Below are 113,870 nucleotides of genomic sequence, written 5' to 3' on the forward strand. Positions count from 1 at the left end.
TTTTCTACATTGCATTATGCCCTTATAACAGGGTAATACATTTGGACTTTGATTAATTAATACACACAGCAGGGAAATTTGACCAAAAAGTTACAATAAAATGAACAACCCTAATAAAATCATGGCCATTTCTACCAATACAAAAATGAAATGGATTCCTAAAATGCTTACTTACGATACATACCAGATTATTCCTGGCCTCTCTTTTAAATAATTTGATTTGATACTTCTATAATACCTATTTCTTGGCCTCAATTTTCCTAATAGCCTAATTGTTCCCTTTATTGTGCAGGTGTGACCACAAAACAACGGTAAGTATGTTGTTCATTCCATTTTATTAGTCATAAAGTTTAGAGAAATAAGTGTTTAAGATTGATCTTGCTAACCAACTTTTACTTTTGTATAGAGTGTCCGTGGGACAATTAAATAGTATACTTCTCAGATTCAGAAATTACACTGCTCCTCAGAGATAAACTGCAAAGAGTGGGACACGACTGAGCAACTGAACTGAACTGAACCAATGAATGAAAGTTGGTTATAGGAAGTTTATATTACCTGAGGGAATGACTCTTAAATGTGTTAGTATGTATCAGAATTCTTCAAGAGAAAGACTGACTTACAGATTAGTTAGTACAGCCAGAAGGCTAGAAAATTCAAGTTCTGAAAAAGAAAAAAAAAAACACACAAGATTCCCAGATAAGTCTTTATGCATGTGGTTCACTCACTGCAGTCTGAGAAACTCAGCGTTTTCCTTAAAACGTTTATAATGTTTACATTTTGGATGTGGTGTTGACCTGCAGCACCCCCACGAAGTTACTCATTTCAACGCATGGTGGCAGTGCAGGCTAAGAGTGGATATAAGCTCTGCAGACTCGGTGGACTCCATTTCAGAGAAGCCCAAGAGAAAAATATAGAGCTCATTTACAGGTTAAGCTAAGACAGAAGTGTTCAGGGAGCAGTCGCTGCCAGACAAGTTATAGGAACGAATTTGAAATTCCGGAGCAGACATTTTGAAGGGTCAACAGTGGACGTAGTGATTGGGATTGGAAAAAGATTTTTCTTCTGGAACCAGACATAACAATGGAAATGGTGCAAAGGAAACTACATCAGAAGAAAAGGCAAGTGATGATCTTCATTACATTGATTCTTTCGTGGGAGGCAGGTTCAGAAACGATTCGGTACTCTGTACTGGAAGAGACAGAAAGTGGCACGTTTGTGGCCAACCTGACAAAAGACCTGGGACTCAGGATGGGAGAGCTGGCTGCCCGGGGCGCCCGAGTTGTTTTTAAGGGGAATAGACAGCATTTGCGGCTTGATCCAGGCACCTGTGATTTGCTGCTGAATGATAAACTGGACCGGGAGGAGCTGTGCGGCTCCACTGAGCCCTGCGTGCTACCCTTCCAAGTGTTACTGGAAAATCCCTTTCAGTTATTTCAGGCTGCCTTGGTAATTAGAGATGTAAATGACCACGCTCCAGAGTTCCCTGCTAGAGAAATGCAACTAAAAATATCAGAAATTACTATACCAGGTAAGGTATTTCCTTTGAAAATGGCACAAGATTTAGATGCTGGTAGCAACGGCCTTCAGAGCTACATAATCAGCTCCAACCCTCACTTCCACATTCTCACTAGAAACCGCAAGGACGGGAGGAAGTCCCCGGAGCTGGTACTGGACAAAGCGTTGGATCGTGAGGAGCAGCCCGAGCTCAGGCTAACCCTCACAGCGCTGGATGGCGGGTCTCCGCCTCTGTCTGGGACCACAGAGATTCAGATCCTGGTCTTGGATAGCAATGACAACGCCCCCGAGTTTGCTCAGGAGTTCTATGAGGCGCAAGTCCCTGAAAATAGCTCCCTGGGCTCTCTGGTTATCACTGTCTCAGCGAGAGATTTAGATGCAGGATCATTTGGAGAGGTATCTTACGCCCTATTTCAAGTCGATGACGTTAACGAACCTTTCGAAATTAACGCAAATACAGGAGAAATTCGACTAAAAAAGAAATTGGATTTTGAAGAATTTCAATCGTATCAGGTGGATATCGAGGCTACAGATGGTGGGGGACTATCAGGAAAATGCTCTGTAGTCATCAAGGTCCTGGATGTGAATGACAATGCTCCCCAATTGACTATGTCCTCACTGACTAGCCCCATCCCTGAAAACCTGCCAGAGATCCTAGTGGCAGTTTTCAGTGTATCAGATGCTGATTCTGGACATAACCAACAGGTTATCTGTTCTATACATGACAATCTCCCCTTTGTTTTAAGACCGTCCGTTGAGAATTTCTACACATTGGTAACAGAAGGGGCACTGGACCGAGAGGAAAGAGCCGAGTACAACATCACTATCACGGTCACTGACATGGGAACCCCAGACTGAAAACCGAGCACAACATAACAGTGCTGGTGTCCGACGTCAACGACAACGCCCCCACCTTCACTCAGACCTCCTACACCCTGTGGGTCCGAGAGAACAACAGCCCCGTCCTGCACATCGGCAGCGTCAGCGCCACAGACACAGACGCGGGCGCCAACGCCCAGGTCACCTACTCGCTGCTGCCGCCCCCCGACCCGCTCGTGCCCCTCGCCTCCCTCGTGTCCATCAACCCCGACAACGGCCACCTCTTCGCCCTCACGTCCCTGGACTACGAGGCCCTAAGAGCCTTCGAGTTCCACGTGGGCGCCACCGACCGCGGCTCGCCCGCGCTCAGCAGCCAGGCGCTGGTGCGCGTGCTCGTGGCGGACGCCAACGACAACGCGCCCTTCGTGCTCTACCCGCTGCAGAACGCCTCGGCGCCCTGCACCGAGCTGGTGCCCAGGGCGGCCGAGCCGGGCTACCTGGTGACCAAGGTGGTGGCGGTGGGCGGCGACGCGGGCCAGAACGCCTGGCTGTCGTACCAGCTGCTCAAGGCCACGGAGCCCGGCTGTTCGGCGTGTGGGCGCTGCGGCGAGGTGCGCGCGGCGCGGCTGCTGAGCGAGCGCGACGCACCCAAGCAGCGGCTGGTGGTGCTGGTCAAGGACAACGGCGAGCCGCCGCTGTCGGCCAGCGTCACGCTGCACGTGCTGCTGGTGGACGGCTTCTCGCAGCCCTACCTGCCGGCCCCGGAAGCGGAAGCGGCGGCCGCGGCGCCGGCCGACCCGCTCACCGTCTACCTGGTGGTGGCCTTGGCGTCGGTGTCGTCGCTCTTCCTCTTCTCGGTGCTGGTGTTCGTGGCGGTGCGGCTGTGCAGGAGGGGCGGGGCGGCCTCGGCGGGTCGCTGCCCGGTGGCCGAGGGCCACTTCCCGGGCCACCTGGTGGACGTCAGCGGCACGGGGACCCTGTCCCAGAGCTACCAGTACGAGGTGTGTCTGATGGGAGGTACTGGGTCCGGCGAATTCAAGTTTCTCAAACCTATTGTCCCCAGCCTCATGAGTGAAGGAGCTGGTATGGACACCGCGGAAAATGCTAACTTTATAAATCGTTTGGGGTTCAATTAGGAATCTCACTTGACAAGAGATGATCAATGATCATATTCACTAATATATTAATTTCCAACTCTTTCATTAACATGAGCTTACATATTCACACGTTCATTAAGTGTTGTCCTATTTATAGTTTGAAGTGTTTTACATTCCGAATCTCTAGGTGGTTTTTATTGTTGCTCTTTTGTCGATTTTTATAAGCCCTTAACATTTTGCATGGGAGATCAAACATTTAGCAGAGAAATGGTGTTTCTCAAGTTTTGGAGGATCAGATTTTTCTAAGTCATAAGTGTTTTCAGGTTCCTGATAGTTGAGCTTGTTCGTTGATAACTTGTTATAACTAAGAGAATTGTGTTTTACGATTATTATTGCATGTCTGACTTGTAAATGATGGCTTTTAGTTTTAAAATTTTTCACTTATGCAAAAAATTTTGTGACCTTGTAAACTGCTGGAGTTCTGTACTGTTGTTTCAAGAACACTATTGTCTTTCCTCAAATGAACTAATATTTTATCTGAATGCTTTCTGAGTATTTTCTTTCAAAATTGGTATCGTTTAGTTAGACCATCTACTATAATTTAAAGGATATAATCCCAGTTAAGTAGAAAAAAGTTGGTAGAGTTATGGTTTCTTTTTCATAATAAATGGCTTTTAGTATGAAAATGATTCTTTTAAAATAACATATTTTAACATTTAATAAGAATAAAAAGGAAAGCATAACATTCTCCCACTCAAATAATTTTCAACATCATCCTAAAACATTTCCATGATGCTTATAGTAGATGAAAATAATATAAAATGGATCTGTAATAAATTCCTATCTTTATAATTAAAACTATCAGATTTTACTTGAATAAAAACAATATGAACCTACAGAACTTGCTTATGCTTAGATAAATAAGCCCTACAAGGTTAACAAACAAGAGTGTGATGCATATTAAAATATTAGCATCACTTAACTGCCCTCTTATGAGTGAGCAAATAGGGACTTCCCTGGTGACCCACTGGCTAAGTCTCCAGGCTCCCAAAGCGGGCACTCTGGGTTCAGTCCCTAGCCAGGGAACTAGATCCCTCATCCTGGCATCCCATCATTCCACATGCTGCAACTAAGACACAGGTAGGAGTCTGCATGTAGCTAAATAAGTGAGCAAATAAACTTAAGAAGATAGCAACTATATAGAGTTGTCAATGTTTATAACATTTACAATGTGTTTTTTTCCCCTTTGAGATTCTGATTTTGTTTCCTTTGGATATATAACCAGAAGTGGGATTGCTGGATCATATGGTTCTGTTTACTTTTATTTTTTAAAATTAGTGTTTTTTCCAAGTGCTGTGGACTCAGTTGTGTCTTCCCAAGATCATACATTGAAGCCCTAGCCCTCAAAGTAATGGAAATTGGAGCTGGGCCTTTGGGGTATAATTAGGTTTGGATACCGTCAGGAGGGCAGGGGTCTTCATGAGATTAATGCCTTCCTAAGAGACACCAGAGAATTTGCTCTTTCTCTCATGTGAGGGCACATTGAGGTGGGCATCTGCAAGCCAGGAAGAAAGATCTCATCAGAATCTAACCTGCTAACACCCAGAGCTCAGACTTCCAGCCTCCAGAACTGTAAGAAATAAGCTTCTGTTGCTTAATCCACACAGTCTATGGTATTTTTTATGGCAGGTTGAAAGCTGCCCAAGCCCTGTAAGGGACCTAAGTCAAGGAATTTGTTGTTGTTTTAGTTGCTAAGTCATGTCCCACTCTTTTGTGACCCCACTGGACTATAGCCCACCAGGTTCCTTTGTCCATGGCATGTCCAAGGCAAGAATACTGGAGTGAGTTGCCATTTCCTTCTCCATACAATGTGTTTTTAAAAGATGATGTTTATCATTGTTTAGACATTTTATGTTTTAAATATTTAATTTGTCATACAACGCTTCAATTTTTCCAAGTGTACTCATGTCTGAGTGCCCAGAGATGATAACTTCTGAGCCTTTTATCTGTTTTTTTCCCCATAGTATTTACTTCCATGTTTCTAAATAATATGCTGAAAAAATCCTTTTTCTTAATTTAAGTTTTAGATATTATCCATTTACTTCTAAGGAGCACACACACAAACTTGAACACTTCTACCCCATCCTCTCTGATAACAATGTCATAATCTGTTTAAGTAGTATTTAAATAATTACATAAATATCACTTATACCTGAACCTCATGTTGCTGATATTTTTCCTTTCTTAAGTTTATGATTGTCTCACTTTCCACTTTACTTTTCTAGGTATATACTTTTAAGTTATCCCCATACTTTGTAAAGTCTAAAGCACCTCATTATATTAAGTGCTTAAAAAAACCTCTCAGTTCCATTTTTTCCCATGGAGCCATCCTGGATCCACCCAGGCTTGTGCTCAGTTATACACTATTTGTTCTCTAGTCCTACTCCGTGGCTGGGCAGTTTGGGACTTGTGCTATACTTTTTGTCCTAGGAAATACTTTTCTGTCTCTCCTGAGTTTGATTTCATTTTCTGCATTTTTATGACTTCCTCTTTATTGGTTTATTTCCCTACATTCCTGAAAAACATTTGGTGATAAACTTACTGAGAACTTGAACATCTGAAAATTTTAGATGCAGTAAAATCAAATGATTTACTGATTTCAGTGAATGTGGAATTACAGGTTAGGAATTATTTGCTGCTAGCATTTTGAAGGCATTCCTTTGTTTTCTAATCTCCTGTGTTGAGGAATTCAACATCTTCATTACCTATTTTTTTCTAAGATCTATTTTTTCTAGATCCCTGGTTCTCAGCTGGGGCAATTTTGCCACCCAGCAACATTTGATAATATATGGAACCATTTTGATTGGCATAATTGGTGGAGATGGTGCTACTGGCATCTAGTTGGGCCAGGGATGTTGCTAAACATTCTGCAATGCATGGGACAGCCCCCTGCACATAAGGAATTATATGGCCCCCAAAGGCCAATCGTACTGAGGCTAAGAAAGCTTGTTAAAAATGAAATTAGGTCATTATATATTACCTCCATTTTTATAGAATTTAACTATGTAGTGTCATAGTGTAAGAATTTTGTCATTTATTGTGATAATTCTTCAGTGAGATCTGTCAATCTTGTGACATATATTCTTTAGACTAGGACAGGATTTGGGATGTGTGTGTGTGTGTAATTTAAAAAATTATTTACTCAGTGTCCTTGTTTACTGGTTCTCTAACTCCTTTTAGTTATATAGTGACCTCCTTGGCTGATATTCAATTTTTCTTAACGTTTCTCTATTTACTGCCTTTTATCTTCATTTCCCTGGATTCTAAGAATTGTCTCAACCTATATTTTTATTCAGTTTTTTAAAATTTATTTTAATTGAAAGCTAATTACTTTACAATATTGTGGTGGTTTTTTCCATACATTGACATGAATCAGCCACGGGTGTACATGTGTGCCCCATCCTGAACCCCCCTCCCACCTGCTTCCCCATCCCATCCCTCAGGGTTGTCCCAGTGCACTGGCTTTGAGTGCCCTGTTTCATGCATCCAGTGTGGACTGGTGATCTATATCACATATGGTAATATACATGTTTCAAAGCTATTCTCTCAAATCACCCCACCCTTGCCTTCTCCCACAGAGTCCAAAAGTCTGTTTTTTATATCTATGTCTCTTTTGCTGTCTCACATATAGGGTCATTGTAACCATCTTTCTAAATTCCATATATATGTGTTAATATACTGTATTGATGTTTTTCTTTCTGACTTACTTTATTCTGTATAATAGGCTTCAGTTTCATCCACCTCATTAGAACTGATTCAAATGTGTTCTTTTTAATAGCTGAGTAATACTCCATTGTGTATATGTACCACAGCTTTCTTATCCATTCGTCTGCCGATGGACATTTACATTGCTTCTGTGTCCTGGCTATTGTAAACACTGCTGCAGTGAACACTGGGGTACATGTGTCTCTTTCAATTCTGATTTCCTCAGTGTGTATGCCCAGCAGTGGGATTGCTGGGTCATATGGCAGTTCTATTTCCAGTTTTTTAAGGAATCTCCACACTGTTTTCCATAGTGGCTATACTAGTTTCCGTTTCCACCAACAGTGTAAGAGGGTTCCCTTTTCTCCACCCCTTCTCCAGCATTTATTGTTTGTAGAGTTTTTGATACCAGCCATTCTGAGAAGCATCTCAACCTATTTTTTAAACCTTCAGATTGAGTTTTGTTGTTTTTGTTCAGTCACTCAGGACTGCCCGACTCTTTGCAATGCTAAGGACTGCAGCATTCAAGGCTTCCCTGTCCTTCACTATCTCCCAGAGCTTGCTCAAATTCATACCCATTGAGTTGGTAATGCCATCCAACAATCTCATCCTCTGTCACCCCTTCTCTTCTTGCCTTCAATTTTTCACAGCATCAGGGTCTTTTCCAGTGAGTCAGCTCTTTGCATAAGGTAGCCAGCCAAAGTATTGGAGCTTCAGCATTAGTCCTTCCAATGATTATTCAGGGTTGACTCCCTTTAGGATTGACAGGTTTGATCTCCTTGAAGTCCAAGGGACTCTCAAGAGTCTTCTCTGACACCACAGTTCAAAAGCATCAATTCTTTGGTGATCAGTCTTCTTTATGGTACAAATCTTACATCAATAGAGGAGTACTGGAAAAACCATAGCTTTGACTAGACGGATCTTTGGTGGCAAAGTAACGTCTCTGCTTTTTAAATATGCTGTCTAGGTTGGTTACTCATAGTTTTTCTTCCAAGGAGCAAGCATCTTATAATTTCATGGCTGCAGTCACCATCTTCAGTGATTTTGGAGCCCAATAAAATAAAATCTGTCACGGTTTCCATCATTTCCCCATCTATTTGCCATGAAATGATGGGACCAGATGCCATGATCTTTGTTTTTAGAATGCTGAGTTATAAGCCAGGTTTTTCACTCTCCTCTTTCACTTTTATCAAGAGGCTCTTTAGTTCCTCTTCACTTTCTGCCATATGGGTGATATCCTCTGCATGTCTGAGTTTATTGATATTTCTCCCAGCAATCTGGTATCCAGCTTGTGGTTCATCCAGCCTGGCATTTCACATGATGTACTCTGCATATAAGTTAAATAAGCAGGGTGATAATATACAGCCTTGACATACTCCTTTCCCAATTTGGAGCTAGTCTGTTGTTCCATGTCCCATTCTAACTGTTGTTTCTCAACCTGCACACAGATTTCTCAGGAGGCAGTAAAGGGGATCTGGTTTTCCCATCTCTTTAAGAATTTTCCAGAGTTTGCTGTGATCCACACAGTCAAAGGCTTTAGCATAGTCAATAAAGCAGAAATAGATGTTTTTCTGAAACTCTCTTGCTTTTCCTATGATCCAACGGATGTTGGCAATTTGATTTCTGGTCCATCTGCCTTCTCTAAATCCAGCTTGAACATCTGGAAGTTCTCGGTTCACATACTGTTGAAGCCTTGCTTGGAGAATTTTGAGCATTACTTTGCTAGTGTGTGAGTTGAGTGCAACTGTGCAGTAGTTGGAACATTTTTGGCACTGTCTTTCTTTGGGATTGGAATGAAAACTGACCTCTTCCAGTCCTGTAGCCACTGTGGAGTTTTCCAAATTTGCTGGCATATTCAGTGCAGCACTTTCACAGCATCCTTTTTCAGGATTTGAAATTTCTCAACTGGAATTCCATAACCTCCACTAGCTTTGTTTATAGTGATGCTTCCTAAGGCCCACTTGACTTCACACTCTAGGATGTCTGACTGTAGGTTAGTGATCACACCATCATTATCTGGGTCATTAAGATCTTTTTGTATAGCTCTTCTGTGTATTCTTGCCACCTCTTCTTAGTATCTTCTGCTTCTGTTAGGTCCATACCATTCCTTTATTGTGCCCATCTTTGCATGAAATGTTTCCTTGGTATCTCTTATTTTCTTGAAGAGATCTCTAGTCTTTCCCATTCTATTATTTTCCTCTATTTCTTTGCATTGATCACTTAGGAAGGCTGTCTTATCTCTCCTTGCTATTCTTTGGAACTCTGCATTCAGATGGGTATATCTTTCCATTTCTCCTTTGCCTTTCACTTCTCTTCTTTTCTAAGCTATTTGTAAGGCATCCTCAGACAACCATTTTGCCTTTTTGCATTTCTTTTTCTTGGGGAGGTCTTGATCACTGCCTCCTGTACTGTGTCACGAACCTCCGTCCATAGTTCTTCAGGTACTCTGTCTATGAGATCTAATCCCTTGAAGTTATTTGTCACTTCCACTGTATAATCATAAGGGATTTGATTTAGGTCATACTTGAATGGTCTAGTGGTTTTCCCTTCTTTATTCAATTTAAGTCTGAATTTGGCAATAAGGAGTTCATGATCTGAGCCACAGTCAGCTCTCAGTCTTGTTTTTGCTTACTGTATAGAGCTTCTCCATCTTCAGCTGCAAAGAATATAGTCAGTGTGATTTCAGTATTGACCATCTTGGTGATGTCCATGTGTAGAGTCATCTCTTGTGTTTTAGAAGAGGGTGTTTGCTATGATCAATGCATTCTCTTGGCAAAACTCTGTTAGCCTTTGCCCTGCTTCATTTTGTACTCCAAAGCCAAACTTCCCTGTTACTCCAGGTATCTCTGGACTTCCTACTTTTGCATTCCAGTCCCCAATGACGAAAAGGGCATCTTTTTCTTGGTGTTAGTTCTAGAAGGTCTTGTAGGTCTTATACAATCGTTCAGTTCAGTTCAGTTCAGTCACTCAGTCCTGTCCGACTCTTTGCGACGCCATGAACCACAGCACGCCAGGCCTCCCTGTCCATCACCATCTCCCGGAGTTCACTCAAACTCAAGTCCATTGAGTTGGTGATGCCATCCAGCCATCTCATCCCCTGTCATCCCCTTTTCCTCCTGCCCCCAATCCCTCCCAGCATCAGAGTCTTTTCCAATGAGTCAACTCTTCGCATGAGGTGTCCAAAGTACTGGAGTTTCAGCTTTAGCATCATTCCTTCCAAAGAACACCCAGGGCTGATCTCCTTCAGAATGGACTGGTTGGATCTCCTTGCAGTCCAAGGGACTCTCAAGAGTCTTCTTCAACACCACAGTTCAAAAGCGTAAATTCTTCTGTGCTCAGCTTTCTTTATAGTCCAACTCTCACATCCATACATTATCACTGGAAAAACCATAGCCTTGACTAGACAGACCTTTGTTGGCAAAGTAATGTCTCTGCTTTTCAATATGCTATCTAGGTTGGTCATAACTTTTCTTCCAAGCAGTAAGCGTCTTTTAATTTCACGGCTTCAGTCACCATCTTCAGTGATTTTGGAGCCCCCCAAAATAAAGTCTGACACTTTCCACTGTTTCCCCATCTATTTGCCATGAAGTGATGGGACCAGATGCCATGATCTTCGTTTTCTGAATGTTGACCTTTAAGCCAACTTTTTCCACTCTCCTCTTTCACTTTAATCAAGAGGCTTTTTCGTTCCTCTTCACTTTCTGCCATAAGGGTGGTGTCATCTGCATATCTGAGGTTATTGATATTTCTCTTGGCAATCTTGATTCCAGCTTGTGCTTCTTCCAGCCCAGCATTTCTCATGATGTACTCTGCATATAAGTTAAATAATCAGGGTGATAATATACAGCCTTGATGTACTCCTTGTCCTATTTGGAACCAGTCTGTCTAACTGCAGAACATTTTCACATTTTCATCACCCTGAAAAGAAGCCTGGTACCCATTAGCAGTACCCTCTTGCTCTTCAACTGCTAATCAACTTTTTGTCTCTATGGATTCTTCTATTCTAGATATTTCATATAAACTGAATCATATAATATGTAGCCATTTAGATCTGTCTTCCCTCAATTTGCATAATGTTTCCATGTTGTGGCATATATTGGTATTTCATTCCTTTTTATGGCCAAATAATCTATATTAACATTGTATTGATGTACCACATTTTACCAGCTTGTGGACAGTGGGGTTTGTTTCCACATTAGTGCTATTATGAATATCACTTCTATGAACATTCATGTTCAAGTTTTTTGTGGACATATGTTTTGATCCTCTTGAGTATATACCTTGGAGAAGGCAATGCACCACACTTCAGTACTCTTGCCTGGAAAATCCCATGGATGGAGGAGCCTGGTAGGCTACAGTCCATGGGGTCGCTAGGAGTCGGACACAACTGAGCGATTTCACTTTCACTTTTCACTTTCATGCACTGGAGAAGGAAATGGCAACCCACTCCAGTGTTCTCACCTAGAGAATCCCAAGGACGGGGGAGCCTGGTGGGCTGCTGTCTCTGGGGTCACACAGAGTTGGACACGACTTAAGTGACTTAGCAAAGTATATACCTAGAATTAGAATTGCTAGGTCATACATACAGCAACTGTTTAACTTTTTAAGGAATTGCCAAACTGCTTTCCAAGGTAGCTGTACCACTTTTCATTCCCAGTGATAGTGTAGGAGGATTCCAGTTTCTCCTCACCAACACTTGTTATTTTCTGTTTGATTATAGCCATCCTGGATGGTATGAAGTATATCTCATTGTGGTTTGATTTGCATGTCCCAGATAGCTAATTATGTTGAGCATCTTTTCATTTGATTATTTGACCATTTGAGTATCTTCCTGGAGAAATACCTACTCAAATTCTTTTTACATTTTTTTTCTTTTTATTATTTTTTAAAATTATTTTATTTTATTTTTAAACTTTACAATATCGTATTAGTTTTGCCAAATATCGAAATGAATCCACCACAGGTATACATGTGTTCCCCATCCTGAACCCTCTTCCCTCCTCCCTCCCCATACCATCCCTCTGGGTCGTCCCAGTGCACCAGCCCCAAGCATCCAGTATCGTGCATCGAACCTGGACTGGCAACTCGTTTCATACATGATATTATACATGTTTCAATGCCATTCTCCCAAATCTTCCCACCTTTTCCCTCTCCAACAGAGTCCATAAGACTGTTCTATACATGGATTTTTATCTTTCTATTGTTGAGTTGGAATAGTTATTCTGGATACTACACCCTTATCAGACATATGATTTACAAATATTTTCTCCCATTATGTGATTTGTCTTTTAAACGTATTGACAGTGTACTTTGAAGTACAAGAGTTTTTAAAAAATTTTAATGAACCGAAATTTATTTATTTTTCCTTTGGTTGCTTATGTTTTTGGTATCATGCCTAAGAAATCATTGCCTAATCTAAGGTCATGAAGGTTTACACCTGTGTTTTCTTATAAGAGAATTATAGTTTTAGCCCTTACATTTAGGCCTTTATCCATCAATGGCAGCGACTTCATCTTTTTATTGTATCACACTGACTTGGTCTTTTTTTATATCTCTGAAGATATTAATTTTAGGTTTTAAAAATTTTATCTTCTGATCCTAGCATTTCATTTTTCTTTAGAATTATTAATACTTTTATCTTCTTTGTCTTTGGTCTCTAGCCTCATTTTAGAGACTCTCCTTTTTATGTGTTATGCTGTGCAGCTGTTTGTTTTTTTTTTCATGAGACACTAAAAAGCTGATTAAGCATGGCATGTTTGGGTGGGACTAATTGAGTGGTTGATCTCACCTTAGGATAATGAAATAGAAAACAACATTTGGCTTGGGGACCAAAAGTTAGTATTTGTAAATCTCTTTTCTTGGGCCTATGTTATTTTCCACAGAAAAATTCAACAAGAATGGGGGTAGTGGTGGAAGGTGTTATAAAGATAGCACTCAGCACTAAGAACTCCTTGGTTGGAACTGGGGTCCTAATCAGTATGTAGAATTTCTTTAATTCTCTTCTTAATAATGCCCTACCCTTAGTATGCTAGCATCCCTTGGTCCAGCCAAGCCTGTATAACATCTACAAATAGTATACCTCCCATTTTCTGCCACTAGAGAAAAAGGAAGGCACCTTTCTTCAGTGATTGGAGAAGGAATCTCAGATACAGGTAGTCTTATACAGATTTTCAGCCACTGTTGTTTTCAGCCTCTCCTTGGACCCTCAATATGAATCATTACATGGATTTGATTTTCTTCTTACAAATCCTACCCACCTGCAGCTGTACCCCCACTTTGTACTCTTATTTGGCAATAGTAAAAAAGTGAAATCTGTCCATAACCAATTGTCTGTATACTTGGCATCTTCCAAAAATTTTAGTGACTTTTCTCCCCTGCTCTTTACTCTTTTCCTATACTTTTTGTCTTCGTATGTTCATTTATGTTAAACCTTTGCTCTCTATTGCTTAAATGAAGTTTCAAGGGTGAATTGAGATAAACTGGTATGTTCAAACTGGAATGAAATGCAGTACTTACTGTCAGTTATTTTAGCCAGCTTCCTCAGTCCTGAATTATTTATGTTCAGCTCTTGCTGAACATATTTATGCATCAGATCTTGATTTGCTGGATTTCATCAGGTATAATCCTTTAAAGAAGAGTTTATAGGTGCTGTATTTCTTGAATTATCATATGCTTGAGAAGTATTATTTAGCTGGGTATAAAATTAAATCCCAAAGAAAGGCAATGCCAAACATGTTCAAACTACTGCATAATTGCACTCATCTCACACACTAGCAAAGTAATGCTCAAAGTTCTCCAAGTGAGGCTTCAACAGTATGTGAACTGAGAACTTCTAGATGTTGAAGCTGGATTTAGAGATGGCAGGGGAACCAGAGATCAAATTGCCAACATCCATGTGATCATAAGAAAAGCAAGAGAGTTCCAGGAAAACATCTATTTCTGCTTCATTGACAATGCCAAAGCCTTTGACTGTGTGGATCACAGCAAACTCTGGAAAGTTCTTAAAGAGATGGGAAAACCAGATCTCCTTTCCTGCCTCCTGAGAAATCTGTATGCAGGTCAAGAAACAACAGTTAAAACAGGACATGGAACAATGGACTGGTTCCAAATTGGGAAAGGAGTATGTCAAGGCTGTATATAATCACCCTGCTTATTTAATTTATATGCAGAGTACATCATGCAAAATGCCAGGTTGGATGAAGCACAAGCTGGAATCCAGATTGTTGGGAGAAATATCAATAACCTCAGACAGGCAGAGGATACCACCCTTATGGCAGAAAGTGAAGAGGAACTAAAGAGCCTCCTGATGAAAGTGAAAGAGGAGAGTGAAAAAGCTGGCCTAAAACTCAACATTCAGAAAACAAAGATCATGGCATCTGGTCCCATCATTTCATGGCAAATAGATGGGGGGAAACAATGGAAACAGTGAGAAACTTTATTTTCTTGGGCTCCAAAATCACTGGAGATGGTGACTGAAGCCATGCTCCTTGGAAGAAAAGCTATGACAACCAACCTAGACAGCATATTAAAAAGCAGAGACACTACTTTGCTGACAAAGGTCCATCTAATCAATGGTTTTTCCAGTAGTCATGTATGGATGTGAAAGTTGGACCATAAAGAAATCTGGGTGCTGAAGAATTGATGCTTTTGAACTGTAGTATTGTAGAAGACTCTTGGGAGTCCCTTGTATTACAAGGAGATCAAACCAGTCAATCCTAAAGGAAATCAGTCCTGAATATTCATTTGAAAAGACCCTGATGCTGGGTAAGATTAAAGGCAGGAGGAGAAGGGGATGACAGAGGATGGGATGGTTGGATGGCATCACCAACTCGATGGACAGGAGTTTGAGCAAGCTCTGGGAATTGGTGATGGACAGGAATGCCTGGCGTACTTGCAGTCCATGGGCTCACAAAGAGTCAGATATGACTGAGCAAGTGAAAACTGAACTGAGCTGAGTATTCTTCAGTCAACTTTCTTTTCTTCAGAGATTTCTCGATGCCAAATATTACATTAACCCTATCAAAGTTTCTCAGTCCATCTGTAAATTGACTGAATTTCATCTTTAAGTAGTTTTTTTTGGTAAGTAGTCATGAATGTTAATGCAATCTTTTAGAAATTCTTTCCTGTTTTCCACATTGTTATCTTTGTACTAGAACAGCTTGGGTAGGTATAACATTCAGTTCAGTTCGGTCCCTCAGTCGTGTCTGACTCTTTGCGACCCCATGAATTGCAGCACGCCAGGCCTCCCTGTCCATCACCATCTCCCGGAGTTCACTCAAACTCACGTCCATCGAGTCGGTGATGCCAACCAGCCATCTCAACCTCTGTCGTCCCTTCTCCTCCTGCCCCCAATCCCTTCCAACATCAGAGTCTTTTCCAATAAGTCAACTCTTCGCATCAGGTGGCCAAAGTACTGGAGTTTCAGCTTTAGCATCATTCCTTCTAAAGAACAACCAGTACTGATCTCCTTCAGAATGGACTAATTGGATCTCCTTGCAGTCCAAGGGACTCTCAAGAGTCTTCTCCAACACCACAGTTCAAAAGTATCAATTCTTTGGCACTCAGCTTTCTTCACAGTCCAACTCTCACATCCATACATGACCACTGGAAAAACCATAGCCTTGACTAGACAGACCTTTGTTGGCAAAGTAATGTCTTTGCTTTCAATATGCTATCTAGGTTGGTCATAACTTTCCTTCCAAGGAGTAAGCATCTTTTAATTTCATGGCTGCAATCACCATCTGCAGTGATTTTGGAGCCACTGTTTCCACTGTTTCCCCATCTATTTCCCATGAAGTGATGGGACCAGATGCCATGATTTTAGTTTTCGGAATGTTGAACTTTAAGCCAACTTTTTCACTCTCCTCCTTCACTTTCATCAAGAGGCTTTTTAGTTCCTCTTCACTTTCTGCCATAAGGGTGGTGTCATCTGCATATCTGAGGTTATTGATATTTCTCTTGGCAATCTTGATTCCAGCTTGTGCTTCTTCCAGCCCAGCGTTTCTCATGATGTACTCTGTATATAAGTTAAATAAGCAGGGTGACAATATACAGCCTTGACGTACTCCTTGTCCTATTTGGAACCAGTCTGTTGTTCCATGTCCGGTTCTACATTATTGAGCCATAATTTATTTCTCTCGGAAGCCTCCAGACATTTCCATCATGTTCTGGTATAAATGTTGATGAGGAGTCTGAAGGCTATTGATAAGTTGCTTTCTATCCTTGAAATTAATTATATTGATCAGATTATATCCTAATTTGGATAATTTTTGTACTACCTTCCCTGAAACTCAGGGACCCTTTCAATCTGTTTCAAACTGTTCTGTGCAGGTTCTTCGTTTGTGTGAATTATATGGTTGGCTGCCACTGAAAATTTATTTGTAGGGTAGTCCTCAAAGTGTTGTTTGCATGTTCCATCTTTCAAAATTAATTTTCATTTGTTCTAGCCAGGATGCTGCTGCTGCTAAGTCGCTTCAGTCGTGTCCGACTCTGTGCGACCCCATAGATGGCAGCCCACCAGGCTCCCCGGTCCCTGGGATCCTCCAGGCAAGAACACTGGAGTAGGTTGCCACTTCCTTCTCCAATGCAAGAAAGTGAAAAGTGAAAGTGAAGTTGCTCAGTTGTCTCTGACTCTTAGCGACCCCATGGACTGCAGCACACCAGGCTCCTCCATCCATGGATTTTCCAGGCAAGAGTACTGGAGTGGGTTGCCATTGCCTTCTCTGCTAGCCAGGATAGAAACACTATAAATAAGGGACTATCACAAACCAAGTTATATCTTAATGTTTCTTGCAACTCAACCTACACAGATTTAAAATACAAATACAACGAGGCCCAATTTGTAGCTACAATTTCCAGGCATGTTTTCTTTTTTCTTCCACTCTACTTAACACCAGAGAGCCAACAGAGGAAGCAGGTTTAGATTTTTTTGGCATTTACACTGTGTTTATATTGTGGACCTGTGAGGTCACTTGAAATACAAAATATGCTGCACATTTGGCTGGCCCTGAGACTTGATTTATATTTCTTTGATATTACATTGCTTCAAATCAAAGCCCAAAGGAAAATGTTTTCAAATGCCCTGAGAGAATAATAAGTTTTGGTATATTGTTTACAGGTGCCTCTATTACATGTGTCCATCACAAATGACTGTTTTCACCTCTTTAATATTTTAAGTGAATTTTTAAAAAATTTTTTGGCCAGACTGTGTGGTTTGCAGGATCTTAGTTCCCTGACCAGGGATCCAACCTTAGGCCTTCAGCAGTGGATGCAGAGGGTCCTAACCACTGGACCACCAGGGCATTTCCTAAAGTACTTTTTTAAAAGTCTTGCCCATCACTTTTTATTGTTTTCCACAGGAGGGTCATCTGAATTATCTACACCATCAGTTTCAGGAATAAAAAGCTCTGCCTAATGTCTTTTCAATTTGAAGATTCAATTTTTCCATCATTTCAATGACATATTAGGCTATTTTTATTTTGATTCCATTGTATCCAGTGCTCTATTGATTGCATATTCTGCCCAGTCAAATCAATGATCTCCCTTCCCCACTAAATTATAATCTCCTCATGGAGAGAGCTCTTTTTCTATTGTGTTTAGAAAAATACATACTGAAGTAAATATGGATGAATAAGTATTGAATAAATTAGTGAATAAATTTCAATCTATTTTATCATCTGACTTTATAAATTTTAAAACTATAACAAAATATTATATTTCTTTTTATAAAATGCTTATTACTATTTGCACTATTTGATGCTTACATCATTCACCTAACTATATATCATTTAGAATATATGAGCTGGGGACTTCCCTGGCTACCTAGTATTTAAGACTTTGTCCTTCCACTACAGAGGGTGTGGGTTCCATCTGTGGTCAGGGAACTAAGATCCCATATGCCATGCAGGGCAGTCAAAAAAATGTGAGCCAATTATCTTTTTAAATGTATGTGATGTTGAGTCTTATTTATTCACAGATAATGAAACTTTAAAACTAATTTTTATCTGTTGTGTTGCATGTGAGGGAAGAAAGTGTTTTATAATTCACTTTTAGACCATGCTCTGTTTTGTAGAAATATAGACATTAAATATATTAAACACTTTCATCCCTAGTCTCTCAGGAGTGCACTCATACTTTTTAATTCTTCCCTATTAAACCAAGACGTATTAGGTTTAGAGAATAGTGCCATAACTGGTTAATGAGTTTATATTTTGCATCTTTTCCTTTACAAACTGATTAAGAAGCTCCTATCCCTTATAATTTGAGTGAAGGTATAAAACTGAATTATTCCAAGTTCAAAACAAAAACAAAACAAAAAATCAGAAACCACTCTATGTACATCTAACTAAAGTAAAAAAATATATTTGATATATGGATTAGTTGCTTACAAAATCCGAACTGGACAAGCAGAAGCGAAAGTCAGCACTGAATTCCTGGTTTTGAAGGCATACTACCATTACTGCCTAAGTGCTGCTATTGCTACTATTCAAACTGTTACTCCCACAAAGGCCTCTCCTCTCCCACCTCCAAAATTGGTGACTACACAGTGGAACATGTCTGGCTGCCACAGTGGCCTCCAGTTCCCCATGAAACTGATGGCTGGGCAAAGAAACACTGACTTGGCTGCAAGCACTCATATCTTTCTGATCTGTTGGCTAGCAGCAATGACTGGGAAGATGACTTTTGCCTGTCTTCAAAGCTCATGTGAAGGCATTTCACTGGTAAATCCTAGTATACATCCAGAATAATAATTCAAATGAGTCTGTGAAATGGAGGTTTAAGCTTTGCAGACCCTAAATTTTTGTTTACGTAAATAAAAGGAAGTAGGGATGGATGACAGGTGCCAATAACACAGGAGGGGAACATCATTGGTTCAAAGGATCTTCTCCCAGAAATTGAATTTATTACTTCATTGCTACAGGGGCTAAGCTTTCAGGGGAACAAGAACTTTTTTGGCTACAAAAACACACCACCAATATGGAGGATTACAATCAAATGCTCCTCCAAAAACCAAGCCAATCAGGCAATTTATTTGACTCTGTCTCCTCCTAGTGGGTAGTGGGGGCTACAGGTGTGGTCTGAGTGGGTGTGACAGACTACTAATTTCACCCAAATATGTGTTCTCCTATTATCAATAGATGTCTCATTTTTAGCTGCCCATGAGGACATGTGGGCTATACATTATACTTGCCAACTTCTGTTGTGACCGGGGATGGTCTTGTAACCAAGTTATGGCCAGTGAGACATGAGCACAAGTGCTATGGAATACTTCACAGAAGTAGTTTAAAAAAAAAAAAAGACACAGCTTTCCCTTTCTCCTATTGGCAAGTTTGAATAGCAGTGTAATAGCTGGATATCTATCTTGGACTGTGAGTTAAAGGTCATGTCCTAAAGATGGCAAAGCAACAAAATGGAATGGGCCAGGGTCCCAGATATCATGGAGTGCATTTAAGCCACTAGCCTTATTTCCTGAGAGAAAAATAAAATTCTGTTTTGTGTAAACAATTGTTATTATGGGTTTTTCTATTTTTTCAGGCAAAAATTATATGGAATACCTATATATAGAAATTATTTAGCACATAATTCTAGTTGGTACAGTAAGCTTTTAAAATAAAGTGATATTTAAGGTAAGAACCAAAGAATGAATAGAGAAAACTGTGAGGTATGCATTTCTTAGAAATCAAGGTTTATTGGGAAGAAATAGGCAAAGCAAACAACTCAGAATTCAAGAATAACAATTAAAAAATAAAGAAAATAAATGGTATTTATTAATATAAAAGCAAATTAAGTAGAATAAAAACCACATAAGATTTAATCAATTAAACACAAGTCTACGTCTCTGAAAAATTCAAGGGATTTTGAGATAAACTGGTAGATTGGATATGTACCTTTAATTTGGCTTTCTCTAAAAATCCAGCTGAGCTACTTAAAAATCCTATAAGATGACGTTTTCAAACTGTGGTGCTGGAAAAGACTCTTGAGAGTCCCTTAGACAGCAAGGAGATCAAACCAATCTATCTAAAGGAAATCAACCCTGAATATTCACTGGAAGGACGGATTTGGCCACCTGACGCAAAGAACCGACTCACTGGAAAAGACCCTGATGCTGGGGAAGATTGAGGGCAGGAGGAGAAGGGGGTGACAGAGAATGAGATGGCTGGATAGCATCACTGACTCAATGGACATGAGTTTGAGGAAACTCCAGGAGATGGTTAAGGATCGGCAAGCCTGGCATGCTACAGTCCATGGGGTCGCAGAGTCAAATACAACTTAGTGAATGACAAAAATGCACTAACACAAAAGTGAAGAGATATTTTCAAAAATATAAACCTACAGGTATGCAGCGAATAAGACAGAAGACAGCAGAAAAAAATCTTAGCTGGAAAGCAGATGGATAACTTAGTAGAAGTGATAAACCAACTACCAGTCTTGAAGTGGGAAAAGCTAAGAACCAATTGTGTTTATACTACAGGATTTTCAGAAGTATCAAAACTGTCAGCCCTAGATACTCTGGAAATGATGACAGGGTTCCAAATAAGGAGAAGTGTGTTAAAATTGCCTGAGGATTATTTAAATCTCTAGTGGTCAGATCACTTTCTCCTACTCTAGTCACTAAGTAACCTGCTTTCCTGTCCCTACCATAAGTCTGGAGTCTTGTTTCCCACTTTAGGAAAAGAGAGTCACTATATTAGAGGGTCCATGGTCAAAACTGAGAGCAGGGGTAATATGGATAGTGGAAATAGGTGACCATCTAAACAGTGATGATGATTGATAAAAATGCTATTTTAGTCACTGGGACCACTTATAAATTTTTCAGTTCTCCTCTCAGACACATGGTAGAATTTCAATTCTATTCTACATAGACATACATGTCTATGTAATTTCATTTGGCCAATAAATTGGGAGAAGTGACATACATTACTTTTGGGCTGGAGCTTTTGGAGACAGTCTAACGCATGGTCTAACACATTTATTTTGCCCACTATAGTGATCATGAAAGCCTTTGTAAAGACAGGAGTCTCCAGAAGCCTGGGTCCCTTACTGACAGCTGTGAGGAGGATCCCATGCTAAACTGTATGGGATGTGTAGTGTGAGAAAGAAATCAACCTTAATTGTGTTAAACCATTGAGATTTGCAGTAACTGTTTAGTACTGAAGCATAACTAACCTATCCTGAATAATGTAGACTTACATTCCTCTTTCCCATTCAATCTTTTACTTTTTCAATCCATACCTTTTTCTCCTGAGTAGGAGATTTTTAAAGATTTGGGGACTCTGACTAGTCCAAGTGGAAAGACCTAATTACACTGACTAAAGACCTAAAAACACTGTTGTGGATTTCTCCAACAATTCCTAATTCATCTTAGAGTAATAATCAAAATGCACAAGCCCTGGTAACATGTGCTCAAAGCTATTATTGAGCTCTTTAATCTCCCACACTAAATTAAGAACAGACACCTGAAGGAAACTCCCAAAGAAAGTTTCCTAAAAGAAATACAAAAATAAAAGCAGTATGGCATAAGGAACAGATCTTAATTTTATCTATTTCTAAATAGTTGTATACTTGATTAAAAAAAGACCTACCATTACTCCTTGGAAGAAAAGTTATGACCAACCTAGATAGCATATTGAAAAGCAGAGACATTACTTTGCCAACAAAGGTCTGTCTAGTCAAGGCTACGGTTTTTCCAGTGGTCATGTATGGATGCGAGAGTTGAACTGTGAAGAAGGCTGAGCGCCGAAGAATTGATGCTTTTGAACTGTGGTGTTGAAGAAGACTCTTGAGAGTCCCTTGGACTGCAAGGAGATCCAACCAGTCCATCCTAAAGGAGATCAGCCCTGGGTGTTCTTTGGAAGGAATGATGCTAAAGCTGAAACTCCAGTACTTTGGCCACCTCATGCGAAGAGTTGACTCATTGGAAAAGACTCTGATGCTGGGAGGGATTGGGGGCAGGAGGAAAAGGGGACAACAGAGGATGAGATGGCTGGATGGCATCACCAGCTCGAAGGACGTGAGTTTGAGTGAACTCTGGGAGTTGGTGATGGACAGGGAGGCCTGGCGTGCTGCAATTCATGGGGTCCAAAGAGTCAGACACGACATGAGCGACTGAAGTGAACTGAACTGAACCATATGTGAAACAGATGACCTGTCCCAAGTTTGATGCATGAAACAGGGTACTCAAAGCCAGTGCACTGGGACAACCCAGAGGGACGGGATGGTGGAGAGGGGGTTCAGGATGGGGTGGAGGGGTGTTTGTGGGTTGGGGGGGGGCATGTACACCTGTGGCTGATTCATGTCAATGTACGGCAAAAACCACCATATTGTAAAGTAATTAGCCTCCAATTAAAATAAATAGATTAATTTAAAAAAACCCTTTATTAAAACTTTTTTTCAATGGGAAACCAAAGCAAAGCAAAAAAAAAAAAAACATAAATTGGAGAAAATAGCAAGTTTCTAAAAGCTGGAGGAAATTAAGTTTCATCAACTGTCCTGTATAGTGGATAAAAATAAGCTCAAGCCAAGATACATCAGCATTTAATTTAAAAAGCTTGGGACAGCTCTTTAAGGAAGACGCGGTCGCCGCTGAAGCGGAGCTCCGTGCCGCCGGCTTCTGCTCCTGACTCACCGCTGTTCACTCTCGCCGAGGAACAGGCCGGTCAGGAAGCCGCGCCGCAGCCATGGCCTTTAAAGACACCGGCAAGACTCCGGTGGGGCCAGAGGTGGCCATTCACCGGATTAGGATCACCCTCATCAGACACAACGTGAAGTCTCTGGAGAAGGTGTGTGCTGACCTGATTAGAGGCGCGAAGGAAAAGAATCTCAAAGCCAAAGGACCAGTTCGGATGCCTACCAAGACTCTGAGAGTAACTACAAGGGAAACTCCTTGTGGTGAAGGTTCTAAGACTTGGGATCGATTCCAAATGAGGATCCACATGCGACTTATTGACCTGCACAGCCCTTCTGAAATTGTCAAGCAGATCACTTCCATCAGTATTGAGCCAGGAGTCGAGGTGGAAGTCACCATTGCCAATGCCTAAATCAACCTTTTTAATCTATAATCAGTTGTTACAAAAAATAAAAAGCTTGGGACAATGAAATAATGCTACATTAAGAACTAAAAATATAGGTCTCATATAGAAAATATAAAATTCACTTTAGACTTCTTAACAAACACATTGGGATAGGGAGCTCATGGACAAAATATTTCAAAATTCTGAATAAAAATTATTTTCAACCTAAAACTCTATAATCAGTCAATTTTACACTCAAGTTTGAGAGTAAAATAAAGATAATTTAATACATTCAAGGTCACAATAAAATTTAACTTTCATACACTGTTCTCTGGAAACTACTGGAAGGTAAATATTTTAGAGAGAGGAAGTCAGAAGAAAGAGAAAAGATATGATCCAAAGCAGAACAAGTGAAATGAGTCTCCATATAATGTTGAAGGATGATCCTAGGATGACTCTCGTCTCCAGTATAGTGAACAACTAGTCCAGTTTAGGGAGAAGGCAATGGCACCCCACTCCAGTACTCTTGCCTGGAAAATCCCATGGACGGAGGAGCCTGGTAGGCTGCAGTCCATGGGGTCGCTAAGAGTCGGACACGACTGACCAACTTCACTTTCACTTTCCACTTTCATGCATTGGAGAAGGAAATGGCAACCCACTCCAGTATTCTTGCCTGGAGAATCCCAGGATGGGGCAGCCTGGTGGGCTGCCGTCTATGGGGTCGCACAGAGTTGGACACGACTGAAGTGACTTAGCAGCAGCAGCAGCAGTCCAGTTTAGAGCTCAAGAGGCAGACGTGTCACAGGATATCATCAGGAAGTCCCCTGACATACCTTCAATCAGATGAAACAATTGGAGGATATGATCTCTTAAAGCTAGAGAATAAACCAAAAAAGAGGAAGAATAAAATCCTTGAAATAGGAAACCCAATCAGAAAAAAAGGAAAACAAAATCCCAAGAATGACAGCAAAGGAAAGTTTCAGGATGAGAGCTGTGCAGCAAATGTAGAGAAAAATCACTCAATTTGAAGGAAAATTGATAGCTCAGGAGATAAGGCAATGACCACATGGAAAATTAAACTGAGAGGCAACCAGAAGTGTGAGAAGAATAGATGACATATCTAAAGAAAACCAAATAAATGAAAACACAAGGTAGTCTTTAACTTCAAGGAATAAAAAGTAAAATAAAAAGATACAATGAGTACACAATGCTCCCAATGATGCTGCAAATGAAAGAAAGCATGAAAGGGCCTCGGAGATGTACAAGAGATAAAATCTAATCCAACATAAAAAGGAGTCAACTGATAATGTCTAAAACCAATTCATCTAAGTATAGTAGAATATAAATTAAAGGCACAAGAGACAAAGAGTCGAAAATGGCTGCTTATTGCTATAGTAATCAAAACAGTATCTTATTGGCAGAAAAACAGACACACAGATCAATGGAAAAAATTGAGAGTCCAGAAATAAACTCACACATATATTAACAATTAATCTGAGACAAAGGGGCAAAGAACATACAGTGGAGAAAGGACAGTCTCGTCAATAAGTGGTGTTGGTAAAACTGGATAGCCAAATGCAAAATGATGAAACTAGACCACTATCTTATACCATATATAAATATCAACTCAAAATGGATTAAAGGCTTAAGTATAAGACCTGAAGCCATAAAAACTCTCACTAGAAAATATAGGCGATATGCTTTTCAATACTGTCTTACTAATTTCTTTCTGAATATGTCTCTTAAGGGAAACAAAAGCAAAAATAAACAAATGGTACTACTTCAAACTAAAACGCTTCTGCACAGCAAAGGAAACCACCAATAAAAGGACAATCTATAGAATGGGAGAAGATATTTGCAATCATATATCCAATAATGGTTTAACGCCAATATATATATAAAGAACTCATACAACTCAACAAAAACAAAGCAACTTAATTTAAAAATGAATGGAGGGGACCTACTGTATAGCCTGTGGAACTCTGCTCAGTATTATGCAGCAGTCTAGATGGGAGGGGAGTTTGGAGAATGGATACGTATGTATGGCTGAGTCCCTTCGCTAGTCACTGGCAACTATCACAACATTGTTAATTGGATATACCCCAATACAATTTTAAAAATATAAAGAAATGAACAGAGGGGGATTCCCTGGTGGTACAGTGGCTAAGACTCTGAACTCCCAATATAGGGGGCCCAGGTTTGATCCCTGGTCAGGAAACTAGATCCCACATGCTGTAATTGGGGGTTCACATGCCATAGTTAAGAGTCTGTATGCCACCACTGAAAGACCCCACATGCCACAACTAAAGATTCTGCATGCTACAACTAAGAGCTGATAAAGCCAAATAAATAAATAAAAGTAAAATGAACATAGCATCTGAACATTTTTCCAAAGACGACAAAAAGATGGTTAACAGCCATATGAAAAGATATTCAAGCATCACTAATTTTTAGAAAATGCAAATAAAAACCACAATGAGATATTACCTCACACCCATTAGAATGGCTATTATCAAAAAAGTCAAGAAATAACAAATTCTGGAGAGGATGTGGACAAAAGGGAATCATACACTGTTCATGGGAATGTAAATTCTGGAGCCACTATAGAAAATAATAGGAAGATTCCTCAAAAAAACTAAGAATAGAACTACCATATGATCCAGCTATTTCACTTCTGGATATTTACCTGAAGAAAATGAAAACAGCAATTTATAAAGATATATGTACCCTAAATTCATTGTAGCATTACTCAAAATAGCAAAGATACGGAAATTACCTAAATGCCCATCGACAAACAAATGGACAAAGAAGATATGATACACACACACACAATGGAATGCTACTCAGCATAAAAAGATGAAATCGTTCTATGTGCTACAACAGACCTTGAGGACATTACCCTAAGTGAAATAAGTCAGGGGTAGAAAGACAGATACTCTATGATTTCACTCATATGTGAAACATAAAAAAAAAAGACAAAATAAACAAACAAACACATAGCTATAGAGAACAGATGAGAAGAATGGTCTTTTCCTCTAATGGTCATCAGAGGAAAAGAAGTGTAGGGGCAGGGCATAATGTGTAAGAGGGGTCACCTGTGTAAGCGAAAACTAAACTTGTGGTGATCACACCATAGTGTACACAGAAGTCAAAATACAGTGTACACATGAAACATGAAACAATAAGGTTATAAACAAATATTAATTCAAAAAAAGTCTCCTTATTGGGAAATGAACTAGGAAAATGAGAGAAAGTACAGAAAACTACTGTGTTTTCGTCTAAACCTTTTAGTACTATTGATTTTGAATCAAGGTCATAGATTATTTTTAAAAGAGTGGATTTTAAAAGATAAGTAAAATAGAGTTCTTGCAAGTATCCTAAATAATAAAAAGGAAATAAAATACTAAATATAACTAATAAGAGCACATATATAACTAAACATAAATTATGCAATGAAAATATAATACTAAAATACTTGCAAATCCAGATAAAATAAATGGTTTTTAAAAATAAAATACAAATTACTTTAAACAGAAACAAAACTCATAGATTAATAACCAAAAGTAAAATGGAAAGATAGTCATAAATTTACCACCCAAATCCAAACCATTTAAAAGGCAAGTCATAATAAAGCATGTAGAAACAGATGATACTATCATTATAAAAACAATTCTGTTGCATAAAAATAGAAAGCTTCCTAATCCATACTACAAAGCCAGAAAAGTTTACTATCAAAGCCATATAAGCTAAACACACACATATATGCACACAAACAGAACAGCATCAGCCAGAAAAAATCCTAAAACGATGTTGGCTCATCAAATCTACCTGTGCATTAAAACAATATATAATGGTTAAATATCATTTATATCAAGAATTCAGTAATTAAAAAGCTAAAGGATAAAAGCACAATTTCACAAATGTCAAAAATTAAAATATGAAAGAATATGGAAAAATAAAACGTTTTTCATCCAAAAAATGGAGCATTTACCCCAAGTTGACATCAACCATCATAGTTAAAGATGAAATACTAGGAGCACTTCCACAGACAAGAGTGACACCTGAATGCTATTATTAATTTTAAGAGCATTCATCGCATACTCTTAGAATGCCTGTTACGTGAACACATACATAAATCAGGTGAAGGGTAGAGGATGGGGTGGTAGACAGTGTTCCGAAAAATATTGTGGGAAAAGAGCAAAGACCTTGAAACTGGAAGGGTTATTTAATTAACAAGAAACTGAAAAAAGGCGTTACTCTGCAGGGTGGACAGCATTATTGTTAAGCAGTTTGCAAATAAAAGGTCCTCAACCGATATTTGACTTTGGGATGGAGACTTCATTGTCTTATATATTCTTTACTATAAATCTTAAAAACAAGAGATTTTCTTAGGATTAACTCCTGTATGGGAACCATATGTATGGGTTCCCATACAGGAGTTATAATTTACGTACACAATAAATTATAGCCAGTGTAGATGGGAGGGGAGTTCGGTGCCATTTCAAATGCCATTGATGCCATTTCTGAGTTGCTTAAGAACGAGAGAAAGTGTTTTTGAAAGACTGGTTAAACGAAGAATGGACGCCACAGTGGAATTTTGTGTACATAAATTATAAGAAAACAGCTGATTTAATTTTGTGTACATAAATTATAAGAAAACAGCTGATTTATTTTTCTGCGAGTGCACTCACAGAGAGGGAAACGATGTAAGAACTTACTAGGCGTACGATGGCTAGTTGAGAAAAAAAAAAATGAAATAAAACAGCAAAGAAACTTGGGGGTAAAAAATCACTCCTACTTCAGTTCCTTTAATCCGCCATCTTTTTGCTCTATTCTTAAAATCGGGAATAACACCCACAAAACGCAAGGTGGCGCTGCAGGCTAAAAAGAGAAAAAAATATTCGCATCAAGGATGTTGCGGATGCCAGCGTTTAGAGGAAAGCTGGCCACACTATAACAATAGAGGAAAGGAAACCGTGGTAAGAAGAGTTGGGTAAAATGGGAATTCCTCCCTACAAGTATTGCTGTTATCCACTTCATTTCTAAGGATTCGATTGATGCCATTTCTGAGTTGCTTAAGAACGAGAGAAAGTGTTTTTGAAAGACTGGTTAAACGAAGAATGGACGCCAGAGTGGAATGTGCTGTGCAGCAAAGGCAAGTCCTCTTTCTTTGTGTATTTCTGGGAATGTCCTGGGCTGCTGAGGAACCGCTAGTGTATTTTGTGGAGGAGGAAGCTGAGAGAGGCACCCTTCTGGCGAACCTAGCACATGACCTGGGGTTGGGGATGGAGGAACTATCAGCCCGGGAGCCTAGAGTCATTTCAGACCAAAAAATAGGATTTTTACTACTCGATCCGCTTACTGGTGATGTATCTCTAAATGAGAAATTAGACCGAGAGGAACTGTGCGGCCCCAAAGAGCCTTGTGTGCTACCGTTCCAGTTGTTAATGGAAAAGCCTTTTGAGATTTTCCGTGCTAAATTATGGGTTAGAGATATCAATGATCATTCTCCAGTATTTCTGGATAGAGAGATTCTCTTGAAAATATTAGAAAGTACCACCCCAGGGGCGGCATTTCTTCTACAAAGTGCACAGGATTCAGATATTGGAACCAATAATGTGAGAAACTATACCATCAGCCCCAATGCCTATTTCCACATTAGTGTTCATAATGGTGCAGATGGGATTATCTATCCTGAATTGGTCCTGGATAGACCCCTGGATCGAGAAGAGGTGCCTGAACTCAGTTTAATCCTCACCGCCTTGGATGGTGGCTCTCCGCCCAGATCAGGGACTACCCTGGTGCGCATCCTGGTTTTGGACATAAATGACAACGCGCCTGAATTTGTACAGCCTCTCTACAAGGTGCAGTTGTGTGAGGACAGCCCTGTGGGCTCTCTGGTTGTCACTGTCTCAGCTAGAGATTTAGATACGGGAAGTAATGGGGAAATAGTTTATGCATTTTTTTATGCTACTGAAAGAATTCTCAACACATTTCAAATCAATCCAACATCCGGCAGTGTTTATCTCAAAGCTGAATTGAACTATGAGGTAATTCAAACTTACACATTAACTATTCAGGCCAAAGATGGCGGAGGACTATCTGGAAAATGTACGGTGGTGATTCAGGTAACAGATATAAACGACAATCCACCAGAACTGCTCATGTCATCACTTACTAGCCCAATTCAAGAAAATTCACTTGAAACAGTCGTAGCTGTTTTTAGGATTCGAGACAGAGATTCGGGGAACAATGCAAAGATGGTGTGTTCTATCCAAGACGATCTCCCCTTCGTCCTGAAGCCATCTGTAGAGAACTACTACACCTTGGTAACGGACAGTCCACTGGACAGAGAGGAAAGAGCCGAGTATAACATCACCATCACGGTCACTGACATGGGAACCCCAAGACTGAAAACCGAGCACAACATAACCGTGCTGGTGTCCGACGTCAACGACAACGCCCCCACCTTCACTCAGACCTCCTACACCCTGTGGGTCCGCGAGAACAACAGCCCCGCCCTGCACATCGGCAGCGTCAGCGCCACAGACACAGACGCGGGCGCCAACGCCCAGGTCACCTACTCGCTGCTGCCGCCCCCCGACCCGCTCGTGCCCCTCGCCTCCCTCGTGTCCATCAACACCGACAATGGCCACCTCTTCGCCCTCACGTCCCTGGACTACGAGGCCCTAAGAGCCTTCGAGTTCCACGTGGGCGCCACCGACCGCGGCTCGCCCGCGCTCAGCAGCCAGGCGCTGGTGCGCGTGCTCGTGGCGGACGCCAACGACAACGCGCCCTTCGTGCTCTACCCGCTGCAGAACGCCTCGGCGCCCTGCACCGAGCTGGTGCCCAGGGCGGCCGAGCCGGGCTACCTGGTGACCAAGGTGGTGGCGGTGGACGGCGACGCGGGCCAGAACGCCTGGCTGTCGTACCAGCTGCTCAAGGCCACGGAGCCCGGGCTGTTCGGCGTGTGGGCGCACAACGGCGAGGTGCGCACGGCGCGGCTGCTGAGCGAGCGCGACGCACCCAAGCAGCGGCTGGTGGTGCTGGTCAAGGACAACGGCGAGCCGCCGCTGTCGGCCAGCGTCACGCTGCACGTGCTGCTGGTGGACGGCTTCTCGCAGCCCTACCTGCCGGCCCCGGAAGCGGAAGCGGCGGCCGCGGCGCCGGCCGACCCGCTCACCGTCTACCTGGTGGTGGCCTTGGCGTCGGTGTCGTCGCTCTTTCTCTTCTCGGTGCTGGTGTTCGTGGCGGTGCGGCTGTGCAGGAGGGGCGGGGCGGCCTCGGCGGGTCGCTGCCCGGTGGCCGAGGGCCACTTCCCAGGCCACCTGGTGGACGTCAGCGGCACGGGGACCCTGTCCCAGAGCTACCAGTGCGAGGTGGGTCTGATGGGAGGCTCTGGTACTGGCGAGTTCAAATTCCTGAAGCCGATTCTCCCCAATCTCGCATTCCAGAGCATAGGCAGGGAAGTGGAAGAATATCCCTCATATCGGAATGATTTGGGTTTGTGGTAAAAATGAAAAATACCGTTACTATATCTGTGAATATATTCCTGTTAAGAAATTTATCTCAATTTACTTGTAGAGGAATGCTTTCACATCATTTCCGGTATTCCTAAGGTCAAAGAATGAATTTCTTCACGCAGAAAAGGATTCACCTTTGGCCCTAAGAACACAAAGCATGGATTGTGTATTGTCATCTTTTGCTTCAATTATGCTTTGTGTGCAGGCTATTACATGACAAATCTTGTTTGAGACGTTTTAAATTGGAATTCACTGTCTTCAAATATTATTGCTACTTTTATTTTCTTAGTGAATTAGAGTGCTGTGCAAGTACCTAAATTAAAAAAAAAAAACTATGCAATATATACTTAGACATTTTCAATTTTACAAACCTATGATGGGAGGTATTTTAAAAACGAGCAAACATATGTTCATAGAGCTTCTTTGAGTTCACGAAGGTCACCAAGTGAAAAATGGTAGAACTAAGCATCTCTTAAATCTGATTCTGGGGCCTTATTGTGATGCTATACTCTTTTCTCTTGTTAGATATCACCTGGCAAGTTTCTGCCTAATTAAAGAGAAATGTTTTTCTCATATCTCTGTACAGTCTTTTCTGTATTTGTAAAGAATAAGATGTGTATTGTGGTTTTATTTTCTTATAAACTAACAATACAGTTTTTGTGGATAATAATTCAAGTATTATTTTTAAAGCTCTGACCTAACCAAATCTCAAAAACAATTGAAAGATCTATCTGTGGCTTCTTGTTATCTAAACCCATGACCTGCATTTCATAGAAAAGATTAATGACCATGAATAGAAATATTATACAATTATTAATTTTAATCACTTATTATTTCCCTCCCATTGCAGTAATTTTCCTACATTAGCCCCTATCTGCTCTTTTTAACACATTTTTTCCTTTAAATTGAAAGTTTATTTTTAAAGTTATATTCAATAGACTTCAGTGCTGCATCAGGAAAAGGGGAGGAACAGAATTTTACACAATGATAGAAATTAAGACATACTATCTAAATATAATGGATGGTGGATCTTGTTTGAATTTTGATTCAATCAATACAACTTAGAAATAATTAGAAAAGTCTGACTATAAACTGATATTAAACAATATTAACAATTTCTTAGGTGTGGTAAGGTCACTGTAGTGTTTTTAAAAAACTGAAAGTTAGAGATGTATAATAAAATTTTTACCAGTGAAAATTTAGTTTGGGATGTGAAAATGTTGGGGATATAGGGTAAACAATTATGGCAAAATACTGATACCTGTTCTAACTCGCTATGAGTACCTGGGAGTTTGTCATACTACTCTCCTTCATTATGGGGTTTGAAATTTTTCAAAATAAAAGATTTTTTTAAATGGACACTGTAAGGATTTTTGGACACAGTAGGGGAAGTAAAGAGTGGGATGATTTGAGAGGAATAGCATTGAAACATATATATATTATCATATGTAAAATAGATAGCCAGTGGGAAATTCTCTATGTATGGCATAGAGAACAAGTCAGTGCTCTGTGACAACCCAGAGTGTTGCGAAGGGGAGGGAGGTAGGAGGGACATTCAAGAAAAAGGGCACATATGTATACCTAATGTTAATTCATGTTGATGGCAAAAAAAAAAAAAATCACAATATTGTAATTATCCACTAACTTTAAAAAAGATGGAAAAAAATGACACTGTAAGAAGTGGAATGAAAACTAGAACACTTCTGAGATACAGACTCATCGATATGATCCGATTATACCTCTACTAAACAAACTCTCCAGCCTTTGTGTTTCATCATTTGATATGATAACATCTATCTGAAATAATGCTGCTCATGAATTCTTCTGCCATGTGAATCTTGTTTTTCTAGTCATGGCAATGGACTAATGCAAACTGAGCTACCTGATGGCATCAAAAAACATGCCTGGTGTATGTGTGTATAAGGTTAATTTCTTTCTGCCTCAGTTTCCTCATCTTTAAGTGGGGAACTCACAGCATCCCAATGGGTAAATACCTTTAATATTGTCACCTTAGACAGATGAGGAAACGGAGACACTGGTTAAATAATGTGTCCAAGGTTTATAGCTACTAATTATTCCCATAGTTCATGGCAGTAAAATTGTCCAATTCTCAAAGTTTTCTGTTACCATATACATTTAAATTTCTGCATAGTCTTTCTTATCAGACTGTCACATATTTTCTTTTGCTCCAAACTCAATTAGCATTATTGAAAGTAGTCAGTCTACTATCATTTCTCCTGTATGGCCCTCAGACAGTTGTCTGAACCTTAGGGTGGGAAATAGTAAAAACAGTATTCTAAGAGACGCCTGGCGTGCTGCAGTCCATTGGGTCGAAGAGTCGGACATGACTGAGTGACTGAACTGAACTGAACCTTAGATATGTCGGTGATACATAATACTGTCAAGAGTTGGGAACACTGGGGAGTTCCCTGGTGGTCTAGTAGTTACAATTCCTTGCTTTCACTGAAGTGACATGGGTTCAGTCCATGGTCAGGGAACGCAGATCCCAGAAGCAACGCAGCGCGGCCAAAATTAAAAAAAAAAAAAAAAAAGCTGGGAACACTGCATCCATTTCAACCCGGAAAATACAAGTTCCTCTGAGGACGCGTGGTGGCGCTGCAGGATAAGAAGGTACATACCTAAACCGCAGCTGCGGTTCTATTAAAGGCAGAACTTGTAAGCAGAGCCTGGAAGCCCACGGGAAGCTTGGGTGTCACAGTACGACTAGGTCTTCCGTCAAGGGCTACTCACGGAAATATTTCTGAGGTAAACCACAAGATATTGAGGCCTTTACAGCTCAGCGGAACCATCCTCGCCAGAGGCTATACCGGGCAAGAATAATGGAGGCCAGCAGGAAGCTTGTTTGCAGACAAAGGCAAGTCCTTTTCTTCTTTCTCTTCTTACACTTAGCTCTGGCGGGCTTTGAATCTAGGCGTTATTCTGTCGTGGAGGAAGCTGAGGGGAGCTCTTTTGTAACCAATTTAGCAAAAGACCTGGGTCTGGGGCAGGGGGAACTCTCCAGTCGGGGAGCAAGGGTCATTTCCAAAGGGAACAAACTGTATTTGCAGCTGGATCAGGAGTCTGGGGATTTACTGCTAAATAAGAAACTGGACCGCGAGGAACTGTGTGGTCAGACAGAGCCATGTGTGCTGCGTTTCCAGGTTTTACTAGAGAATCCCTTAGAGTTTTTTCAAGCTGAGCTACAGGTAACAGACATAAATGACCATACTCCAGTGTTCAGGGATGGAGATATGTTGTTAAAAATATCAGAGAACAGTCTTCCTGGCACTACATTTCCTCTAAAGAATGCTCAGGACATGGATGTAGGCCAAAATAATATTGAAAATTATATAATCAGTCCCAACTCCTATTTTCGGGTCCTCACTCGCAAACGCAGCGATGGCAGAAAATATCCAGAACTTGTGCTGGACAAAGTACTGGATCGCGAGGAGGAAGCTGAGTTCAGGTTAACCCTCACTGCTCAGGATGGTGGTTCTCCACCACGGTCTGGCACCGCTCACATCTACATAGAAGTCGTGGACATCAATGATAACGCCCCTGAATTTGAACAGCCTTTCTACAGAGTAAAGATCCCTGAGGACAGCCCCAAAGGCTTCCTTGTTGTCAAAGTCTCTGCTACCGATGTAGACACAGGAGTCAATGGAGAGATTTCCTATTCACTTTCCCAGGCTTCAGAAGACATTAGCAAAACCTTTGAGATCAATGCCATGACTGGAGAAATTCGGCTGAAAAAACAACTTGATTTCGAAACAACTCAGTCCTATGAGGTCAATATCGAGGCCATCGATACTGGAAGCCTTTCTGGAAAATGCACCGTTCTGATTCAAGTCGTGGATGTGAACGACAATGCCCCAGAAGTCACCATGTCTGCACTCACTGGACAGATCCCTGAGAACTCGCCTGAGACTGTGGTTGCAGTTTTCAGTGTTTCAGATCTTGACTCTGAAGAGAATGGGAAAGTAAGTTGCTCCGTTCAGTACGATCTACCGTTTTTGCTGAAATCTTCCATGGAAAATTTTTACACCCTAGTAACAGAGCGACCGCTAGACAGAGAGACCAGAGCCGAATACAACATCATCATCGCTGTCACGGACTTGGGGACACCCAGACTGAAAACCGAGCACAACATAACCGTGCTGGTGTCCGACGTCAACGACAACGCCCCCACCTTCACCCAGACCTCCTACACCCTGTGGGTCCGCGAGAACAACAGCCCCGCCCTGCACATCGGCAGCGTCAGCGCCACAGACACAGACGCGGGCGCCAACGCCCAGGTCACCTACTCGCTGCTGCCGCCGCCCGACCCGCTCGTGCCCCTCGCCTCCCTCGTGTCCATCAACCCCGACAATGGCCACCTCTTCGCCCTCACGTCCCTGGACTACGAGGCCCTAAGAGCCTTCGAGTTCCACGTGGGCGCCACCGACCGCGGCTCGCCCGCGCTCAGCAGCCAGGCGCTGGTGCGCGTGCTCGTGGCGGACGCCAACGACAACGCGCCCTTCGTGCTCTACCCGCTGCAGAACGCCTCGGCGCCCTGCACCGAGCTGGTGCCCAGGGCGGCCGAGCCGGGCTACCTGGTGACCAAGGTGGTGGCGGTGGACGGCGACGGGGGCCAGAACGCCTGGCTGTCGTACCAGCTGCTCAAGGCCACGGAGCCCGGGCTGTTCGGCGTGTGGGCGCACAACGGCGAAGTGCGCACGGCGCGGCTGCTGAGCGAGCGCGACACGCCCAAGCAGCGGCTGGTGGTGCTGGTCAAGGACAACGGCGAGCCGCCGCTGTCGGCCAGCGTCACGCTGCACGTGCTGCTGGTGGACGGCTTCGCGCGCAGCCCTACCTGCCGGCCCCGGAAGGAGGAGGCGGCGGCGCGGCGCGCCGGCCGACCCGCTCACCGTCTACCTGGTGGTGGCCTTGGCGTCGGTGTCGTCGCTCTTTCTCTTCTCGGTGCTGGTGTTCGTGGCGGTGCGGCTGTGCAGGAGGGGAGGGGCGGCCTCGGCGGGTCGCTGCCCGCTGGCCGAGGGCCACTTCCCGGGCCACCTGGTGGACGTCAGCGGCACGGGGACCCTGTCGCAGAGCTACCAGTACGAGGTGTGCCTGATGGGAGGTACCGGGACCGGCGAGTTCAAATTCCTAAAGCCAGTTGTACCCAAGTTTCAGAGCCATTTCCCGGGGCCAGAAATAAATCCCCAATTTTAGGGAAGACTTTAGTTTCAGTATTCAGTGACAATAGTTGTTTTTAATATAACAAATATTTTAAATTGATGACGGTTAAAGGTTTTTCTGGCAACTTACCATGAACCTTTAAAACACTAAACTTACTTGCAAAATTTGTTTTTAAAAATGGTATCTTTTTCTCATTACTATAACAAGATTAATGGTCCTAAATGTTGCCTGAAAACAATGATGAAGTCAATAGCTGTACAAACCCTTGTTCTGGCATAGCTTAGATCTATATGAGGAAAAAACAATGGGAAATTATTATCAGTTGTATTCGCTTAACTTTTTCTGCATAGTTTAACAAGTAAATATGTAAGAGCACTACCGTACTAACACACTGAGCCATGACTAATATGAAAGGAGAGAGAACTGATACAGTGAGAATCTGGTTCTTGCTTTATTCTGCTGTCATAGCACTTTGATCATATTTTCTCTTAAAATGTTATACTAATTGTGTTTCATTAATATACCAATGTTAGTTTTAATATAATTGTTTTAATTGCTTTTCATTTAGTTTCATTGGTGTTAAAAAGGGAGAAAAAGCTACACTGTTTATTTAGTGAGATGAAAGGGCATAGTAGGAAACTGGCTTTTCCCACTTGAGAAACATTGATCATCTATGACAGAGTATGCAGTAGCCACTTAAACTCCATTCATCTTTTCTTCTTTAGTAACAGATCCCCAAATTTCATTTAGAACATTAGTGTACTTAGTTAAAAGAAAACATTTTCCCAACCTTCTTGGCAGCTATAATAAAACATTTGACTAGGTTACTGTCAAAGAAATGTATATGAGAATGTTCTAAGAGAGTTTCAGAAAGGCCTTTAAAAGCAAGGTGATTCATCTAGGAAGTGGCTGGGGGGTCCCTTTTGTCTTTCTCTAACTGCCTTTGCTGCTTGGAATGTGTGAGTAACCTTTGGAATATAATGTCATATTGAGCCATAAAGCAAAACTAAAGATGGAAATAATGGTTCAAGACAGTCAGTGTAGCATAAACTCTAAAGATATGAGGATCCCTGATAATCGGAGTCATCATGTCATCCCTGAATTGCCTACTTCTGAACTTTTTTTACTTGGGAAATAAAGGGATTTCTATCTCATTTAAGCCTCTATTGTTTTAGTTTTGTGCTACCTCCAGCAGAATCCAATCCTAATGCTCTCACAGTAAGATAGTGTGTTAAAATATTATATAATACAGTAGAATGCACAACTCTTAAGTGTAAGAGAATTCGATGTAACTGATCTTTGTCATTTTTTCTTGATCACTAATTTAGAGTGAGGAGTGCTTTACGTTCATTATTTTTATAATCTTCTGCCAAACCCTAAGGAAGTTGACATATTATCTCCTCTTTTACTTGCACACAATTTGGAAGTAATAAATGGAAAAAAATGTGAAATATATTCTAAGTCTATTTGAATTGAGTACCCCAGTTCTTAACCCAGATGCTATGCCAGCAAGCACTAACTGGTAGCACTGTCTTCAAAACTGAGAAAGTGAAATTCTTTTTCACAAACTGAACTCACATGTAGAAATGTAACTTTTAGTCTATTCCTTGATTTTGGTTCTGTACCAAAGATCACACTGCTCTGAACCAATGAACCCAAAGTTCTTATAGCAGCATTGACCTAAGTAAGCTGGGTCAGATACCACAGTTGATCTTCATCATAATCCAATCAGTCTGATTATATTCCTGTACCTTCTCAACATATCACATTCATTACTGAAGAAATGAATGCTCTGAATAGAGAGTAGAATTAACCCTATGGTTGTATTTTTGTACTATTTCTTCAGTCTTTTTCTGTCAATCCTAATATACATATTCTTTTTTTTGAAAGTTTATTATACACAATTTGTAAGTTCCTTACTCAGATTAAAATACTATATTCACATTAGCCCACTATTTGTTTTGAAGCAGTAGCTATTCTAGTATTCTGAATGAAATAACTAATTTCAGAAAAGTATGAGCAATTATGTGGCAGAATTTTTATCACTAAACAATTTAGAGATTCTGGAATGTTAATAGAGCCAATAGGCTCTAGTAATTTTCTGTTAAAATTAACCATATGGCTTTGACAACATCTCTTTAAAAAATTATACTGAAAAAAGATTTAGAGAGTCATAAATGACTATTTTGAAAAAATGGATCACAAGAGCTGAATCAGACATTCTTAAGCATTTGCTCTGATAATGCTGTCCTTGTAGAGTGATGAATTTTTGCTGACTTGGATGCTGGGTGCATGAAAATTCATGTTTATGTGTATTAGTTTTGTATTGCTGCTATTAAAAATTACCACAAACATAGTTTCTCAAAACAATAAAAATGTGCTACTATATAGTTCTGTAGGTGTGATGTCTGACATGAGTCTGGGCTAAATTCAGGATGTTAGCAGGGATGCATTTCTTTCTGGTGGCTCTAGAGGAGAATTAATTTCTTGGTCTTTTCCAGCTTTTAGATGCTGCCTATATTACTTGACTCATGGTCTCTTTAATCTACATTCAAAGCCAGCAACACTCTGTCCCTTACTCCAGTTCTTCTGTAATCATATCTCCCTTGATCATAGCCAGGAAAGGTTCTGTCCCTCCCAGATAATCCAAGATAACCTCTCCTTCACAGGGTCCTCAATTTAATTACATTTATGAATTCTCTTTTGACATGTAAGAACATTATTACAGACTTTGGGAATTAGGGCATGAGTATCTTTGGGTAGGTGGCCATTATTCTGCTTACTGTTGGCTGCTTGAAAGAAAATTATCCAGTCTGGCAGTACCACCTATGGCCAAAGAAAGGCATACAAAGACCTTTGTGACAGGAGTTTAGACCTTATTGATTAGATGCTTTAACCCTAGACAAAGTATTAGACAAACTTCTAAATATAGTTAAACAAAAACACTGAGTTTATAAATATATTATGAATCTTTACCAAAATTCAATTTCAATTATAAAACTGGAAAATCTGAACTAAAGGGTATGGGTTTGAGGTAGAAAATGTTCTAAAATTGACTGTGGTTGTGGATGTGAATATACTAAAAGCCACTGAATTATACATTTTGAATGTATAATTTTATGGTATGTGAACTACATCTCATTAAAGCTGTTTTTTAAAAAAAAGAATAAAACAAGTATACTAACGCATATATATGGAATTTAGAAAGATGGTAACGATAACCCTGTATACGAGACAGCAAAAGAGACACTGATGTATAGAACAGGCTTATGGACTCTGTGGGAGAGGGAGAGGGTGGGAAGATTTGGGAGAATGGCATTGAAACATGTGAAATGTCATGTATGAAACAAACAAACAAAAAAAAAGGCAGATCTAATCACTTAATTATTTTGTCATAGAAAGTATAAACCTGCTTTGAGCAAGCCCATTCATTCACTCTAACACTACCCACTGCATATGAATAGTGTAAACAGTGTTACATGACAGCTCTTCATACTCTTGAACTCTGGTACTTTGACGCCCTCTTTTCTTTATTTAAAATTCCTATGGATACACTCTGACTTATCAATGTACTTTAAATGTGATATCCCAAAATGAACACAATATCCCAATATTTCAGGCTAGGTTTTAGTAAATAAAATAAATTGTAAGCCTTTTTAATTCACATTTTACACCGTAGATAGTGTGGTGGTGGTTTAGTCGCTAAGTCATGTCCTCCTCTTGCCACCCATAGACTGTAGTCCACCAGGCTCCTCTGTCCATAGGATTTCCCAGGCAAGAAAACTGGATTGGGTTGCCATTTCCTTCTCAAGGGGATCTTTAAAAAAAAAAAAGAATAAAACAAATCATTCTCATGATTTTTTTTTAAATCCAAAAACATGGCAGGCCTAATAACTATTAGACTCCCGTTTGGGGAAGTTTTGGAACATGAAACTTTTGGAAAGCCATGAAACATGAAAGTTTTGGAAACTCACTGTCCTCAGACTTAGGTGTTGGAATGAAGAAGTAATATTCTTTAATAAGGCATTGGTAAAATACTCTCTTTAGAAACATAATTGATTGCAATTTTGCAGTGTCTACTCATTTATAATTCTATAATATTTACCGTGAAAATGATATACTAAAGTGTATATTCTTTTTAACTTAAATGATAATTAAATTATTTTAATCATTAACTCTGAACATTAACATAAATGAAATTTTGCTCTTTGTACTTCTGTGCAACAACACAGCTCTTCCTGAACTCATAAAAGCCATATGGAAATAGAACTTAGTGTTTTAAATTAATGAACACAGTTGACAACCTATCTGGTACATTTAGGATAACTGCATTCAGTTTTGCATTCAGTGAAACCAGTAAAGATGAGACAGAACGCATGGTGGCGCTGCAGGTTAAGGTGATAAAAAAAAAGACTTGCCTTAAAAACAGTAGCTCCAGTATCCAGCTAGTTTCACACTGCCTGGAAACTGCCTGAAGAATAGCTTTCTCAGCCACAGCGAAAGTGAGTGTGAAACCTCTCTAAAACTTTATTTAGTGACAAAGCTTTGACCTGCTAGGGCTACCAGGATCTTGGGCATTTATGAAGCTCCTGTGAACCTAGTTGTCAGGAAACAGCAATGGAGACTGGACGGATGCACAATCACAGACAAAGGCAAGTCCTAGTTTTCTTTGTTTGCCTGAGCATGTCTTGGGGGAGCGCTGATTTGGGGCCCTATTCAGTAGTAGAAGAAACAGAGAGAGGCTCCTTTGTGGCAAATTTAGCAAAAGATCTGGAGTTGGGGTTGGCAGAGATGGCTACTCGAGCGGTCCGGATCATTTCCCAGGGGAACAAAGAGCATTTGCAGCTCAAGGTTCAGACGGGGGATTTGCTCCTAAATGAGAAGCTAGATCGAGAGGAGCTATGCGGTCCAACTGAGCCTTGCATACTACATTTCCAAGTATTAATGGAAAAACCTTTAGAGATATTCCAGGCAGAACTGAGGGTGAAGGACATCAATGACCATTCCCCCGTGTTCAATGAAAGAGAAATTATTCTAAAAATACCGGAAAACAGTCCTACAGGAACTGCATTCCCTCTGAGTAATGCTCTGGACTTGGATGTAGGCAGCAACAATATTCAGAACTATACAATTAGCCCCAACTTCCATTTCCGGGTTATAACCCACAAGCGCAGTGATGGCAGAAAATACCCTGAGCTGGTGTTGGACAAAGAGCTGGATCGGGAGGAGGAGCCCGAAATCTCATTAACGCTGACAGCGCTGGATGGCGGCTCTCCACCAAGGTATGGGACAGCCCAGGTTCGCATTGAAGTGGTGGACATCAACGATAACGCCCCTCAGTTTCAGCAGTTGCTCTACAAGGTGCATATTCCTGAAAACAGCCCCGTAGGCTCCCTGGTTGTCACTGTTTCTGCCAGCGATGTAGACAGTGGACTCTATGGGAAAATATCATACACATTCTTTCAGCCTTCTGAAGATATTAGTAAAACTTTGGAGGTAAATCCAAAAACAGGAGAAATTCGACTGAGAAAACAAGTAGATTTTGAAACAGTTCTCTCTTATGAAGTGGACGTCAAGGCCACCGATGGGGGCGGCCTCTCAGGAAAATGCACTCTTCTCCTGCAGGTAGTGGATGTGAATGACAATCCTCCGGAAGTGACAGTATCTGCACTTACCAGCCCCATCCCAGAGAACTCCCCTGAAATTGTAGTTGCTGTTTTCAGTGTTTCAGATCCTGACTCTGGGGATAATGGGAAAACAACTTGCTCCATCCAAGATGACCTTCCTTTTCTTCTAAAACCCTCAGTCAAGAACTTCTACACCTTAGTAACGGAGAGAACACTGGACAGAGAGGAAAGAGCAGAGTACAACATCACCATCACGGTCACTGACATGGGAACCCCAAGACTGAAAACCGAGCACAACATAACCGTGCTGGTGTCCGACGTCAACGACAACGCCCCCGCCTTCACCCAGACCTCCTACACCCTGTGGGTCCGCGAGAACAACAGCCCCGCCCTGCACATCGGCAGCGTCAGCGCCATAGACACAGACGCGGGAGCCAACGCCCAGGTCACCTACTCGCTGCTGCCGACCCCCGACCCGCTCGTGCCCCTCGCCTCCCTCGTGTCCATCAACCCCGACAACGGCCACCTCTTCGCCCTCACGTCCCTGGACTACGAGGCCCTAAGAGCCTTCGAGTTCCGCGTGGGCGCCACCGACCGCGGCTCGCCCGCGCTCAGCAGCCAGGCGCTGGTGCGCGTGCTCGTGGCGGACGCCAACGACAACGCGCCCTTCGTGCTCTACCCGCTGCAGAACGCCTCGGCGCCCTGCACCGAGCTGGTGCCCAGGGCGGCCGAGCCGGGCTACCTGGTGACCAAGGTGGTGGCGGTGGACGGCGACGCGGGCCAGAACGCCTGGCTGTCGTACCAGCTGCTCAAGGCCACGGAGCCCGGGCTGTTCGGCGTGTGGGCGCTAACGGCGAGGTGCGCGCGCGGCGCGGCTGCTGAGCGAGCGCGACGCGCCCAAGCAGCGGCTGGTGGTGCTGGTCAAGGACAACGGCGAGCCGCCGCTGTCGGCCAGCGTCACGCTGCACGTGCTGCTGGTGGACGGCTTCGCGCCCCTACCTGCCGGCCCCGGAAGCGGAAGCGGCGGCCGCGGCGCCGGCCGACCCGCTCACCGTCTACCTGGTGGTGGCCTTGGCGTCGGTGTCGTCGCTCTTCCTCTTCTCGGTGCTGGTGTTCGTGGCGGTGCGACTGTGCAGGAGGGGCGGGGCGGCCTCGGCGGGTCGCTGCCCGGTGGCCGAGGGCCACTTCCCAGGCCACCTGGTGGACGTCAGCGGCACGGGGACCCTGTCCCAGAGCTACCAGTACGAGCTGTGTCTAACAAGAGAAACTGGGACGAATGAGTTCAAGGTCCTAAAGCCAATTCTCCCCAATCTTTCATCCAAGAGCATAGGCAGGGAAGTCGAAGAAAACCCCTCGTTTCAGGGTAGCGTTGGAATTTAATAATTGATAAGTGGAAGTGAAGTCGCTCAGTCGTGTCCGACTCTCTGCGACCCCATGGACTATAGCTTACCAGGCTGCTCTGTCCATGGGATTTTCCAGGCAATAGTACTGGAGTGGATTGCCATTTGCTTCTCCAGGGGATCTTCCCGACCCAGGGATCGAACCCGCGTCTCCCGCATTTTAGACAGACGCTTTACCGTCTGAGCCACCAGGGAAGTCCCCTAATAGGAACTTATTTAATAAAGACATTTTCTTCCTCTATTTTTTCTTTAAAATATTACGACCACCAATAAGGTAGTATTTAATTTTCTGTGTTTTGTTTATCCTCAATTTCCAACTTTGTTCAACTTCACAAGTTTCCTTAGATTCATAGTTCAGTTCAGTGAAGCATTTCTCACCAGAATCCCAACAAGTGAAATAGGCTTTATCGTCAAAGTTGGTATTACCACATTTTCTCCACTTATGTATCTTTACTGACTTTGTGTTTACATTTTAAATGTCAGTTCTTAATACTTATTCAGTTACTAAGATAATCTGCTGCATGCTATCTGTATGTGTACTATTTGATATTTCATTTTTTTTCAAAACCGGTATTTTGGGTGATTTGTCAGTCTAGATTTTCATTACAGCAATTTTCTTAAACTATGTTACTTTTTAAAACATTCTCTCTGTATTGGCATTTACTTATTTAAAATATAGTATTTCCATTGTGTGATGTCTCTTATCTGAAAATAAGAAACATGATTTTAGGATACCGAGGGTGCATATATATGTATGTTTGCAGACAAAAAAAGCAAAAAGTATCATTATTCTATTTAAACATAGAAATGTTTAATAGTTTGTTGCTTTTAACTTTGTCAGAAAAAAATCAGATATTCCTGTTAAATTTTGGGGGGCTAACAATGCAGTCCCATTCAGTTGAAAAACAGAAGTCATCAAGCAGCGGTTTATACCCTATGGCTTTTATATTAAACAATTTGAGTGTTTTGAACAGTATCTATCCCTTTCCTTGTACCATAGTTCTCAGTTTAATCTGTATATCTTGCTTACTGTTGAGGAAAAGAGAGATTTCCCCCTAGATATTAGGGCCTTGGACAAAATTCTCTGTGAGGCAGAGTTTATAATGCTGTTCTTATTTTCAGTAGATAGGACAGGCATTAGTGTGGTCTACTTTTTATTTTGTGCATGAAATTAGATCCCACTTGAATTAAGAAGGACCTTAAAAAAGAGGTCAGTCCCTGCTTTAATTCTGCATATATTTTAAAACTGATGTAAGAAAAACAAAGACATGTGAAAGAAAGGGAACAAATTGCAAAGAATGAGTGAAAGAATACAATTTTTCAAATGGTAAGGCCCTAAAATATTTCATGTCCTACTCACTAGAGTTTATTTATGCATGCCTTAATACAGTAAGCATTTAGTGATTGTCTGATGTGGCAATCAATGATGATTAAGACATAGTTTCCATATTGAAGTTCCATTCGTTAACCAGGTCACATATTGAAGAAGGGACACATTATTGGAAACAATATTTACAAGGCAATTACACAGGTTTTTATTGGAGCACAGAGAAGATACAGCCTTAAATGCTTCTTTCTAGATTATACAATGATGATTCTATTTCGGCAATGTAATTAAGTTTGGAAGAAATTTGTTAAAGAAGGTGTGAAATTTTTCTTTTCTCAGTTTTTGGTGTTCCTATGCTCAAGTTTTGGAAAGGTAAAATCTGTTCCTTTGGTGATCTTTGAGGTCACTAGTTTTCCTTTGGATTCCTTGTATTGCTTGGGAGAAGTGTCAGCAGTGCAAGGCTTAGAACTAAAATCTAGCACAATGGACAGATTCAACTGCTAGACACATTATTTTTTCAACTGATGAATTTTTAACTTTCACCATAAGCAGTGAAAAATTTCAACAAAGTGAACAGTTCTCTATTTTAACATTATTTTTAATGATACAAACAAAAGAAAAACGAAATATTTAAATAACAAAGACATACAAGCGCACAAATTGGGTACAGCGATTTGAGTCTGTTGGAGGCCACGCGGTGGCGCTGCAGGCTAAAGAGACAGGGGTAAAAATCTGAACTGAGAGTGCTGCGGTAAGTCACTGACATAAGAAGAAAGATAGCGGCAGGTAGACCAGGGAGAAAAGCTGTAGCAACCCAAGATTAGAAAAGGGGGTTATAAAACATAACCCATACCTTTGCTACTACACGGTGTAGATCTGCGGTTTGTGACTGCTGTTTATTTACACTGGGATCTGTGATTGTTACCAATATTAAAGACGTATTCAGAAGCAGCTATGGAGGCTAGACGATTTCCCTGCTCAAGACAAAGGCAAGTCCTGTTTCTTTTTCTGTTTGGGGGAGTATCCTTGGCAGGCTCTGGGTTTGGACGTTACTCGGTGACAGAGGAAACAGAGAGAGGATCCTTTGTAGTCAATATAGCTAAGGATCTGGGGCTGGGGGACAAGGAGTTGCTTGCAAGGGGAGCGCGGGTGGTCTCTGATGATAATAAACAACACTTGCTCCTGGACTCTCAAACTGGGGATTTGCTTACAAATGAAAAACTGGACCGGGAGAAGCTGTGTGGCTCCAGAGAACCCTGTATGCTGTATTTTCAAATTTTAATGGATAATCCCTTTCAGATTTACCGGATTGAGCTGAGGGTGAGGGACATAAATGATCATTCACCAGTTTTTCGAGACAAAGAGACAGTCTTAAAAATATTAGAAAATACAGCTGAAGGGACCTCATTTCAACTAGAAAGAGCACAAGATTCAGATGGAGGACTTAATGGTATCCAAAACTATACTATCAACCCCAACTCTTTTTTCCATATTAAAATTAGTGGCAGTGATGAAGGCATAATATATCCAGAGCTAGTACTGGACAGGACGCTGGATCGGGAGAAACAGCAAGAGTTCAGCTTAACACTCACAGCGCTGGATGGTGGGTTGCCACCCAGGTCTGGAGCCACTAATATACACATTGTGATCCTGGATGTCAATGACAATGCCCCTCAGTTTTCTCAGGCAATCTATGTGACCCAGACTCCGGAGAACAGCCCAGTAGGGTCCTTTATTGCTAAAGTCTCTGCAGAAGATGCAGACTCTGGAATCTATGCAGACATATCCTATTCATTTTTTGATGCTTCTGAAGATATTCTAACAACCTTTCATATCAATCCTTTTTCTGGAGAAATCATACTCAGACTGTTGCTTGATTATGAGCTAGTAAAGTCTTACAAAATAAATATACAGGCAATCGATGGTGGGGGCCTTTCTTCAAAATGCACAGTTTTGGTCGAGGTATTAGACACCAACGACAATGCCCCTGAACTGATCATATCATCACTTTCCAACCATGTTGTGGAGAACTCTCCTGAGACAGCATTGGCTGTTTTTAGGATTAAAGACAGAGACTCTGGAGAAAATGGAAAGACAGTGTGCTTCATCCCAGACCATCTGCCGTTTCTTCTGAAACCCTCTGTGGAGAATTTTTACATCCTAATGACAGAAGGGGCACTGGACAGAGAAAGCCAAGCGGAGTACAACATCACTATCACGGTCACTGACATGGGAACCCCAAGACTGAAAACCGAGCACAACATAACCGTGCTGGTGTCCGACGTCAACGACAACGCCCCCGCCTTCACCCAGACCTCCTACACCCTGTGGGTCCGCGAGAACAACAGCCCCGCCCTGCACATCGGCAGCGTCAGCGCCATAGACACAGACGCGGGAGCCAACGCCCAGGTCACCTACTCGCTGCTGCCGACCCCCGACCCGCTCGTGCCCCTCGCCTCCCTCGTGTCCATCAACCCCGACAACGGCCACCTCTTCGCCCTCACGTCCCTGGACTACGAGGCCCTAAGAGCCTTCGAGTTCCGCGTGGGCGCCACCGACCGCGGCTCGCCCGCGCTCAGCAGCCAGGCGCTGGTGCGCGTGCTCGTGGCGGACGCCAACGACAACGCGCCCTTCGTGCTCTACCCGCTGCAGAACGCCTCGGCGCCCTGCACCGAGCTGGTGCCCAGGGCGGCCGAGCCGGGCTACCTGGTGACCAAGGTGGTGGCGGTGGACGGCGACGGGGCCAGAACGCCTGGCTGTCGTACCAGCTGCTCAAGGCCACGGAGCCCGGGCTGTTCGGCGTGTGGGCGCTAACGGCGAGGTGCGCCGCGCGCGCGGCTGCTGAGCGAGCGCGACGCACCCAAGCAGCGGCTGGTGGTGCTGGTCAAGGACAACGGCGAGCCGCCGCTGTCGGCCAGCGTCACGCTGCACGTGCTGCTGGTGGACGGCTTCTCGCAGCCCTACCTGCCGGCCCCGGAAGCGGAAGCGGCGGCCGCGGCGCCGGCCGACCCGCTCACCGTCTACCTGGTGGTGGCCTTGGCGTCGGTGTCGTCGCTCTTCCTCTTCTCGGTGCTGGTGTTCGTGGCGGTGCGGCTGTGCAGGAGGGCTGGGGCGGCCTCGGCGGGTCGCTGCCCGGTGGCCGAGGGCCACTTCCCAGGCCACCTGGTGGACGTCAGCGGCACGGGGACCCTGTCCCAAAGCTACCAGTATGAGGTGTGCCTGACGGGAGGTACTGGGACGAATGAGTTCAAATTCTTGAAGCCGATTCTCCCCACTGTTCAGGCACAAGATCCTGGGAGAAATAGTGACGAAAATCCCACATTTCGAAATAGCCTTGGATTTAATTTTCAGTAAAATTCTTTCTATATGTTCACGTATTTTTGAAGTGTTATGAAACTATATCAATATTAGTTTAGTTTTATTACTCCAAGTTAAATTATTTTGCAACTTAAAGCCTTATTTTAAAGTACTATATGATTTTACAATGTTATTTCATCCTTTTTTTCCCATTAAACAGGTTAGTTGTAATCAGTACTCCATCTAAATATTAGTTTGTATGTTTAGGTCCTTCAAAATGTACAAGAGTTTAGTACCATTTTCATTCTGGAAAACAGGTTGATTTTTTTCCCTAGTACATTTCATAGACTGAATCTCATTATCTTATACACCTACAGTACTTCCTTTACCTAAGAAGATATACCTGCATGTCTTGACCTTACTAAAACATTTAATCATGATAAGAAACTATCATCTAGCTCTAAATGATATTTTAAAAGAAATATTTCTCTATTATTCTGCTCATGATAAAATGAAACATCATTGGTAGGATTCCCTCGTGGTCCAGTGGTAAGGACCTAGAGTTTTCACTGTCTCCACCTGGGTTCTTCACTGGTCAGGGAATTAAGATTTGGCAAGCTGCCTGTGTAGCCAAAAACATCCCAACCAACTTAAACAAACCAAAACCATGAAGCATCATTTTGTAAGCAACATTATAATATCCTTGTGTTCACATTAGAAGATTTAGCTTAGGGACCAGGGGACTCCCTGGTGGCTCAGACGGTAAAGAGTCTGCCTACAATGCAGGAGCCTCGGTCGGGAAGATCTCCTGGAGAAGAAAATGGCAACCCACTCCAGTATTCTTGCCTGGAAAATCCCATGTACGAAGGAGCCTAGTAGGCTACGTGGGGTCGCAAAGAGCAACTTCACTCACTCACTGTGTTCATATAATTTCATTTTCTTTAAATATGCTACTCTTTGTTAATATTTTCTAATGTTCATTTTTGCTGATATAGAAACCAGACTATGTCTTATAATTCAAAATATAACCTGCATGAAAATGAATATAAATAAAAACATTTTGAGGGTCTGTATAAAGCTATTAGTGGACTGTTGCAAAGCTTTTCACTTTTCATTTTGTAAATATATTTTAATTATCTATAATTTTTAAATAAAGATGAACTAAAAATCATAAGGAATGACAACAGATTCATCTCTAGCTCTCTTCTCTGTTTTCTGTAGATCTACATTTTCTGTTATGTGTTTATACTGCTTTGACATTCAATTTTATACTTTAATAACTTCTTCCTGTAATAAAGCACTTAACCTTCTTACCTTTTTATTTCTTAATTGCTTGGCCTCCTTTCTTTTCTTATTGAAATATAGTTGATTGCAATATTATGTTAGTTTCAGGTGTACCACGTAGTGATTTGACATTTGCATACATTGCAAAATGATTACCACAAGTCTAGTAACCAACTGTACCCATACAAGTTATTATAATATATTCCTTATGCTGTATATTACATTTTCATGTTTTTTGTAATTTTATAATTGTTTAAGTCTGTGCCTTTTAATCCCCATCACCTATTTCGTGCCCTCCTTGCCTTCCAATTAACAAACACACAAACATTGCACATTCCCTTTCTTCTATTCTCCCTGTCTTAGGTTTTCTTCTTCTCCTGCTTCTGCTTCCTCTCTCCCTCTCCTCCTCCTTTTGGTTAAACTAATAGTTTTGGTTTATTTGCTAAGATTACTTCAAAGTACACATTCAGTTCAGTTCAGTTCAGTCCGACTCTTTACAACCCCATGAATAGCAGCACACCAGGCCTCCCTGTCCATCACCAACTCCCAGAGTTCACTCAGACTCACGTCCATTGAGTCAGTGATGCCATCCAGCCATTTCATCCTCTGTCATCCCCTTCTCCTCTTGCCCCTAATCCCTCCCAGCATCAGAGTCTTTTGCAATGAGTCAATTCTTCGAATGAGGTAGCCAAAGTACTGGAGTTTCACCATAGTATGATTACATTCCCTTTCTTGAAAATATCTTTCCTAGAGTTGATAATTATTTTTATTGGCACAACTTTCTATTTAATTCTATTGATTTTTCACATTATTTCTCCCTGAATATCATTATTTTCCCTTAAATTTTAAAAAAAATCTCAGAAGCCTATCAGTTATACTTATTTTCTGGAGATCTTTCACACAAATTCCCTCCTATCTCTCGCCTTCATTTATACTATTTGCTCTATAGTTAGGACTTTAACATTTTCCTATGTTGGTCCCCTTTGATAAGAAACAGTATATAGTGGATCCTTGAGCAACAGGGTTTTGAACTTTGTGTCCACATATATGAGGATTTTTCTAATACATATAGTGTATGCACTGACTGCACATCTGATGAGTCAACGCACTGCAGAATGCAAACTTAATACACCATCTTAGCTTGGCTGAATCCTCGGATGTGCAACCCTTGGATGGGGAGGGCCAACTATGGGATTTGGGCATCTGGGGAATTTGATATCTGTGGGTCTTAGAACCAACCCTTCACAAATTCTAAGAGGCCACTTATTTAGCTGACACAGATCTCTCAATATCTTCATAAAAATAGATGCAGAGGACATAAAATTTTTGAGAACTTGCCTTGTGAAGGTATCTTGCTTTCATTTGATTGATAGTTTGGATATAAAATTCTAGGCTGAAAATAATTTTCCCTCATATCTTAAAAACAGTATTCCTTTTAGTGATTGCATATAGAGTTGCTATTCAGAAGACTTTGCATTCTAATTCCTATCTCTTTTAACGTCACATTTTTGCATGGTGGAAACATTGGAAACTGTTTCTCCTATTCTGAAGATACATCAGTGTCAGCTATTTATCTAGTCACATGGGTGTACTCTGTTAACATTTAAACTCTCACTTTTAGCTCTAAGAAATTTCCTTGTTCTATTTTCATCGTAATTTCTCCTTTGAATTTTGTATCTTCTCACCATAATTTCATTAGTTAAATACTGGATATCCTGAATTGATAGATTGTCTCCCTCTAATTTTTTTCCACTTCTTATTTTCTTTTTGCCTCTTGTTCTACTTTTTGGACAAAATATTTTATCATCCAAGCTTTGTACTTTTAATATTTGGCTGACAAATATTTATTTTTTAAAAGCTCTTTTTAATTCTCTTGAATGTTTTTCATAGCATCTGTTTTAGATTTATAAATGTAGGATCTTTTGTCATTTAGATGACCAGTAGGCACATGAAAAGATGCTCAACATCACTAATTATTAGAGAACTGCAAATCAAAACTGAGGCACCACCTAACACTGGTCAAAATGGCCATCATTAAAAAGTCTACAAAAAACAAGTGCTGGAGAAGGTATGGAGAAAAGGGAACTCTCCTACACTGTTGGTAGGAAGGTAAGTGGGTACAAACAGTATGGAAGTTCCTCAGAAAACCAAAAATAGAATTACCACTTGATCCAGCAATCCCACTCCTGGGAATTTACCCAGACAAAACTAAAATTCAGAAAGATACATGCACCCCCATGTACACAGCAGCACTATTCACAATAGCCAAAACATGGAAGCAACCTAAATGTCCATCAACATATGAATGAATAAATAGGAACTTAGTACATATATACAATGGAGTACCACTCTGCCATAAAAATGAACAAAATAATGCCATTTGCAGCAACATGGATGGAACTAGAGAGTATCATACTAAGTGAAGTAAGTCAGAAAGTACAAATATCATATGAAATCACTTATATGTGGAATCTAAAATATGGCACAAATGAACCTACCAACAAAACAAACAGACTCATAAGACATAGAGAACAGACTTCTGGTTGCCAACAGGGAGAAGGGGAGAGGGAGAGGGATGGACTGGGAATTTGGGGTTGGTAGATGCAAAGTATTACTTTTAGAACGAATAAACAACAAGCTCCTAATGTATAGCAGAGGGAACTACATTCAATATCCTGTGATAGACCATAATGGAAAAGAACATTTTAAAAGTGTGTGTGTATATATATATGTGTGTGTGTGTTTGTATAACTGAATTACTTTGCTGTACACCAGAGACTGGCACAACATTGTAAATCAACTATAATAAAAAAAATTATTCTGTCATCTACAATTCTTTTAAATTATTAAATTCATTGCAAAAAGTATTATAACTACTTTTAAAATGAGAGTGAGTCATAGAGAAATTAAGAACTTGCCCAAGATTATGTATCTAGGAAGTAGCACTAAGCCCTAATCCATTCTTTATCTTACAAAAGAATACATACTTCATATGATTACTATTGCAATTAAATATGTAAACACATATGTGGCACTAGAATAATAGGCAGCACAGAATAAATACTCAATAAATATTAGCTCTTACTAGATTTTACTACTCTGAGGATATTAATCAGATTTTTTACATTGAAATATAGTTGATTTACATTGCTCTGTTAATTTCTGCTATCCAGCAAGTTAATCAAACATTTTAAAACACTTTCTTCTGTTTTCTCTATTTCTGTATCTGTTTCCTCCTGCGACCCTCTTTTTTGGTGGTGGTGGTGGTTTTGGCATTAATACTTCCTCATGTCTTGTGGTCCATGGCTATCTTCTCATATTTAAGAATGATGAGAGATCAAGGCGCTGACAGCTCTTTGTGTATGTGATAATGAGGTTATTGATGGCAGGACCTCACTCTAATGTAATCATTGTAAGATAAGAGTTATTAGCTTAGGAGATCCTCAAATACCAGTATGTTTAAGTTTCTGTTTGAGCCTTTCATATGCTCCAGGTTAGGATTCTGCAATATTGTTAAGAGATGCCCACCCTGCGTACTTCAACTGGAGACAACTGCGTGAAAAGGGACTAGAAATCTCACCACTCAGGATGCAAAGTTTTGTTTGATTTCCCTATTTTTGGCTTCACCCCTCACACTTGCACTTAGCTCTTCCCAGGGTCTCCAAAGTTAAAGATGTTGTTTGGTAGCTAAGTTGTGTCCGACTCCTTTCCAACCCCATGGACTGTAGCCCACCAGGATCCCCTGTCCATGGAACTTCCCAGGCAAGAATACTGGAGTGGGTTGCCATTTCCTTTTTGGCCCTCAATGAACTTCAGTCTTTTTTCTTTTGGACTTCAGTCTTATACACTTCGTTCCTCTAAATCCTGTATCCAAATGGGATTATGTTGGACAAACAGGAACTTTTCTTTAGACATTTCTTGGAACTGATAACTGCTCTTTGATCTGATTTCTGTCATCAAAATTATGTATATACATTCTTGGTCTCTGTAAGTTCATATAATTTTTATTAACTATCATTTATTGGGCATTTTAAAAGGAGTGAGCTGTGCAAAATCAAAGAATTACATGAAAGTACTGGATCACAATAAACTGTGAAAACCCTGTATACGAGACAGCAAAAGAGACACTGATGTATAGAACAGTCTTTTGGACTCTGGGAGAGGGAGAGGGTGGGATGATTTGGGAGAATGGCATTGAAATACATATAATATCATATATGGAACGAGTCGCCAGTCCAGGTTCGATGCAACAATACTGGATGCTTGGGGCTGGTGAACTGGGACGACCCAGAGGGACGGTATGGGGAGGGAGGAGGGAGGAGGGTTCAGGATGGGGAACACATGTATACCTGTGGCGGAGTCATTTCAATATTTGGCAAAACCAATACAATATTGTGAAGTTTAAAAATAAAATAAAAAAAAAGAAATTGTTATCCTTAAAAAAAAAAAAAAAATTTTTATCCTTAAAAAAAAAGAGAGATGGGAATACCAGACCACCTGACCTCTCTTGAGAAACCTGTATGCAGGTCAGGAAGCAACAGTTAGAACTGGACATGGAACAACAGACTGGTTCCAAATAGGAAAAGGAGTACGTCAAGGCTGTACATTGTCACCCTGCTTATTTAACTTATATGCAGAGTACATCATGAGAAATGCTGGGCTGGAAGAAGCACAAGCTGGAATCAAGATTGCCAGGAGAAATATCAATAACCTCAGATATGCAGATGACACCACCCTTATGGCAGAAAGTGAAGAGGAACGAAAAAGCCTCTTGATGAAAGTGAAGGAGGAGAATGAAAAAGTTGGCTTAAAGCTCAGCATTCAGAAAACTAAGATCATGGCATCTGGTCCCATCACTTTATGGGAAATAGATGGGGAAACAGTGGAAACAGTGTCAGACTTTATTTTGGGGGGCTCCAAAATCACTGCAGATGGTGATTGAAGCCATGAAATTAAAAGATGCTTTCCTTGGAAGGAAAGTTATGACCAACCTAGATAGCATATTTAAAAGCAGAGACATTACTTTGCCAACAAAAGTCTGTCTAGTCAAGGCTATGGTTTTTCCAGTAGTCATGTATGGATGTGAGAGTTGGACTATAAAGAAAGCTGAGTGCTGAAGAATTGATGCTTTTGAACAGTGGTGTTGGAGAAGACTCAAGGGAGTCCCCTGGACTGCAAGGAGATCCAACCAGTCCATCCTAAAGGAGATCAGTCCTGGGTGTTCATTGGAAGGACTGATGCTGAAGCTGAAGCTCCAATACTTTGGCCACCTCATGCGAAGAGTTGACTCACTGGAAAAAGACCCTGATGCTGGGAGGGATTGGGGGCAGGAGGAGAAGGGGACGACAGAGGATGAGATGGCTGGATGGCATCACTGACTCGATGCACATTAAGTTTGGGTGAACTCTGGGAGTTGGTGATGGACAGGGAGGCCTGGCGAGCTGCGATTCACGGGGTCGCAAAGAGTTGGACATGACTGAGCGACTGAACTGACTGTAATATTGCTCTTCGAAATTTGGAAGGAATCAAACATGAGGGTATTCTGTCTTCTCTGAACATAATAAATCTCACTCTAAATTCAAAAATAAAAGGAGTGAGGATAACTGTGTGTAGTAAATCCATCTACTTTTCAATTTCTGCCCTTTTGTAGTGATTTATTTTTCAACCATGTGTTTAGCTTACATTTTTAAGAATATAATTGAACTTAACATTTTAAAAATGAAAACTTCTTAGATCCCTCCTCCATCAATTTTTGAGGACACTCTTGAGACCTTCTATACTGGACATCACAGGTGAATTCTGTTCCAAACAATCTCGCTCACCATGTAGCAACCATGTACTCTGGCTAAAACTGAAACCATCAAAAGCTTAAGAGGTGACCCCAGAGAGGATTAAAGCAAAACAGAGGACAAAGATGAGTTCAGATTCTGAAACTAAAATCTCCACCTACAGTTCTATTGTGGGCTTCCCTGGTGGATCAGCTGGTAAGAATTCTGCCTGCAATGCGGGAGACCTGGGTTAGATCCCTGGGTTGGGAAGATCCCCTGGAGAAGGGAACGGCTAGCCACTCCAATTCTATTCTGGCCTGTATAGAATTTCATGATAGTCCATGGGGTCGCAGAGAGTTGGACATAACTGAGTGACTCACTTTCACTTTCTTAATTCTATACCCCTGAAACAATGATCGCCTCAGCAGCAGGTACATGATCTTGGTTAGTCTGATCAGAGTAAAACTAAGTTTTTGTCCTACAACTGGGAAAGAGAATCTCTTTCACTCTCTCTTCCTGTGCTGAAAAAGACAGCAGATGACCATAACTGTAGCTGGAATAAATCTTGGGAAACTGAGGGAAGCCAGTTTTAGGAGTAAGCCTGTGTTAAATGAAACTAACATGTTTGTGTATTTGTTCTTTTTTTTTTTTTTTTGGTAAATTATGAGAAACTAGAATGGCAACCCACTCCAGTGTTCTTGCCTGGAGAATCCCAGGGACAGGGGAGCCTGGTGGGCTGCTGTCTATGGGGTCGCACAGAGTCGGACACGACTGATGCAACTTAGCAGCAGCAGCAGCAGCAGAACTAAATTACGGATTTCCACAATATGTTCCACCCCAGTATCTTACTTCATTTTTCTCTTAGTTCACAGTTCACTGCTATCAAGGAAATCTACAGACGGCCTTCTAGTGCTATAAGAACTATCTATATATAGTTCTCTTTGTTCTACCTCATGGTTAATTCAGTTTCATATTCTTTGAGAGGACTTCTGAAATGACTTGTGTACACTTTCCCTTTCCCTTACCACTTAAGGAAGGCCAAATAGTGCTGGAATTTTGTTCAGTGAAACAGTCACTTATACTCTCCTTGTTTCTGGTGCTCAGTTTTCTCAGAAAGATTACAAGCTCCTGGAGGCCAGGAATCACATATTTCTGTATTCACCACAATTGTGTGGAGAGTGGAGAAGGATGCTTAAATGCTTTTTAAAATACTAATAACATAAAAAACTATAAACAGTATAGAATACCTCTTATGGATGATAGACGATATCTGTAATCACTTGAACACAATATATAAAAGAATATTTGCTTCTGGAGGATATTTATGTGAATGGAATTTAGGTAGCTTTCATCAAACTCTGAAAATCTGTGGAAACGCATGGTGGCGCTGCAGGATAACATCGCTGGGGGAGAAAAAACATTCTATGCTGGATGATGTTCTGGACATTGTTACCCAGTGCAAAAAGAGCACTAGGAAGACAAAAAGAACAAGGCTTCAAGTGGCAAACTAGAAGTTATTCAACAAGGTTAAAATCCTTAAGCCTCGGAAGATTCGGTGGACATATCAGAGGCACCTTACCCAGAAGTGGGAAGGGTGAAGCGATTCTGCAGGAAGACTTTGGGAAAGGAGCTATGGAGATTGGAGGCGCAGGCGTTCTGCAGATAAGGCAAGTCCTGCTTTTCTTTGTTTTGCTGGGGATGTCTCAAGCGGGCTCTGACTTTGGGCGCTTCTCAGTGGCAGAGGAAATGCAGAGTGGGAGCATTGTAGGCAATCTGGCAAAAGACCTGGGGCTGGAAGTGGGTGAGCTATCCTTCAGAGGGGCTCGTGTGGTCTCTAATGATAACAAACAGCGATTGCAGCTGGACATAAATACAGGGGATTTGCTCTTAAGTGAAGCACTAGACCGGGAGGAGCTCTGTAGCTTCACCGAGCCTTGTGTGCTGCATTTCCAGATATTAATGAAAAGCCCCTTGCAGTTTTTAAGGATTGAGCTCCAGGTCAAGGATATAAATGATAACTCTCCTGCCTTCTTAGAAAAAGAAATGCTCTTAGAAATCCCAGAGAACAGTCCTGTCGGTGCTGTGTTCTTACTAGAAAGTGCAAAGGATTTGGATGTAGGAATCAACGCTCTAAAAAACTACACAATAAGCCCCAACTCGCATTTCCATATTAAAATGAGAGTCAATCCGGATAATAGGAAATACCCAGAGTTAGTTCTAGATAAGGCGCTGGATTATGAAGAGCAGTCTGAACTCAGTTTCATCCTCACCGCTCTGGATGGCGGGTCTCCGCCTAAGTCCGGGAGTGCCTTGGTCCGGGTGCTGGTCGTGGACATTAATGACAACTCCCCTGAGTTTGAGCAGCCATTTTATGAGGTGAAGATTTCAGAAGATAGCACACTAGGCTCACCAGTTGTCACCGTCTCAGCTTGGGATTTAGATTCCGGGAAAAACGGGGAAATATCATATATGTTTTCCCATGCCTCAGAAGATATTCGCAAGACATTTGAAATTAACCAAAAGTCTGGAGAAGTGAGTTTAACTTCACCCCTGGATTTTGAAACAACTGAATCATATTCCATAATCATTCAAGCCACAGATGGGGGAGGCCTTTTTGGAAAATCAACACTCAGAATTGAGGTGATGGATGTGAATGACAATGCTCCTGAAGTGACTGTGTCATCAATTACCAGCCCAATCCCAGAAAATTCTCCGGAGACTGTGGTTATGGTTTTTAGTATCCGAGATAGAGACTCTGGGGAGAATGGGAGGATGATTTGTTCTGTTTCAGAAAACCTCCCGTTCGTGCTAAAATCTTCAGTTGAGAATTACTACACGTTGCAAACGGAAAGAATGCTGGACAGAGAAAGCCAAGCTGAGTACAACATCACCATCACGGTCACTGACATGGGAACCCCAAGACTGAAAACCGAGCACAACATAACCGTGCTGGTGTCCGACGTCAACGACAACGCCCCCGCCTTCACCCAGACCTCCTACACCCTGTGGGTCCGCGAGAACAACAGCCCCGCCCTGCACATCGGCAGCGTCAGCGCCACAGACACAGACGCGGGAGCCAACGCCCAGGTCACCTACTCGCTGCTGCCGCCCCCCGACCCGCTCGTGCCCCTCGCCTCCCTCGTGTCCATCAACCCCGACAACGGCCACCTCTTCGCCCTCACGTCCCTGGACTACGAGGCCCTAAGAGCCTTCGAGTTCCGCGTGGGCGCCACCGACCGCGGCTCGCCCGCGCTCAGCAGCCAGGCGCTGGTGCGCGTGCTCGTGGCGGACGCCAACGACAACGCGCCCGCGTGCTCTACCCGCTGCAGAACGCCTCGGCGCCCTGCACCGAGCTGGTGCCCAGGGCGGCCGAGCCGGGCTACCTGGTGACCAAGGTGGTGGCGGTGGACGGCGACGCGGGCCAGAACGCCTGGCTGTCGTACCAGCTGCTCAAGGCCACGGAGCCCGGGCTGTTCGGCGTGTGGGCGCACAACGGCGAGGTGCGCACGGCGCGGCTGCTGAGCGAGCGCGACGCGCCCAAGCAGCGGCTGGTGGTGCTGGTCAAGGACAACGGCGAGCCGCCGCTGTCGGCCAGCGTCACGCTGCACGTGCTGCTGGTGGACGGCTTCTCGCAGCCCTACCTGCCGGCCCCGGAAGCGGAAGCGGCGGCCGCGGCGCCGGCCGACCCGCTCACCGTCTACCTGGTGGTGGCCTTGGCGTCGGTGTCGTCGTTCTTCCTCTTCTCGGTGCTGGTGTTCGTGGCGGTGCGGCTGTGCAGGAGGGGCGGGGCGGCCTCGGCGGGTCGCTGCCCGGTGGCCGAGGGCCACTTCCCGGGCCACCTGGTGGACGTCAGCGGCACGGGGACCCTGTCCCAGAGCTACCAGTATGAGGTGTGTCTGATGGGAGGTACTGGGACGAATGAGTTCAAATTCTTGAAGCCGATTCTCCCCAATCTCCCGACCCAACGCACCGGGAAAGAAATAGAGGAAAATCATACTTCCTACAATAGCCTTGGGTTCAATATTCAGTGACCATAATTAAGTTTTATATCTAATATACATGTTGTTTTGTGCTGCTTCCACACCATCGTTGTGTTTGAAATTGCACTGTTACTTTTGAAATATATGTTTGAAATTGCACTGTTACTTTATATCTTTGCATGTTGTACCCATCTTCTTTTAAGTCAATGCTTATTTTTTGTGGTTGTAATTATTACAAATAGTAACTTATTCTCTAACCAAGGAGGTCTTAATTCATAATTAATTAACTTGCCTTACACCAAGTAACTTTTTTCACATGGCTCCTTCTTCAGTTGAACTTTCACTCACAATTATGCTTTTGATAAAATAAAGCAGACCACTTTCAAAGTATTTCAAGTGTTCAAGCATGTCTTCATTTTTTGCAGTTTTTCTTGTGGTTTAATATTGGTTGCTATTCAGAAATGTCATTTTTCTTTCTTTAAATTCACCACTCTTTAATTAACTTTTTAAAACGTTTAATTACTGCTGAAAATATACCTGAAAATAATGTCCTTTGATAAACATAATCACCTTGTTAGAAAGGGCTAGAAGGCAATTTTCCTAGTGTCTCTTCCTTATTGATCCTGGAGGGTTATTGTGAAGACATATTAATATTGTGACCACCCACATAATCTTGGAATTTAAAGTTTTTATTTTCCAGATATCTGACTAATGTTACAAAGGTATAATGCAATCTAGTAGAATGCAGGCTCCTGAACCATAATTTGTTTATTGTAGAGTGGACTTATGTGCTAAAGTGTATAATCTTTTGCCTCCTGTGCTCTCCCAGAATATATATACACTGGGCACTAATTTTCAAATTTTGAAATAGCCAATAGAAAAATTATATAACATATAAACATAATAGAAATGTTTTGTAAACTACTTAGCTTTTTGTGATGCAATTTGAAATTGCCTATATTATTCCATTCAATTTAATTTTCAATTTAATTTTCAAATGTCATGATCCACTAAATTGATTTCATGACTTACTAATGGGTAGCAATCCAAAGTTTCAAAACCACGTTTCTCAGATATTTGTAGAGTACTGAAAAGTAGGAAAAGATAGTCCTTTAACATTCTAATTTTAAAACTTTTTTCAAGCCATTGTAGGAGGAAGTTTTGTTTCATGCTGTACAAGCTCTAACCAACCACTTTTGCTTTGAATGACCTGACTATATCATAGAAGAGAAAGCCTTCATTGTTGGGGGAGGATATTTCCAAGAATTTCATCAAAAAGTCTTAAAGTCTATATGTCGTGGAAGGAAAGTATAGATGAGCAAAATGAGTAGGGGTATACAGGGAAAGGAAATATGTTCACAAGAGAGAGAGTAGGTATGAGAAAGAGGACATGCATGATGGTAAAATGATTGTTTTTATTCCTGAGGTGGGGCCACAGACTAGAGTCAATGCCAGGAACTGCCTCTTGAAGATATTCTAATCTTAACATTGTAGAGAGGCTGGGTATTAGTTAATAATGCCTGTAAGTACAATCTCTCGCTCTAGCATATCCAAAATAACCTAATGTTTACACTTCTTGAATGCTAAAATTTCACTGCCAGTTCTTTTGAACTGTATGAACTGATTGATTACTCTTTGAATTTAAGAAAAATGGAGGGAACAAAAGTTTCTCCATGCAGGCTAACTAAATTCTAATTTTCTGTTTTCAGAAGTGGAACTAGAAATAAATGAAAGCTTAAAATAAATGTAAGCTTCTTTACATAGAGAACAAAAACTCATATTAATAAATCAAAGTATTAAGGTTACCTCCTATCTTTACCGTACTTAGTGGGGAAAAGATGGATGACCACTAGCATAAAGAGATATATGATGGGATAGCTGTCAAAAATGAAGGTGGGAGTGTTCTAGTAGCTTGTTTTTCCCAGTAAGCTTGGCCTCTCACATTTATAATAGGGGAAGGGGAAAGAGCAGTTTAAACAACTCAGGCAGAAAATTTAACAGGTCCAACAGCAGAGAAAAGCCTGTTGCTTCAGGTTTTTCCACCTATCTGAACAGGAAGACTTGTCTATTTATGGAAAGAACTGTTTCCTGACTCTAATGGAGAATGGTGAGGCCTTTGGAGCTCAGATACAAGTAAACCAACCAATTCTCTTCAAATGTATTGTTAAAAACAAATTTTGCTCTTATGCATCAAATAATTTACAGTTAAATTTAAACCAGTGCATAGGAATTCAACTGTATCAGCCAATTTTATATTAAAGGACTATAGGTTGTCAATGGGAAGAGGTCACTTACAAAACGGAGATGTAAGAAACTGTTCAGCTTCCCAGAGTTGATTTTCTTGAAAACCCTTGCTAATAAGAACAAAACAACAGTTTAGGTTGGAATTTGCCAAGAGTATGGGAAAAAAGGGGCTTCCCAGGTGGCTCAGTGGTGAAGAATCCACCTGCCAATGCAGGAGCTGCAGGAGCCCCAAGAGATGTGGGTTCCATCCCTGGGTCAGGAATATCCCCTGGAGAAGGTAATGGCAACCCACTCCATATTCTTGCTGGAATAATCCCATGGACAGAGAAGCCTGGTGGGCTACAGTCCATGAAGTTGAAGAGTTGGACGTGACTGAGCACGCATCCACTGGTTAATCTAGCATGGCCTCTCAGTACCTTGGCCGCATGCTGTACTTTCTCACTACCCAGGATTATTCTATGAAATATGATTTCAGATCTCTCCCTCTAAGAATACCTTCTATGAGAACCTTCTGTGCCTTTAGCCCTCTGATTCTATCACATCTTGTCTTTGACCTTGTCAAGACCTCCATCCCATGATGCTGCTATTACCTATCAACCCCCTCCTGTTTTAATTTCCTTCCCATCAGCTGACTCCGATTTTACCATTTCCAACCATGTTCATGCTCATATTCTCAATTCTCTGTTTCAATTTTCCTTCACTCTAGGATTTCCTTTACCTCCTGATGAAACACATTAGATAAATATTTTTATCTAGTTAAATTATTCAATAAAAATTATCTTTTCTCTTACACCTAGGATGCCACACTTTATAAAACAAAGCTTAGAAAATAATCAGTACTATCACCACTAAGGTTATCACATTCAAAATTAATTGGGCTTTCAAGATCAAGAAATCTTTTTATATTTTCCTAAGTAGCATTCTCTTTTACTCTTCAATAACAACTTCATACCTACTTATCTTAAACTTCTTACCCTACTACTTACATACCGCTTTTTGCAGATGAACTTACTTAATATCTTAAAGAGAAAACAAAATCCATCAGATGGGAATTATCTTAATTTCCTATCCCCAAATTTATACTCTTGATAGCATATGTACTTGTAATTTCCTCTGCTGAGTTCCCTTCCACTTAAGTCCAACTCATTCATATTTGCTGAATCCTGTCTTTGACAACCTTCTAGGGGCTTAACACTGATAATATCCTTTCTTGTATATTTTAATTTTCTCCTTCTTTACTCAGTACTGCAAATCAGCATTTTAAAAACATTTCTCTAGGCTTAAAAAACCCTCTTGAGTCTAAATTCCTCTCCAGATACAAATCTACTTTTTTCTTTTGCAGCTAAATTTCTCAAAAGGATTTCCATTTTTACTTCCTTATCCCTCTTGCTTTTCAACCCAGTGCAGTCCATATTGAAAACTGCTATTGTAAAGCTGATCAAAGATTTCTGTGTAAGTTTTTAAGATTACACTGCTGAAATAGAGTAGTACAATTATGCAATGGCTTGTAAAATATGTCTCTTTCCTCTAACAGCCACAATGGGTAAATGATTGCATAGACAGGGCAGCTTTGCTCTTCATGGTCCTTCTGGAACCAAAATTTGTTCCAAGTAATTCCTCTTGCATCCCCTATTGCAATGTCATAATCTACATGACTGTAGCTGGGTCACTGCTACATCTGGGTTCTAGTTGACTAGGAGGGAAAAGAGAATCCAGATGTGGCAGACCCAGGAGTGGCAAATGAAAGTTCTATTCACAATGTGTGAGAACTTAGCCACACCTAACTACAGGCAAGATGGAGACACTATGTGCTTGGATACAGTTCTATCTCTATAAAGAAAAAGGGAACAGATTTTGGCAGACATCTAACAGAATCCTGCACAATGACCATCTCCTTAAATCCAATGGACCATTTTAATATTTATTTTTCTTGAGTTTTCTGAAGCATTTGCTACTGTCAATCTTCCTCATAGTTTTGAAATGCTATATGCTTTTGGTTTCATAATTCTGAACTCTGGGCCTTCCTCATCTTTTTAAAAAAATACTTTCTTACCTCATCTCTAAATGAAGATATTTCTCAGAATTCTATGCTAAACCTCTTCTATTCTCGTTTGACACATTTTTGCTTGGTTTACATGGAGATCTCATGGTTTCAAACACAGGCGTACCTCATTTTATTGCACTTTGCAGAGATTGTGTATTTTTACAAATATAAAGTTTGTGGCAACCCTGCAACAAGCATACCTATCGACACCATTTTTCCAACAGCATTTGCTCACTTTATATCTCTGTGTAACATTTTGGTAATTCACTATTTCAAACTTTTCATTTTAACTATATTTGTTATAATAAAACAAAATATAATGGTGATCTGTGATCAGTGATCTTTTTTTTTTTTTTGATCAGTGACCTTTGATGTTACTGTTGTAATCATTTGGGGGAGCACCATGAACTGTACCCATATAAGACAGTGAACTCAACAGATAAATGTTCTGACTGCTCTACCAACTGGCTGTTCCCCATCTTTCTCCCTCTCCTTGGACCTCCCTATTCCCTGAGACACAACAATACTGAAAATAGGCCAATTAATAATCCTACAATTTGCCTTAAGTGTTCAAATGAAAGCAAGAGTCACATATGTCATTTTAAATCAAAAGTTATAAATTATTAAACTTGGTGAAAAAGGCATGCTGCAAGACAAGAAAGGCTAAAAGGCCTCTTGCACCAAAGACCCAGGTGTGAATGCAAAGGCCAAGTTCTCTCTACTTATTTCTCTTTTTTAAAATTAACTTATTTGGCTGCTCCAGGTCTTAGTTGCAGCATGAGGGATCTTCCATCTTTGTTGCAGCAAGTGAACTCAGTTGTGGCATGTGGGATCTAGCTCCCTGACCAAGGATCAAACCCATGCCCCTGCATTGCGAGTACAGAGTCTTAGCCACTGTACCACCAGGGAAATCCTCCAGGGATAAGTTCTTGAAGGAAATTAAAAGTGCTAATCCAGAGAATACACAAATAATAAGAAAGTGATAGTCTCATTGCTGATGTGGAGAAAGTTTTAGTGGCCTGCACAGAAGATCAAACCAGATATATAACATTGCTTTAAGCCAAAGTTTAATACAGAATAAGGCTTCAACTCTTCAATTCTATAAAAGCTGAGAGAAATGAGTAAGTAACAGAAGAAAAATTTGAAGCTAGCAGAGGTTGGTTTGTGAGATTTAAGGAAAGAAGCTGTCTCTAGGACATGAAAGTGCAAGGTGAAGCAGAAAGTTCTGATGCAGAAGTTGCAGCAAGTTATCCAAAAGATCTAGCTAAGATAATTCATGAAGCTGACTACACCATCACAGCTTTTCAGTGTCGATGACATAGTCTTACATTGGAAGGAGAAGTCATATAGGATTTTCATAGCTAGAGAGAAGTAATGCCTCACTTCAAAGTTTTAAAGGACAGGCTGATTCTTTTGTAATGGTCTAACACAGCTGGTAACTTTTAAGTTGAAACCAATGTTTATTTACCATTCCAAAGACCCTAGGACTCTTAAGAATTATGCAAAACCTATTCTGCCTGTGCTCTTTAAATGGAACAACAAAGCCTGGATAACAGCACACCTGTTTACAGCATGTTTTACTGAGTATTTTAAACCCACTGGTGAGACCTAGTGCTGGAGATGTACAACCAGAATAGTGTTGTTTTTATGCCCGCACACAACATCTGTTCTGCACCCCATGAATCAAGGAGTCATTTTGACTTTCAAGTCTTAACTATTTAAGAAATACATTTCATAAATCTTTGGCTGCCACAGATGGTGATTTCTCTAATGGATCTGGGCAAAGGAAATTGAAAACCTTTTGAAAAAGATTCACCATTCTGGATGCCATCAGAAATACATTGATTCATGGGGAGCAATCAAAATATCAATATTAACAGGAGTTTGGAAGAAGTTTATTTCAACCCTTGTGACTCAGGGGTTCAAACTTCAGTGGAGGAAGAAACTTCAGATATGGTGGAAATAGCAAAAGAACTAGAATTAGAAATGGACCCTGAAGATGTGACTGAACTGCTGAAATCTCATGATGAAACTTTCTCATGGATGAGGAGTTGCTTCTTATGGATATGCAAAGAAAGTGATTTCTTGAGATGGAATCTACAGGTGAAAATGCTGTGAAGGTTACTGAAATGACAACAAAGGGTTTAGAATATGACATAAACTTAGTTGATAGAGTAGCAGCAGGGTTTAAGAGAATCAACTCCAATTTTCAAAGAAGTTCTGTTATGGGTAAAATGCTCTCAAACAGCATTGTGGGCTACAGAGAAACTTCATGAAACGAAGACTCCATTGATGCAGCAAACTTCATTGTTGCCTTAAGAAATTTCCACAGCTACTCCAACATGTAGCAATCATTCTGATCAGTCAGCAGCCATATAACTGGAGTGTAACTGCTTTACGGTGTTGTGTTAATTTTGCATGAATCAGCTATATGTATACACATATGCCCTCTCTCTTGAGCATCCCTGCTACCTCTCCCCCTCCCTCCTCTCTAGGTCATTACAGAGCACTGAGCCGAGCTTCCTGTGCTATACAGCACCTTCCCACTAGCTATGTATTTCACACGTGGTAGCATATATATGCTATCATAATTTCATGCAGCCATGAAATTAAAAGATGCTTACTCCTTGGAACAAAAGCTATTACCAACCTAGATAGCGTATTAAAAGTCCAACAAAAGTCCGTCTAGTCAAAGCTATGGTTTTTCCAGTAGTCATGTATGGATGTGAGAGATGGACCATAAAGATAAGCACCAAAGAATTGATGCTTTTGAACTGTGGTGTTGGAGAAGACTCTTGAGAGTCCCTTGGACTGCAAGGAGATCAAACCAGTCAATCCTAAAGGAAATCAGTCCTGAATATTCATTGGAAGGATTGATGCTGAAGCTGAAGCTCCAATACTTTGGCCACCTGATGTGAAGAACTGACTCATTGGAAAAGACTCTGATGCTGGGAAAGATTGAAGGCAGGAGGAGAAGGGGATGACAGAGGATGAGGTGGTTGGATGGCATCACTGATTTGATAGACATGAGTTTGAGCAAGCTCTGGGAGTTGGTGATGGACAGGGAAGCCTGGTATGCTGCAGTCCATGGGGTTGCAAAGAGTCGGGCATGACTGAGCAACTGAACTGAACTGAACAAGCACTTACCAGCCACTTTGTAAATATTAAACCATTAGATTCCTATAATAATCATCCTAGAAGGTAAACATTAATATTACCCCTATTTTACAGGTAAGGAAGCAGAGGTACATAATTTGCCCATGACTGTAGACAGTGAGTAGCAGAACTAGGATTCTAACGTAGATACTGTGATTCCAGAATCCATGTTCATAACCACTATGCAGTGCTATCTCCTGGGTATAAGATGTCCCTTCTAGGTATTTACATATTACTATTTACCTATGCAAACATTTTGGCATATTTTGATTATTTATGCCAAATAATATGCCATTTGATTACTTTGGCATATTGTGATTACCAAATTTTCTAGCCTTTGAGCCCCATAAAGACAATGTCATGTCCTTAATATGTAGTTTTTAAAAATATACAAGTGAAAAAGTAATGACAATATTAACCATAACTGACTGAAATCTATAAGTGTTTACAAGACTGGAGAGGAGAATACATTTGCAATAACTCAAGAAATGGCCTGAATAAAACATAATTTTTTTCAGTTCAGGATATTTTAATGGTTCTTCTTGTCAAGCATTCAAAACAGTGATAATTCAATGAATTTCATGAATTTTGTTTAAATACTGATTTAAAAGAAAATGGGGAAATGCAAACACAGATCGAATATAAAATGTATTAAGGTTCTATCACTAAATTTGTGGTCCTTATCTGTTAGAGATACTTAGTGAAGTATTTAGATGTAAAAATACATGATGTCTGGGATTGCTTTAAAATACTCCAGATGAGTTTATGAGTTACTTGTTCAAAGAGAAAAATTTTTTTACTGAAAAAAAATCAGAGAGACACATGGTGGCGCTGCAGTATAAGACAAAAACAGTGCTTCTACAACACAGGGCTCCATTATTCATGAGAACAGAGAACATCCAACCCACTGAAAAGAGAGGTATTAAGGCGCTTCGCCTACAGACTTGGAGATTTATATAGCCTTCAGAAGTTTCCAACTTAAAAAAAAAAATCAGAGCCTCAGTTTGCAAAATTAGGGATGAACTAAGAAATTTCCACAAAAAAGGTTTCTTCAAAGAACCATGGAGATCAGAGGGGCACTCGTTCTGCGGAAAAGGCAAGTCCTGATTCTCTTTGTTTTACTGGGATTGTCTCAGGCGCGTCCCGAGTCTGTGCCCTATTCTGTGGCAGAGGAAACAGAAATCGGTTCTTCGGTGGCTAATCTGGCAAGGGATCTGGGGCTTGGTGTGGAGGAGCTCTCTTCACGGGAGGCTCGGGTAGTATGTGATGATAATGAAAAGCATTTGCACCTCGATTTGCTGACTGGGGATTTGCTGATAAACGATAAACTGGACCGGGAAGAGATGTGTGGCTCCACGGAGCCCTGTGTGATGCATTTTCAGATGGTATTGGAAAACCCTTTACAGTTTTTTCAGGCTGAGCTGCACATCAAAGATATAAATGATCACTCCCCTACATTTCTTGACAATGAAATAGTTATTAAAATATCAGAAAGTACCACTATTGGAACTACATTCCTAATGGAGAGTGCCCAAGATTTGGATGTAGGAAGCAACAGTCTTCAAAACTACACAGTTAGCCCCAATTCTCACTTCTACATTAAAATTCAAGACAGCGACGATGGAAAGATATACCCAGAACTGGTCCTGCACAGAGCGTTAGATCATGAGGAGGAGCCTGAGCTCAGATTAACACTTGTAGCACTGGATGGTGGAAATCCCCCCAGGTCTGGGACAACTTTGGTCCTCATCAAGGTCTTAGACATCAACGACAATGCCCCGCAATTTCCTCAGAGGCTCTATGAGGTGCAGGTCCTGGAAAACGCACCGGTTGGCTCTTGGATTATCACCGTCTCTGCTAAGGATCTGGATGCAGGAAATTATGGGAAAATACTTTATACGTTTTTTCATGCATCGGAAGATATTCGTAAAACATTTGAAATCAATCCAATATCTGGGGAAGTTCATTTGAGATCACAACTGGATTTTGAAGTAGTACAATCCTACACTATAAATATTCAGGCAACAGACGGTGGGGGTCTTTCCGAAGAATGCACTCTTTTGGTGAAAGTAATAGATACAAATGACAATCCGCCAGAAGTGATCATCTCATCAATTACAAAGATAATTCCAGAGAACGCCGCAGAGACGCTTGTGGCTCTTTTTAGTGTCCGAGACCAAGACTCTGGAGAAAATGGAAGGATTATTTGCTCTATCCAAGATGACCTCCCATTTTTTCTGAAACCGACCTTCAAGAACTTTTTCACCCTAGTTTCAGATAAAGCACTGGACAGAGAGGAAAGAGCAGAGTACAATATCACCATCACGGTCACTGACATGGGAACCCCAAGACTGAAAACCGAGCACAACACAACCGTGCTGGTGTCCGACGTCAACGACAACGCCCCCGCCTTCACCCAGACCTCCTACACCCTGTGGGTCCGCGAGAACAACAGCCCCGCCCTGCATATCGGCAGCGTCAGCGCCACAGACACAGACGCGGGCGCCAACGCCCAGGTCACCTACTCGCTGCTGCCGCCGCCCGACCCGCTCGTGCCCCTCGCCTCCCTCGTGTCCATCAACCCCGACAACGGCCACCTCTTCGCCCTCACGTCCCTGGACTACGAGGCCCTAAGAGCCTTCGAGTTCCGCGTGGGCGCCACCGACCGCGGCTCGCCCGCGCTCAGCAGCCAGGCGCTGGTGCGCGTGCTCGTGGCGGACGCCAACGACAACGCGCCCTTCGTGCTCTACCCGCTGCAGAACGCCTCGGCGCCCTGCACCGAGCTGGTGCCCAGGGCGGCCGAGCCGGGCTACCTGGTGACCAAGGTGGTGGCGGTGGACGGCGACGCGGGCCAGAACGCCTGGCTGTCGTACCAGCTGCTCAAGGCCACGGAGCCCGGGCTGTTCGGCGTGTGGGCGCACAACGGCGAGGTGCGCACGGCGCGGCTGCTGAGCGAGCGCGACGCGCCCAAGCAGCGGCTGGTGGTGCTGGTCAAGGACAACGGCGAGCCGCCGCTGTCGGCCAGCGTCACGCTGCACGTGCTGCTGGTGGACGGCTTCTCGCAGCCCTACCTGCCGGCCCCGGAAGCGGAAGCGGCGGCCGCGGCGCCGGCCGACCCGCTCACCGTCTACCTGGTGGTGGCCTTGGCGTCGGTGTCGTCGCTCTTCCTCTTCTCGGTGCTGGTGTTCGTGGCGGTGCGGCTGTGCAGGAGGGGCGGGGCGGCCTCGGCGGGTCGCTGCCCGGTGGCCGAGGGCCACTTCCCAGGCCACCTGGTGGACGTCAGCGGCACGGGAACCCTGTCCCAGAGCTACCAGTATGAGGTGTGTCTGATGGGAGGTCCTGGGACGAATGAATTTAAATTTCTGAAGCCGATTATCCCTAATCTTCCAGTCCAAGACACTGGTAGGCATATAGGGGAAAATGAGAACTTTAGAAATAGCTTTGGACTCAACCTTCAGTAAAATAATTTAAACTTCTGATGTTTTGTTATTCTTGGCAAACTGTAGACACCCCCTTTTTTTTGTAGGCCCCTTTTTGCCAATCTGTAATATATTTTATGTTGGATGGTAGTTGCATGTATTATCATTTCTTATGCTCTCCTCGCAGTTGCTTTAAAAAGCTTTAGTGGCTTTAAAATTAGTGGCTATAATGTCATGGAAAAATAGTTTTGATTTTTTTGTCATTTGGTCTAAATGTCATAGTAATGGAGTTATTGCTAATTTTTTGTTGTGATAATGGTGTTATGCAAGACGACATTATTATTTGAAGGTGTAAATTCTAAAGTATTAGGGAATGTCACTATATATGTAATTTACTTCTAGATATTTCATCAAAGCATAGATAGATACTTCAAAAATTAAAAGTCCTGTTGACTGGGTGGAAAGTATATTGGATCTTACTGCACTCTTCCCTTTGAAATTTTTCATCATAAAGGGTAAAAGTGCTACCTGTCCATATTCAATAGTAGGGTACCTTATTTGTTTTGGTTATTGTTATATCGAGTTTTTCATGAATTTATGACAAAACTGACCACATTGAAAATTAGTGATTTCTTAAGTAATTTTCCTCTTTTCTCATTGTCGTTGATGCTGTTTTGAGGGGAGTTCTGCTATTTTACATTGCTTTGTTTTCTCTCAATATGCCACATTTGCCAGTTTAAATTTGTATTATAGTGTTCATTACATAGCTCGATTGTTTATGGTGTCATCTTAAGTAAAATACTCTTCCACTAGAAGAATAAAGATAAAAACTTCTTAAGAATTAAGATGAAAATTCAAACTGTTAAAGAAATGAACTCAGTTCACTTTTCTCTTAATTTTTAAAAGTAAATATTAAAAATCCTTAATATTTATGCTCTTTCTCAGATGTTCACAAAGGATGGGTCTATATTAATGGCTTATAGATGCCTCATGGTGTTCCAAATCATAATGTCTCCAATCTGTAAGTGTACAGTTCAGTGGAGATTTTGGTAACTAGAATGTAGTGTGGCTAATAAAGCTACTATGCATATACATTTCTGTGATTTCTCTTATAAAATTAAATATTATAGACTAGATGATGTAGTAAAATGCAATTTTGCTTGACGTTGTGAAATGGGTAAAACAAATTCCAATTTTCTTAGGAAATTTTTCTTTGCTTCATGAAGCTTTTACTGGTCTTATTTTGCATTGCAACAGATACTTACCAGTTGTGAGAATTTTATTAACTAGACATTTAAGCAGTACTGCTGCTGCTAAGTCACTTCAGTTGTGTCCGACTCTGCGACCCCATAGATGACAGTCCACCAGGCTCCCCCGTCCCTGGGATTCTCCAGGCAAGAACACTGGACTGGGTTGCCATTTCCTTTTCCAGTGCGTGAAAAGTGAAAGTGAAGTTGCTCAGTCATGTCTGACTCTTAGCAACCCCATGGACTGCAGCCTACCAGGCTCTTCTGTACACGGGATTTTCCAGGCGAGAGTACTGGAGTCGGGTGCCATTATACAGTCCTGAAAAAAAAAATGTTTGGACCCTCTTTACCTCTCAGAGGCATAAGAAGCAAATCTTACTTTTCTTATGCATAAGAGTAAGAATAGACAAGAACAAAATACTCTACTTGAATAATTCATAAACAAGCTTGTACACTGCCAGATAGAATGAAATTCAAGGTCAGATCCTTTTATATAGGAAAATTTAGTCATGACCGAAGAGATGTCAAAATTACCGGGGGGAGGGAGAGACTGATTACTTTTCCAGTAAAATTGGCTGGAAAATTCACTATATAAAGAAAATATCTAAGTAAAAATCTCTTTACAACCTTACTGTTGGTTTCACTTTCTTAAACAAGGTTTTTAAAGTGCAAACAGGAGGTGGAAGGAGGTTCAGGAGGGAAAATGTGTATACCTATGGCTGATTCATGTTGATGTACGGTAGAAACTAACACAATATTGTAAAGCAATTATCCTTCAATTTAAAAGTAATAAATTTTGAAAAGCGCAAACAATAAAGATAAAAATTGACAAACATTACTACCTTAAAACTAGAGGATAGCTCAGATAAACTAGCAGATGGGATGCAGGGAGAAGCTACTTGCAACATTTTAACTCAGAAGGATTAATATTTAGGTTATTCAGATAACTCCTGTAGATCAGCAAAAGTCAGAAAATCAAGGGAGCCAATAGAATGTTTTTTAAAGGACGAAAGAGAAAAGTAATTCAAAAGAGGGGAAAACAAAGTCTGAAAAGAACACGAAGTTACACACAACCTCATTAGTTGATGATATACATGATAAAATAATTTTACACCCATAGATGAGAAATTTGGGTAACATCATATGGAACCATAGATGTATATGCATAGAAAATTGCATATACCCCCATTTTGAGGGAATTTCAATAGTATTTAATGAAATTTAGTATGTATGTAAATTTAGTATTACTAAAAATATAAAAATATACACAGTTTATGATCTAGCATTTCTACTTTGGGGCATATAGCCAGAAAATTCTAACACAGCTTTACAAAGTGATGTGCATAAGAATGTTTATCTTGGGAAAGCAAATAATGGGAGTCTGTCTACATATTCATCAGTAAAGAAGTTGATAAATGTGAAACATATTTGTGAAGGAGCACTATGCATTATTCAAAAGGAGTGAACTTACTCTGCCTACAATCCTACAATCTGCAGGAAACCTGGGTTGGATTCCTGGGTCAGGAAGATCCCCTGGAGAAGGGAATGGCAACCCACTCCTGTATGTTTGCCTGAAGAATTCCATGGACAGAGGAGCCTGGTGAGCTATAGTCCCCCGGGTGGCAAAGAGTTGGACATGACTGAGCGACTAACATTTCCCTTCACTTTACTATGCAGTGTTGAAAAGGAATGAACTAGGTGTACAATCACATGGATAAATTCCAAATGTTTTAAAAGGAAGGAAAAAGGAAAAAAGAGACTGAGATTTATAGTACAGTACCAATATATCCATATAATACATAATATCTTATACTTGTAAAAATATACAAATATATAAACATATTGGAAGAAAAGAAGAAGGAACAGATGTAGGAAAGAAGATGTGTATTTTACATATAGGGTGAAGATGGAAGTGTGAGCTATACCAATATCAATGACAAAAAAAAAAACTATTTCTTCAAAGACATTGCTTAAATTGATTGCAGCATCATAGTTGATTTAGTATTGATCAGATCAAGTTGGTTAAAATATATATACTATTTCTCTATCCTCTCAATAAGATCAATTCTCCACACTCCATGAGAACAAAGTATTTGCTTCTCATTTTGAGATATAACAATATCCTTGAGATTTTATATTTTTAGTAAGGGTGGTATAGATTATGTATACCAACACTCCTACTGGAAAAAAATAGTTTAATAAAACACTAATACATTGTCAGGTCACAGTTAATGTTAAAAGGTAATTCAGAAAGATAAAGCAACACCCAATCAATTTTTTTCCCTGGGATTTGGAATTCTGGGAAATGTGAACCTCTATTTTGATGGTGTATATGGGGGAGAAAATCAAAGCCTAACATACTGAGAAGCTGATAGAAGACCTTCACTTCAATAAATTCAGATTCCTAAGAACTACCACCTTTATGATAATAAACTGGAAATTGATGAGCCCTTGTGTACAATTTTAGCCTTGAACTTTATTTTTAACGTTGCACTTAATTTAAGGTGGTAGTTGACAAGTAGTCATCCCAGATCTTGATAGAACCAAATGGAGACCTTCTATGAAAGAAGGTTTATTCATCTTATGCCTAGAATTATTTATATAAATAATTTTTATGTTAACTTGAATATAAAGAAAACTGGATGCACAAGGAAATATGACACCATGAGTGAAACCCAACAAAACATGAAACAAAAAAATAAACTTGCAAATGGGCTTCCCTGGTGGCTCAGACAGTAAAGAATCGGCCTGCAATGCAGGAGACCAGGGAATCCTTGGGTGGGGAAGATCCCCTAAAGGAGAAAATGGCTACCTACTCCAGTATTCTTGCCTGGAGAATTCCATAGACAGAGGAAGTCTGGTGGGCTATGGTGCATGGGGCCGCAAAGAGCTGAGCGCCTAACAGTTTCACTTTTCAAATTTGCAAACACTTCAGATGTTTCAGTTTATCAGACACACTCTATAATAAACTAACAACTTCAATTGAAATAAAATATATAAAATGAACAGGGAACAAGAAACAATAAAATGTGAAAGATTAGGAAAGAATCAAATAGAACTCCTATAATTGAAAAATGTGATACAATTTTAAACTGCATAAAAGGTTTAATAGAAAACTAAATGCAAAAAATAATGTGTGGAGCGAAGATAGAGCAGAAAATAACTTATCCCACATGCAGCTCATAGGGTTAATAAGATAGAAAATATGGGGGAGATGGTTAGAAAAGGATAATAGAGTAAACAAGTTTAACATATTTATCCAGAATTCTAGGAGAGATGAGAAAGACTGATCAGAGGCAATATTTGGAAAACTAATGACTGGGGGACTTCCCTGGTGGTCCAGTGGTTAAGAATCCACCTTGCAAAGCAGGAGACATAGGTTGGATCCCTGATCTAAGAACTAGGATCTTACATGCTGCTAGAGGGAACTACTGAAGCCCCTGCGCCCTAGAGCTGGTGCTCAACAGGAGAAGCCACCAAAATGGGAAGTCCAAGCACCACAACTAGAGAGTAGCCCCTGCTTGCTGCAATTAGAGAAAGCCTGCATGCAGCAATGAAGACCCTGGTGCAGCCAACAAATCAATCTTAAAAAAAAAAAAATGGCTGGGAATTCTTCAGAATTAATGAAAACATAAGTGCACAGATTCAAGAGACCCAAATAAGCCTAACAGGATAACAAAAGATAACCATACCTGGAAACATCATAGTGAAATTTGAAAAAAGCAGAATTTTTTTAAAAGAAAAGTCATAGGCAAAAGACTTTTCGTATTTAAACACATGATAGACTGAAAGCTGTGTTCCATGTTGACAATTTCTCAACAGTAGCAATGGAAATTTTTAAAAAGTAAACTACCTTCAAAGTGCTAAAAGAAATTAGCAAACCTTCCTGCCTAAATAGTCTTTGCTTGTCATCAAATAAGGGAATCAAGTTAACTGGATGTCAGTTGATTTAAAATTAATCAAGATCATGGGAGAGAAGTGGGGTAAAGCTAGTTTTCAAATACACTTTCTTATACTTTTCCTCTGTCCCTCCCTTACTACAGTCCTAAGTCCAGGAATTTGACTTACTGTCTATCTTCATCTCAAGTGACATCCAATTCTTCCCTAGTCTAGTAGATCTATATGACCATGACCACTTCTAAATAGAGTAGTCTTTTAGAGCTGCATCTCTAAAATCACAAATTCAAACATACTTCTCTTAATTTACAACTTACATTATTTCTCTAAGGGCTTCAGTCACCATTCAGATCAGTAAGTCCCAAATTTTCTCTGCAGCCCAAACCTCCTTCCTCACTTTATATAATGTAAGATTATTTATGTAATAATTTATATGGATGCTCTATGGACACCTCAAACTCAACATGTTTTACATCAAAATTTTCCCTTCATCAAAACTAAATGTTTTCTCTAGCTCTATACGTATGCCTTCTGGTCTTCCTGTGTTCACTCTATCAGTTAACAGAACTAACACTCACCCAGTTCCCTAAGCCTGAAAAAAAAAAAAATACATTTACTCATTCTTATCCTACTCTGTTTAATCACCACATACTGCATATTTTATCTTTATTATCCTAATACAACTCTACAACTGCATTTGTAGATGAGAGCAGTATCACCTAACTGTATTAATGCAACAACTACTAATCTGTCCCTTGCCTTTAGTCTTACTCCTCTGTGATTTATCATCAACCCTGAAACAAGATGATCTTTTAAAAAATAAAACTGGGTCATGTCACTTTTCTACTTACAACCTTTCAATAATCTCACATTTCTATTTATGTAGAGTCCAAATACCTTGGCATGTGTTACAAAATTATTTGTTGATCTTTCCAATCTCACCATTTCTCTCTTCTTGCTCTATGGCTCAGCCACACTGATCCTATTTCAGTTCTTCCAAAACACTTCTTTCATTTTGGATCTGTACGACCATGTTTTTAGTTTGTTGGAAATTTTAGCCCATGTCCAATTTTTATTTGGATTACTCATACTCATTTTTCATGTATCAAACCAGAATTTACTTTTTCCAGAAAAGTCTTTCCTGTATTCCAAATTTTGGTTAGGTGACCCTCATCTATGCTCTTATACAAGCATGAACTTTTGCTTATCATGGCATTCATTATGCTCTATTTTAAATGTGTGATCACTTTTCTGCCTCCATCTTTCAGGACAGAAACTATGTCTGTCTGTTTCCCATTCTACCCCAACACTAATCACCATGCCTAGCACAAAGTATATGCTCAATAAATATTTGCCAAACAAATTAATGAATGGAGGAATAAAATATGTAGAATTATGTCTCTGAAAGGCTTGGGTGTACAAAACAGAATTAAGTTCCACAACTAAACTGGGCTCCAGTTCGTTCAACTTTTTAAAAATGTTGACAGAAACTGGACATATCTTATGTTATTCAATACTGATGAGCATTTACTTTCTACTAATGCCAGGTAGGTCACTTATGGAGTATTCCTAAATAAACAGTACCATTTACCCAGCCAGTATTGTTCAGCTTCCCCTGAACAACTGTTTTCATATAGCAGGTTCAGTTTCCAGTGCATGCCTTTATCCTTATCATTTTTTGAAGTGTATTTGCCGATACCTAGAGAAGACTAAGTTCTCTGGTCCCATTTCCAATTTTCCTTGGAAGCTCTTGCTCACTAAGTCAATTACATAAAAGAGTCCTCTTAACTATTTTTAGTTGTTTTATATATTGTCTTCAGAGGGAGCATAACTTAGCTTGGGATGATACCTTAAATACGCTTTTTATATCCACCACAGCTCTAGAGATTGTAGTCTATTGTGTTAAAGACGTAAAAGTAACAGCATCACATACCACAAAGAAGAAACTCAGAAAAGAAATATAGGAGAAATATAGGAAAACAGGAGAAAATACCTTTTGCATCATCAACAAATAGGATAAATTAATATTTTGTCTCAAACTTACTTAACTATATTTAAAACCTGAGAATCTGCAGAGTCGCGTGGTGGCGCTGCAGGATAACATTGGGAAATATTTGTACCATCAGACGCTCTGGTTTCCGTGAACCTTTAGAACTGGGAGTGCCGGAGAACCAGTGATTAAAAGAGGCTTTCAAGAGAAAGCTAGGGAGCCAGAAACTCCTTTGCCACAAAACTGCAAGTCTTCAGGCTCCCAAAGGTTCATGCTGATAGATGAGAGAAGCTGTTTGAGATTGCATTGAAATGTTTCCGCAGAAAGGCATTTGACTAGGGAGCCATGGAGCTAGGAAAAGGAAACCCTCAGCAGATAAGGCAAGTGCTGCTTTTCTTTGTTTTCCTGGGAGGGTCTTTGGTGTGTTCAGAGACCTGGCGGTATTCTGTAGCAGAGGAAACGGAGATCGGCTCCTTTATAGGCAATGTGGTGAAAGACATAGGTTTGGGTGTGGAAGACCTGGCTGCACGAGGGGCCAGAGTCATCTTTGACGATTATAAACCACACTTGCGGTTGGATCTGCAGACTGGCAACTTGCTCTTAAATGAGCAACCGGACCGGGAGGCACTTTGCGATCTTACCGAGCCATGTATATTGCATTTCCAGGTATTACTTGAAAATCCTTTGCAATTTTTTCGGGCTGAGCTTTGGGTTGAAGACATAAATGATCACACTCCCACGTTCACAAACAAACATATACTTCTGAAAATCTCAGAAAGCACTGCTCCAGGAACCTCGTTCCAAATGGATAGCGCTCAGGACTTAGATGTAGGAAAGAATGGTGTCCAAAACTACACGTTAAATCCCAATCTTCATTTCCACCTTAAACTGCAAGACAGTGAGGACGGTAGAAAATACCCAGAGCTGTTACTGGACCAACCTCTGGATCGAGAAAAGGAGCCTGAGCTTAGATTAACGCTTACAGCCCTGGATGGAGGGTCTCCAGCGAGGTCTGGAACTGCACTGGTGCGTGTGTTGGTCTTAGATATCAATGACAATGCCCCACAGTTTGAGAGGTCCGTCTATGAGGTTCCGATACCAGAAAACAGCCCTCTGGACTTCTTGGTCGTCAGGGTGTCTGCTACAGATTTAGATGCAGGAATAAATGGAGAACTATCTTACTCATTTTCCCACGTTTCCAGAGACATACAGAAGACATTTGAAATCCATCCAATTTTTGGTGAAGTCCGTTTAAAAGCGTTTCTGGATTTCGAATTACTTCAGTCTTACACAATAAATATTCAGGCCACTGACGGTGGGGGCCTTTCAGGAAAATCAGTAATTTTAGTTAGTGTTGTAGATGTAAATGACAACCCGCCAGAAGTAGTCGTAACATCTCTTACCAGCCCCATACCAGAAAATTCATCGCCGGAAATGGTGGTCGCGGTTTTTAGCCTCAGAGACCAAGACTCTGGAGACAACGGGAGGATGGTTTGCTCAATTCAGGACAACCTTCCATTTCTCTTGAAGCCTAATTTCAAGAATTTCTACACCTTGGAAACAGAGAGCCCACTGGACAGAGAGAGTAAAGCTGAGTACATCATAACCATCACGGTCACTGACATGGGAACCCCAAGACTGAAAACCGAGCACAACATAACCGTGCTGGTGTCCGACGTCAACGACAACGCCCCCACCTTCACCCAGACCTCCTACACCCTGTGGGTCCGCGAGAACAACAGCCCCGCCCTGCACATCGGCAGCGTCAGCGCCACAGACACAGACGCGGGCGCCAACGCCCAGGTCACCTACTCGCTGCTGCCGCCGCCCGACCCGCTCGTGCCCCTCGCCTCCCTCGTGTCCATCAACCCCGACAACGGCCACCTCTTCGCCCTCACGTCCCTGGACTACGAGGCCCTAAGAGCCTTCGAGTTCCACGTGGGCGCCACCGACCGCGGCTCGCCCGCGCTCAGCAGCCAGGCGCTGGTGCGCGTGCTCGTGGCGGACGCCAACGACAACGCGCCCTTCGTGCTCTACCCGCTGCAGAACGCCTCGGCGCCCTGCACCGAGCTGGTGCCCAGGGCGGCCGAGCCGGGCTACCTGGTGACCAAGGTGGTGGCGGTGGACGGCGACGCGGGCCAGAACGCCTGGCTGTCGTACCAGCTGCTCAAGGCCACGGAGCCCGGGCTGTTCGGCGTGTGGGCGCACAACGGCGAGGTGCGCACGGCGCGGCTGCTGAGCGAGCGCGACGCGCCCAAGCAGCGGCTGGTGGTGCTGGTCAAGGACAACGGCGAGCCGCCGCTGTCGGCCAGCGTCACGCTGCACGTGCTGCTGGTGGACGGCTTCTCGCAGCCCTACCTGCCGGCCCCGGAAGCGGAAGCGGCGGCCGCGGCGCCGGCCGACCCGCTCACCGTCTACCTGGTGGTGGCCTTGGCGTCGGTGTCGTCGCTCTTCCTCTTCTCGGTGCTGGTGTTCGTGGCGGTGCGGCTGTGCAGGAGGGCTGGGGCGACCTCGGCGGGTCGCTGCCCGGTGCTCGAGGGCCACTTCCCTGGCCATCTGGTGGACGTCAGCGGCACGGGGACCCTGTCCCAGAGCTACCAGTACGAAGTGTGTCTGACCGGAGGAACTGGGACCAGAGAGTTCAAGGTTCTAAAGTCTGTTGCCTCCAATCACCGGGGGTCCATGATTAATGTAGAAGAAAACTCAGACTTTCTGAATGGTTTTGGATTCAATTAGGAATTTATTAGTTTATTGGAGTTGGAAATTCTTTCAAAATACAGTTTCCATTTGCTTTTAGATTCATATAGAATTTTTTTTGCTGACTTCATTTTCCTAGTTAAGGTTAGCAATTTTTCTTGAGTATATAGTCATATATATGCTCTTTATTCTATTTTGATGGAAAGATCATTCAACTTCATTATTGCAGTCACAAACATTTAATTTTTCAACTTTTTGTCATCAAACACTATTGATATGAAGATGACCCAAGACGCATTCTGTTTGATTGTTGTTCAGAAACCGCTTCCTAATTTTTTGATACTGTGGTTACTTGGGAGATGAGCATCATAAAATATAATGAATTATTATTATATCTTCTATTGAATCATATTATGCCTACCTGTCTTAAATTTTTTAATGGAGAAATGTCTGCAAAATGCATGTTTTTGTTTCACAATTGTATTAAATGGAAAAGACTACAATTTCTCCTATACTTAGACTTTTGCTCTCTTTACATCAACCTTCTGTATATAATATATATGAATGTTACTGAAATATTATTTCAAAATATTTAAATAATAGGTCCCTTTTGTAGTGTCTATCTATCCCACCCTACCTTTTTCAGAAAACTTCTCTCTTCAGTAATAGTATATTGTTGCAACCATGTTTATTTTTATGACTTATCTCCCTCTGTGATTTCAGATAATCAGACAAAGTGGTAGACATTACTGATACAAGCTTGACCAATCTCATTTTCTCTGCTTTAAAAAATGGCTTTATAAACTAGTATAAAATAGCCCATTACTTAACAAGAAAACTATATCATGATGGCTAAATACATGAAAAAAGCACCGAAATTCAATCTACTTAGATAAGTGAAAAGTGAAAGTGAAGTCACTTAGTCGTGTCCAACTCTTTGTGACCCCATGGACTGTAGCCTACCAGGTTCCTCCATTCATGGGATTTTCCAGGCAAGAATACTGGAGTGGGTTGCCATTAAAGGAGATGCCTAAAGAGTAACCTTGTTGTGGATTTTCTGATCTCTTTCAAGTAAGATTTCTCTATTGAGTTTTTGGAAACAAATATGCTATATTTTAATAAATTTCCCTCTAAATAAGATAGGCAAATTGTTTTTTCCCCTTGTCAAAAGCACTTTTAGGTAGTCTTGCATGGTTTGGACCTTACTATTGGTTTGAGATGTTAAAAAATAATGGTTTTCATATTAATGTACTATGTAGGATCAAAGATTGTAGAATATTAGTAGTCTTTGAGGGTCTATAAAGAATTGATGGATATTTCCAAACTGAATGGTATTTGGAGTGTTAAACAGAAGTTAGAAATTCCTAGAAAAATTCTTTCTTACCTAGTAGAATAATAGGTCCCACAGTAGAATTTTCTGCAACCCTATGGACTGTAGCCCACCAGGTTCCTCTGTCTATCGGATTTTCCAGGCAAGAATACTAGAGTGGGTTGCCATGCCCTTCTCCAGGGGATCTTCCCAATCCAGGGATCGAACCTGCATCTCTTCTGTCTCCTGCATTGGCAAGCAGGTTCTTTACCACTAGTGCCACCTGGGAAGAAGCCCATTATGACATTAATTATATTCAAAAACACTGACAATGTAAAATATGTTCTTAAAAGATGTATGACTTATTTGTAGATTCACTAGAGCTTTGCTATTATGTTCTTTATTATAATATATTCCTTTACTTATAGGAACCAGGGCATTTTGCTATTTAATGAAAAAACATTTTATGCCATTCTGAATTATTTCAAATTACTATTCATAAGAGCATAGAAAAAAAGCCATTTGAGAACATGCTGCCTTGTTTATACAGCTCCTATAATGAAGTAGGATGTCAGCAAAGCTGGCAGCTTCTATATTAGGAGGAGAATCCATCCACCAGAATTTTAAAATTAATTGTGACTTATTCATTGATCTAGTCAACAAATACTCATTGAGCATCTACAGGAATGCTCTGCCAGTAACTGTTCTCAATGTTAGTGGGTGTAAAGGTGAACAAAACAAAGTTCTCAAACTCAATGATGTCACAAAAAAGAAACAAATATGTACATACCTGCTTTATAAGACAATGACCAATGCTAAGGAAAAGAGAAGGGTAAGAGAGATGGGAAGTGCCCTCATATGCATTTTCGCATACTTTGTAAAGTTTCATAAAATCCTAATGCTCTGACCTTATGTATAATAGGTATTATAAACTGGACTTAAATGGTAGCTTTTTCCTCTATGCGATTCCAACAACGGAAACCACAATTCTGGCACATAGGGTACATAGAATTTAAAAGCATATGTAGAGGAATTCCTTCTGTTTCATGGAGAGACTTTTAATAAATCACATGGGCTTTTATTGTTATTTTTAAAAGACGAACATGACTGATCATCATTAAGTGTCCTTTCACTTCTAAGTTCTCCTCAAAGCACCTCACCTAGACAGCAGGTTCTAGAAGGTAGGGACAATGTCTGGATTGTTTATTGATGTATTTCAGAAACTAGTACATATATATCAATCATATTTCCTTGAATGGTGTATGAATAATTATGATTGCCTGGTTTTCTGATTATATACTCTTCCCCCAAACATTTTCAAGCTTCTAATAGCCTTTTAGATTATTATATAGAGAGAATACAATTGTAGCAATTATTTTCGAAGACAACGCATGGTGGCGCTCCAGGCTAAGGCGTCGAAAAAATATGCCCAGGAAATGCTACCAATTTTACATCAGATCTCCAGCGGAAGCGAAAAGACTGTAATGTAAGCAAAGCTCACAAGTCTCCAGAAAATGCTACTCACAGACATTTCCGGACAGGTTACCAACTGGGAGAACCATCACGTTCTCAGTCACATCGCTCCCTAAAATAGAGCTGGCCCTTGATCCTGGAAAGGCATTTGTGGAAGTAAAGATGGAGGCTGGAGGGGAGCGTTTTCATCAACAAAGGCAAGTCCTGATTCTCTTTCTTTTGCTGGGAGTGACTTTTGCCGGCTGGGAATCCCGTCGCTATTCCGTGATGGAGGAAATAGAGAGCGGCTCGTTTGTGGCCAACCTTGTCAAGGACTTGGGGCTCGGAGTGGGGGAGCTAGCTGCGCGGGAAGCCCGGGTGGTCTCTGAGGATAACGAAGCCGGGTTGCAGCTCGATCTGCAGACTGGGAAGTTGACATTAAATGAGAAACTGGACCGGGAGGAGATGTGCGGCCCTACAGATCCATGTGTAATGCATTTTCAAGTATTACTGAAAAAACCATTGGGAGTATTTCGAGCTGAGCTACTGGTGAGAGACATAAACGATCATGCTCCTGAGTTTCCTGAAAGAGAAATGACTTTGAAAATCCCAGAGAACAGCCCTCCTGGGACAGTGTTTCCTCTGAAAAAAGCTCAGGATTTGGACGTGGGCAACAACAACATCCAAAACTACAGTATCAGTCCCAATTCTTATTTCCATGTTTCCACCCGCAATCGGGGGGATGGTAGGAAATACCCAGAGCTGGTGCTGGACCGAGAGCTTGATCGGGAGAAGCAGGCCTTGCTCAGATTAACCCTCACAGCGCTGGATGGCGGCTCTCCGCCTCGATCTGGTACCACCCAGGTCAGAATCTTGGTCTTGGATATCAATGACAACGCCCCTGAGTTTGCGCAGGCCCACTACCAGGTGCAGGTCCTGGAGAACAGCCCCGTAGGTGCCCTCGTTGTCAAAGTTTCTGCTAGAGATTTAGACACTGGGACAAATGGAGAGGTATCATATTCTCTTTTTTATAGTTCTCAGGAGATGAGCCCAACTTTTGAGCTAAACAGCCTTTCGGGAGAAGTTCGCCTAATTAAAAAACTCGATTTTGAGACAGTATCCTCATATGATCTAGATATAGATGCATTTGATGGCGGGGGACTTTCTGGAAAATGCTCTGTTTCCATTGAGGTGGTAGATGTTAACGATAATGCCCCAGAACTAACTATTTCATCACTTACCAGCCCCATTCCTGAAAACTCCCCCGAAACAGAAGTGGCCCTGTTTAGGATTCGAGACCGAGACTCAGGGGAGAACGGAAAGATGACTTGCTCCATCCAGGATGATCTCCCCTTTATTCTGAAACCATCTGAAGAGAATTTCTACACGCTGGTAACAAATGGGCCGCTAGACAGAGAAAGCAAAGCTGAGTATAATGTCACCATTACTGTCACCGACTTGGGGACACCGAGGTTGAAAACGGAGCACAACATAACCGTGCTGGTGTCCGACGTCAACGACAACGCCCCCACCTTCACCCAGACCTCCTACACCCTGTGGGTCCGCGAGAACAACAGCCCCGCCCTGCACATCGGCAGCGTCAGCGCCACAGACACAGACGCGGGCGCCAACGCCCAGGTCACCTACTCGCTGCTGCCGCCGCCCGACCCGCTCGTGCCCCTCGCCTCCCTCGTGTCCATCAACCCCGACAACGGCCACCTCTTCGCCCTCACGTCCCTGGACTACGAGGCCCTAAGAGCCTTCGAGTTCCACGTGGGCGCCACCGACCGCGGCTCGCCCGCGCTCAGCAGCCAGGCGCTGGTGCGCGTGCTCGTGGCGGACGCCAACGACAACGCGCCCTTCGTGCTCTACCCGCTGCAGAACGCCTCGGCGCCCTGCACCGAGCTGGTGCCCAGGGCGGCCGAGCCGGGCTACCTGGTGACCAAGGTGGTGGCGGTGGACGGCGACGCGGGCCAGAACGCCTGGCTGTCGTACCAGCTGCTCAAGGCCACGGAGCCCGGGCTGTTCGGCGTGTGGGCGCTGCGGCGAGTGCGCGCGGGCGCGGCTGCTGAGCGAGCGCGACGCGCCCAAGCAGCGGCTGGTGGTGCTGGTCAAGGACAACGGCGAGCCGCCGCTGTCGGCCAGCGTCACGCTGCACGTGCTGCTGGTGGACGGCTTCTCGCAGCCCTACCTGCCGGCCCCGGAAGCGGAAGCGGCGGCCGCGGCGCCGGCCGACCCGCTCACCGTCTACCTGGTGGTGGCCTTGGCGTCGGTGTCGTCGCTCTTCCTCTTCTCGGTGCTGGTGTTCGTGGCGGTGCGGCTGTGCAGGAGGGGCGGGGCGGCCTCGGCGGGTCGCTGCCCGGTGGCCGAGGGCCACTTCCCGGGCCACCTGGTGGACGTCAGCGGCACGGGGACCCTGTCCCAGAGCTACCAGTATGAGGTGTGTCTGACTGGAGGTACTGGGACGAATGAGTTCAAATTCTCGAAGCCTGTCTTACCCAGTATTCTAGAATCAAACTTTGAAAGGAAATCAGAAGGAAGTCCAACCCTCCAGAATCGTTTAGGCATCTGAAACTTCTCCAACTTCGTACGTTAGTTTTATCTCCTACACTTTTCCCTTTTTTAAAAGTGAAAGTGAAGTCGCTCAGTCGTCTCCGACTCTTTGCGACCCCATGGACTGTAACCTACCAGGCTCCTCTGTCCATGGGATTCTCCAGGCAAGAGTACTGGCGTGGGTTGCCATTTCCTTTCTTTGCGACCCCATGGACTGTAACCTACCAGGCTCCTCCGTCCATGGGATTCTCCAGGCAAGAGTACTGGCGTGGGTTGCCATTTCCTTCTCCAAGGGATCTTCGCGACATAGGGATCGAACCCCGGTCTCCCGCATTCCAGGCAGACGCTTTAACCGCTGAGCCACCAGGGAAGCCCCATCCCTTTTTTAACCTGGTAGTAATAATTCTATTTGTCTTTCTTCTTTTCAAAGTTTTTCATAGTAATGCTAATCTTCGTTTTGTTGGCCTGTTTGCTCTATAATTAGTTTTCCAATTATTGTTAGTAAAATTTTGTATCAGGAAAGTTCATACTACTGGTTAAATTTTTAGTATTTATTTCTAAATGATAATATGAAAGCCTGTCAGAATAAAAGTAATTCTAACTTTATAAAAAATTCTTTTCTCACTGTATATAACACTATGTAAAAATGTCTGACTCATTTTATATTTCATTTATTACTGGAAGGTTTTAAGTTTTTGTTATTTACACAACTATGACTTTTCTATAACGCCTCTTCTGTTTGGAATGGAATCAATTTATATTTGTGTGCTGTGCTGTGTGCTGTACTAAGTCGCTTCAGTCATGTTCCACTCGTCGTGACCCTATGGACTATACCTTCCAGGTTCTTCTGTTACTTGTCTCCAATTTTTTCCAAGCTCTGTTTGGATTTTTGTTTTATCAGTAGATAGCCACATGTATAACTTCCTATTTATTTCAAAATCACTCTTGTAATCATTGGACTTTCACTTTAAAATACATGTTATCTCATGAACGTTTATCTTTTTCATCTATTCTGTTCTAATTTAATGTTGAAGACTTTTAAGTTCTTCCTTATATCTAACTGAAGTCATGATCCTGTTAAGAGTTTAATGATACCCACAATGACTAATGAGTTCTCTTTTTTTTAAAAAATTATTCTTAACTAGAGGATAATTGGAGAAGGCAATGGCACCCCACTCCAGTACTCTTGCCTGGAAAATCCCATGGAGAGAGGAGCCTGGTAGCCTGCAGTCCATGAGGTCACTAAGAGTCGGACACTACTGAGCGACTTCACTTTGACTTTTCACTTTCATGCACTGGAGAAGGAGATGGCAACCCACTCCAGTGTTCTTGCCTAGAGAACCCCAGGGATGGGGGAGCCTGGTGGGCTGCCGTCTATGGGGTCGCACAGAGTTGGACACAACTGAAGCGACTTAGCAGTAGCAGCAGCAGACATGACCAAGCAATACATTGTCTGCCGCTGTCCCGTACTATTACAAACAAATTCTCAAGTGAGCTCTAAATTCTGCCCCTAGAGGAGCTATTGACACAGCGTTCCAGTATCTGTTTGCCTTTGGATGATGACATTGTTCTGGTCAATAGGTAATTTGAAAGGAAATACATTGTAGAATTAACATTACTTAAGCAAAGAAAACTTAGTAAAGATATGTTGGTGAGGGAATTGAATGATTTGAAGAAATAATCAACTCTGTTGTCAGGATGACTCTTATCTCCAGGAACCTGGTGTGGTTGGCAGAGTAATGGCCCCCTAAAGACATCCACATCCTAATCCCTGGAACCCGTAAATATCCTGTGTTGTATTGCAATAGGAAATTAAGGTTCAGAGGTATTAAGGTTGGTAATCATTCTTAAAATACGGAGAATATCCTAGACGATTTGGAGGGCCTGATTTAATCAGTTGAAAGGCCTTAAGAGCAGTTTTGAGTCTTCCTTGAGATGAAGAAATTCCAACTGTGGGCAGCAGCTTCAGTTGATGCCCCAGATTTCCAGCCTTTCCTTTCTAATTGCCTCCTCTACAGATTTTGGATATTGCTTAGCCAGCTCACCCAATCAAATAAGTCACTTCCTTACAATAAATCTCTTAACATGTATCTCCTGCTGCTTGTTTCTCTGATTGAACCCTGACTGATACAGATTTCGGTTCCTGGAAGTAGAGTGCTGCTGTAACAAATAACTAAAAACATGGAAACTGGCTTGGAATTGAGTAACAAGCATAGGCTGGAAGAATTGTGAAGAGCATGATGGAAAAGTCTTAGATTGCTTTGGACAGACTGTTAGTTGAAATACAAATGTTAATAACTCTGCTAGCAAAGATTCAGAAGGAAGTAAGTTGAGAAAGGAAGTAAGTTGAGGAAGTATGGTTGAGAAAACATATACTGCCATGTAGAATACCTAAATCAAAACCTTAGGAGACTTGGTAGTAATATGGATGTTAAAGTCACTAATGATGAGGACTCAGAAAGAAATGAGGAAAATGTTTTTGGAAACTGGAGGAAAGGGAATCCTTGCTACATAGGGGCTGAAAACAGGTGCATTGTGTCCTGCAGTGGAAATGTGAGAGAAAAAGGACTTGTAAGCAATGAACTTGGATATTTAGCTGAGATTTCCAGGCATAGGTTGAAAGTGCAGCCTCGTTTCTTCTTGCTGCTTATAGTAAAATGTGAGAAGGATAAAATAGATTGAGGGAAGGACTGTTAAGCAAAAAGGAACCAGAATTTGATGATTTGAGAAATTCTCAGCCTATTCAGATTGTAAAAGATGCTAAAATTAGGAAAGAAAGCCAAGGATATCACAGGTGTACACTATTTGTATTGGGCATACACACTGAGACAATACTATAATGAGATGAGATCTTTGAGAACCCTACATATATTTCTTATATGGGATGTCTATAAATCTTTGGGGACCAGAGAGTGGACTATGATAGGGAGAATAATGGCCTCACAAAGTATCTATGTCCTAATCTCTGGATATCTTGTTATGTGGCAAAGGGGAATTTAAATTGCAGATGGAATTAAGGTTGATAATCAGCTGACCTTATAATAAGATTACTCTAAATTATCCAAGTGGGCTTAGAACCACAAGAACCTTTAATAAGTGCAAGTGGGAAGCAGAAAAGTATCAGAGTGATATTATGTGAAAAACTCTGAACCAGCTATTACTGAATTTGAAGATAGAAAGGAGCCACCAGTGAGAGAATGCAGATAGCCTCTAGAAGCTAGAAAGACAAGAAAATGTATTCTCCCTTGCTTCCAGAAAGGAATATAATTCTACCTTAACTTTAGCCCAGTTTAACTTCAGACTTCCAGAACAGTAAGATAATAAATTTGTGTCATAATTTGTTAATAGTAGCTATAGAACATGAATACAATGGCTATCAACAGAGCTATTTCCAAGCCTATTTTTCTTTGCCTTCCCCTACTTCAGGCCAGAATATTCATATTCCCATAATCTCTTGCAGATAGGAATGTCATATCACTCCATTATTGCTAATGATATAGAAGTGTAATTGGGAATTGGGCTTAAGGGAAATATTTTTGAAAGGGATAATCTCCTGTGGCATATTCCTTAGGATTTTGCCCATTTTCATTTTTCTTAATTGGCATTGGTATTAAGTAAACTTTGAGTTGAAGCAGCCAACTTGCAACCATGAGATGAATACCATAGAACAAAGGTTATATATACCAAGTATGGTAAGATGGAAAGCCCCTGAATTTCTTACAGCATTGTCAAGTTACCACATCTCTATACTACCTCCTCCAGGCTTTATGTTGCACTTTATAAATAAACTCTTATGTGATTAAACAATTGTAGTCAGGTTTTCTGTTGATTATAGACAAATGCATTCCAAGCTGACATATCTCTTCTCTCCTTCTTGTGAGTAAGGTTGACTCACACAGTTGTCTGATTAGGTCCTAGGTTGTCTGTTTAAGATATATGACATGCTTGTCAAAAAAAATACTTTATCTTCCCTTAGGTGCTAATCAAGGGATAGTACTCTTGAGTTTCCATGGCTGACTTTATATCTTTATTCAGTCATCTCTCAATCTGACTAATAAAAACATACACAAATAATTGAACTTCCAAAGGAATTTTCCTGGCTGGTAGCAACCCTAAAAATTGAGTTTTGGAAAACAGAATGAGAAAGTGACCTGATAAATGCCAGCTATACTTTTAAATCTGCATCAGTGGTGTCTTCACAAGATGACTAGAAGTTTATTTATGAAACAAACCAGATTTGTTTAAGGTTTGTTTATTTATGAAACAAACCATTTGTTTCCCTCTCAGGCATGGAAGTGGCACAGCCAAAAATTTTATTTAGTAAAATAAATTGACTACATATGAGTCCTGAAAATCTTCATAAGCATATCAGCAAGCTATATGTCCTGGTAGAATATGCTTGATGAAAGGATCAGAAATTCCTGACCACCTTTTCAATATACAGAGATGTGTGTTTTCAGGCTTGAAGGTGTCAGTAGGCACTACTCTTTTCCTATCTTACTTTACAAGTACTTTATTGGTAAAGTGTAGAATTTAAAGGCATCTCCAAAGGCTTCCTACTTACATCTCTTTTGACTGATCTGGAATACCTTGAAAAGAGTGTTACTTCCAGTTTATCAGCATAATCATGAAAATCAATAAAAATATATCATTATACATGATGGAATTACCTCACAAAGTTTTAGAATTCCTTAGCTTCACCCAGCGGAGAAGGCAATGGCACCCTACTCCAGTACTCTTGCCTGGAAAATCCCATGGACAGAGGAGCCTGGTAGGCTGCAGTCCATGGGGTCGCTAAGAGTCGGACACGACTGAGCGACTTCACTTTCAGTTTTCACTTTCATGCATTGGAGAAGGAAATGGCAACCCACTCCAGTGTTCTTGCCTGGAGAATCCCAGGGATGGGGGAGCCTGGTGGGCTGCCATCTATAGGGTCGCACAGAGTCGGACATGACTGAAGCGACTTAGCAGCAGCAGCAGCTTCACCCAGAGTGTTTGTATATTTGTCTATGCTTGTATATGTGTGCATTTGTGTGTATATGTGTGTGGCAGGGCTGAAGGGGAGTAGCTTTAGCAGATGGTAGAGATGTTCTGCATGCAGAGATAATGTATCAGAGTAACAATGCTTTTCCATAGCTTTTTGATAGCTTTTCCACACTGTAAAGATGGTTTTTTTTTTTCCTTAATGCATAAACGTATGTAATAGAATTGCCATTGGGGAGGGAAATGTAAACCAGACTTGGTCATTTTTTCTCCAGTGAGCTCAGGAAAAAGTAAATTGTTGAATCAAATTGTTCATGTGTAGGGTTGGATCCTGTCTTTATTTAAAATATTGATATTTTGTTTCATCATGAATTATTAAGTTTGACTTTTTAGAATATTGAATTAAGTAGTATCTATCTTTACTTTTTAAGTATTTTGTTGACCCATTAATTTTGCTTTTGAGATGCTTACCTTTCCCTAGCCCTGGTCCTGTTGGTAGTTTCTATCTTGCAAGTTCAAATATCATCACAGCAGTAGTGATGGTGGTCACAGCTGAAATCTGAGTGGTGAGATCTGAATCAAGTCTATCTCCATTCTGAACTTGAGGTAGTAGCAGCAACAGTAGAAGAATACAATAAGATCCTAGGAGATCCAACAAACAAGTCCTGCAGACTGGGAACGGAAGAGCACCTGTATGGCTGTGATTCATCAGGCAAATTATCTGTTTTTCTTCCAGGTGGCATGCGGCAGTGTGAAAATGTTATCTATTGGCTGGTTTCAATTTGCACTGTTGAGAATTTTTGCATCTGTGTTCATAAGGGATATTTGTCTCTCTATATTTTTTCATGTTATCCTCTTGTCAGTTTTAGTTTCAGGGTTATACTGATCTCATAAAATGAGCTGACAATTCTTATTCCACCTCTGTTGTATGAATGAGGTTTATAAGATATTTATTGTTTCTTCGTTATGTATTTGACAGAATTTACCACAGAAGCCATGTGTGGCTAGCATTCTCTTTGTGGGGAAATTCTGAATTGCAAATTCAACTTCTTAAATAAATACGCTGCAGTTCCAATTTTCTATTTCCACTTGTGTCAGTTGGTAACTTATGTTTTTTAAACAATTTGTCCATTTTATCTAAGATGGTAATACATGAAGTTATTGATAATATTGTTATTATATTTTCAATATATTTAGGATCTGTAGTGTTGCCCCTCTTTCATTTTTGGATATTGGTAAATATGTTTTCTCTCCTTTTGCCTTTATCAGTATTGCAGTTAGTATAATGATTTTATTAGTCATTTTTTAAAACCAACCTTGTCATTGTTATTTTACTATTTCTGTTTCACTGATTTCTACTCATATGTTTTTCTTTTCTTATACCTACTTTGGGTTTAATTTTCTATTCTTTTTGTAGTTTCTCTGAAAGCTCAGATCATTGACTCTTTCCTAATACATATTAAAATGTAAAAAAATAAAAATTAAAGCTATAAATTTCTTACTATGCATTAAACTGCATTTCATGAATTTTGATACATCGTGATTTTATTAATATTAAGTTTGATTTTATCATTTCCCTGTTGATTTCTTCTTTGATCTGTTGCTTAACTAGAAGTATGACTTAATTTCCAAATATCTGGGGATATTATTTTGGATGTCCCAAATAGGTCTGTTTTAGTCTGAGAAGATACTCTGTACAATTTCACTCCTTTAAAATTGAGTTTTGCTGTTTTGTTGTTGTTATCTAACATATGGGTTATCTTGCTATGTTTTATATGTATGCTTGAAAGAAATGTGTATTCTATAGTCGTGGTGTGTAGTATTCTGTAAATATCAAACCAAATTGCTTTCATAATGTTTAAATATTCTTTATTCTTACCACATTTTCCTATATGTTCTATCAGTTACTGGGAGAAAAATGTTAATTCTTCAATTGTTAATTGTGGATTTGTCTATTCTCTCAGTTCTAGCATTTTTGTAACCTTATGTATTGGCAAGCTTTGTTGTTAGATATGCACATCATTAGAATTATTTTATTTTCAATAAATTGACACGAATCATCATGAAATATCTCTTTTAGTTTCTAGTAATACTTTAAATCTGATATTAGTAGAGTTACCCATATTTCTTATGCTTGGGGTTTGTATAAGATATCAATTTTCATCCTTTTGCTTCTATTCTGTCTTTATATTTTAAGTTCATCTTTGGTAAACTACCATGCATAGAGTTGCATCTTGCTTTTTTATCCAGTCTTATCATTTCTGCCTTTTAATAAGATAGTGCATTCTATTTACATTTAATATAATTATTTCTATAATTGTGTCTATTCTCCTTTTTTTGTTTTCTTTTGGCTCAATTCTGTAATTTTTGGTATTCCACTTTATATCCTAAATTGACTTTTTACTTATAACATTTTGGGATAGTGTTTACTCTAAAAATAGGAATACACAAACTTTACTTATCACAGCCTACCTTAACTTAATATACTACTTCATCTATCATGTGAAAGCTGCCTATTATGTAATTACCATCATTTTTGCCATAGCACAGATCAGTGCAAGACACAGGAGAGATATTTAAGAATTCATTTAGTGGAGGATCTCTGTAAATATGGTCAAATTGGAAAATACTTCAGAAAGACCTTGAAATCTACTATGTGGAAGGTATTTCAGACTGAAGAGATATATAATGAGAGTAATCAATATGGAAAAGTCTTCAGCCTGATTCCAAATTTAAATGTGTACAACAGAACTCATACTAAAGATAAATCCTGTGAATTCACTAGATCTGTGACAGCCTTCATTAATCATTCACTTGTTAAGACACACTGGACAGACTCCTAACAATATAAGGAATGTAGAAAACTTTTCAGCTTTTCTTTGTATCTTAGGACTCATGTGAAAATTCACATTGGAGAAGAGTACTATGAATATACAAAATGTAGGAAAGCTCTCATTCATTCTTCATGCACTGCTGTACATGTAAGAACTCACAGTGGAGACAGGCTTTATATTTACAGAATGTGAAAATGCCTTCCATTTCTTTCATCTCTAAGAAAATGTGAAAACTCTCAGTGGAGAAAAATTCTGTGAAGGCAAAAAATGTGGAAAAATCTTCAACTGGCCCTCATTTTTTAGTTACACATGTGAGAATTCATATTGAAAATATACCCAATGAATGTAAAAGAGTATGAGAAAGTTTTATTTCTTCTATATCCCTTAAAGTACCTATAAGAACTCAAATTGGAAAGAAGTATTATGAATATAAGGAATGTGGGAAAACCTTCACTTATTCTTTTTTTTAAAACCGCTTAGACAAAAGCACTTTAGTTGACAGAATATAAATTTCAAAAATACATTTTTTGTAAGAAAAGAGCAATAATTACGTATAGCCTTTACAAACAAGTTTCTCAGTAAATTCCAGGGTGCTTTAGATCCCTGTTTACTAAGACACATTTTCTATCATTCTCCTGGGCAAACTGTTTAACATTCACTAATTTTTAAAAAGACCCAGAGCAGATAGTAATCCCCTCCTTTCACTCCATGTTGGATTTTCACTAAACCTGAGTGAATCACCTAATGAAAATGATAAAAGACATTGCTTTACTCTCATTCCCTCTGCCTTCCCATCTTGTTCCCTTTTATCTTTAGTCCTACTAATAGAAGATCTGTATGTAAAAGCTCATTCAAAACTATTTATTGGCAGAAAAGAATTGTTCATTTAAGTCATAAATCTAAATAACTCAGAAGATATAAAGAAGACCAGTAGAGTTTGTATTTTTATCTTCATGCTCTCCCTAGCCTTGCTGCAGTTTGAGAAGGGAATTCTGTCCTTTGTGTCATTCAGATGCCCCCCCTTAATTAGAAATCCTTCATTTGTTGATTCTTCCTGAGGCACACAGCACTGGACAGTTTTCCAACTCAGACCTTCACTTATTCTTCAAAGATTATTTGACAAGTGAGAAAACACTAGAAATGAAATGAGTTCTATACATGTAAGGAATGCACAGCTCCCTTCCTCTTTTAATTAACCATAAAAGGACCAATATTGGAGAGAGGCCCTATAATTGTAGACATTTACTGTACATGGGATAACATAAATTGGAGTGAAACTGTGCATATATGAAATGCAGGAGTGTCTTCATCTGTTCTCATCATTTAGGAAATTTGTGAGAACTCATACTGAAGAGAACTCTTATTGGTATTTGAAGCACAGGAAAATCTTAATTTGTATCTAATTCTTGCAAAACCATGTGAATCCTAACACTTTAGTGCATATATAAGAACACATAAGAGAAACCATACCAGTGTGAAGAGTGTGGGAAAACCTTCAGGTCTTTCTCATTCTTTAGTCATCAAGTGAGAACTCATACTGGGAGACAGGAATTTGAAGAATGTGGAAATTCTTTCATTTTCCCTAATACTCCAAAAATATGTGAAAACTCACACTGGAGAGAAAACCCTATGAATGTGGGAAAACCTTCAGGTGCATCTCTTCTTTGTTATGCATAAAGAAATTAATACCTGAAGAGAAATCTTTAAAATGCTGCAAATAGGGAATTGCTTTATCAGTGTCTTTCTCATCTTTGAAGTGGTACCCTAGCTTGTAACTTATAGTTTCCATTTGCTAATATAAACCTCTGTTAATAACACTCCTAGTACCCTTTCAGCTATTTCATATAACTTTCAATGTGTATTACTTTCATTGTGATTCGCATATGTGCACTGTGTCATTTCCACTGTGACATCTCAGACTGAAGTAAAATGTATGTTTTAATATGCAAGTAAGTGTACTTGGAATTAGTTTTGTTATTGTTTCTACTTAATTTCCACTATATGCAATGCATGTGGTCCTTGTGATACTGACTTTGGTACTATTGGAATTTTCTTTCTGCCCTACTATGACAGACCCTGTGATTTGCCTACTGATACCTATTCTACCCTTCTTCCTTACTATGAAAACAGAAATTTTCAGGTTGTTGACCTTTACTGTAGAGAGATGTATCTTTAGCATTTTTGTGGCCAGTATAGTAGGTAGCATTTGTTTTGGTTAATAAGTAGTTGACGTAAATAAAAAATGGTCAAAGTTATCAAAAAAGGATGGTTTCATCAGACTTGGTAATTTAACCTTTTGTACTTTGCTCCTCTTTTAAGGTGGACACAACAATTCACGTTGAAAAGAGAGAACTTGGAACCGTGAGAATAAAAGCTAGGGGATTTGATTGTGCTGGATTATGTTATATGAGGGTTAGAACTACTTTTTCTAGAATACTCTTTGCTGAATGGTTAGAATTGGATAAAAGAGGAACCTCCTGAGATTTGAAATGCAAAAATGAAGAAGCCATTAATCTCAAAATGATGTGGATGTAACAGATTGACAGATCCAAAACTGTTCAGAAGTTCCAAACTTCAAGCTTATCTTCCTGACTACTGTCTTTGTTGAATAACATCAACTCTGAGCCAATCACAAGCACTTCAGTCCCCTCAGAGGTGGCGGTGTCCACAGACATCTCCATGAGTCACCTTTTATGGTCCTACTTTGGCAGACAGACATGCACAGCTGTTTGAATTTCCTTGCAAACTCAAATCTGTCATTCATACCACTGTTTAAGGATATTGTGTTTAAAGATTCTCCAGTCCTCTGATTACCTCTTCTCCACATTTGTGAAAGGTCTAATTTCTCTAATGAGCACACAGTTCTAATACTTCCAGTGGGTCTGTTTTCCTGAGTCATAAAATGTTACAGCAAAAGCAAGCAAATAAATAAGTAACTTCGTTCCCCTATTGCGACTGGTGAGTGGCTATCCTTGTTACCTATTTCTGGACTCTTCTAGGAGAGAAATAAGCACCTTGCTGATTTGTGAAGCATGTTGTGGGAATTTTGTCTAAATCAAAACTGAATGAAAGGGCTTCCCTGGGGGCTCAGTGGTAAAGAATATGCCTGCCCATTCAGGAGACACAGGTTTGATCCCTGGTCTGGGAGGATCCCACATGCCACAGAGCAACTAAGCCCATGTGCCAAAACTACTGAGTCTGTGCTCTAGAGTCTGGGAGCCACAACTACTGAGCCCATGTGCCACAGCTTCTGAAGTCTGAACACCCAAGAGCCTGTAGTCCACAACAAGAGAAGCCATCTCAATGAGAAGCCTACACACGGCAATGAAGAGTAACCCCTTCTTACAACCAGAGAAAAGTCTGTACAGCAACAAAGACCCTGCACAGCCATAAATAAATTTGTAAAAAAAAAAAAACTTCAAAACTGAATGAAACTCCTGAATGACACAGTATCATTAAATTAAAACTATTAACATAATTCACCATACTAACAAAATAAAAAACATATATATGATTATCTCAGTAAGTGCATAGAAAGTCCTTGAAGAATACAAAATGCATTTTATGAAAACTTTCAAGACACTAGAGGATGGGAACACCCTTACTATTGTTAAAAAATAAAACTACAAAAATCCTAAAATTAACATCATACTTATTGGTAAGATATTGAATGTTTCCCCGTAATAGTAAGAGACAAAGCCAGAAAGTTCTCGCTCTTTCTGTTCAATGTTATTTTGTTTAAATTTTTATTTATTTATTTGTTTGTACCAGGTCTTAGTTTTAGCTCTCCAGATCTTTGATCTTCGTTGTAGCATATGGGATCTTTAGTTGTGGCATGCAGGCTCTTAGTTATGGCATGTGGGATCTAGCTCCCTGACCAGGGATCCAACCTGGACCCCTTGCATTGGGAGTGCAGAGTCTCAGCCACAGGACCACCAGGGAAATACCCTGTGGGACGTCTGTATGAGAAACAACAGGTAGATAATTTTATGGCAGGAGCAGAGAGGAGCTAAACTGTGTTAGGAGATCAAGAGGTCATACATTTCCCATCCTTGGGGCAAGGGAGACACTACACATACACAAAAGGCTTCACAGGGTCAAAAAGGCAGGGGATGTAGACTATACTAAGTCTTGCTACCCCCCTCCCATATGCCTTTGCCATGAAATCCATCTGGACTGAGGGATGTGTGTGTACCTAGAGGAAGGTCCTGAGATAGATTAACCAGGGGGGTCAAAACAAGACGACTGGCCAAGAAGGGGACAAAGCCCCAGAAGACTGCCCCATAATAAAGGATTTAAACTTCCCAAAGGCACGACTCTAGCACTCTCTCGCTGGGCTTGCCCATGTGTCTTTATACATCTATTCTGGTTTTCTAGTAAATACTCTTTCCTCTATATCTTCTGTCTCTGTCTGATTCTTCCTTTCAAGACAAGGGCTGGGGACTTAGATTCTACCTGCTGGCCCCTGTGGTCTAGCAGTGAAGATTCCTGGTTTCCACCCAGGTGACCAGGGTTCAATTCTGGCTGGAAATTAAGTTCTCTCTCTTCCAACTGCTGCTTATTGCAAGCTAATGCTCACTGCTGTGTGTGTGTGTCCAAAATCATTCTGAGTATTTGCATCTACCACCAGGTTAAGTGAAGTCCAGGCCAGAACCAGTATCAACTCCTATCAGGATCCATTTGTATCACCACAGGGGTATCAGTATCAGTCAGCTGTGTCCAAGAGTCTTGCCACCAGTAAGCTGGCCACACAGCTATCTGCAATGTCAGTGTATTTTGGTGGCAGATAGAACAGTTCTTGTGGTTTCCCAGGTGGCACTAATAGTAAAGAACCTGCCTGCCAATGCAGGAGACACAAGAGACTTGGGTTCAATCCCTGGTCAGGAAGATCCCCTGGAGAAGGGAATGGCAACCCACTACAGTATTCTTGCCTGGAGAATTGCATGGACAGAAGAGCCAGGTGGGCTACAGTCCTTGGGGTCACAAAGAGTTGGACACAACTGAGCGACTTTCACTTTCACTTGTTTGACAATACTAGGTAGGGGAAATGCTCCCCAGTCAGATTCAGTATCCATCTCCCACATAGAAGCTGGTTTAAAAAAAAAGCCTATTCACATAAAGCCTATTCAAACATACTGATTCTCCTACAAGTTTTACAGTAATTCCAACAACTCATATGTTCCTAACTGTAGCCTCGATTAGGACTTCATCCACAGGTTTTGATTTTACAGTAGTAGGTGGGGGAAGTGTTCCCCCTGCCAAACATAACATGCACTCCCATAAAACATTCAGGTAAAACTGACACACTTCTTTACATAATTCTAACTTTCATAATCCTATCAATGATTATTAGGTAATCTTAATCTAATTGTAGCCTGGGTTAAGGGCTTCACCAATGGGCTTTGGTACCACAGCTGAGTCCTGAAAACATCTCTTTTCTGGCCCCTGACCATTTTACCCTCTCCAGTGCAAAGTCTTTGGGTCCCCAGTGAGGGGTTGAGACAAGGGACCCTGGCCCTTTTGTTAATCTTCATCTTGTAAATCTGCCTGCCTGCCCACTGCCTCCTGAAATTGCCAGTCAGGTTTCTCATTTTAATTTCTACCTTTTGACTTTTAAATTTTTTCCAAACAGGTAGAGTGGACTCCTTTGGGGCCCTTTAATTTGGGAGGGCATCCAACATTAAAAGGGATCCAAATGGTGGATCCCTTCGGCCCACCCACCCCTAGGTTGTGCTATGTTAAAGCTTTTGTTTTAACCCCATTAGTGTCCATTTTATTCACTCATTTTTAAATAACCATCTAAAGATTTCTATTCTACTGTAATGAGTCCCGTGGCTCTCCTCTGTTTCCTCTTTGTTTTGCTCCTGTCAATATTCACTTTATTCACCTTACTACTTCAGTTCAGTTCAGTTCAGTTCAATCACTCAGTCGTGTCCAACTCTTTGCAACCCCATGAACCGCAGCACACCAGGCCTCCCTGTCCATCACCAACTCCTGGAGTCCATCCAAGCCCATGTCCATTGAGTCGGTGATGCCATCCAACCATCTCATCCTCTGTCATCCCCTTCTCCTCCTGCCCCCAATCTTTCCCAGCACCAGGGTCTTTTCCAATGAGTCAGCTCTTCGCATCAGGTGGCCAAAGTATTGGAGTTTCAGCTTTAACATCAGTCCTTCCAATGAATATTCAGGACTGATCTCCTTTTGGATGGACTGGTTGGATCTCCTTGCAGTCCAAGGGACTCTCAAGAGTCTTCTCCAACACCACAGTTCAAAAGCATCAATTCTTCAGCGCTCAGCTTTCTTTATAGTCCAACTCTCACATCCATACATGACCATTGGAAAAACCATAGCCTTGACTAGACGGACCTCTGTTGACAAAATAATGTCTCTGCTTTTCAATATGCTGTCTAAGTTGGTCATAACCTTCCTTACTACTTAGTAACTATTTAAAATGTTCTACCTTGTTGGGAAGAGTCATGTGACTGCCCCCCTTGGCCTCTTACATTCTCTTGTTAATTAACAATTTTTTATTAGCATCTGTAAGATCCAGTGAGGGGAAGATGAAACAGCAAATTTTATAAGGTTTCCTGAACGGTTTTTTGCAACAACAGGATTGTTGGGCCCTAAAGAAGGCTGGGCCTCAAAGAATTGATGTTTTCAAATTATGGTGCTAGAGAAGCCTCTTGAGAGTCCCTTCCAGACAGCAAGGAGATTAAACTAGTCAATTTAGGAAATGAACCCTCAATATTCATTGGAAGGACAGATGCTGAAGCTCCAATACTTTGGCCACCTGATGCCAAGTGCCAACTCATTGGCAAAGACCCTGAGGCTGGGAAAGATTGAAGGCAGGAGGAGAAGAGGTGACAGAGGATGAGATGGTTGGATGGCATCACCGATTCAATGGACAAGAATGTGGGCAAACTCCAGGCGATGGTGAGGGACAGGGAGGCCTGGCGTGCTGCAGTTCATGGGGTGGCAAAGAGTTAGACATGACTTGGTGACAGAACAACCACCACCACCACCACCATGAAGACATAATAACTCTGAATGTGTAATGCACTTTCCGACTGAACAAAAATAGGATTATAGGGGATGTCCATGTGAAGGGGTCCCTTTAACCACAGAATTTACCATGACCTGGGTAATGGGCATATTCAGTGGATGTATATCCTACTCATTAAAAGGCTAGTCCCACACAGCTTGCATATGAAGCATATCAGCTGCCTCATGTGAAGTTTTCCATTTGGCATTCACAGAGGGAGACAAACCATCCCCATCTCAGGATAAACAGACGTTAGAGTGGCTTTTATCTAGTCCATCAGGCTGGCTATTCCCCCAGGAATAACCTCCTGTGTCTGGATCACATATAATCATCTGTGATTGTTCCATAGTGATATGTGGGCCCTGTTTCAATACAAACATGCTCTCCCATTTTGCAGCACTCAAAACCAAAGACACAGCCCCAAACTAGTTACTCCGCAATTTATTTCAGTGAAGATTCTTCAGGAACTTGATGGTCTACAGAATAAAACAGTTCCTTCACACTATAATCCTGGTGTCAGGAGCTTCTTGGTTTAGTCCTTTTCCCCATGTTTACTTGGGGACTCATCTTTCAGTGTCATATCTTTTTGTTCTTTGATACAGTTCACAAGGTTATCATGGCAAGTATACTGGGGTAGTTTGCCATTCCCTCCTCCAGTGAATCATGTTTTGTCAGAATTCTCCATTATAACCCTACACGGCATGGCTCGTAACTTCATTGAGTTTCACAAGCCCCTTTGCCAGGACAGTGCAGTGATCCATGAAGGCAGAACACCAAAGAATTGATGGCTTCAAACTGTGGTGTTGGAGAAGACTCCTGAAAGTTCCTTAGATAGCAAGGAGATCAAACCAGTCAATCTTAAGGGAAATCAACCCTGAATACTCGTTGGAAGGACTGAAGCTGAAACTGAAGCTCCAGTATTTTGGTCATCTGATGCGAACAGCCAACTCATTGGAAAAGTCCCTGATGCTGGGGAAGACTGAGGTCAGAAGGAGAAGAGGGCAGAGGAGGATGACATGGCTGAATGGCATGACCAATGCAAAGGACATGAACTTGGGCAAACTTTGGAGATGGTGAGGGACAGGGAAGCCTGGTGTGCTGCAGTCCATGGAGTTGCAAAGAGTCAGACACGACTGGGTGACTAAACAAGAACATGTTTACTATCTTCTTGGTAACTAGAGGTCTTAGAGGACATTCTATTGTCCCTGAACAATTTTTTACCTTGGGGGCAGCTTTGAGGCTAGTGGTCCAAGCTCAAACTTGCTGAAATCTGAGTTTGGACCAGCATCAAGGTCTAACCCAGCATTATCTTTTAGTTTGCTATTACAGATAACAATAACCAAGGAATTATATGTCTAGTATGCCTCTTGTTATTATGTACTTCCTTATATACCCAGTGATTCCACTTCTCAGGATTTGGATCCATCTCTAAATACCTTTGGTAACTTTTACCTTTCTGACTGACTACAGCAAACTGCCACTCATACCATGGGTGACCAAGTGACTTGGGAATCAAAGGGTCTTCATCCTCTGCCCTTCATGCTTTCTCTTCCCAAACCACATGTTTCCATGAGCCAGGGCTAACCTAGCAAATCCCACTTCATTGACACCAACTGTTTTGTGTTCTGAGCACCCAATTTCAATGTGGGAAGACGGAGTTTTTCTCCACATCTCCAACAAGCAATATTCCAACACCAGCTAGGTATTCTACAAATCAAGTCGTTTCTGACACTAACTCCCCTGATAACAGCATTAGATTCCACAGATTGAGAGTTCTTACCCTCTAATCACATGGTTGATTTACCTGGCAACCAGTACCCAATCCATAGGTGCTGGTTAAAAGTTTTGCCAAAAGAACACAGTGCTCATAGGAAAAACCCTCTTCCAACATATAAGATGACTCTACATATGGACATCACCAGATGGTCAACACCAAAATAAGATTTATTATATTCTTTGCAGCTGAAGATGGAGAAGCTATATACAGTCAGCAAAAACAAGACCGGGTGCTGATTGTGGTTCAGATCATGAGCTCCTTATTGCAAAATTCAGACTCAAACTGAAGAACACAGGGAAAACCACTGGGCTTCCCTGGTAGCTCAGCTGGTAAAAAATATGCCTGCAATGCAAGAGACTCTGGTTCAATTCCTGGGTTAGGAAGATCCCCTGGAGAATAAATAGGCTACCCACTCCAGTATTCATGGGCTTCCCTGGGGCTCAGACAGTAAAGAATCCACCTGCAATACAGAAGTCCTGGGTTCGATCCTTAGGTTGGGAAGATTCCCTGGAGGAGGGCATGGCAAACGATTCCAGTATTCTAGACTGGAGAATCCCCATGGACAGAGGAGCTTGGCAGGCTACAATCCATGAGGTCACAAAGTCAGACACGACTGAGTGACTAAGCACAGTACAGACAAGGGAAACCACTAGGCCATTCAGGTATGACCTAGTCAAATCCCTTATGATTATACAGTAGAAGTGACAAATAGATTCAAGGGATTAGATCTCATAGATAGAGTGCCTGAAGAACTATGGACAGAGGTTCATAACATTGTACAGGAAGTGGTGATCAAAACCATCCTCAAGAAAAAGAAATGCAAAAAGGCAAAACGGTTGTTTGAGGAGACCTTACAAATAGCTGAGAAAAGATGAGAAACGAAAGGCAAAGGAGAAAAGGAAACATTCCCATCTGAATGCAGAATGCCAGAGAATAGCAAGGAGAGATAACAAAACCTTTTTGAGTGAATAATGCAAAGAAATAGAGGGAAACAATAGAATGGGAAGGACTAGAGATCTTGTCAAGAAAATTAGAGATACCAAGGGAACATTTCATGCAAAGATGGGTACAATAAAGGACAGAAACGGTATGGACCTAACAGAAGCAAAAGATATTAAGAAGAGATGGCAAGAATACACAGAAGAACTATATAAAAAAGATCTTCATGATCCAGATAACCACAATGGTATGATTACTCACCTAGAGCCAGACATCCTGGAGTGTGAAGTGGGCCTTAGAAAGCATCACTACAAAGTTAGTGGAGCTGACAGAATTCCAGCTGAGCTATTTCAAATCCTAAAAAAATGATGCTGTTAAACTGCAGCACTCAGTATGCCAGCAAACTTGGAAAACTCAGCAGGACTGGAAAAGGTCAGTTTTCATTTCAATCCCAAAGAACGGCAATGTCAAAGAACGTTCATACTACTGCACAACTGCAATCATTTCACACACTAGCAAAGTAATGCTCAAAATCCTTCAAGGTAGACTTCAACAGTATATGAACAAGAACTTCCAGATGTACAAGTTGGATTTAGAAAAGGCAGAGGTATCAGAGATAAAATTGCCAACATCCACTGGATCATAGAAAAAGTTAGAGAATTCCAGAAAAACATCTGCTTCATTGACTATGCCAAAGCCTTTGACTATGTGGATCACAACAAACTCTGGAAAACTCTTAAAGAGATGGGAATATCAGACCATCTGACCTGCCTCCTGCGAAACCTGTATGCAGGTCAAGAAGCAACAGTTAGAACCAGATGTGGAAAAACAGACTGGTTCCAAATTGGAAAAGGAGTGATCCAGGCTCTATTTTGTCACCCTGCTTATATAACTTATATGCAGAATACATCATGCGAAATGCTAGGCTGGATGAAGCACAAGCTGGAATCAAGATTGCCGGGAGAAATATTAACCTCAGCCATGCATATGACACCACCCTTATGGCAGAAAGCAAAGAGGAATTAAAGAGCCTCTTGATGAAGGTGAAAGAGGAAAGTGAAAAAAGCTGGCTTAAAACTCAACATTCAAAATACCAAGATCATGGCATCCAGTCCCATCATTTCATAGCAAAAAGATGGGGAAACAATGGAAACAGTGACAGACTTTATTTTCTTGGGCTCCAAAATCACTGCAGATGGTGACTGCAGCCATGAAATTAAAAGACGCTTGCTCTTTGGAAGAAAAGCAATGACAAACCTAGACAGCATATTAAAAAGCAGAGACATTACTTTGCCAACAAATGTCCGTCTAGTCAAAGCTATGGTTTTTCCAGTAGTCATGTACGGATGTGAGAGCTGGACAGTAAAAAAGGCTGAGCACTGAAGAACTGATGCCTTTGAACTGTGGTGCTGGAAAAGACTTTTGAGAGTCCCTTGGACAGCAAGGAAAGCAAACCAGTCAATCCTAAAAGAAATGAACCCTGAATATTCATTGGAAGGACTGATGCTGAAGCTGAAGCTCCAGTAATTTGGCCACCTGATCCAAAGAGCTGACTCACTGGAAAAGACCCTGATGCTGAGAAGGACTGAAGGTAGGAGGAGAAGTGGGTGACAGAGAATGAGACAGTTAGATGGCATCACCAACTCAATGGACATGAGCAAACTCCTGGAGATGGTGAAGGACAGGGAAGGTTGGTGTGCTGCAGTCAATAGGGTCGCAAAGAGTCAGACAAGGGACAGAACTCAGTGACTGAATAACAAAAAAAAGACACCTCACTGACATAACAAAAGACACCTTTATTGCTCTCTTAGGAAATTTCAAGGGTGTAAGGGGCTGTATCAGAAACCAAGAAGAAAGACCAAATATGTATTTCCTATTATCAACCACAATGTCCAGCTTTCCCGGTGGTTCAATGGTAAGAATCTGCCTGCCAATGTAAGTTACTCGGGTTCGATCCCTGGTCCCAGAATATCCCTGTTCTGGTGGAGCAACTAAGCCCATGCACCACAACTACTGAGCCCAAGTGCTGCAACTACTGAAGCCTGAGTGCCTAGAACCGTGCTCCAGGACAAGAAAAGCCACTGCAGTGAGCAGCCTGGGTACTGCAAGGAAAGGTAGCCCCCGCGTGCCACAATTAGAGAAAAGCCATTGTAGCAACAAAGATCCAGTGCAACCAAAAACAGAATAAATAAATGAAAATTATTTTTAAAAAATCACAATGTCACACTGGATGAGAGACATGTTTATGAAACTGTCTCAGAATGGGACACAGAATATGTAGATATATGTGCCTCAAATGAATGCTCACTAATGTTCAACACTGCAGTTGTGAATTTTAGTACTGAAATTGAAAAGAAGGTCAATTATGTGGCTTTTTACTTCAAAAAAACACATATGCTTACTGTATGCCAGGCATAGATCTACCCAGAAGATATCAAATAGCCCTTTCTCCAACTGTACCAATATTTGGTGGTAAATGAACCTAAAATCTTAAAGCCCTTGACTCTTCTAAATCCTCTGGCCAACATAAGACTTTTAAACTACTTGCCAGAGGAAAGCAGTATCCCCTTTCCTGGAAACCATACAACAAATTTACAAGGCAGGTGCTTTACAAAATGACACTCGTTCTTAACATCTCTCCTTTTTTTTTTTTTAAAGAAACTGTTTATTTTCTGTCAGCCTGTTTCCATTTTAAGAGTTTGTGGGGGCTTCCCCAGTGGCTCAACGGTAAAAAATACACCTGCCCAATGCAGGAGACGCGGGTTCCATCCCTGGTCTGGGAATATCCCACATGCTGTGAAGCAACTAAGCCCATGAGCCACAACTATTGAGCTTGTGCTCTAGAGCCCTGGAACCACAACTCCTGAAGCCCGAATTCCCTAGAGCCTGTGTTCCACAAGTGAAGCCACTGCAATGAGAAGCCCAAGCATTGCAACTAGAGATTAGTGCCTGCTCCCTGCAGCTAAAGGAAAAGCCCACACAGCAACAAAGACCAAGCACAGCCAAAATTAATAAATGAATAAATAAAATTACTTTTTAAAAAGTTTGTGGAAGAACAACTTAAGACCACTCAGTGGTTGCTTCTACCCATTCAGCAGCTTGACATGTGGGAGCTACAGACCAGTGTGCAGTGGCAGGCTGAGCACTCCAGTCTTCAGTGGGGAACCACTGAACTGAGTTCCTGCATGCCTTTGGACCAGTTCAGCCCCCAGTTTGAGTAGCAGTGAACTCAGTGAGCAAATGAACTGGTGAGTGAACCGAGCAGTCCATTCACTCTGAAATTCCTCCTTGATCACAGCCTTCTCAGCTGCCACCTATTCTTCCTTTTCAAACTCTTCAGGACCTCTGTAGAAGCAGAAATCAGGCATGACCTCCCATGGGTGTTCCCAGGGGATGATGCTACACATGCACAGAACTTCCCAGGTCTGCAACCACCACCACATCAGGCCCACTGAGCAAGCTCCCTTGTTGTTGTTGTTGTTCATTCAGTCATGCCCAACTCTTTGCAATACCATGGAGGACAGCACACCAGGCTTCCCTTTCCCTCCATATCTTCCAGAGTTCGCTCAAACTCATGTCCATTGAGTCAATGATGCCATCCAACCATTTCATCCTCTGCCGCCCCATTCTCCTCTTGCAGGATGGCAATGTCCGCATAACACAGAGGAGAGTCTGTGTTACACAGAGCAATGGTAGGCAGGTTAATGTAGGAGACATCTGTGAGAGGCTGGTGGTCAGCCCTGGGATCAGTAACTAACAGAAATCTTGGCTCCCAGAAGGCTGCCTGGATCTGGTTAGTGAAAGTTCCAGGACTAAAGTGGGCTATAATAGGAATAGCTCCAGTGGCAGCAACAAACTTCAGCACAGCTCAGTGGCTAGTATTCCTGGAGGATGTGACACTGACATCAGCTGGGTTTTCCAAGGCAACAATGGCACAAGCTGCCAACAGAAGCTTCTCCCAAGTTCTCTTCAGATTTATGATGTAGACGCCATAACTGTTCCTTCTGTAGGTGTACTGTTCCATTTGGAAGTCAAGGTTGGTGCCACCTAAGTGGGTTCCCGCTGCAAGGAATTTGAGGACACCACCCTCCTCCATTTGCAGGACATCACGGACAGCAGACATTGTGAAAGTTTCCCTTTGCATTATAGTGGGAATCCAAAACGCCATATGGATCCCTGTCTTAGTAGTGTGAAAAAGTCAACATCTCTCCTTCTAACCCACATTCCTTAGGCTATGACCTATGGAAAAGCACACTTTCATTCTAGAGGAGATCACTTTCACAGAAGCAATTTCAAGACCTGACCAAATGTACAAGAGGATCCAGGGAAACATGAGAGAGTGGATTTTGAGAGTATTTGACTAGGGCACATAATACAAAGCTGGATATGACAGAATTAAATGACATGGAGAACTTGTCCATGACTTGGGATTTAAGCTTCTGGCAAGGATACTTGAACCAGATCCTAATACTTTGGCCAGAAAGATCAATGGTTCTTTGAAGATTAGACAGAATGAATAGCTAATAAATGTAGTAGATATGAAATATCCTCGGACATAGTATGGAAGAGAATATAAGAAGGCTCAAAGAGGTGAGAATGTTAGAATAGATTGACTGTATAAAACCTGAGAACCCCAAAATTATGTTCTCTAAGATGGCCCAGGAGTGAGGCTTCTAATGAGAAAAATATTGACATCTTTGTGAAGCTCAGTGGGTAGCTATCCCTTATAGACAAGGGTTTGTGGTACTGATGCTAGCAAAGAACTGAGCTCTCTGGCATGAGTAAGGATAATGAGATTTCAGAATAACAGAGGCCAAATAGCTCCACATAACTATTAGTGGCAAAGCAGATTTAACTACTGTGGTATCAGCAAGACCATCATGGCAATCAAGGTGTTTTTACACATAGGGATTGTGGCTATGCCTAATAAATCAATGTGTTTCTGGGAGCAAGAAAGACGAGAAAATAAAATGTAGCTTGTCTTGTTTTATAAATATATTTGAGAGTTGGTGTACAGCTACTGCAGCTTTCCAGGTGGCACTAGTGGTAAAGAACCTGCCTGCCAATGCAGGAGACTTAAGAGACAAGAGTTGGATCCCTGGATCAGGAAGATCCCCTGGAGGAGAGCACGGCAACCCACTCCAGTATTCTTGCCTGGAGAATCTCATGGACAGAGGAGCCTGACGGGCTACGGTCCATGGGATCGCAAAGAGTCAGACACGACTGAATCGACTTAGCAGGCATGCATGTACAGCTATTACAATGGAACACTGTAGTTCCTCACCCTGTTTTTAGACATATCAGGTCAATATCAGAGCCTGTTAGAAGGAGAAGATAACACTCCTTAAAGAAGGGCAATGCCACTACAACTAAAGACTCTAAGTGTTCCTTCTGTTGTTGTTTGGTTGCTAAGTCGTGTCTGACTCTTTGGCAACCCCAGTGAACTGAAGACCACCAGGCTCCTCTGTCCATGGGATTTCCCAGGCATACTGGGATGAGTTGCCATTTCCTTCTCCAGAGCATCTTCCTGACCCAGAGATTGAAGCTGGGTCTCTTGCATTGGCAGGCTCCTTCTTTACTGATGAGCTACCAGGGAAGCTCAAGTGTTACTTCTATCCTTTCCTACAGAGACCTGCAGCTATTTGCCTAGGTAACTGCACTTGGGCAAGTGGACTGTTCAGAATTCTCAAAGGAGGTGAAATATAGTTCCTGAGCAGTCTCTGAAAGAGGTGACCTAAAACACTACAATGGTCCTTCAGCTATAATGAAGGCTTATAGAGATCAAGAGATGAATGAAATGTAGGCCCAAATCCACCTCAAAGTGGAGCCAAAGCATCCACAGACCATGTGATTATCATTACCATGTGATTATTTCCCAGGTCCCTGAGTGTATAATTGGGATAGATATACTTATCAGCTGGAAGAACCCTGTGCAGAAAAGAGCTAATGCAGCAAATCCTTAGAAAGCCCTGCTTGCAAGGCTGGCCTTTGGCTGTTATCTGGGAACTTGGATTTGGGGAGTATTTCCACTGTCCCTTACCACTGGCTTTCTTGGAATTATGAATTCACAGATCCAAATCACCTAGGTCTGACTCTAAGTGAAAATCTGATACTATCTTCTAAGGGCCATTTCAGTTAGAGCATGAGCTGTGCCAAATTGAAAGCAGCCATAGGCTCAATAAAGGGAACACAGAAATTTCCCTGGTGGTCCAGTGGCTAAGACTCTGAGCTCCCAATGCAGGGAGCCCTGGTTCGATCCCTGGTCAGGGAACTAGATCCCACATGTCACAACTAAGAGTTCACATACTGCAACTAAAGACCCGGCAAGCCACGACAAAGATCGAAGATTCCCCGTGCTACAACTAAGACCCGGCACAGTCAAATAAATTTTTTTTAATAAATAAAGGGAACATAGATTCTGTGATTGTGTAGGTTTAGGAAACCCATTTGTGGAGCCCTAAACAGTGCAATGGCAACCCACTCTAGTGTTCTTGCCTGGAGAATCCCGGGGACGGGGGAGCCTGGTGGGCTGCCGTCTATGGGGTCGCACAGAGTCGGACACGACTGAAGCGACTTAGCAGCAGCAGCAGCAAACAGTGCAAACATGGATGCTGGCTGGACAATCTGGGCCACTTACAGATGCCCACAGGAAAGGGCTTATTTTCTGATAGGGCTATTTGCAATTGAGGCGCTGACTGTCTCTATATTTCTGATAGATACATACAGAGACTGGTTGCATTTCTAACTTGTGAGTACTGTGGAAAGCTGCCAAGTTGGGGGAAGGCACATTACAGTGACTATGACCCCTCCACCCACTCCAGACAGATCAGACTCTGGACCCTAATGTGATATGTTGCACTGCTATTGATTTGCTGTATTCAGATTTCTAGTTTGGTTGCAATCTGCATCAATGAACTAATAGTGTGAACTTTATTTCCCTCACCTTTTTCCTAGTAGACACATCTTATTAAGGCAATTTGACTGTTAAATACAACTATCCTCAGAAATAGATTGATCTCTATAAATCATTTTGAAAACCTTTGAAAATTCAGAATATCTTCATGACCAACTCCTTAACATGATATGACTTTGTGGTTAAATTACATCAAAAATCTTTTCTGTGAAACTGCTTTTGTCTCTTGCACACAGCCTTTCCAAACAAGAGCTCTGGGTTGGAGTAGGGGATAACTAAAAAATAAAAAGTTATAGTTGCTAAATGGGATACACTTGATTTTTTGACAATGAAGAAAACACATTCTGGAGAGGCACAGAGAGTAGGGAGTACATTAATGGTTTTTGTTTTTCAGAACTGTTCCTGGAAGCTTCCCTCTCTTCTTGAAGGAAAACTCCCCATGCTGCCTACCAAGCTGCTGTGAACACATATAATTCAGCTGGACTGCTGAGCCCTCAATCACACCTGACAGTGCCGACTATGAAGCAGCAGAGAATGGCTCCAGCTCCTGCACTTTCGATGCAGAACACTTCCAGATGCTGTCCACACACATGAGGTGGATAAACTGATATAGTGTCCAAGCAAATCTGTTTGGAAATGACTGCCTTGGGAAGCCCCTTTGAAACCAAAAACTGAACTGAATTATTGGACTGAACTGAGAATCCCAGAGTAGGAGGTACCATGGTTGGAGGCCATCTTGGAGGCTGTCAACCGGTACTACCTAGCTGATATATGTTCTGCTTGGGGTGCCCTAACAATGTAAACTCTGTCTCCAGAGGTACTACATGTAACCTCTGGAATTGTAATTTTGACATGTGTACCCTGACACTGCCTCAGCCCTAAAAGGCATTGTGTCAGCTTCAACTTACTAGCTAGAGTTGTGTTGTGCCTGACTTGAAGCCTTGGGCTAGGTAAAAAGATCATAACAAAAACTTAAGCAGGAAGATCCCTGGCTTTCTTAGGAAGGCCTTTATGGTTAGTGGGATTTGTTTAACTGGCCAAAGCTAGGACACATAAAGGTCATGCGTACGTGTGTTAGTCACTCAGTTGTGTCCAGCTGTTTGCAACCTCATGGACTGTAACCCACCAGGCTCCTTTGTCCATGGAATTCTCCAGGCAAGAATACTAGAGTGGGTTGCCATTCCCTTCTCCAAGGGATCTTCCTGATCCAGGGGTCAAACCTGGGTCTCCTGCATTGCAGGCAGATTCCTTACCGACTGGCCACCAGGGAAGCCCATGAAGGGCATCAGTTCACTTCAGTTCAGTTCAGTCACTCAGTTGTGTCCGACTCTTTGCGACCCCATGAATCACAGCATGCCAGGCCTCCCTGTCCATCACCAACTCCTGGAGTTCTCCCAAACTTTTGTGCATCAAGTCGGTGATGCCATCCAACCATCTCATCCTCTGTCGTCCCCTTCTCCTCCTGCCCTCAATCCCTCCCAGCATCAGGGTCTTTTCCAATGAGTCAACTCTTCGCATGAGGTGGCCAAAGTATTGGAGTTCCCGCCTCAGCATCAGTCCTTCCAATGAACACCCAGGACTGATCTCCTTTAGGATGTACTAGTTGGATCTCCTTGCAGTCCAAGGGACTCTCAAGAGTCTTCTCCAACACCACAGTTTAAAAGTATCAATTCTTCTGCTCTCAGCTTTCTTCATAGTACAACTCTCACATCCACACATGACCACTGGAAAAACCATACCCTTGACTAGACGGACCTTTGTTGGGAAAGTAATGTCTCTGCTTTTTAATATGCTGTCTAGGTTGGTCATAACTTTCTTTCCAAGGAGTAAGTGTCTTTTAATTTCATGGCTGCAGTCACCATCTGCAGTGATTTTGGAGCCCCCAGAAATAAAGTCAGCCACTGTTTCCACTGTTTCCCCATCTATTTGCCATGAAGTGATGGGACCGGATGCTATGATCTTAGTTTTCTGAATGTTGAGCTTTAAGCCAACTTTTTCACTCTCCTCTTTCACTTTCACCAAAAGGCTCTTTAGTTCTTCACTTTCTGCCATAGGGATGGTGTCATCTGCATATCTGAGGTTATTGATATTTCTCCCGGCAATCTTGATTCCAGCTTGTGCTTCCTCCAGCCCAGAGTTTCTCATGATGTACTCTGCATATAAGTTAAAGAAGCAGGATGACAATACACAGCCTTGACATACTCCTTTTCCTATTTGGAACCAGTCTATTGTTCCATGTCCAGTTCTAACTGTTGCTTCCTGACCTGCATAAAGATTTCTCAAGAGGCAGATCAGGTGGTCTGGTATCCCCATCTCCTTTAGAATTGTCCACAGTTTATTGTGATCTACACAAAGACTTTGGCATAGTCAATAAAACAGAAATAGATGTTTTTCTGGAACTCTCTTGTTTTTTCGATGATCCAGCGGACATTGGCAATTTGATCTCTGGTTCCTCTGCCTTTTCTAAAACCAGCTTGGACATCTGGAAGTTCATGGTTCACGTATTGCTGAAGCCTGGCTTGGAGAATTTTGAGCATTATTTTACTAGCTATATTTTTATTTATATGAGTAAATTATATTTACTCACTATACTACTAGCACTAGTGAGATAAGTGCAATTGTGCGGTAGTTTGAGTATTCTTTGGCATTGTCTTTCTTTGGGATTGGAATGAAAACTGACCTTTTCCAGTCCTGTGGCCACTGCCGCGTTTTCCAAATTTGCTGGCATACTGAGTGCAACACTTTCATAGCATCATCTTTCAGGATTTGGAATAGCTCAACTGGAATTCCATCACCTCCACTAGCTTTGTTCGTAGTGATGCTTTCTAAGGCCCACTTGACTTCATATTCCAGGATGTCTGGCTCTTGGTGAGTGATCACACCATCGTGATTATCTTGGTCATGAAGATCTTTTTTGTACAGTTCTTCTGTGCATTCTTGCCACCTCTTCTTAATATCTTCTGCTTCTGTTAGGTCCATACCATTTCTGCCCTTTATCGAGCCCATCTTTGCATGAAATGTTCCCTTGGTATCTCTAATTTTCTTGAAAAGATCTCTAGTCTTTCCCATTCTGTTGTTTTCCTCTATTTCTTTGCACTGATCACTGAGGAAGGCTTTCGTATCTCTCCTTGCTATTCTTTGGAACTCTGCATTCAAATGGGAATATCTTTCCTTTTCTCCTTTGCTTTTCTCTTCTCTTCTTTTCACAGCTATTTGTAAGGCCTCCTCAGACAGCCATTTTGCTTTTTTGCATTTCTTTTCCATGGGGATGGTCTTGATCCCTGTCTCCTATACAATGTCACGAACCTCCATCCATAATTCATCAGGCACTCTGTCTATCAGATCTAGTCCCTTAAATCTATTTCTCACTTCTACTGTATAATCGTAAGGGATTTGATTTAGGTCATACCTGAATGATCTAGTGGTTTTCCCTACTTTCTTCAATTTAAGTCTGAATTTGGCAATAAGGAGTTCACGATCTGAGCCACAGTCGGCTCCTGGTCTTGTTTTTGCTGACTGTATAGAGCTTCTCCATCTTTGGCTGCAAAGAATATAATCAGTCTGATTTTGGTGTTGACTATCTGGTGATGTCTATGTGTAGAGTCTTCTCTTGTGTTGTTGGAAGAAGGTGTTTGCTATGAACGGCATAACTGAGGCCAATATTGCATGTGGTGAGAGAATCAATTCCTAGGCAGGTTGATAAAAAAAAAGTCTAGGTCCCCGAGGAGAAGAAAAGGGGTCTGGGGCTCTTGAGAAGAAGAAAGGAGTCCAAGGCTCTCAAGGAGGAGAAAAGGACAAGACAAAAAGGAGAAACTTTTTTTCTACATTGCTTTGTCTTAGTCAATATAACAATGTATCTTACTCAAGGACATGTTTCTCCTTAACAAGAAGTGAAGTGAAGTGAAAGTCTCTTAGTCATGTCCAACTCTTTGCAACCACACGGACTATACAGTCCATGGAATTCTCTAGGCCAGAATACTGCAGTGGGTAGCCTTTCCCTTCTCCAGGGGATCTTCCCAACCCAGGGATCAAACCCAGGTCTCCCACATTGCAGGCAGATTCTTTACCAACTGAGCTATCAGGGAAGCCCCCCTTAACAAGAAACTTCTAACTAATCTTTTATCTAAAGATGTATGTTGTGGGAGTGGGTCTGTTAAGATCTTTCTATTGTTAGTTCTAATCCTGTTATTGTATATTGTGGGAGTGGGTCTGGTAAGACCCTTTACTGTAATAAGGTATATAACTCTCTTGCCAAAACTAATGAGGGGGGCACTGTCCGCCCCCCTTCTGATGTCTATGTCAGAAGCTTTCTCTGTCCCTTTTTCACATTAATAAAACTCTGCTACACAAAAGCTCTTGAGTGATCAAGCCTGGTCCCTGGTCCCAAAGCTAAATCCTTGGAGATCACAAGTCCAACATCGTTCACCGTAAGCTATCAGTGGGGAGATCATGAATCTGACATAGTCACCATAAGCTATCAGTGAGTCTCATCCTGTTACACGGAGCCCCACTGATAATAATCTTGTCATAAAGACACCTTGGCCAAGGGCCAAGGGGCTGGACTGTGCAGGCAAGAGTTACCATAGCAGGCCTGAGACTGCTATCCTTAGAAAGGCCTGTTTGCAAGGCTGGCCCTTTGGTGATGTCTGGGACTTGAATTTTGGGAGTGTCCCCAACATTTAATAACTGATAAAAGTGGTTTACTGTGCCTAACTGTATACACAATGTAGTTTATGCTAGGCTCATGTGTGTCCAGCACCCAATAAAACCCCTGGATTTCAGGTAAG

At 41.4% G+C, this 113,870-nt stretch overlaps 10 protein-coding genes and 1 pseudogene across 10 annotated transcripts; 10 read left to right on the forward strand and 1 right to left on the reverse strand.

The window, feature by feature from the left end:
* Positions 1 to 438: 438 nt before the first annotated feature.
* LOC102275630 (protocadherin beta-6) lies at positions 439 to 4,426 on the forward strand. The gene is given in 2 exon segments (XM_070374488.1): positions 439 to 2,353; positions 2,356 to 4,426. Coding segments are annotated over 2 exon segments (2,388 nt in total). The 5' UTR covers positions 439 to 1,080; the 3' UTR covers positions 3,471 to 4,426.
* An 18,383-nt stretch (positions 4,427 to 22,809) lies between these two features.
* LOC102266580 (small ribosomal subunit protein uS10-like) lies at positions 22,810 to 23,260 on the forward strand. The gene has a single exon (XM_070374889.1). The coding sequence runs from the start codon at positions 22,871 to 22,873 to the stop codon at positions 23,228 to 23,230; it is 360 nt and encodes a 119-aa protein (XP_070230990.1). The 5' UTR covers positions 22,810 to 22,870; the 3' UTR covers positions 23,231 to 23,260.
* Positions 23,261 to 28,099: 4,839 nt separating this feature from the next.
* Positions 28,100 to 32,175, forward strand: PCDHB7 (protocadherin beta 7). The gene has a single exon (XM_070374489.1). It carries the CDS (start codon positions 28,261 to 28,263, stop codon positions 30,715 to 30,717), a length of 2,457 nt encoding a protein of 818 aa, XP_070230590.1. The 5' UTR covers positions 28,100 to 28,260; the 3' UTR covers positions 30,718 to 32,175.
* An 895-nt stretch (positions 32,176 to 33,070) lies between these two features.
* On the forward strand, positions 33,071 to 37,058 carry LOC102276193 (protocadherin beta-8). Its single transcript, XM_070374492.1, is given in 2 exon segments — positions 33,071 to 35,612; positions 35,614 to 37,058. Coding segments are annotated over 2 exon segments (2,370 nt in total). The 5' UTR covers positions 33,071 to 33,566; the 3' UTR covers positions 35,938 to 37,058.
* A 2,682-nt stretch (positions 37,059 to 39,740) lies between these two features.
* Positions 39,741 to 43,575, forward strand: LOC102276486 (protocadherin beta-16). The gene is given in 3 exon segments (XM_070374491.1): positions 39,741 to 42,390; positions 42,392 to 42,519; positions 42,521 to 43,575. Coding segments are annotated over 3 exon segments (2,388 nt in total). The 5' UTR covers positions 39,741 to 40,521; the 3' UTR covers positions 42,912 to 43,575.
* Positions 43,576 to 43,710: 135 nt separating this feature from the next.
* On the forward strand, positions 43,711 to 53,018 carry LOC138988557 (protocadherin beta-10-like). The gene is given in 3 exon segments (XM_070374490.1): positions 43,711 to 46,995; positions 46,998 to 47,068; positions 47,070 to 53,018. Coding segments are annotated over 3 exon segments (2,397 nt in total). The 5' UTR covers positions 43,711 to 45,212; the 3' UTR covers positions 47,613 to 53,018.
* Positions 53,019 to 53,558: 540 nt separating this feature from the next.
* Positions 53,559 to 63,135, forward strand: LOC102277029 (protocadherin beta-12). Its single transcript, XM_070374493.1, is given in 2 exon segments — positions 53,559 to 57,914; positions 57,917 to 63,135. Coding segments are annotated over 2 exon segments (2,598 nt in total). The 5' UTR covers positions 53,559 to 56,038; the 3' UTR covers positions 58,639 to 63,135.
* Positions 63,136 to 66,273: 3,138 nt separating this feature from the next.
* Positions 66,274 to 71,144, forward strand: PCDHB14 (protocadherin beta 14). The gene has a single exon (XM_070374494.1). It carries the CDS (start codon positions 67,093 to 67,095, stop codon positions 69,490 to 69,492), a length of 2,400 nt encoding a protein of 799 aa, XP_070230595.1. The 5' UTR covers positions 66,274 to 67,092; the 3' UTR covers positions 69,493 to 71,144.
* Positions 71,145 to 76,640: 5,496 nt separating this feature from the next.
* On the forward strand, positions 76,641 to 79,324 carry LOC106701054 (protocadherin beta-18-like). The gene has a single exon (XM_070374496.1). The coding sequence runs from the start codon at positions 76,930 to 76,932 to the stop codon at positions 79,318 to 79,320; it is 2,391 nt and encodes a 796-aa protein (XP_070230597.1). The 5' UTR covers positions 76,641 to 76,929; the 3' UTR covers positions 79,321 to 79,324.
* Positions 79,325 to 82,218: 2,894 nt separating this feature from the next.
* Positions 82,219 to 91,666, forward strand: LOC102277610 (protocadherin beta-15). Its single transcript, XM_070374495.1, is given in 2 exon segments — positions 82,219 to 84,081; positions 84,083 to 91,666. Coding segments are annotated over 2 exon segments (2,388 nt in total). The 5' UTR covers positions 82,219 to 82,225; the 3' UTR covers positions 84,615 to 91,666.
* Positions 91,667 to 105,230: 13,564 nt separating this feature from the next.
* Positions 105,231 to 106,293, reverse strand: LOC102266866 (small ribosomal subunit protein uS2-like; annotated as a pseudogene).
* Between the last annotated feature and the right edge of the window lie 7,577 nt (positions 106,294 to 113,870).

The sequence above is a fragment of the Bos mutus genome, chromosome 7 (genome assembly GCF_027580195.1).
Source record: "Bos mutus isolate GX-2022 chromosome 7, NWIPB_WYAK_1.1, whole genome shotgun sequence".
NCBI classification, from domain to species: Eukaryota; Metazoa; Chordata; class Mammalia; order Artiodactyla; family Bovidae; genus Bos; species Bos mutus.

Excerpts from the sequence above, each read along its gene's own strand:
- PCDHB7 (XM_070374489.1), top strand. The coding sequence starts at position 28,261 with ATGCCATTTCTGAGTTGCTTAAGAACGAGAGAAAGTGTTTTTGAAAGA.
- PCDHB14 (XM_070374494.1), top strand. The coding sequence starts at position 67,093 with ATGGAGATCAGAGGGGCACTCGTTCTGCGGAAAAGGCAAGTCCTGATT.
- LOC102266580 (XM_070374889.1), top strand. The coding sequence starts at position 22,871 with ATGGCCTTTAAAGACACCGGCAAGACTCCGGTGGGGCCAGAGGTGGCC.
- LOC106701054 (XM_070374496.1), top strand. The coding sequence starts at position 76,930 with ATGGAGCTAGGAAAAGGAAACCCTCAGCAGATAAGGCAAGTGCTGCTT.